The sequence below is a fragment of the Coffea arabica genome, chromosome 1c (genome assembly GCF_036785885.1).
Source record: "Coffea arabica cultivar ET-39 chromosome 1c, Coffea Arabica ET-39 HiFi, whole genome shotgun sequence".
Classification (NCBI taxonomy): Eukaryota; Viridiplantae; Streptophyta; class Magnoliopsida; order Gentianales; family Rubiaceae; genus Coffea; species Coffea arabica.
The window spans coordinates 990520-1113779 of NC_092310.1; the positions used below are offsets into that span (position 1 = coordinate 990520).

At 34.7% G+C, this 123260-nt stretch overlaps 13 protein-coding genes, 2 long non-coding RNA genes and 2 other non-coding genes across 41 annotated transcripts; 5 read left to right on the forward strand and 12 right to left on the reverse strand.

Annotated features, from left to right (window-relative positions):
• Nucleotides 1–1565: 1565 nt before the first annotated feature.
• On the reverse strand, nt 1566–8167 carry LOC113720773 (uncharacterized). 6 transcript variants are annotated; one of them, XR_011838984.1, is made up of 6 exons: nt 8097–8120; nt 7439–7474; nt 7324–7408; nt 5533–5779; nt 2705–2814; nt 1566–1747 (listed from the first exon to the last, which is right to left on the reverse strand). It is a non-coding gene; the product is annotated as an uncharacterized lncRNA (long non-coding RNA). The 6 variants fall into 6 exon arrangements; XR_011838957.1 differs by lacking the exon at nt 8097–8120 and adding an exon at nt 7904–8088; XR_011838958.1 differs by having other exon boundaries at nt 7324–7474; nt 8097–8167.
• Nucleotides 8168–18965: 10798 nt separating this feature from the next.
• LOC113720766 (butanoate--CoA ligase AAE1-like) lies at nt 18966–22703 on the forward strand. The gene is made up of 2 exons (XM_072074431.1): nt 18966–19340; nt 20946–22703. Exons 1-2 carry the CDS (start codon nt 19143–19145, stop codon nt 22410–22412), a joined length of 1665 nt encoding a protein of 554 aa, XP_071930532.1. The 5' UTR covers nt 18966–19142; the 3' UTR covers nt 22413–22703.
• A 410-nt stretch (nt 22704–23113) lies between these two features.
• On the reverse strand, nt 23114–33811 carry LOC113720782 (uncharacterized). 11 transcript variants are annotated; one of them, XR_011839042.1, is made up of 9 exons: nt 33644–33811; nt 32844–32927; nt 32623–32703; nt 31705–32475; nt 31331–31376; nt 27821–27987; nt 25744–26207; nt 23770–25619; nt 23114–23627 (listed from the first exon to the last, which is right to left on the reverse strand). It is a non-coding gene; the product is annotated as an uncharacterized lncRNA (long non-coding RNA). The 11 variants fall into 11 exon arrangements; XR_011839034.1 differs by having other exon boundaries at nt 32844–33008; XR_011839057.1 differs by lacking the exons at nt 32623–32703; nt 32844–32927 and having other exon boundaries at nt 25744–25863; nt 25949–26207; nt 33644–33810.
• A 4459-nt stretch (nt 33812–38270) lies between these two features.
• On the forward strand, nt 38271–42613 carry LOC113697805 (serine/arginine-rich SC35-like splicing factor SCL30A). Of its 2 annotated transcripts, none has more exons than XM_027217396.2 (7): nt 38271–38404; nt 38516–38549; nt 39562–39731; nt 39879–39956; nt 40796–40963; nt 41643–41792; nt 42118–42613. In XM_027217396.2, the coding sequence occupies exons 3-7, from the start codon at nt 39589–39591 to the stop codon at nt 42392–42394; spliced, it is 816 nt and encodes a 271-aa protein (XP_027073197.1). In that variant the 5' UTR covers nt 38271–38404; nt 38516–38549; nt 39562–39588; the 3' UTR covers nt 42395–42613. The 2 variants fall into 2 exon arrangements, with proteins under 2 accessions (XP_027073197.1, XP_027073203.1); XM_027217402.2 differs by having other exon boundaries at nt 38274–38404; nt 41646–41792.
• On the forward strand, nt 38749–38831 carry LOC113720788 (small nucleolar RNA Z102/R77). The gene has a single exon (XR_003455521.1). It is a non-coding gene; the product is annotated as a small nucleolar RNA Z102/R77 (small nucleolar RNA).
• On the forward strand, nt 38981–39058 carry LOC113720789 (small nucleolar RNA Z102/R77). Its single transcript, XR_003455522.1, has one exon. It is a non-coding gene; the product is annotated as a small nucleolar RNA Z102/R77 (small nucleolar RNA).
• Nucleotides 42614–47733: 5120 nt separating the features above from the next.
• On the forward strand, nt 47734–54721 carry LOC113720780 (glucan endo-1,3-beta-glucosidase 4). Of its 3 annotated transcripts, none has more exons than XM_027245450.2 (6): nt 47734–47854; nt 48200–48273; nt 50415–50543; nt 52198–53445; nt 54273–54300; nt 54446–54721. In XM_027245450.2, the coding sequence occupies exons 3-6, from the start codon at nt 50468–50470 to the stop codon at nt 54603–54605; spliced, it is 1512 nt and encodes a 503-aa protein (XP_027101251.2). In that variant the 5' UTR covers nt 47734–47854; nt 48200–48273; nt 50415–50467; the 3' UTR covers nt 54606–54721. The 3 variants fall into 3 exon arrangements, with proteins under 3 accessions (XP_027101251.2, XP_027101252.2, XP_027101250.2); XM_027245451.2 differs by having other exon boundaries at nt 50418–50543; XM_027245449.2 differs by lacking the exon at nt 47734–47854 and having other exon boundaries at nt 47881–48273; nt 50418–50543.
• Nucleotides 54722–55590: 869 nt separating this feature from the next.
• Nucleotides 55591–62674, reverse strand: LOC113720754 (uncharacterized). Of its 3 annotated transcripts, XM_027245420.2 has the most exons (14): nt 62165–62670; nt 61950–62047; nt 60966–61048; nt 60693–60819; nt 60106–60169; nt 59261–59358; nt 59082–59166; nt 58108–58231; nt 57445–57546; nt 57258–57322; nt 56404–56485; nt 56242–56321; nt 56034–56157; nt 55591–55929 (listed from the first exon to the last, which is right to left on the reverse strand). In XM_027245420.2, exons 1-13 carry the CDS (start codon nt 62410–62412, stop codon nt 56100–56102), a joined length of 1314 nt encoding a protein of 437 aa, XP_027101221.2. In that variant the 5' UTR covers nt 62413–62670; the 3' UTR covers nt 55591–55929; nt 56034–56099. The 3 variants fall into 3 exon arrangements, with proteins under 3 accessions (XP_027101221.2, XP_027101223.2, XP_071931036.1); XM_027245422.2 differs by lacking the exon at nt 55591–55929 and having other exon boundaries at nt 56111–56157; nt 56242–56333; nt 62165–62674; XM_072074935.1 differs by lacking the exons at nt 55591–55929; nt 56034–56157; nt 56242–56321; nt 56404–56485 and adding an exon at nt 56497–56829 and having other exon boundaries at nt 62165–62674.
• A 5721-nt stretch (nt 62675–68395) lies between these two features.
• Nucleotides 68396–72333, reverse strand: LOC113720785 (uncharacterized). Of its 5 annotated transcripts, none has more exons than XR_003455514.2 (5): nt 72181–72333; nt 71278–71478; nt 69742–71187; nt 69349–69589; nt 68396–68784 (listed from the first exon to the last, which is right to left on the reverse strand). XR_003455514.2 is itself a non-coding variant. In XM_027245456.2 (4 exons), exons 2-4 carry the CDS (start codon nt 71468–71470, stop codon nt 69504–69506), a joined length of 1725 nt encoding a protein of 574 aa, XP_027101257.2. In that variant the 5' UTR covers nt 71471–71478; nt 72181–72333; the 3' UTR covers nt 69262–69503. The 5 variants fall into 5 exon arrangements, 1 of the variants encoding a protein (XP_027101257.2); XR_003455516.2 differs by having other exon boundaries at nt 68396–68787; XR_003455515.2 differs by having other exon boundaries at nt 68396–68814.
• Nucleotides 72334–73769: 1436 nt separating this feature from the next.
• LOC113687983 (germin-like protein subfamily 1 member 14) lies at nt 73770–74864 on the reverse strand. The gene is made up of 2 exons (XM_072047709.1): nt 74707–74864; nt 73770–74571 (listed from the first exon to the last, which is right to left on the reverse strand). Exons 1-2 carry the CDS (start codon nt 74825–74827, stop codon nt 74000–74002), a joined length of 693 nt encoding a protein of 230 aa, XP_071903810.1. The 5' UTR covers nt 74828–74864; the 3' UTR covers nt 73770–73999.
• A 12818-nt stretch (nt 74865–87682) lies between these two features.
• LOC113688440 (germin-like protein subfamily 1 member 18) lies at nt 87683–88716 on the reverse strand. The gene is made up of 2 exons (XM_072047713.1): nt 88545–88716; nt 87683–88435 (listed from the first exon to the last, which is right to left on the reverse strand). Exons 1-2 carry the CDS (start codon nt 88669–88671, stop codon nt 87864–87866), a joined length of 699 nt encoding a protein of 232 aa, XP_071903814.1. The 5' UTR covers nt 88672–88716; the 3' UTR covers nt 87683–87863.
• Nucleotides 88717–92756: 4040 nt separating this feature from the next.
• Nucleotides 92757–93735, reverse strand: LOC113720759 (germin-like protein subfamily 1 member 14). The gene is made up of 2 exons (XM_072083292.1): nt 93615–93735; nt 92757–93504 (listed from the first exon to the last, which is right to left on the reverse strand). The coding sequence occupies exons 1-2, from the start codon at nt 93733–93735 to the stop codon at nt 92918–92920; spliced, it is 708 nt and encodes a 235-aa protein (XP_071939393.1). The 3' UTR covers nt 92757–92917.
• Nucleotides 93736–96664: 2929 nt separating this feature from the next.
• LOC113720769 (germin-like protein subfamily 1 member 14) lies at nt 96665–97674 on the reverse strand. The gene is made up of 2 exons (XM_027245435.2): nt 97535–97674; nt 96665–97399 (listed from the first exon to the last, which is right to left on the reverse strand). Exons 1-2 carry the CDS (start codon nt 97653–97655, stop codon nt 96834–96836), a joined length of 687 nt encoding a protein of 228 aa, XP_027101236.2. The 5' UTR covers nt 97656–97674; the 3' UTR covers nt 96665–96833.
• Nucleotides 97675–100732: 3058 nt separating this feature from the next.
• Nucleotides 100733–101851, reverse strand: LOC113720778 (germin-like protein subfamily 1 member 14). Its single transcript, XM_027245444.2, has 2 exons — nt 101678–101851; nt 100733–101577 (listed from the first exon to the last, which is right to left on the reverse strand). Exons 1-2 carry the CDS (start codon nt 101796–101798, stop codon nt 101009–101011), a joined length of 690 nt encoding a protein of 229 aa, XP_027101245.2. The 5' UTR covers nt 101799–101851; the 3' UTR covers nt 100733–101008.
• Nucleotides 101852–110764: 8913 nt separating this feature from the next.
• On the reverse strand, nt 110765–111791 carry LOC113720777 (germin-like protein subfamily 1 member 14). Its single transcript, XM_027245443.2, has 2 exons — nt 111645–111791; nt 110765–111504 (listed from the first exon to the last, which is right to left on the reverse strand). The coding sequence occupies exons 1-2, from the start codon at nt 111763–111765 to the stop codon at nt 110933–110935; spliced, it is 693 nt and encodes a 230-aa protein (XP_027101244.1). The 5' UTR covers nt 111766–111791; the 3' UTR covers nt 110765–110932.
• A 3148-nt stretch (nt 111792–114939) lies between these two features.
• On the reverse strand, nt 114940–116035 carry LOC113720756 (germin-like protein subfamily 1 member 14). Its single transcript, XM_027245424.2, has 2 exons — nt 115856–116035; nt 114940–115753 (listed from the first exon to the last, which is right to left on the reverse strand). The coding sequence occupies exons 1-2, from the start codon at nt 115974–115976 to the stop codon at nt 115185–115187; spliced, it is 690 nt and encodes a 229-aa protein (XP_027101225.1). The 5' UTR covers nt 115977–116035; the 3' UTR covers nt 114940–115184.
• Nucleotides 116036–120035: 4000 nt separating this feature from the next.
• LOC113720771 (germin-like protein subfamily 1 member 14) lies at nt 120036–121083 on the reverse strand. The gene is made up of 2 exons (XM_072083295.1): nt 120963–121083; nt 120036–120836 (listed from the first exon to the last, which is right to left on the reverse strand). The coding sequence occupies exons 1-2, from the start codon at nt 121081–121083 to the stop codon at nt 120250–120252; spliced, it is 708 nt and encodes a 235-aa protein (XP_071939396.1). The 3' UTR covers nt 120036–120249.
• Between the last annotated feature and the right edge of the window lie 2177 nt (nt 121084–123260).

Below are 123260 nucleotides of genomic sequence, written 5' to 3' on the forward strand. Positions count from 1 at the left end.
CGATTTCCCTCAGGTTTAAAAAATTACACTTACCTCCTTTAGTATAATAAAATACCTATAATGCCCTCTATTTGGTTGAAAATTTTAAATTTAAGGCGATAAATTTACAAAACTCAAAAAATTTTATTTTTCTGTCTCTTGTCTATTTTCACTCATATCTTTTTTAGTTAATATAACTTCTTTTTATTATCTTCAATTTTGTGGATATTAACAGAATGAGTAGATTATGTGTCAAATTAGAAGGAAATAAAGAGAGTCGTAGTGATAGAGAAATAAATAATGAAATTGATGATTGAAATAGAAAAAAGAACTAAAGATGTTGAATTGATCATATTTTGTTTATTGTTAAAATTTTTTTATAAAATGCCAATAATTACATAAGGATTTCTTTCATTTGATTAGAAATTTTTTATTATGATTTTATTGTGGAGGTGGAATTCATTTTCTAGATTTGAGATATTAATATTTTTAAGACCATAGAAGGGTTGTAATAGCAGTTCTAAGTGACATTAATTTGTATTGAAAAGGTATTTGAGCATTGATATTTAATTTTGGGATATGAAATTGGTTGTCAATGGGGTTTGTATGTGTGTGTGTGTTTTTTTAGGTAGTAAGTATTGATACTATACATGTAAATTGGGATCATTTGGACTGCTATTTAGTTTTAAAATTTATAGTTGCATGATTGCTAAAAATTAGGTTTATTGATTTGTGCAAAGTGTTGAAGAAAATAATTGAATATACTATATTTTTCTTAGTTTAAAGGGCAATTTAGGAATTTTGTGAGAAAATCTATATTGTTGGACCTATATTGTTACTAAAAAGTAAAAACAGGGGAGATATATGTAATTTTTAAAACCTAGAGGGAGCTCTCTATAATTTTTAAAAACCTTGGGGAGGTTTATGAAATTATCCCTTTTTTTTTTTTAAATGTCAAGAGTGTATAATATATTTGAAAGTTGATCAAAGTTTTTTGTAAGTTACAAAGATAATTGGGTCTGCCTGGGTTGGTTTTATCTGAATAATTATGTAAAAAAAAAAAAAACCTAACCCCACACGTTTTGATCCCAATCAAATTGATTGATTTATTTTGAGAAGATAAACTTGCAGCTTCTAAAACTCATTTGGAATATAAAACATACAACATGTGGGACCCGTAAAGATCAGCATAATCTTGCATTTACACATCGACCACTTCAGTCCGTTGCGGCGAGGACCAATTACTTATAATATTGCTGAAAAAAAATCGAAATAGTAGTGCTCTGACAAATCCAAAGAGTAGTACTTTATAGTTAAACTAGGAGGGGATCACCGCGCACTACGCGCGGTGTGAGTTTGCAAGGTTAGTGTATCCAGAACTGAGGTTGCAAGGTTAATATACCCAGAGCTCTCACTGGCTGCATTTTCCAATTAAAAATCATTTTTATATAATTTTCTGTATGTGGTTGATAATTGAAGCATTTTGTCGACATTTCAGTTGTGATTAATTTAGGTGTAAACCAAAATAGATAAGAGTTAAAAAATAATAATAATAATAAAGTTGAAGAGTATAATAACACATATAATTGAGGTAGGCTCTCCCAATGCACTATGCATGTCATTAATTGTGAAAAAGAAATAAGTCACAATTTAAGATACATTCATCGAAAAGTGCTCTCTTGCAGCTATATCTAGAGAAATGCCTCTAGTCTTTACTTGATCAGCGTCTCGAGCAGTCAGCCAATTCTGTTGGAACTATGCAATAGTGCTGAAAAATTAAAAAGAACTATCACAAAATTTGATATCTATACTATAGTAAGTGATTCTGGAAGTAAATAATGACTATTTGCTAAAGATAGTACAGAGAAGGGAAAGTATCCAGCATTCATGCCAAAACTTCATTAGCTTCCAAGTTTCCACCATCTAAACATCATTCAAATCCTATCAAAAAAGAATCATATTTGAATTTAACAACCACGACTAGAATGACAATCTAGTTAAACCACTGATAATGCGCCAGCAGTTTTTGCCATGCTTCGTTGCAAAATTTCAAGAAACTACTAAAGTACCAACCAAAAAAATAAAGCCATCAAGAGCACATTCCATACTCCTAAGTTGAGCTATCATTATATTTGAACAAGGACCTCTTGCCACTCAAACTTTTTCTCAAACATTAATCCTCGACGAATAAATAAAGAATCGAAAGCAAATAAACAGCATATCCATTTTGAGCAACCATCATATATTTGAATAATACGTCTTGCCAGCCAATTTTTCCTCAAAACATGAATGGTAGATAAATAAATAAAGAATAGAAAGGCAAAAAATAGCTTATACATTTTGGCCTATAAATCATGGAGATACCTATCATTCATGCCACCTTTTTACCAACACAACATGAATGAAAAATAGAACATCAAGCTAAACCAAAAGGAAAAGTGCAGAAAATTTCAAATAGTGGAAGCTAAAAGTTGAAAATACGTGCATATTATCATTTCATCATTCAAATCAGAGAAACAGAGAAACAGAGAAAGGTGAACTGCATGACAAAAATTCTTTCACTTTTATCTATTTAGCAAAAAATGTGAAACACAAAGAAAAGCGTGCTTTCACTGTGAATTTTGACAATATTATCTATCCCAGATGTAAATAGTCAAGTCCATAAATTGTTAATTAGGCATATAACAAAACAAACTGTTGATAATTTTTAATTCGAGCATGTTACCTCATGTAGTTCACTTTGAACCCATCTCGAGTAAAGTTCATTAATTTCAGTGCTTCTAGAAATTGCCATCACTAATTGTTTAAGCTTCATAGTCGTGTAGCTCAATCAAGCTACAAAAGAAGTAAACCAAACAAATTAGTCGAGTAAAAATAGGTTTAAATGAATGAAACAAATACTATTTCCTGTATGGATGCAGAAATATAAGAGATTTTGAACTACTAACTAAAAAGAAAAAAAGAGAACTATAACTGTGTAGCAATGCAATTCATTTCCTAGTCAGCGGTTCACAATTTAAAGCCATTCATAAACCTTTGGAGGGTGATTAGAGAGGGTGTGCTTTTGATCCAATCAGTCTAAACCAGTTCATTCTAATATTTCATCTACATCCGCGGTTGTACGTATTCCTTGTATTTTATGTGCTTGCAGGTCAATTTTGCTTCTTCCATTACTGGTAGATGCTCAAATCTCGTTAATAGCAGTGCCGGATATTATTGCTCAAGATTTACAAGGCTCTATCCTCACAATAGACCATCGAATGCAGTCCTTTGAAAGTAGCATAACTCCAGCGATGCCCATCCCTATTTCTCCAATAAATAAAGTTTACAAAAAATAAAAAGTAAAATGCTTCATTTATCTAATTCTTCAGAACCCAACCGACCAAAAAAGGAAGAAACCAAATGCAGATACCTAAAAAGGTCTCAGTTAATCCCTTGTCATGACTAAACAGCTATAAAACATGCAATTTAACATTACCAAAAGCCATCATTATGAACATGTTATCTTCCTATTGCCGCAAAGAGAAAAAAAATGAGGAGAAAGAATTTCTACCCAAATAACACTATGTGAGCAACGCGGTGTTTTTCTTTCATGTTTTTGGGTTGTGAAGTAGGAAAAAAGAAAGGCCCCGAATAGATTTTCCAAACTAACCAGTCTTTGTATACTTAAGTAAAAAAGTATTCACTATTTTTTATAAAAAGCAACCATCAAATATCATATTTACTTCTCTATTAAGACGTACAGGCTTGCAAGACCTCTCAAATACTTAAGATTAGTTAGATATTTCATTCTAACTTCATATAGTTTCTGCACTTGAGCATAAAATTTCTAAAAAATTTAAAGCACATTGACAAAAGTCCATTGATAGAGTGCAGTTTAGTCGGTCTTCTCATGTGCTTTTCCTATTTATTTGGACTAAATACTGCACTAATCGGTGGATTTTACTGAGATTTTGTGTTCTATGCGAATTACAGCATTTAGGGGCAAAAGGAGCTGGGAAATTAACTTTTGAAGCCTTCCTGTCAATTAGACGTGGGCACGCCTAAGTATGATGTCCAAAGCCGGATTTGCGGGATTGTTGGCCACGTGCAAACTTCCAAATATTTGGAGATTCCTTCGCGGGTGACAATTCTGGAACAATGCTGACTTAGCCAATTTGCACGTGAAGAGTCATTTGGCAACAAGACTTCAATTGGATTTCAATTGATTTGGTTCCTTCTTTGACTAAACGTGCTGACCCACAAAAGCAGGAAGACTACTGGGTCTCTTTTGGAGACAGCCGCACGAGGACTCTATAAATACAATCCCTTCGCTGGCTTCAGGGGAGCTCTCTCTCTCTCGGCAGAAACAAGTTTTAGTTTAGGCTTTTAGCATAGTTTTAGATTTTCTTTTCTTAGCTCTTTCGCATGGTTGTTCTCCATTAATGGAGGACTAACCTCTTAATTCTAGTCAAGGGGACAACTGAAGACTTGGTTCAACAATTACTGTGAGATCGAAATTATTTTAATCGCTTCCTCATTTATTGGTATTTATGTGTTTCCTGTTTTTAATTGTTTTAGTCCTTATGTATGATTGATTAGTGCGCAATAATTAATTATTCATATAGGCTATTTTGCTAAATGGAGGTAATTGAATCCGTAATTGTTCGTTATCTCTATCTTAGTGGCAACTGGCGTAATTGGATTTATGTCAGGGGAGCATACGATCTAACTTAAACAAACCCTCATAGCGTGTTTGTTAGTTAGGATTGGGCCTTTCTAATTATTAATGCAATCTAAAAATTAAATCCTACGGTCGTACCTAGGGTTGTTTTTGGGTTAGAGAAATAGTTAACGGTCGTACCTTAACTGTCGAGAAAGTAAGGAAAGGTTGGTTGTTTATCGCGTGCATGACAACTATAACTAACCTATTAATAAATGTGGAATTATCTGTGAATCAATGATCAGTGCCTGAACCATTTCTGAAGTGTAACCTTGGCTAGAGTTTCTCTTAATTATTTCTTTTAATCAATTATTTTCTACAGTTAATTTATTTAGTTAGCATTTAATCCAAGAACCCCCCATACTTTGGACTCTAGAAGAAACGAATTATCCCCAGTCCCTGTGGATTCGACCCTACTCACCGCTATATACAAAATCTGTATTTTTCTCGAGTAGGTATTTATTATTGTACAGGTTCGGCACCTGTCACCCATTTGGGTCACTATATAAATTGTGCCAAAGCATCAAGCAATTTCTCTAGCATGATGAAAATAGTATAAAGCAAAAGGAAAAAGCTAAAACTTTGTCACAAGTAAAACATCATATAATGAACGAGCTATAACTGCAAACCAAGGTAGCACACCTGAGAATTTCTGGCATAGCTCTCTAGAGATTTTTTCAAAGGTTAAAACAACCAATAAAAACATTAGAAATTGACATGATCCGAAGATTATTATACAAATGGAAAAAAAAGAATCAGTGATCAAATCTTTAATTAAATTAAGCAGTTATTATGATAATTTAAAGTAAGGCTCGGGTCTATTGGCAAAAGTCAGACAGAGATGAGAGTACCGCCATGGCTGCAGACCCAATTGCATTTCAAGGGGAGAATGAAAGCCAAATGCCATCAGGGTTGCCTCGCCAAGATATGGCAATCAATTTAAAACCTGAAATACATCTAAAGAAACCAAAATTATATCATTATAGCCCAATTGGAAATAAAATAAATTAGTCTATTTATAGCTTTCATTCGCTGTAATACTCCAGCCAGAAAGTTACACCATTTTCCAAAAAAATTACCATCCATCCCTGTAATAACCTAGCAAGAAACAAAAGGAAACACAAAGAAATAGTCAGATCAAAAGGAAAATTAAGACCAAATTGCTCATGAATAGACACATTTATGCAAAAAAAAAAAAAAATGAAAGGATAAACCAATATACACCATTCAAGAAATGTCAAACTGAGAAATTCTTGACAACATTAGTTCAGATTACAAAAAAACTTAAAATTTGAATGGCCCTGCAAATTGTCAAAATCTTAAAACAAAAAAGTGACTATTGAACTCCCTTTGCACCTCTAAATAAGTCTTTAGAATTACTGACATGAAATTGACTTTCTCAAATCTTAGTTATGTTTGTCCTATAGAACCCATCTAAACTTTGGAATTCTAGGTTAAAGAAATGCATCAGAGAATTATTACTGGCCATAAAAATATTAGTATTAACTGCTATACATTCATACTTATATGAAAATTAATCATGAAAAGTGTAAGAGAAAATGGTAGCATAGACATAAAATGATAGGAAATTTCACTGATGAAGAGCTATGCTTTACCTATCTTATTTTGGTTGCCTAGAGTTCAGAGGTTCAAGATCTTCCAAAAAATTCTGAGAAGACTATCTCAAATTGGTACTTTCCATTCATAAGGAAAACATTCACAGAGCAACAAGCTTTAAAAAAGTTATGGAAAAAATGATATTCTGTAAAATGAAAAGAAAAAAGAAAGCCATGACCTCTAGTGGTAATGTCTTTCACAACCCAATAAGTCTATGATTTGGTAAAACTCATTGAGTTCTTTGTATAATACAATAACACCAAAAATTTGAAGTGTTTTTTGCAACATGATCATAGTCTGTACAAAGAAAAAAGGGGAAAAAATCTCAAAGCTGTTTCAAAAATAAATACCGTACATATATGAGACAATTCAAAAGGTATCCACCATTCAAAAATAATGTATTAGCGGCATGCAAATAATGAAGGACCTAAGGCTAAAATTAAAGAACAACCCTATCCAATAGCGACGACCCTTCAATCCAAAAGCCGAAAAAAAGGAAAAATATAGCATTGTTAACTTGAAAATTTTACTATTCCATGAACTGGTTTTAGAATGATTGAATCTTGATTTGTTCACGCCTTTAATGTAGTGATGTATGTTAATAACATAACAAAAAGTACGGAAAAAAAGATAATTTAAGAAAATGGGATCTGAATGCAAACGAATCCTAACATCTTCCTGTTATTTCAGCTGCAAAAAATTAACTATACCTTTTCAACAAATGAAGAAACTAGAAAGACCAACAGATCATATCAAATTTTTTATTGGCTACAAAGATAGACACCATTTTAGGGACCAGTAAATCTACTATAATTTAGACTATTCGCAAAATGTTAACCCCATTAGACGATTAGAAGCCAATCTTAGCTTCTCAGAACCAAATCAATAGGAATTTTATTTAAAAAATTGGAATTTTTGTAAACTAAAATAAATAAATGATGTTCTCGTAAAAGAAAAGGAAAGGCAAGATCTGAAGAGATATTGAAAACAAGTATCTAAATTAGTTGGGCTCTATCATCACTTACAGTGCTATTGGCTGTTTGTCAAAGAAACCCCAAAAACTAAGAAGGCGCCAAATATTTTCTTGTTAAGGATTCAAATACCGAAAACCTGGAAAATTACAACCAAAACTTAATTTACCAAAATAAAAACATGAAATCTACAAACTTTTCCCACCTGCAATCACAAAAAAAAAAGGTAAAGTCAGATCAGATAAGTAAAAGGAGAAAACAACATGAACAGAAAATTTAATGAAAGAAAAATCTCAAAATGTTCAGATTCAATAGCTAAAAGGATTTCAGATTTGTCTCTATCACTTGCTTATCACATGCATAGATAGAAAAATGGTGAAAGGAAGAAGAGGTTTTTGACCAAAAAAAAATAATAAGAGAGAAGAAGAGGAGAGGAAGACGATCAAGCAGATGCAGAAACATCTGAAGGCCTTTTATCTTGCAATGTAAAAAAAAAATAAACAACATTAGTTTGCTCCAAAAGCTACAACTAAACTCCTCATCTCGCTCAAAAAAAGGGAAAAAAATTAAACGGCTAGATTATTTTTGGCAGAGGAAGAAAGAAGCTCGGAGCAAATTATTTTTTTCTTCTCACCAAGACAGATAGAAGATAAGAAGATGAAGATGATGTTGAAAAAAAAAGATGGAAGAATGAAGAGTGAGATGATGATCATGAAGAAGGAAAAGATCAGGGGCGTCTCGGTGATGCTGAAGAGTGAGGGACCATGGACTGAGAGGAAAGGAAAGGACGGTTCAGAATTCTGAAGCATGGAGTAGTCAATTCTTACCAAACCCACATGGGTTTCTTTAGGAAGCAAAGAAAGGAAAAAGAAAATAAAGGTGCGAAAGTGGGTTGAAGGAAAAGGACAATTACTATTATCTCTTTAGTGGGTTGCATGGAAGCAAATACAGTCGGTGGCTCACAAACGCAATTCACAGCCCAATTGCAAGCAGCAGGTCACGTGAACGGCGCATGGAGGACGACAACTTTTCAGCAAATCACCAATTGACATGTCAGCAAAAACACACACCTTCGGACAAGTTCCTAAGCACTTAGTCTACCTTAGGTTGATTAGGTTGATGAAAAGGACGGACCGTGTGTATTTGCCAAAAAAAAAATTGATAAAAAAAAAAGTTAAAAAAGGACGGACCGGTTAAAAGCAGAACTCCAAGCTAACAGAGCTGAGACTGGAAAAATGTGAAGCATTTATCAATTAGTATCATGGACAAAGAGAAACAAGTAACGAAATTTTTTTAAGAAAATCGCAATCCAAACGCAAGTAACGTTTTCTCTACTTCAAATATATGTGTTTTTGAGCTAATTTATAAATCATTTACACATTTTTTTATTTTTTTATTTTGACATCCAAATCGATGGTTTGACAACTAAAAAGATACAACATGTTAAAATTTAAATATAAAATTGTTTGTATTATTTTTAATTCACTGCAAAAGGTATTCTCATGGTTATGAATTATTGCAAGTTATTTTTAAGAGTAGTGTAAGTGATTCATAATTTTAAGTAATTTAACATTTTTTGTCCGAACAAATGACACAAAAATTATTAAAGAGTTTTTTTTTTATGTTGTTACCAACTCTTAGACTTTCATTAAAGAACTACATCAATCAATTTACAAAAGATAAGCAACAATTTTGGTGTGTTATGACAATTAAAAAATCGCAAGAAAGGACAAATTTGGAATGAAATTGTACTCTCTCTCTCTCTCTCTCTCTCTCTCTCTCTCAAAATGAGTTTTTTAATATTATATTTTGAAATGGATTTCAAATGTTACAAAACGCTTAAAACAAGAGAGCCAAATGAGATTTTTTAAAGTTTGAGGGCACGGAGTGAAATTGTCAGGTTTCTGAAATTATCCTTTTTAATTTGCTGATTGCCTGGTTATTGAGAAACTTTTTTTCTTTTTGGTAAGTATTGCGAAACTAGTTGGAATGTTAAAAAAGATTTCTACCTTCGTTCGGAACGATGTCGTCTGGGAATTTTTGTCTCAGTGGATCATTCCACAAGTTGTTGAATAGCCGTGGATTAACATTTCAATGAGCCCACAAGGGACCAATTCAGTGACTTCTAATAGTTCGAGGTATAATTATGCAATTTATTGTTGCTACTCAACTCTAAATTCGTATAACTCTTTTATTTTGTGAAACAAAAGGTCACATAGATATAGTGGGGGAAGGGGGATTTGGAACCCAATGCAACCACATTACTTGAAACCTGTAATAGACACACTGACCTATCTATCAAGAAGCTTTTGAGTGTTTGGAGCATTATAGCATCTATAATAGTTGATATGCGTTGCATCAGGTGCATATCTTCCGGTCTGTATTGCTTAGTGGTCCGCTTCAATTTAAGATGTCACTATGAAATTGCAGGGTTTGGGGTAGCTATGGTTAGCAATAGGTGCCGTTAGTCAGGGGCGGATTTAAGGTGGGGCAAGTGGTGGCTCCTTAAATTCTTATAATACCTGTAGAATTTTGATACAATTTCAAGCCCCAGAGGTTTTTTTTACGAAGGAAGTGAAAGAATTACGTGGTACTCGAAATTGGTTTACGAACTAATATTCTAAAAGGATATATAGACCATAAAGTTCCATTTGAAATAAACTAAAAAAAAGGTTTTTCATTTCAACTTGTTGATGAATATTTTTTTTTTACTTAAAAATTACAAAAACAATAGGTAAAAAATTTTAGTGTTACTTTTACCCCCATTGAAAATTTTTTCTGGCTCCGCCACCGCGGTTAGTGCGATTGTTTTACTTTTTTTTAATGATTTGATGTACATCCACACAACTTTGATGTATTTTAAAACATTTATTTTTTACTATGTTAAAAAGTATTGGTATTGTAAGTTGCATACACTTTTTGATCTTAGTTTTATTGTGCCCATATTATCTCTATCTTTCAATTAGAATTATTGCATTCTAATTGTAGTAGTAATTAAAAATATGAAACATTCAAAATAACTAAATCTCAATAATAATGGTAATTAAAATGAAAAGCTCCCTATTAAAACTATTTAGTGATCCTTACACTTCATCTCCAATCCTTATGTGTGTCAAAGTTTCTTAGCCAAAATAATATCTTATTGAAATAGTGTGACTGGTTGCATTAGCCACAATTTTAAGATTGTAAAAAATATTTGTATCAAAAAATAGATGCTCTTGGAGCAAAAGAGAGATATATAAGAAGCAAAGAGTCCATAATCATTTGGAGAATCTTGACATGAATATCAAAATACAGATGTATAATTATGGGCTTTTTATCGGTATGAAGAAATACTGAAAGAAAATAACAAATAAAAGAATCCAATTATTTCTATCAATTGAATGTCCATTGGCAATTAAATAGACAGTCTAAGATAATTAAGCAATATAAATCATTTACATTCTTTACTAACCTTAATAATACTTAGGAAAAAAATGTAAACAATCCAAATTCAATAATGCACCTCACATTATTCAATTCGAATTCACAAAAGAAAAAATTGAAAAGTTCAGTTAAAAATATAAAGTAGGATAATTAAATGTTCATATGAAGTTGGGCATAAGCACAGCTCATATATTTTATTCTTAAATAATTAATTCATTCTAATTGTACAATTGCATTTTGTTTGTCTTACCAGGGAAAAAATAACATTCAAAATGTTATGGCAAATAGCATTCAAAATGTTGATACAAATTTTTTCATTTTTTAAAGTTGTTGATTTCATTAGAAACTTAACTATGGGTTTTATTTTTAAGTGAAAAAAAGGCGCATCTAGATTGTGGCTAGTAAATGAACTTTCCAAGAGGTAAAAGAAGCGATGAGTTTGGTGAAAATAATTAGAATGACAAAACCTAACAAGCCAATTTATTTACTCTGACACACTTCTGGAAATTGATTTTACGGTTTTAGTCTTTACTTTGCTAATAATTATGAATTTTATTTACTGGGCTCACACTTGACATATATACATGCATTTCCTGTTTAACAACATCTTTTGTACAATATTAAAAAATATTATTATGATTTAATGGTATAAATAGTATGAGTACACATCATAACCATATTAAGAACTGTTTATCAAAATTGAATCCATAAATTACCAAAAAGCTCAAAATAAATTCAAAAATCAATGGATCAAAGAGTTCGTATTTAGATAGTCTTTGTAACAATAATTGATTAAAGAAATAGAAAATAGAAAATATTCTATTATCATGTAAACAATCAAATTTCACAAAAAAAAAAGTTTATATATAAGAGATGTTATATTTAGGTTAATATAATTACATGCAAAGTACGTGAACTATTACTAGCACAATAAAAAGTTATATAAATGTACATCAAATCATGAAATACATCAAAATTATTTAAGTGTACACTAAATCATTAAAAAGGTAAAACAACCGCACCTATTGCTAATTGTAGCTGCCCCATTCCCGAAATTGCTAACCTTATGGAATTGTGCATTTGTGACCAATTTTGGTTTCTCGGTGACCATTTACGCCAAATAGGTCTAATCTTGATATCTGAATTTCAGGTGCTTTTTCAAGTTTGAAAGTATCTTGGAAGCATCTCGGGTGCTAATATCTTGGAAACATTATAGGAGGTAGAGAAAGAAGTTAACTTCTAAATTAAAGAGTCGCACTACTATTTTAAAAGGGTTTGAATTCTTAACCTATTGTCAGAATTACATATTTGTTTATTGCTTTGTGGCCAAATCACCTAAGAGGATTTGGTTTGCACACGATTTTTTTCGATGGGCATTTATTGTTAAAACTATCAGTTAGTATTATGTAAGTGCAGTTGTTCCCGTGTAGGGAATAAAATCATACACAAAATACAATTACATCTCAGCTTTAGTATACAAATTTGTTGACCGTATAGTTTTGCGTAAAGGGAATGCTTCAGGCTTTATCATCCACTTCCTTCTACGTATCAATAAACAACGTAGCAGTTTTTAATGACAGAATGTCAATAGGTTTTGCACCCTAAACAAAAGCGTGTCAAGGTAGTGTAGGAAATACTCTAAGATGATCGTCCAAGTCAAATCACTTTATCTCCTCCTTCTTAGGTCTCAATTATTGTCACAACAAACCAAGCCGCCAACATAAATGCACTTAGTAACCAAGTTTAATCTAACTATTCGCGAGTTTTTTGGTCAAAATTTAAACTCGATTTCAAGCAGATCGAATAGTTTGAGAAGTTCAAACTCTATATGTGAGATTCAAAAGTTCGTTAAGAATAATCGAACTCAATACATGTTCAAGTATAACAATGCATCTTAACTTGTATTCTAATATTTACTATTTGCGCAAAGGGAATGTTTCAGGCTTTATCATCCACTTCCTTCTACATATCAAAAGACAACGTAATAGTTTTTCTGACAGTTTCACTCCCCTCCCCTGTGGTTTCTGAAATTCCACAAACCTCCCCTAAAACTAAATAGGGGATGCCAAAATAGACCCAATTTCAAAATACAAACAATAAAAAATTAGTAGCTGGAGAGAGAAACAAGTGTATTCCACAAATGCCCTCATTATCTTGGGTTAGAGAGCTAATGCAATGTGAAGAAAAATGAGGGAATTTAAGAAGAATGAAACTTGAGGGGGTGTAAGTGAGACCAATCAACAGAGAAACTTACAATGAGGAGTAGTGAACAAATGCAATGCAACGGCTCTTTCTGGCAGCCAGTTCTAACATCTACATGCAACGGCCAACTCCGAAGGCTATTTATCAGAGTAAAATGCAGCAGCCACAGATGCAACAAACAACAACAGACAAATGTTAATCTGTGAGATGCAACTAAAATGCTTGGTGTTGGATGCAACTGAAGTGTTGGGTGTTCCACAAATGTTAATCTGTGAGATGCAACTAAAATGCTTGGTGTTGGATGCAACTGAAGTGCTGGGTGTTCCATCTTGAATTGCAGCAGCAACAAACACACACGCAAATGGCCAGTTCAAGAATTCACCTCCATCATTTACAATTAGAAATAGATAATGTCGATGTAATCGCAAGGCAACCATTAAAATTTCTGAGAGTGAACGGAATCCACACAAGCTGTACTTTTGCTGCACAAATTGCAGATTCTTTGAATGGTATGAAGGTCCAGAAGAGGAAGAGGTGAGCAGCCAAAGAGAACGCAGACATTCATCAATGCAAAGGGAAGAACAAGTCCAGATTGGTAGAGTTGAAGAACAATACTCCATAGTGACAAAGCTAATGCTACTTAACCTTGTATTCTTAGCAATTTATATGTTTATTCAAATTGTGAAGTCAGTTTAATGAAATCAGTTTATTCAAATTGTCACTTTCAGTTTATTCATATGTGCATGCAAGACGTTGTCTATTATGATCTTACTAAGACAACACCATACAATCTGTGCATACAAAAATTGCAGAACCTGTAGAATCCCTGCATATTGCACTTTACTTCAAAGATACAAAATGTATGTCTTTAATGAATTTACACTACTGCTTGGAATTCAAATGTCAAGCAAAAGACCATGTATAGGTACTAAGTCCATAGATGGTATACAAAACCAAAAGTTGCACCAAGCATTTCAGCAAAGTTTCAGCAAAAGTAATAATGACAAAAGTATCTCCAATCGTAAACAGATTCAAAAGAACATCAGTATTCTCTTAGCAACAATATATGACAAGGGAGGCCTAACTATTTAAAACCTCAAGCTATATAGCTGCTGCTGAGATTGTGCGACTCATGATTAGCTGATGTATTGGTGCTCACTGAAGTTTGTAAGTGGGAATTTTTGGTAGAATTGGCGCCAGCAATTGGCATTAATGGCATTGGTTGTGAAGCTGCAAATGAAGTTCCCCTCCTGATGTTAGTTACAGCAGATGTTCCATCTTTCTTTGAGGGCCTTCCTCTCTGAAATGATGTAGGACAAGTGCATAGGGTGAGCAACTCAGAAATGAAAAAAAATGACCAAAAAGCAACTGGATGTACCTTTCTCTTAGCAGCATCCATAGTTGTCTGTACATCAGCTTGAATATTAGCTGCACCAGGTTCAGTTGATGGGCTTGGATTGCTGCTTTGACTGGAAATCACAACAGGCACACTACCCTCTATGTGATCCTGCATTAGGAAAATCTTCTCATAATATAGTTAACAGTTGTTAATTTGATAGTAAACAATTTCAGCACTCACTAAACATATAATGAAGTAACGTTTACCCAGAGAACAGCTCCTGACAAGCCTGTGTTTGCAATTCCCCTGCCAGGCCTTGCTCTTCTCTCAGGAATCTGTACATTAAGTTGTATGTCATGATCTTAAGTATGGTGAACAAAGTAACATGATCAATATTAGAAATCAGTTATGAACCTGCTGATTTGTTTGCGAGGTAGAGTTATTTCCTCTCACAGGTGCTCTTTGGCATGTTATCTTATTACGGCCAAATGCATTGCAGTTCTTACATCTCAGAGTAGTAGACCTCTTTGTCTGAGATGAAGCTGGTTCATCAGGTCCTCGCCTTCTATTCACTCTTGGTCTACCTGGAGCTCTCCTCAGGGGTGGTGGTAGGATAATTGCTGGAGTGACATCAGGTAATGGAGGCCATCGTTTCTCATGAGGAATTGGGTGAATTATGCCACTATATGCCTTAATCCACATTTCTGTTGAGAAGCAACCATCACAGTAAGCCTCTACTTTTTGTCTTCTATATATAATGCCTAGTGCAGCATGCTTGCAAGGTAGTCCTGACAGTTGAAAATCACCACAATCACACGTCTTTTGGGTCAAATTGACAATGTATTCTCTGTCCACATCACCAACTTCAAATATCTCCTCACTTGCCATTTGCAGTGAGCATCTCCTAGACAGTCCAACAATTTCCTTCAGCTTTTTAGTGATTTTTGGAGTGATGTTAGAGCTCCATGTGCAGGCCTTGTGATATCTTTTATGCAGCTTTTTCATGAGCTTTTTCCTTAAACCATCAGCAAGAGTCAGTATTGGTTTAGCTCTTAAATCTCCCACCCATGCATTGAAAGATTCAGTAAAATTGTTTGTGACATGGTCACACTTTATCTCAGTTGAGTATGCGTGCCTAGCCCAAGTTGCTGGTGGAATCTTTGATAAGTATCTCCATGCTTCTACATTCATGTCTTTAATGAAGGCCATTGCTTCATTGAAGCCTAACGCATCATAGCTCTTAGCAGCTTTCCAGAACAAACTGTTCAGTAATACTCCAGGAAATTGAAGCCTAAAGTTGCTGCAAATGTGTTTGCAACAATGCCTTCCAGTAGTTAATGGAATTTGCTCCTCATAAGCAAGATTCAATCCCTACAGCAATTGAGTTAAAACCATTCAAATAATAGGCATAGCTGGACATATAGAATGAGACATTTGCCATGATAGTAAAGTAAACAAGGTCTATACCTTTTGTCTATCACTCATGAATGTTAAAGGAACACTGTTATGAAATTGTCCAAAGAATTCCTGGAAAAAGTAGAAGAACCAGCTCCAGGTTTCTTTGTTTTCAGATTCAACCACAGCAAATGCAATAGGAAAAATTGAGTTATTTGCATCCAATGCCACAGCAGTAAGTAATACTCCACCAAAATTGCCTTTCAAATGACAACCATCAAAACCAATAAAAGGTCTACAACCAGTTAAGAAACCATCTTTCTGACCTTTGAAACTTATAAACAATCTCAAGAATCTTGGTTCGACAAGTAAATTGGGTCTGTCATAATGAACTTTGCATAAGCTACCAGGATTGCTCTGCCTTAGAAGAACAGCATATTTTGGTATCTTACTATATGAAGCTGCATGTGTACCCTCAATTTCTTCCCTGGCCTTTTCTCTTGCCCTGTATACTTGTTGTTTGCTAGGATGAACACCATATTTTAGCATCTCAGCTTCAATCCCCTTTCTGGAAATGTCTGGATGATCTCTCATCACAGCAACAAGTTTCTTTGTCATCCAATCAGAGGTGGCCTCTCGATTCTTGCTGTCCATCACACAAGTGTGTTCTGGTGTGTATGACTTTATCATATACGTCACTGAATCTGCTAAAGGTGAGGCATGAATTCTCCACTTGCATCCATCAACACCACACTTGGCTGTACATCTGCTTTTTTCATTCTTCAATCTTTGTAGGGGAAAACCTTTTTGGATCACAAAATCCTTTAATGCTGCTCTAAAAGCATCAACATTTGTGAAAAGCTGTCCCTTCTTAAACTCTATGTCTTCTTTTCGGTTGTAAGTCCACATCTTGCCTCTTAAGGCTTCTCTCATGGGATCTATTTCATGTTCAGATTCAGAATCAGGTACAATATCCTCATTTTCCTTGTCATCAAAGTCAGAAAAATCATCATCACTACTGTCACTTTGGGATACAGACCAATGCTCATCACCTAAATTATCCTCATTGTTACTGTCCCAACCTTGATTCCATGAGTCATCAGAAGTAGAATCACTAATGTACTCCTCAGTCTCACAATTTAATTCATGAACTTCGATATTCTTGCCTCTACTAGTTTTTTCAGTTCTTAAATTCTCATGCTCATTTACTACATTTCTGTTTAGGAAGCTGTCACTCTGTTCTGCAGGGATGATATCCATCTCCAACACTTGTATATTAATGACTACATGAGATTGATGCACCTTGAACATTTTAGCAACAGATTGGTCATCATTCACATCTAAGTACTCAGCTGTACCAGGTATTTCGCATCTCATGTGCACCAGTAGATTGACATTTCCAGACATTTCTTGCAATGGCTTCTCAGCAACATCATTTAGTAAGTCAGAATACATGTAACTCTTGGGATTTACCTTAGCCACTCTTACTTTTCTTCCCATACAATGGACCACAATATCATGAACATCAGTGTTAACCATCCTATAATAGACAATCATAGCCTACTGAAGTTATTGAAGTTACAGAAAATATTAGTTACAAAATTAACCATCTTGCAACATTGGTTGCTGAAGTTACAGAGAAAGCATAAGCTACTAAGGTTTGGCATCTAACTATATCAAACAATCCAAGTCAGACGAGAAATATAGAAGCAATCAAGCATCAACTGGTAGAGGCTTAGCAAACCAAGTCACGTGACAAACCAGAAAATCATAAGCAAACATGTATCAAGTTTATACGAACAACAACCAAATCAGAAGTAAGCTACCAAGGAATATTGAAACAGTCTCTGAAATCTTAAACGCTTACCTGGTAACGCAGTTGGTTTGCCAGAAAGAGACTCTTCTTCAGCAAATGTTAGAATCAACAAGTTTGTTTGCCAACCATCAACCTCAATTGCTATAACACAAACAATGGCGGGAACAGACCAAGTTTCTTGCTTCTATATGCACCGTGCCTTTCAAGCTGTTATGTCAATCAGATCAAGAGCATGGCGCCTAAGTTTGGCGCCATTTCACAACGGTCCCTTTTCTATTTTCGTTTTTAGGACTCTAATTTATGGTTAATTACATTAATTGTGTTTATAACTAACTTAACTAATAGCTTTCAGATAATCACAAAATATTAACAAAATTGTAAGGGTATTTAAGTCTTTTGGACACAAATGATGTAAGAAATGGGACCTCACCATCTGACAGGGGAGGTTTGTGGAATTTCAGAAACCACAGGGGAGGGGAGTGAAACTGTCAGAAACCTCAGGGGAGGTTTCTGAAATTATCCCTAGTTTTTAATGCCAGAATGTCAATAGGTTTTTCAGCCTGAACAAAATTGTGCCACGGTAGTGTAGGAAATACTAAAAGATGATCATCCTAGTCCAATCACTTTACAACCGCCAGACTTTGGGCTGGTAGCTACCCACCAGTCATTTAAGGTTTAGTAGGTGGTTTCTCAAAAAAAATCTAGATGGGTGCATAGGGTGCACTACGCATCCATCTATTTCGATAGTAGTTCAGTTTCCATCAGCCCTTCTAGATTCAGTTGGGTCTCTTTTTTAGATTAGGATAGTGTAGGATTGACGATTGATAAAAAAAAAAAGAAGAAGAAGTCCAATCACTTTATCTCTTCTTCCTTGGATCTAAATTATACTCACAACAAAACAAACCGGTAACATAAATGCACCTACATAACCAAGTTTAATCCAGCTATTCGCAAGTTTTTTGGTCAAAATTTAAACTCAAATCCATGAAGTTCGAATAGCTTGAGAAGTTAAAACTCTATATATGAGATTCACAAACTCATTAAGAATAATTGAAATAAATACATGTTCAAGGATAACAATTAATACATCTTAACTTTTATTCTAATATTTACTGTCATGTAAAACACCTATCTTATTTTTTTTATTTATAAGTGTATAAAGTATCACTTCATATTATTTAAATCCGATTGAACTCGATTTGTTAAAATTCAAGTCTCGAGTTCAAGTTTTAAAAGTTTGATTGACGAGTTCAAACTCAAACATTTTAAATTAACTCGAATCGAGTTTAACTAGTACACTGTTCAAACACGACTCTTCTGGTGATTTGGTCCTTGTCAGTGCACCATCACTATCGCTGCCTGTCCGCGGGAGCAAAATCGAAATGATTGATAGGCAGAGACCCGCACGCAATCTCACCAATACGCCAAAAACGCAGATAAAACAAGAAATGATTCATGTGATGTTAAATAAAAAGCAAATAAATCTGCTAACAAAGAATAGAGCTGAGTGAACAAAGGCCTCATTCGGTAAATTCACACCCCATGCAAGGAAGGGTCCGTTTATTTATAGCATACTTGAACGATCCTGTACAATCCATCGTCCAAGTTTCAACCGGAAACAACCTCTCTTATCTTCTTTCCTGTTGGTAGTAGAAGCGCTCTTTTGGATTTTCAGATAAAAGGATAGAATCATCAATGGAGGGTACTGTCAAATGCTCAGCAAATTATGTACCTCTGACGCCCATAAGTTTCTTGGAGCGTTCGGCAATTGTATACAGAGACAGAATTTCAGTAGTGTATGGCGATTTAAAGTTCACTTGGGCAGAAACTCGTGATAGATGCGCCAGGCTCGCTTCTGCTCTTCACTCCCTCGGAATCTCCCGTCATGATGCTGTAAGTTCCCATTTAATCCTTGGATTTTCTGGGCTTTCTTTGTTATTCACAATTTACCTGCATTTTCTTCTTGTCCAGTTCGTTTTGTTTTCTTTAATTGCTGTGCTTCAATTTGTTCTGCAATTAAAAGTCCTTCAATTTGTTCTGTTGTTCGTTAATTATCACGATTGAATCTTTTTTTATTGGGATTGTAATTTTCTTCCTTGATTTAGCATCTTTTATGCGTTAAATTTGTAATTTTTAATTTGCTGATTGCTTGGTTGTTGGGAACTAGTTGGAATGTTAAAAATGATTTCTGCCTTTGTTTGGAATGATATCTTCTGGGTATTTTTTGTCTCTATCAATCATTGCACGGGTTGTTGAACAGACATGCATTGACATCATTACTATAGATTGATTCCATTTCAATGAGCCCACAAGGGACCAACTGCCCCTTATATATATATTTTCGGTGGGTCATTTTCATGCCTCAATTCAGTGACTTTGTGGTAGTCGGAGGTTTAATTATGCAATTTATTGCTGTTACCCAACTCTAAATTCTTTCAACCTTTTTCTTTTTTATTTTGTTAAAAAAAAAAAAAAAGAAAGGTCGCATGGATATGGTGGGGGAAGGGGAATTTGGCACCTAATGGAACCAGATTACTTGAAACCTGTAAAAGACATGCTAACCTATCAAGAAGCTTTTGAGTGTCTGGAGCATTATAGTAAAGATATCACTATGAAATTGCTAACTTATGGAATTGTGCATTTGAGGGTCAATTTTGGTTTCTCAGCAGCCATTTACGACAGAGTTTGTGGAACACTACTTTCCTAGCAAGTACGCTACAAAAATGTTGACCTTTTGTATTTGAATAGGTCTAATCTTGATATCTGAATTTCAGGTGCTTTTTCAAGTTTGAATGTAGCTTCAAGCATCTCTGGTGCTAATATCTGTGTGCTTTAACCATTGGAATGTTTTGGCAAAGTTCTTTGAATCCTGCAGTCTAGCTATGTCTTGCTGTTCAGTTATGGTACAATGATGAGGTTCCTTTCTTGATAAGCATACCAGAAATTCCATCTGCTGGTTAATGATACTTCTGATAGAGGACTTGATGGGCTGGAAGTAATACTTCTGCTGGCTGAAAATATTTCTGCTGGTTTGTGATGAGGCTAAAAGTAAACGTTTTGATATAGAACATTGAGTGCCTAGAAGATCTTCTAAATCAAGTCTTGTCACATGCTTAAATTTGAAAGTAAGGTTGAGTTTCCTAAGATATAGGTACACTGAATTAGCTAGACCTGAGGGCTTGAGCTTTATGAAAAGTTTGAAACTTTGAATCCAACTTGTCCATGGCCTATTGAATGGACTCCTCCACATTTCTCCCTAAAATATTGTCAAGTTATATACAGAGCACACTAGAACTCGTCAAGTATAGCTGAAAACATGAACCACCTCAGAACCTTAAAACTTTTCTTTCCTTTCATAGATTTCCCTGTATTTCATGGATTACAAGTCAAACAGTTTGCGTGCATATGCAACAGAAGACTGTGTTCTCTTGTCTAAACCACCTGATGTGATGTGTCTCTTCTGATACCTTGTATTTAAGCTTTTGATTACATGTGTAGGTCGCTGTCCTGGCCCCAAATATTCCTGCAATCTACGAGCTGCACTTTGGAGTTCCAATGGCAGGAGCAGTTCTCTGTACTCTCAATATACGTCATGATTCAGCAATGGTGTCGACATTGCTAAAACACTCCGGTGCAAAAGTCATTTTTGTTGATTATCAGTTACTTCATACTGCAAAAGGGGCATTAGGAATTCTACTAAAGACAAGCAGCAAGACGCCTAAATTAGTTGTGATTCCCGACCAAGCTAGCTCATCTTCCAGGGTTAGTGACATGTATTTCAATAATGACAATTTAGAGTACGAATCTTTCTTGGCATCAGGAAGACCAGACTTTGAGGTTATAAGGCCACATGATGAGTGGGATCCTATTGCTTTGAATTACACTTCAGGTACAACATCAAGCCCCAAAGGTGTTGTCTACAGTCACAGAGGAGCCTACCTCAATTCTCTGGCTGCTGCTCTTTTAAACGAAATGCCATCCATGCCTGTTTATTTGTGGACTGTTCCGATGTTCCATTGCAATGGCTGGTGCCTTACTTGGGCCGTTGCAGCACAGGGTGGCACAAATATTTGTCTGAGAAATGTAACTGCAAAAGGGATTTTTGAGTGCATAGCTAAGCACCAAGTGAGCCACATGGGTGGTGCACCTACAGTATTAAATATGATAATTAATGCACCGTCTGTTGATCGGAGACTGCTTCCAGGAAAAGTGATAGCGATGACAGGCGCTGCCCCCCCTCCTCCTCATGTACTTTTTAAGATGGAGGAGCTGGGATTCAATGTTACTCATTCCTATGGCTTGACCGAAACATATGGTCCTGGAACAGTTTGCACTTGGAAACCTGAGTGGAATTCACTACCACCTCATGCACAAGCCAAGGTCAAGGCTCGTCAAGGGTTGCACCACCTTGGCATCGAAGAACTCGATATCAAAGATCCAGAAACAATGCAAAGCGTACCACCGGACACAAAAACAAGGGGTGAGGTGATGTTCAGAGGCAACACCGTCATGAATGGATACTTTAAGGATAGTAAAGCAACAGCTGATGCTTTTAAAGGTGGATGGTTTCGAAGTGGGGACGTGGGGGTGAGACACCCTGATGGATACATAGAATTAAAAGATCGATCCAAAGACATTATCATCTCAGGAGGGGAGAATATTAGCTCGATTGAGGTGGAATCAGTGATTTATAGCCATCCAGCAGTTCTGGAAGCTGCAGTTGTTGGAAGACCAGATGATTATTGGGGTGAAACACCTTGTGCATTTGTCAAATTGAAGGATGATTGTAATGCAAATGCAGATGAAATTATCAAGTATTGCCGTGATCATTTGCCACATTATATGGCTCCACGAACTGTTGTTTTTGGGGAATTGCCAAAAACTTCTACAGGAAAAATACAAAAATTTGTTCTCCGCCAGAAGGCCAAAGACATGGGAAGTCTTTCAAGGACCAGCAGATTATAGCATTTCCGTTGTCTGCAAACTAACAATGTAAACTTCCACCACCTGGTTCTGTTGTTAAGACTGTTGTCACATCACAATTGATCCCTCACCAAGAACTTGATCCTGTTGGCTTTTTGGAGTGAAGGTGGAATATTGAGGATTTGATCCGGTACAAGGAAGTGAAAGGCATTTAATATCTTCTTAATTTGTTCCAAGGCGAGATTATAATGAGTTAAATGTCAAGACTTGAGTTGTATTTGATCAACCATATAATGTGCTTTAGTTTAATATGAGATTAGCATTCCACTTCAATCAGAGGAGAAATTTACGACTGTATTAAGGCAAACTTGTCTAACATAGTTTTGATGCAAGCTTGGGACATATTAAAGGATTAAATTCGTCAATCAGTCTGAATGAACAAATCTTGTTTATTCTTTGACAACATCTACTACGAAGACTTCAACTGAAAAGTGTTAGTGTTAAAATGAAGTTGTCTCAGGTAATTTAAGATTGGAGACTTGCTGCAGCAGCTTTACCAATGATTTGCTAGTCAGTAAATCAAGAATCGAGGAGACAATGGTCCAATCACGTCTCAACGGACTTCAGCTTGTGTGAATTACAAATGACCTAAAACATATAGGAGATTCTTTCAGTTTTACAAGTAGTTATTGAACAAACGTGCAGCGCTCTTCACATTTTCCAGCTAGTTTAGTCGCATATCATGACACAGCAAACAAATATCTGTTTTCTAAATTGATTACCAGTTTTGACAGAAGTTCATAGATATGGGAACCGCTTAACTACAGAGATTGTTCAGCGCCTGGAACATATCATATATCCTAGTTGAACAACTCACAAGAAGAAGGATACAGTAATAACAAGTTTCATCTACTGAACAACAAAATGAGTCTAACAATTTCATCAGGTTGTGAGCTCTTTTAGCTTTTGATTTGGGTGGTTTATTTTTCACCAGCTGGGATGCTATTCCTCTGTTGATTGTTGCTCTCTTTTTCTGCTTGCAGTTCCATATTCTAGTATTGCATACGTTCAATGGTATGGTCAGATATGTACCACTTTGTTCTGTAGCTCAAGTTTTTGCCTCTCTATTTCATTCTGAGCCTCCCATTTCTCCAATTCTTTCTTACGCTCAATCAGCTTTTGTTTCCATGCCTCTAGCTGCATGCTCTGAAGATACCTTTTCAACTGATTGGCATGGTATCCAGCATCTTTCTATCTCTGATTCATGTGAAATGGAAGAAGTGAGGGAAAATCAATGCAGATATTGTCACTTGTGAAAAGAGTGAAAGCAAAAAACACTGCATCAAATCATTTAACAACTAAAGACATCATTCTCTGGATGTGAGGAATGAGTACGCACCTTCATTATGGAATCGATCCATCTCTTCCTTTCGAGTCATGAAATCGAATGACAGTATAATAGTTTCATTGTATTTACGCTCACAAACCCTGAGGGACCTGCTGTTATCTTGAATTTCCTTGGTAAGATTGTCAATAAGCCGTGAAGTTATTTGCTTCACTTCTGCTTTAATATCAGCAATAGTCTTCAAATCTGCCTTCTGTTGAAGATATGCTCCAATTAATTCTAATGAATGATAAGCATCAGCAGGGCAACCCATCCATACCACTTATCACCCACATTCATGGTTCAAAGTCTCAGCCGAGACTGAGATAATTCGGCCGAGTTGTCGCCGAAACGACCCCTCCTATATGATACCGAGAAGAGATGACTCTGAGATACTTGACTCGCCGAAAACTCGGTTGAGAAATCTCCGATACGAATAGTCTCGGCCGAATCGGCCCGAGTCAACTTGCAAATTTACATTTTACATATTTTCTTTTGCTAATTTTTTAATTATTTTTGTTTAGAATATTTTTGAATATTATTCACAATTTTTAGAATATTAAATACTTTAAAATTTGTGTCTCACCAAGACCGTGATCAATATGTCGAAACCGATGTGGAACGGTCCAGGCCGCGACCGCGACTTTGAATCATGCTTATCACCCGTTATATGCTTCATAGTAATCCCTCCTACCAAGATGCTCTGCTTCAAAACTCTCTTCAAAAGCCATTGCCTCAGACAATCCTGCCTAGTTCTTGTTGAACTCAAGTATTACATACCCTGATAATGTTGCACAGTTCCAGAATGGTTGCACAGTCATTGGATTAAACTATTTCATAGTCAGATCATTCCTAACCTCAGAGCCACAGCTTCCAACATCTTATCCATTTCTATTGTCAGCAGGAATATTTGCAACAATTCCCATCCAAAGATATGCAAATTCTGCATTTACACCTGTGCCTGCATGATGATCACCAGCCATCACCATTCCTAAGGATTTTTCCCCATCTTCAATTTTTCCTTTTTGTGAACTGTTTGAAACTCTACAGACACGCTGGTCAGACCGGACCGACTCTTTTCTGCTACTTGCCTCCTTGCTTGCTCGGAAGTTGGGAGTTGGAACGGAACATCATCTTCTTTTGGCTTTGTTTAACCAATTCATGATCTTTAATGAGGGCACTAATTTCATGGTCTTTTGGCTTTGCCAAACTGATTTTTGTGCATAAGTTTACGCAGGCAATGAAGGAGTAAGTGATACTTTTCTAACTCCGCCTGAACAAAGTCCATGCCAAGAAGCATTTCATTTCCAGTTTGAGTTGATTTATTCTGCAGGGGCTTTCAATTGAAAATGATAGAAATCTCGTAAAATGTGGTATCTGGTTTAGGTCAAGAGACACTGGAAATGAAAATGATGCTGCCTTTTATGTACTTCGATCTTATTCCTTGATCAATTTCAAGTTGGAGCAACTTCCAAGACTCCATGCAAAACACATAATATGGGGTGAAGTTGTGTATGCCAATCTGAGGTTGGTTCCCTAAACTTGGGAGTTGGGACCAAGAGCTACTTCTATCTCTTCACTTTGATTGGTTTTATTTTGGAAAACTATACCTGAAATCCAACTTCAAAAAATCCTGCAGCTGAGTTCAATCACAGATACTGCAACAATCTATTCCAATTCCTGATATATTGACTGATATACAATATATACTGACAGAAAGTAAGATCGAAACCATAAATCATGTTGAGCATCTTGCTCAGATCATTTTCCTTCTAAATCATGTCTCTCTTTTCATGAGGTAGTACCTGTTTGCATCTCAAGTTCCTGACCCAAACTAGCTGATCATCCCAGTTGTAAAGATGTACCTATTGAGAGATTTACAGAATTTACTAGAACAAACACTTGAATATATCCCAAAAAACGAGTATAGATAAATCAATGTTTGAAAAGAAAAAGATGCATGTACAGTTCAATCGATATACATAGCACCTGTATAATCTTAGCTTTGGAACCAGGAAAGGTGAATGTCAGGTTTGACATAATACATGAATTGCAAGATCCTTCACTAAGTAAACTTCTGATAGCTTCACTTTTGCCCGCATCAAACAGCTGTGAGGATCATGATATGAGGGTGGCATCTGTACCTCTTGAATTGTATCATGAAACCCTGGTCAGGTTCACAAAGAGACCTTACCCTATCAAAATGTTTTGAAGTACGAGAAAGTTGCACCAGTCACATGCCCATTGCAGTTGATATTACAAGGCAGGATCTGTGAGGTTCATTCTGAGTAGTCCCTCTTCATCTCCAAGATATATCTGCATTTCAATCAGATGCAGCTGCCCCTTTGAAGACCCAAAGTACAGAATCAACCTTTTTCACTTTCCCTAGGTATTGGAGTTGCCGGCATCATTTGAACGCGCTCTTTATCCAACGCAAGAAATGCCCCAACTTGCTAATCCAATGCACAGAATTATTAATACAGGCAGAAGCTTTCTTTGGCAAAATCAATGTATCAAAAGACATGTACAAATGTTTCTTTTTCCAATTTCTCTATGACTGGTTAGAAAAACTACTCATCGGATGACACATTACATAATGGTTTACAGCAACAGCTAAAATGTCATTCTCAAACAGAATATTCTGACATAACAACGTCTAGATTCTCAGGGTAAGAATTTAAAACCATAAAGGAGCTTCAAACAAAATGGAAAGAGTTAAAATACTTAGCTTGCTTCGGCAAAATAAGATTCACATGCTAAGTCACGTAGATTTAAAAACAGAAAAAAAAAAAAAGGAATTGGATTCTGATAAAGGTATAGCTGGCAACAACCCCGGAGATAGAAAATTCTATGGAGAGAGAAAGGAACAAGCTCAGAAAGAGAGAATTCTGATGTTAGCACGCATGTCAACTATCTGTCCTTTATTTCTGCAAGCGTGAAATATAAACTGATACTAACTGAATAGAAAATTCTATAGAGATTATAACCTCTTTGTTTCCAATTATATGATTGGACTTGATAGGTTCATTCAAGACAATAGATGGTGAGACAATGTTTAAAAAAATTTTGCAGAAATAACATTACATTGCCCAAGTGCATCCTATTGTGTGGTTATGTTTCTACATCTCTTCCATATTTCTGCATTTCTCTATGTTTTACCTTAATCTATTAAAAAGAAAAAAACAAAAAGAGTGAGAGCCTAGATAGCATTTCTCTATATGATAGCAACTCTACGGCTGAACTACCCTTGATCTTTGATTTGTTGCCTGAACTGTTACTGATGCATGACCTATTACCTAATCTATCCACTAACGCATGGTATCACCACTCTGTCAGTTTCTCATCCCATCTTCATTAGGCCCAAACAATAAAAAGGTTCATAATGAGAGAACACAATGGTTCAGTTGAAGAATAGCTTCTATGATCAGGAAACCAAAGAGAGCTGAAATTTGATTTGACATAACATGTTGAAAATTCACTAGCAGCTAACAAAAGCCCAAACTCAACCATAACCCCTGATGCCTTTTCTGATTTTCAAGCAAAAAACTCTAAAACAAATTAAAATACAATTTCAAGAGGCCAAATTCAGTATGCCAAATTTATAAACCTATTTTTCAATCAAGAAAACTATGGATGGCCACCAGCAATCAACATGTTCCTATAGGAGGGAAAAGACAGAGCAAGAACAGGAGAGGCAGAAGGCGGAAAGGAAGGTGGGCGAGGAAAGCATCAAAAGGAACAGACATCAGGCAATAAGAAAATGGAGTCCGGGATATGCCCTTGGTTTGGGCAGTATAAATAGAGATAACCCTAGTGGGGGAATCAAAATGTTAGTGCCCAATTTATGAATAAATCCCATAGATTGGGCCAATGAAAGCCTTAGATCTATTTCCAGAAGCCTTGCAAACACCATCAATCACTATCAGTCTATCACTCTTTTTGCCCATGCCTTAGTTCCAGACCCCCTGACAAGCAACTAGTATGCAAAAGAAACACAAAAAGAAATCAATAAATCAAGGACTCCATCAAAAGAAAACAAATATAATCGAGAGCACCAATAGAAAACCTCGGCCAAACTAGTCTGGTTTCTAGTCAATTTCTTTGCTGGCTTTCACCAAGTTTCATAGACTTATAGTCTTCTCTGAGTTTGCATTCGACCAGATCGAACAGCTGAAAATTCCTGGATGAACCAATTGAACCATTCAAAGGTTGAATATTTCCTAGGCAGATTTCCTGCAAAAAATACATAACTCAATTACCCAATTAAAAAATAAAATCCACCATTAAAGGAAAACCATGGTTGTAACATGCCAAATTTGTCTTCTTTTTCTGCTGCATTAGGGAAGCCAAAGAACAAGTTTTACTTTAAAAATATGTCTGGTGACCTTAAAATCTTATTGAGGTTCAATTACTTACTAAGGGATTATGATGACGAAGCAGGCTCTAAATATAAATTGTCATAATAAAAAATATAGACACTGAAAGAGAAAGAGAGACTGAGATATTGTCTATGCAGGTCTGTGGTAAATTTATAGCTCTGTCTTTTAGAAAAATGGAAGGCTTTAATGATCATAACAGCTGTAGCCAACTTCCTTTACCGGCATCATTTACAGAGTGGAGCAAATATACCGACAAAAACGGAATAGTTATCTGATTCCGCTCAATCAGGTGTTTGGTAACACATTTATTGTGTTACAAGAATACATCAACACTAGATTTCCAATTGTACTAAGAGAAGCTCAAGGTAAAAAGGCTGCAGCTCACAATGTATTTAACCTTTTAAACTCAGTAAACAACTTCAGTTAATTTGGTTACAGCTGGTGATACCATTCCATTCATATAAAATGCAAATTCCGTTAATCCGAAGAAGTTAATGAACAAATCTAACTGTGCTGTATTAAATTTATACGTTGTATTAACAAGTTTAGTGTTTCTGTGCATAAATTACCTGGTTACTTACTTAGAGATGTTACATTCACCATCATCAGCTCACTATGAATTTGAATTACGCAAGACCAGAGTTAATTTGAAAAGGTTGAAAGTATTCAAGAGACCAAAGTTAATTTTCCCAGGTAACACAGCAAGACCAGAATGCAAGTGATATGAAAAAAGTTGAAAAGGAAAAAATTTAAATTTAAAATTAGAAAAGCAAAAAGGAGCCAAAGTGGAGTATGGAGTATATCTTAGTATTGTCAACTGAACAGCAGCCCCAAGTTCAAAACAATTTAAGGGGCAATTTTGGCAAGTTTTGTGAAACGGTCAAATATATGCCCTCAGGTAACACAATCAAGACCAGATTCAGTCTCACAAAAGAATAATCAAAAGACGTCAAAAAGTTGAAAATATGAAGAAAAAGAAAAAGCAGCAAAAGGAAAAGATCTTAGAATTGTCAACTTAACAGCATCACCTACACAAGTACAAAATAGTTGAAGAGGCAATTTTGGCATGTTTTAGGAAACACTCAACAGTTGCTCACAAATAAGCCTACTGAATAGTGCTTCAGAGACAATTTCAAATATATGGCTTTATTGGGTAACTTTTAGATACTTCAAATGACAAATTACATTTCAAAGGATGAAAATGTACTTCTAAAGAAAGGTGGTTAGTCATCCGCATAGATCACCTCTTTGGAGACAACATTGGGAACATCTTATGTTTCACTTCTCATGGCTATATACTCTCATTCAGGAAAGAAAACAAGATTGACCAAGAAAGTGGCATGTCGAATTCTCTCCAGAGGTGGATTTGCATATTTACCTTATATATGAAGCTTCATATTAACATACGAATGATGTTGAAAACTCAAAATCAGTGAATAGTATGTTATGCTCTTTCTTGATAAATAGCTAGAAAAAAAAACTATTTTCCCGATCGTTTTGTCAAATAAAATCAAATTTCTCGGCACAAGGGGACATTGATTCCATATTTGGAAAAATATATGCATTAGGACCCTATCCCATGCTATGCTATCAATGTACCTATGCCTTTTACTTGTTTTCCCAATTTGCAGCTTTCAAGGTCAAAGACCTTTGACTTGTCCACAGTCATAATGCTCTGCTAGTCATAATGTGAAATATGCATATATACATCCAAATCAGGAGCTGCAGACTTAGGCTGAGAAATCTAGTAACAAGCATAAGCCACACAAGTTCACATTTGAGAAAACTTTAAAAGATTAAGCATATAAATCAATTCAGTATTCCTTATATCTTGTGATAAAATTTGAGGTCAATAGGTCAGGATCCAGTGCTACAAGAGTTCAATCAGAAAATAACAATCTCCTACCAAAGAGGAAACATTTTAATCTTTGATCTCTTGGTTTCTGATTCTAGAGAACCAATACGAAGTTGCAAAAAACAATTATAAACATGCGACTCAGATATAACAAGAAAACCAAAAGGCAGGGGAAAGTAGGAAGAATAGACTATAATCCTGCCACCAGAAGACGTGTTTCATCCAATTATGCATGTAAACTTACAAATAGTGAACCATATAACAGTAAATTACATCTTTAACCATGAAGCAAGCACATCAAAAGCACAATATGGCAGGTGAGAAAACTTTAACAGTATACAGTTCCACATTCTTTTCATTAGAAAGTAATAGGGCTTTTCACACAAATTCATGCAAAGTTATCACAAACCATAACACTATGTATAAGAAGTGCTTTTAATTAAGTTAATTCAGATTTTGTAAAGGAATTTAAAAACAATATATCTTGGAAGTAATTTCAACAACATGCTCTACTTCAAATTACGGTTTTAAAGTCGACAGAAGTAATGAAATTTCTTCAATGTAATGGGCAAAGAAATGAAACTTCTGTGTACATAAATTTCTCCAGAGTTAATTCAATGTGTTGAAATAGGTTTATTATCACGTGGCTTCTCAACCTAAATTAATGTTTTGGAGACCGAAAAGATGAATAATTGTAACTCCAATACCTAATTCTTCTTTCATAGTCCATATATTCATGCTACAAGCCAAACTGACTGTCATTCACTATAGCAGCCCAAAATGCACTTTCATTGCATATTTAGCTAAAGTCTTCTTAAAATAATAGCTATCAACCTTAAATGCATAAACGATGCCCCCACAACATCTTCTTCCCTTCGTAAATTAGAACAATTTGGTTAGACCCAATTCACCAGACAAAAGAATAACTTTTTCCTTCAAAAACTACTGTGGAATAATCCTCTTAAGTATTAAGCAACTCAGAACCTTATTCAAGGCTATGATTAACAGCTGTTAAGCCATAGAATTTCCGGGAATGAGGACATTCAAAAGATTTAGCAGCTTTATTTGAGTTTTCTTCACTTCTATTGGGCACATCGATTTCCAAATTGTCTGTCTTGTTGTCTCATTACAAATTCAGCTCCTTGAACATATCTTAAATAACAGTAGTAGTCACTTGGTGTTGTTTTAACTCACCATAATGAGTACCAAAACCCTCCAATAATGCAAGTCAGAATACATGGAAAGGCAAATGAATGAAGATGAAAGTGAATGTTAATGGCTTCATGAGAGAGTCTAATATTCAATGCAACATGGTAAAATCACAGGTTCCTTTGAAACTTACAGAGTAAAAATCAAGTTTTTCTTCTGATTTCTTCCACTTGAAGTCACTGAAAAAGAATTCCAATACCCAACAATTAGGACCTCTAAGCAAATAAATGGAGGCTAAAACTGGAAAATTTTTCAAAACTTTGCCATTACTTAAGTTTCAATGTACTCAATTTCCACAATTTCAGTTATGAAGGTTATTAGTTTTCCAATCTTGCAACAGCTTGTGAATTCCACTCTTTGAAGCAAATTTATAATCAGTTACTTGTTACTTAGCTGCTCTTATGTGGGTAAAAAAGTTGTTCCAAGAAGATTATACATAAAACGTATTCTTCCTCACTTTCAAATTATGACAAGAAAAGGAAAAATAGAGAATGCATATTCTCTTACCATTAACCAAACTTGATTTCTTTTATATCCTCACATCTCTTTGGGAAGTTGTACATGTTCCTTCTGACCCAACCTGAAATTTCAGGCTCAGTTCTCAAGTAAATCGTTAAAACACTAATTCATCATTTATGCATAAAAATCCAATGTCTCAGTAATTGTACACAAGATAATGCACTGACTAAGAAGTTCTTTTTCTGGACAGCACTGACTCATACCTTATAATCATTCATTACGTTAAAATGTAAATTGCAATAGCAGAGATTGAATAATAGTTAGAGCAAGTGAATCTTGTCTCTGTGTTATAATCTTAACGTGAAACCAGTACCCTCAGCTCCCACGCCCTCAACTGTATCAAAAAAACCTCCAAAACGTAAGCCATTACAGCCACAATTTTCCTCCATCTGCATAAGAAAAGCACATTAAAGGCCTGAGCAATACATCATATAGACCACACATGCAAATTTTCATGTATCTGCATAAGAAAGAAGACACCTTGTGGCAACAACACTGAAGGCAAAGCAGATAGTTCATCGGTCTCAGACTCTAAATTACAACATTGTAGAGAAGACACAGTAATTTTCTCCAATAGAAAAGTGGCAGACTTTTGTACAGAATTTCCCAGTGTTTTGGCTAGCCAATAGTGCAGCTCCACAATTTGACATGGAAGTGAAATACTTCAAGGTGAGAGCATGTCACAGCATACATGCTATGGCCCTAAGTCAAATAAGGTTCTTTGCTCTGTGGACTTGTAGACGCAACATCTTTCTATTCCTGCATAATATCACCATATTGATCAAAACTATTCTGCCTTTATGCAAAAATTGTTTCTTTATCACATACACAAAAATATGTGCCTGAGAAAGTGTGCATACGATAGACACCATGTTGTTAACTTTCCTATTACTCCAATACCCTTACCATGCATCCAGCCTTTTAAGTTAGCTTCCTCTGCAACTTTCGGCATGCTTTTGAAATAGTCACTCAACAAAAGCTGCTAAACTACGAATATGACCACCAAATTACAAACCCAAAAGAAAAGGACTATTCTGCTGAAGTGTGACAATATCTCTACACTGATTCAGGGCAATAATCCAATTCATCTTTTCATTCTTTTCCAACATGTATTTCGATTATACTACCTTTCTTCCTCCTAGCAATACGTTAGGGTTCGACTCCTCTGCTTGAAGCACCTCATTGCCAATTAACCCATCAGGATAATCATGCTGCCACCAGATTGATCAATTAACGATCGACAAAGAGTTACATACTACATGGCACCACCAGATTGATCAAAGATATTTTGCCTTCAGAAAAAGATCATTTCTTTATCACATACGAGTTAATATATACTTAAGAAAGTGGGCATTGTCAAAAAAGGCGCCTCATTAACTTTCCTATTACTTCAATACCCCTTAACATGCATCCATCTCTCCTTTTCATTTGGCTTCTTTTGCACTTTCAACATGTTATGGAAATGCCCAACCAAGAAAAGCCACCAAATTTGGAATTCGACCACCAAGCTAAAATCCCAAATGAGAAAAATTATTCTGCTTAAGTGTGGCAACATCTGTAAACTAATTAAAGGCAAAAATCAAATTCATCTTTTCATTCTTTCCCAGTAAGTATTTTCATCATCTTACCCTTCTTCCTCCCGGCTATACTCAGAAAAACGTACCAATAAAAAACGAAAACATTTCCCCTACTCAACATCATAGTTCATCTAAAAATTCATAAGCAGCAACCAATACTTTAAGATTATAATTTAATCACTCGACTAAATTACCAATTCAACAAGGCTTGATCATTACATAACTATCAACTTGCTAACCCAAGAACTAATGCGGACAGAAAAACATCATGTTTAACAAGATGTACGAAATGAGAATTGAACCCAAATAAACCCCAAAAAAAATAATAAAGAACAGGATATGAGAATTACAGAAACAACAGTAGTAGAGATTGTTGCAGAGAAACTAGCAACTCAAGTGCCTGGCTTTCATGTTCTGCATTAGGATGCAATTGAGGAATACAGAAAATTGAACGAGGGAAAAGAGCGAAAGAAAAGTTGTTAATGACTCGTCAACGGCCCCAAAAATTAACAAAGGAATTTAGTTGCCATCTATACCCTCAAACTAACACAAATTTCCAATTTTTACAGCATACCATATGCTATGAACTCTAGAAAATCTATTAACACAATATTTTGTTTGTTTGGATTGTAAATTATTTGAGATATTTTTACTGTATCACATTTTGTAATGTGATGTATGTGAGATAAAAAGGTAATTGAAAAGATAAAAAGCTGTATTGAAAATTATAATGGTAATATCAGTAAATATATTTGGGCAAATAATCTACTGTCCAAACAAACCTATTAATATTTGTTTTTCAACAAAAAAAGAGATAGTGTATTAGCGTGTAGTAGTAAAAGATTTTCAAAAGGGGAAAATTGTTCAAAACATCTTCATTTTGTTGAATAAATGTTTTCATCACGTATTTTTAAAATTTTAATTTTAATTCCTAATAAATTTAATTTGGTAAAATTTGGATCCAACTTAAATTTTTTATTACTTCTTAGTCTGAAATCACCACGTGACCCATATATAGTCATTTTATATATATATATATATATATATAAGTCAAATTTTACTTTTTTTGTTGTACAAAATGTATATAAATTTGGTCAGATTTCACTTTTTTAAAAGAAAAAATAAACATAATTCAGACCATATCTTACTTTTTTAAGGGTAAAAGCGAATATAGATTGGATCATTTATTTGATTACAAATAAGATCTAACCTTTTTTTTCCTCAAAAAATGACCGTATATAGGTCATGTGATGGATTCATAGTAAAAAGTGGTCGAAAACTTATGTTGAAACCTATTTCCCAACTTGATTTTGTGAAGAACATAAATTTATCAATTGAAAAATGAAAGACAAAAAAAATTATTTAGCGAAATATGAGGGACGTTTTAAATGATTTTCCTTTTCAAAATAGTAAAATTGATAAATTCCAAACATAAAATCACGTAGAGGTACCATCAAGTTGAGTTGAGTTTATGGTACGAGAGATAGATTGAGTAGTTCAAAGAAAGGGAATATAAGTAAGAGATTTCGGATTCGAATCTTTCCATTTATACTAATAAAAAATTTGAGTCGAATTTGAATAGTGCAGTATTTGAACTCTACTCGAATAAAAAGTACTTCAAATCAAGTTTTTAAAATTTACCTCAAGGCTCAAACTCAATCTTGGGCTTGTTTGGCACCATAGTTTTTTACCAAGTTTTTTAGTTACTAGTTTTTTAACAACTTTTGCTACAGGAGCCCTAAAAAACTTCTCAAAGTTTTTTATCTACACACTTAAAATATCCAAAACACAACAAAAAAAAATTCCCTTCTCCTTTTCTTTTTCTTCCTCCCTCACCACTACCTTCGCCACTGGCTCCGGTGCCGGTTTTCTTTTTTTTTCCTCTTTTTTTCCCTCTCCCCCTCTTCCTCCCTTGCCATCCTCCCCTATTGTCTTTTTTTTCTCTTTGCGTCTCCCCCATTTCCTTCCCCACCTCTCTGTGAAAAAAAAAGAAAGAAAAGAAAGATGGTGAGAAGTGGGAAGGAGAACAGGGAAGGCAGAGGGGGTGGCAGGGAGAGGGGAGTGGCGGCGCAGAGGGATAAGGCGTAAAGGAGGTGGCGGGGGGAGGGGGGAGAAGGGGAAAGGGAGGAGAGGGGTGGCGGGAGGTGGCATTGGTGGAGTTGCTGCTGGGGGTGGCGGAGGTAACGGGGAAGAAGAAGAAGAAAAGAAAAAGGAAAGAAAGAAAAAGAAAAAGAAAGAAAAAAAAGAAAAGGAAAAAAAAGTTTTTCACCTTACAAAAACTTCTACAAAATTTTTTCAAAAACTTCTACAATGTACTACAGTAAAGTTTTAGACAAACTCCCAAGTTCCAAACAGGCCCCTTATTTGGCCTTAATCAAATTCAAGTTCAAATTCAATCAAATCGACCTCAATCAAACTTACTGATATTTATTTTATATAACTTTAAACAAGAAATACAAAATGTTCATTTTTGGCTAATACATATAAGAATATAAAAAATATATATACACATTTAAAACTTGATTAAGTGCAATTAAACTGCACGACTCATCAAACTGTTCAGAGACACTTGAACTCGGTTAATGCAAAGTTTCAACTCAAAACTTTGACCAAGCAAAATAATAATAAATCATAATAATAATAATAATAACAATAATAATAATAATAATTTCACTTTTTAAAAAGAATAAATGAACATAGTTTAGGTCTAATCTTACTTTTGAAGCGTAGAAATGAATATAGATCGGATCATTTATTTGATTACAAATACGATATAACATTTTTCCCCTAAAAAATGACAATATATAGGTCATGTGATGGATTCACGGTAAAAAGTAGTTAAAAATATAAGTTGAGATAAAATTTTACTAACTTGATTTTGGTAAAACTTGGTTCCAACCTAAATTTTTGATCACTTCGGTAAAACTTGGTTCCAACTAGGCATGTCAATGGATCAGATCTTATCCAGACCCAATATATTTGAGTAGGATTTGGATTTAATTTCTCAAATTCATACCCTATCCAGACCCAAACCCCATGAGAGAGTCGTGGATCTGGGTAGGGTCTGATTTTCTAGAATTTATATCCAAATCCAGACCCATATCAGAGTTTATCCAGACCCATATATATAATTAAATAATATATATATTAGAAATTTATAAAATAATATAATATTTTATGGCTATTGGATCGAATACAGTAAGATATTATGGCATCAGAATCTACATTTAGTGTTGGTGATTGGTTGACTGATGAGACTCGTGCCAAATTGCTTCTAGATGTGATTGAAATATTAGGGACTACTGATGATTGGATTGAATAAATAAATAAAAAATGAGCGAGTGTTTATAAATCTTTTTATTCTAGTATTTATTTGCCATCGGTTCTTAATCAAATGATTGTTATCTCATTCACTATTATAGTGTTGGATTACGAGACATTTGCCAGCATTGAGATTTAAATAAGAAAAAGAGGTATAAAATTACAGTTTTTTAATAAGACTAAATATTTATATATGTTTTGGTTGTTTTCTTTTTTAAAAATTAATCCTAGTTGTCATTGTAATTGATACAAACTTTTTCAATAAAAGGAGAAAAGGTAAAGGCCAACAAATGAAATATTGATGTGAATGCAGTTGAATATTTAAAAATATATAGAAGTAGTCAATAATAATTCTTTTTTTGAATTCAAAATATTGCACTCAATTTGTTGAATGTTAATTTTATTATTTGAAAACAAAAATTGGATGGCATTTCTATTATTTATGAACTTTATATATTTTTAGTACATTTTTACTTAAGTATTTTCAGAAAATACCCATGGATGCACGACTTACTTTTTCAGACCCAAAAGGGTTTAGATCTGGGTCTGGGTCTAACTAAATTAAATAGATCTGGATTTGAATCAAAGGGATCAAACTCAGACCCTACCAATTGACATGCCCAGTTCCAACCTAAATTTTTGATCACTTTTTAGTCTAAAATCACCACGTAACCCATATGTAGTTATTCTATATGTGTGTGTGTGTATAAAGTCAAATTCCACTTTTTGTTGTACAAAATGAATATAAATTTAGTCAGATTTCACTTTTTAAAAAGAAAAAATGAACATAGTTCGGATTAAATCTTACTTTTTTAAAGGTAAAAACGAATATGGATCTGATCATTTATTTGATTACAAATAGGATCTAATCTTTTTCCTCTAAAAAATGACCATAAATAGGTCATGTGATGGATTCACGGTAAAAAGTATTTGAAAACATAAGTTGAGACCAAAATTTACTAACTTGATTTTGTGAAAAACGTAAATTTGTTAAAAAATAAAAGATAAAAAATTCATTTTATCGAAATATGAAGGACATTTTGAATAATTTTCCCTTTTAAACTAGTAAAATTGATAAATTCCAAGCATAAAATCAAGTAGAGTACCATCAAGTTGAGTTGAATTTATGGCGTGAGGGATATATTAGGTGGTCAAAGAAAAGCGAATATAAGTGAGAGATTTCGAATTCAAATCTTTCGACTTATACTAATAAAAAAAATTTTGAGTCGAATTTGAGTAGTGCACTACTTGAATTCTACTCGAATAAAAATATTTCGATTCAAGTTCCTAAAAATTGACCTTGAGGCTCTAGCTCAATCTTATTTGGCTTTGTTCGAATTCGAGTTCAAATTTAATCAAATCGTCCTCAATCAAACTTGTTGATATAAATTATTATTTTATATAACTTTAAACAAGAAATACAATGTTCAATTTTTGCTAATAAATATAAGAATAAAAAATATAAATGCATATTCAAAACTCGATTAAGTGCGATTAAGCTGCACGGCTCATCAAACCGTTCAGAGGCACTGGAACTCGATTAATGCAACTTTCAAGTCAAAACTTTGACCAAGCGGAATTGTGAGTAGTTAAAATAATAATAATAATTAATGGTAGCATAACTGCGCTTAACCCGTATAATTTCACAGGTGGCACATCCCCCCACTACTTATAAGCCGCGTGGTGGATAGTAGGGTTTCCAATTCCCAAAATCGAGACCCAAATAAATACACGTCGTTTTGCTCTAACCCTAACGCTTACTCCGCTTGTTCTTCGTCGCCGCCGAATCGGTATCTCTTCCTTCTTTTTCTGCCTTCTAGGGTTGATTTCTTCCCCCCTTATGTCCCTCAATTTGCCCCTTTTTTTACTGAATTTGCTTCGTTGTTTGTTGTTCTTTGTAGGTTCGGAAATTAACCACCGGCTGCTCCACCTTACGTATGTTGTATTCTCTTTTCTGATTCGGTTTTTCTTGTTGCATTATTGGGGGAAAAGATCATATTCTGTTGTTATTTTATGGTCTAAAGTTTGCTGTTTGTGTTTTTTCTTTTCTTTGAAAGGTTGATTTCAAAGTAAATTTTACTGTTCTTGGCGCGTTTTAATTACTTGGCTATTATTAATTAAGTGGGTTTGAAGAGAATGAGATGATGATGATTTTTCTAGTTATTTGATGGCCGATTTGATGGCGATTTATCTTGTATTAGCTCTAGCTGATCGTTCTCTGGCTGAAGCGGCTTTAAAATAGTGAACCTTGTTGCGTGATAATATAAATAAAAAGATTTCTTTTCTGTTCTGAAATTGTTTTGTCTTTTTTCCTCGAGTTTCGCAAATGCAGTTATTGGTTTGGAGGTGGATTTTTATTTAGAAGAGAATGAAATGATGACACTTTTATGTTTTGATGGCCAATGTGATGGCTTTGAACGTGTATTAGCTCTAGCTGATCATTCTCTTTATTGGTGACTTTTCAGCTAGTGTTGCCTCCCACAGCCCTATTTTTTATCTTAGTGTAACTTGCCATTTATGGGGTGTCTGTTTTGTATTTTCTTTAGTTTTTGGAAGATGATGGTAATCATTGAGTTGTCACAGTCTTCATATGGTAGGCAAAACTTAGGTGTGAAGTATAAGGATGAATATGGATTATGGTCATTTTAGTATGACAAATTGGTCTTCTGATTGCTTTGGCTATTGAAAGCCATAAAGTGAGCAAGGTATATTATCTTTTTATGTAGACCCAGTTTGCAATTTTGGGTTTTTGTGGGAGATGCATTTTATAACCATGTTAAAGTGACTAACATCTTCTTCTTGTTAATGTGAACTGAAAAGTTCACAATTTAGGTCGTCATTGCAATTTTTAGACACTGTTTACAATTTTAAATTTGTGCGCATGTAGTTTCTGTTGCATGCCTACATACAAATTGATATCTTCTTCCTGTATAATTGTGCTTTTCAGGTTTTGAAGCATTTCAGATTTTGAAGAATGAGGGGAAGGAGTTATAGTCCTTCACCACCAAGGGGTTATGGTAGAAGAGGAAGGAGCCCAAGCCCTAGGGGTCGGTATGGTGGTCGTGCCAGAGATGCTCCTACAAGTCTCTTAGTTCGCAACCTTCGTCATGATTGTAGGTAAGTTTTAATCAACAGTTATATCCTATACTTTTCCTCAACTTCTACAGAGTATATTTGTGCTAATATTTTACCTAAATTTACTTTTCTATCCATCTTCTTCCCTCCCATTTTTCTTTCTTATGTTTTTAAGTGTTTTGCTGGCAGGCCAGAAGACCTCAGGAGGCCATTTGGACAATTTGGGCCCGTTAAAGATATCTACTTGCCGAGGGATTATTACACTGGGTGAGCTTGTCTGGCTTTCTGAGGATGCTTTTATAAACCTTTGAAGCAACCCTTTATGGGTTACTATAAACCTTTTTTCTCCCCAAATGTAATTAACTGAACTCATTTTTTTTTTTTAGTTTTTTTCACCGGGTTTGTTTCTGATAGAGTATTGCTTTCCCTGGCCTGTTATTCTTTATTATCTCAATTGGGCTCTTCTATTAAACTTTTGGGATTTAGCAGTGAATTAAGAGTTTTGAAGACTTCAATCAAGTAGTAAGAGTTCTGTTGAGACATTCAAGTAGTAAGAGTTCTGTTGACACCAATCAAGTAGTAAGAGTTGAAGGTGATGTTAATGATAATGAAGATTGGAAGGATTTGACTTTGAATACAATGTGAAGATGTCAAGATTTCAAGTCTTGAAGATTTTCAAGTTCCCTTATAACTTACACTTGCAAGGTCAGCTGCCATGTGTTTGCTTATACGCTTATCATGGCCTTCCATGTTATTGGGATTAATTTAGTGACTGCTTTGAAAATGGCCATCTTGAAATTTTCTACTTAAGGTTTGATTCTTGAGTAGTTTGGTTGTAGTATAAAGCTCTCTCTGTATATGAACGTGTATTCTAAAATTCACCAACTTTGTTGAAATTAATCGTTGAATACTAAGTTAACCAAAAATTTCTGAAATTTTCTGCTGCATCCTGCCTTGCCAGGAATGAACTTAGCCTTTCAACAATTCCCATGCCTTTTTGAGTTGAAAACTGCTGCTAAATGGCTTGTATGATGCAAGCACTCCGGGCAGGCTTCTTTTTTGGTATGCATTATGTTTTCTGACTTTGTCTTCTCTTTCTGTTGAAGTGAACCGCGAGGCTTTGGCTTTGTCCAATATGTGGATCCTGCTGATGCTGGTGAAGCTAAATATCAGATGGATGGGCATGTGTTTCAAGGCAGGCAATTGACAGTTGTATTTGCTGAGGAGAACAGGAAAAAACCACTGGAAATGAGAGCCAGGGAGCGAGTGGGAAGGTAAGTTTGGATTATATACATGGATTTTTCTACTCTGATTTTTACCTTTTACCTGTTTTTATTAGAGCAATATATTTGAAGATAAATGCTTATTTGTTTTCTAGATGGAATGCAGTTTATACATGTAGCTGTCCTGATAAATAATTCTTTTAAACAAATACACATTTCATATGACTTGGCGAAAGCAACATTTTGTAGTTCCAACCCGACTTCACTTACAGTTTGACAGATAACTAGATAATCTTGATTTCTGCTTGTGCTTTTCCAGAAATCAGTCTGTTCTTTTGTGAATATGATAAGAAAATTTTTATTCATGGGTGGATGATTTCAGTTTAACAGCTTCCAAACGATACCTTAATTTTTGTTGTAGTTAGTAGTCTGTTTACTCATGTGGTTGTCCTTTCCTTATATGTCTATTTTGATCAATTATGGGCTGGTATTTACTCTTGGATAAGTGATTATGCTGCAGGGCTGAATAAGCATCTTTCTGTCAAGTTTGTCAAGTGTTTGTCTGTAACGTGTTATGACAAATCTTTTTTTTATTGGTCAAAGTTATTGATTAAATATTGGACTTCTGGAAGGCTTTTGGGATGTTGCTATATGTAGATTTGCAAGAGTAAGTTTGTGATTTAGCTGACATCTTAGAGAAGATTTATTTATTTCTAAATTGTGTATTCAGCAGGGGTCGTCACTATGATCGAAGGCGTTCTCCCGTGCGTTATTCACGTTCCCCTCAATATTCTCGATCCCCACCCTCTCGCTATGCAAGGTCTGGTTCTCGCAGTCGTGATTATTATTCACCTCCTCCGAAGAGAAGACAGTACTCAAGGTATAATTGTTCCTTGCTTTCATGCACATGCACGGGCACAATTGAAATGTTTAATAGTGTGAATGTCAATTTGTTAGATTTTTTTTTTTGATGCACCAGGATTGCTTGTCTTTTATGTAGCACCAGTTTGTTGGTGTTTAAATCAGGATAAGGGGGGATACTAGATCATTGACATTTTGATATCATGTTTCATGCCTTCTGGATCATTGAGCTTTCCTGTTTATACTTACTCTTTTGCACCCCTGCATCAACGAGTTTTCCTATTTGTTCTTACTCTTTTGCACTCCTTAAATTCTTGCCTTTTCCCCCAATATATAATTGACAGATCTATCTCACCCCAAGAGAGGAGATACAGTCGTGAGAGGTCATACTCCCGTTCTCCAGCAAGGGAACGTTCTCCTCCACCCTATGATGGCCCGAGGAGCCGCAGCAGGACCCCTGTCAGGGAGCTTTCTCCACCGTACAATGGGTCAAGGAGCCGCAGCAGAAGTCCAGTCAGGGGTCAAAGCCGGAGCAGGAGCCCGAGCCGTAGTAGAAGCAGGAGCGCTGATCCTGTGGATTACCGAAGGGACCTTGATAGGGATGGTTCTCCCTATCACTGATTCCGACAGGGTGCTGTTTTAATGTTAGTATCAGATCTGAGTTGCTTTAGCGTCTAACTGGATTTGAAGATGTGTGCTGATTTTTAAACGTATTTAGATACTTGTGGTTTTGCCTTTGGTATTCTCGGATTATGTATTCAAGTGAATTGAACGTTTAGGCATAATGGTCATCTTCCCTTCGCTCTTACCTAGTAAGAATGAGAGGCAAATTCGCTTGAATATTCTTGAACGTATTTAGATACTTGTGGTTTTGCCCTTGGTTTTCTTGGATTGTATATTGAAGTGAATTGAACGTTTAGGCATAATGGTCATCTTCCCCAGTCTTATCTGGTAAAAATGAGAGGTAAATTGAACAGGGGTGGTAACCCAGGTTTTTGGCCTTGGTGAAGGTTAATCAGCTAATGGATTCTTTGGCTTGGGGACTTGACATTTATGTAGTTTAGGAACTGAAATGTTGCTTCTCGTGATTGTCGAAAGCTCGTGCCAAGCTTTTTCCATGGCTTTAGATCCGTTGTTCATTTTGTGAACTTGTATTGATACCCAGGTCCAGATCCCTCCTGATTCTCTGCCAGTTCGTGTGAAGGCTTGTCAATTGAGAGGCATGGAATTTTAATCTGTTGCAGCTCTAAGAATTTCAAGTTTATGGTACAAAATTTGCTATCATATTTTATAAACCGGAGGGAATTAAGAAAGCGAAAACATACTGAGGTAAAAGGTACAGCGAGTATTCTTTTTCCGCCTTCTTGGCGCGGTCTTCTAGTTTCTTGGCTGTTGGATTGAACATCTTTTAGACGCATGTGGGGCTCAACCATGCGATTTTTCCCAACGGCTCTTTTAATTGTCATATTGCTGTCTAATCCATCAGTGCTGATTTAATTTTAATGCTCAACGATTTCTTTTTTTTTTTTACCAATTTATTACACCATTCCTATTTCCTGCATACTATCCCATTAAGAAATCATTGTTTGGAGCCTGTAAAGGGATATCTAGCATGCATGTATGAATTCCTCGGAGCAAAACTATAATCATAAGGAGTTGCCAAGAAATTTTCAGATTGGCCAGAGTTGGCAGCTCAACTAGCTGTTTCTGAAACATTTTAACTTTTTTCTCCCTTGAATGAATCAAAGGAATACACAGGAAATTTTTGGCATTTTGCTGTCGAATCACGTTGTCTAGTGGGCGGGCCAAGGGAGGTTGATGGGGGCATGAAGCCTTCCAAGAATTCAGCAACAAGCGTTGAGACAACTATCATGCCATTTGCTGTAGCACATGTGCAATTGCTACAACAAATAGCAGTATGACAAGAGCAACACTGCTCATCTTTCTTGCCTCCACTTTTATGTTAGGTCTATTTGACGTGCCTCTATTGGTTACTCGTTCAGACGTATTTTAGGTGTTAAATTTTTCGAAAGGCAAGTGCTCCGTTTGGATTAGCTGTTTTTGGGTTTGTTTTTCAAAAACACCACTGTAGCATTTTGAATCTGAAAAACAAGTCCGTTTGGATTAGTTATTTTTTTGGTTGTTTTTCAAAAACTCAATGAAAAACTTTTACTGTAGATTTTTTTGGATTATTTTTAGAGGTATTTTTGAAACATATTTTGAGTATTTTTAGAATATTATAATTTTTATATTTTTATATAAATATACATTTATGCATTTATAATACATTTATAGATATTTATAAATAAATATATTTATATATTCATATAAAAATATATAAATGTATTATATTATATATAATACATAATATATTTATATTTATAAATGTATAAGTGTATATTATTATAAATGTATAAATTAGAAATGAATATTATAAATATATTATAAATTATAAGTGTATATTATTATAAATGTATAAATTAGTATATTATAAATATATTATAAATTATAAGTGTATATTATAAATGTATAAATTAGTATATTATAAATATATATTAATATTATGTAGAAATGTATTTATATAATTAATATAAATGTATATATGTATTGATATTATGTATAAATGTAAAATTAATATTATGTATATTAATATAAATGTATAAATGTATTATATTATATATAATACATAATATAAATATATTTATAAATGTATAAGTGTATATTATTATAAATGTATAAATTATAAATGAATATTATAAATTATAAGTGTATATTATTATAAATGTATAAATTAGTATATTATAAATATATTATAAATTATAAGTGTATATTATAAATGTATAAATTAGTATATTATAAATATATATTAATATTATGTAGAAATGTATTTATATAATTAATATAAATGTATATATGTATTTTTTATTATGTATAAATGTAAAATTAATATTATGTATATTAATATAAATGTATAAATGTATTATATTATATATAATACATAATATAAATGTATATTTAAATGTATAAGTGTATATTATTAAAAATGTATAAATTATAAATGAATATTATATAAATGTATAAATTAATAAATTATAAATGAATATTATATAAATGTATAAATTAATAAATTATAAATATATATTAATATTATGTAGAAATGTATTAATATAATTAATATAAATATATACATGTATTAATATTATGTATAAATGTAAAATTAATATTATGTATATTAATATAAATATATAAATGTATTATATTATATATTATACATAATATAAATGTATATTAATATTAATATAAATATATAAATGTATTATATTATATATTATACATAATATAAATGTATATTATAAATATACATAAATATTTATATATTATGTATAAATGTATAATATATTATATATTATATTATATATAATTTATATAACATATAATATTTATGTAAATATATTATAAATATATAAAAATATATTATAAATAAAATAAAATATTTATAATATGTATGTATAAATATATAATATTAGAAATGTATAATATATATAATATACATTATTATTAATATAATTTATGTATAATATACATAATTGAAATATACATATTAATATATATTAGTATATATTATAAAACAAAATTGAATAAATATATTTATAAATTTATATATAAATAAATGTATTTATATAAATATATAATATTTATTTCAATTGATATATTATATATAATATTATACATAATTGAAATAAATATATTTATATTAATATAATATATATAATATACATAATTGAAATATACATATTAAAATACATAATTGAAATATACATATTAAAATATATTAAAATATAATTGAAATATACATATTAAAATACATAATTAAAATATACAAATTGAAATATACTTATTAAAATATACAAATTAAATATACATAATTGAAATATATTTGGAGTTGTTTTTGATATATTGTTTGGATATGGTGTTTTTGAAGTTGTTTTTGAAATACACATTACTGTATCAAAACATTATTTGGAATGTGAAAAACAGTTTTTCAAAAACAGGTGCAAAAACACTCCATCCAAACGCAGCCAAGATTAATTAGAAAAATATTTAAATATAAGAGAAGATAATAATTGTTAATACGTGTATATACATAATGGATTACACAAAATTAACGTGTGTTAACGGGTGCTTGCCTAATGGGCACTCGTTACAAAAACCCTTTATTTGGATAGCAAATTATCCCAAATAATATTTCGCTTGCATTATAAACAAAATTTTCAACCCGTCTTTTTTATATTATCAACTATCTTTTTATCTCACATACATTACATCACAAAAAATATTACAGTAATTATTCTAAATAATATTTCAAATAATACTCTATTCAAACAAACCAGTTACTAACTTTCTTTGTAATGTGCACACTCTATGACAGTTGACAAGAAAACCACACCTTTCTCAAGTAGACACAATCATGGACGACAATTCCTGTTTCAAGAATTTGGAAAGTCTTAAATGGTAGCTTTCATTAAACATTAAATGCTTCGAGAATTCAGAATGCAGGTTTCAGTAGCTTTCAATGACCATATTATATACACTACATGTTCCATATTGAATGCCACTGAAGCCAAATTTGGGAACTCTTGAAACGGAAACTGTTGGACTTTGATTGCACCTGCTTTCTCCAGAAGAATGTACTACACATTTTGTTATATTATCTAATGCTGTTTGGATCTGTTCAAAGGTTATTTGCTTGGTTTTACTACCTTTCTAAGGACCACAGTTAAATTCTCTAAGGCCTGCATTGTGGGAAGATGCAGGATTAAATAATTAAGCTCGAGACATAGGAACATGCATTGGATATCTACCATGGCCCAGACGTTGTTTCTTTTTCTTAATCTTAAACAACTATAGCCTAATTCTGAATTGATCTTATGTCCATCTATTAGCATTTGATTGAGGATGAAGAAGTGTAAGATTACCAAGCATGTTTCTTGGATTTTTTAAAAATTAAAAAAAAGGTTTCTTTTTGAAATTACGACAACCCCCTTGAACTATTTGAAAATTGAGTAATTTATGCTTGTGACAACTTCAATGGCAGGAAGCAGAGCAAAGGGATCTGGAACCGGATTAGGGGTAAATTATTCAGGCAGTGTATTGTGGTGGTCTCCTAATTTATTGTGATGGTACACGGCTGCCATCCAAATGGTAGAATTCCATAGGAACACGAAGCTTTTTTCTTTCGTCTATGGAACATAGTACACATAAATGGTAGTACAAAATTTTCTTAAAGTTTCGATGGATATTGGTTGTACACATATTTATTTGTCAATGTGTAGATGGAAAAATTTTAACTTTTTCCGTGAACTTAATTCTTATTTATTTATTTATCTCACATACATCATCAAATTCTTACTATACATTTTTTTATAAAAAATTTTAAAAAATAGTAATCCAAACTGAAAACACATTTTTCACAAAAACTGATACTTAAACTAGTATCCGTTACACATCTGTCATGCAAATTCAAACACTACTTCAACGTTTGTTTCAGTTTATCAAGAAAGAAGAAATTGAGTCATGATGATATAATTGCACCCAACATTTATAACCTGATAGAAGAAAAGATTGTAACAGCCCAGCTGGAATGTGAAAAGTTGCCATGAGACCTGTGACTCTTCAAGTCCCTTATTTTACTCCTCAATTAGAGAAAAAGCACAAATCTTTTTGGAGGGAAATCTTAAAAGACAAGGACCCCATATGCGGCCAACTCATCTACTACTAATAGTATGGGATGCCTCAAAAGAAAAATGAAAATCCATTACACCACCTGCTTTGCTGTACTGAACTAGACTAGACATATGGTGATAATCTCAATGCATCCAAGAAACCCAAAAAAAAAAAAGGACAAATAAAAGAAGAATCTTTTTACAATTTTGGTATTTTATTTTTTGATCCAAGCACATATCAAAAAGACGAAGCTAAATAACAAAAGACACTACTGTAGTGTAGTCAATGTCTGGAACTGAGAAGTCCGAGATTTATAGTAGAGCCTTTACTAGAAGCTCCCTGCCCCTTTCTTCCCAGGTCCTTTTAGCTTCTCGCTAACGTACTTAAGCTACATTTTCATATTTTAGTACTATACTTGTATTTATTTTAATATTATAGGTGTACGTGGGCTAAAATTGTACTAGAATTAGTATACTAATTTTGGTTGGTGGGGCCATGTTTTGAACAATAATAATTATGACATAAATTGAAGGTTTATTTGGGGAGTGTAGTAAATAGTTTCCAGTTTATGCAAGTTTGAACTCTGAAGTGGCTCTTGCGGTGCTCTCTAGGATTTTGTCTTTTGGTTCTGTTTTGTGGGTTGTCAGTTTTTTCTTTGAAAAGTTTGGTAGTGGTTTCACATTACGTTGTGACTTTCTATAGGGCTTTGCTGAGGTTTTCTTGATTCTTTGTGAAAGCAGATTTCTTGGGTGCTGCAATTAAGTTGAAGATAAAAGGTACTTTTTCATTTTCTGCCTCTATTCTCTAAAAATTGGTTCTTGATTTTCTGCTTCTGGGTTTTTGCTAAATATTGTGCTTTCAAGGGGTTTTTTGAGTGTGGGTTTTCTTAGTGGAGCTAAAATTGTAGTGGGTTCACTTTTTATTCTCTTCTGGGTTTCGTTTGTTGATTTTTAAATTCTTGGAACATAGTGTATGATAAAGCTAGTTTCTTTCGGCATTAGTGCTCTTCTGATTGTCTGAAACAAATTTTGTTTTTTAAAATCTAGTTGGTGCTCACAACTTTTGTTCTGGTTTTCTGTTCTCGCAAGGATGATGTTTTTGCTTGCTGAATCTTTGCATTTTTTTGGTGCTCCTTTATGTTCTGTTAATGGCTTATGTGGATTTGCTTTCTTATTGTTGCTAATGAAACTGATGGTGATTTTTATAAAGTTGCTAGCTTTTTCACTTTCTTACTTCTCTGTCTCTGTTGAACAATCTGTTCCAAACTTTCTTCAAGCTGTAAGGTATAGAGTGTTTTAAGACTCAAACAGCTATTTGCTGTTTCTACATTTTACTTGTTTGTCAATAGACACACGAGCTATTTCATTTGCTACTTTGTTTATTATGAGACTTGTTGAATCTTTTAAAAAATTTGGCCGTTACAGTACATTAGTTTCTTTCTTAATCAGTTTATCCGTTTTTCATGAACTTGTACTTCTACTACACGACATTCTGGTGTTCTTAGCATTATTACATTCTGGTTGCTTGTGTATGAAACATTTCTTTCTGCATTAAGTCTAAAAATTGATACTTTGTTTAAATGATATTACTCTTAAAAACTATGACATACTTTCTTTGCTTTTCAGTCATAAAAGTTGATTGTAATGCTCTTGTCTAATGGTGGGATTTTCACTTAAAAGAACTTTAGTGGTAGCAGTAAGACCAGCTCTCTAATAAGGGAACATCATCTTTTGCGACTGGAAAGCAGCATGTAATGGAAATTAATTTTGATGAAAATGAGAAGTACATGGATGAACTCTGATAAAGGTAAAGCAAGAAAGGATAATCTAAGAGATGATTATACAAATGAAACGGTACACATGGATTGTTGGAAAATAACAAAACAGTGGCAGTGGCAGTGGCAGTGGCAGAATTACCTTAGGGAAGACAATATCGCATAGATGGAGTTGTTCATTTTACACCAACAGGAGGTAGTAATCTTTTAAACATATTGCGGTAAAATGTGGCTTGACAGTGAACATAAACCTAGATGGAATAGCATGCAGAAGTACATTTGGTACTGATTTATGGTAACATGGGATAAAGGTTTTCTGGATTATGGAAATTTGACAGCATATTAAGTGCAATACTTTCCTTAATCTGCTTTTTAACTTTTCCTTGTGCGGTCTTCATCTTGCTGTCATATACTTGACTTGTTGTAGTATGTGTATGTCAAGTGGATATCTTGTATAGTTCTTTAAACATGTTAATGTTCACATGCACAACTCTTGTGGAAAAATAGATTTTTATTTTTTTCTGCTTCTAATATTTCTTTGACCATAAGTTATTCTTTGACCACAAACCTTTTAAAGTTGGTAGGCAACAGAGACACTGCTGTCCTCCTATCATTAGAAACCATCCAGTCTCAGACCATGTTATCATTCTAGCTTAAAACCATTCTGCTACCGGCTTTCATCCTGACATAGAGAACATTTTAGTGCTTCTTATACGGAAAAAGCAGCCACCAGATGTGGTTCAGCTATGTTGTATTATCTTCTGGTCGAATTTTTAATTAGAGGAGTTGTTTAATGTTAGTCTAGGTTTGCATAGTTTGGCCGTGTGCTCTGCATGGTGCATTGCTGCAGTTTCAATGATCATTCTAAGAATCATTAGAGTCAGCGACTATAGATGTACTACCTGCTTGATCTGTCTTTCTGAATTGCCGCTGTTTCTTTGAGATGAATTCCAGTTAGCCTGTCTATGAGAACTTAAACAGAATGAGCTTCTTTTGAACCTTGATCATCTTTCAAGGTTTGAGGCTACACTTACATGATACAAGGTCATTAGTTCTTCAGTTAATTGTCATGCTTTACCTATAACATAGATCCATGTAATAGACAATGTACCGTGTGTAACCACGATTTATCTGCATCTTTAGCAGTCTTGCTAAAAGAAAGAAGACAGATCTGCAGTGAGTCAAAATTGTACTTTATGGTGGACCCAAGGATGCTCAAACTGTGGCTTGGTATAATTATATTGTTCATCACCTGTCCCTCCATTGCAGCAGGTAATTTGATTCACTTGTACTTTTTGAGTTTTTCTTTTCTTCAAAAATGGATTTAGCTTCTTTATCTTGGCAAGTCATGTGTGCACCCTTTTTATATAAGACTGCATTTCTGAAAACTGTGGTGCCAAAAGGCCACTTGTGTCTTTAGCTTGCCTTTGCATCATCTTTTATTGTCCCTTTTTCTTTTGTCGGAGGTGTGATAATGGCTTTGTTATTGGACTACATATAACTGCATAGAGTAAATAAAACATGGTAAACATGGCAATCATGTTTTATGTTTCCCTTGTATGGAAAAAATGGACACTGTATTCAACTTATCATGTAAATGATGTAATAAATCAAACAAATTGTCAGTAAAGGTTTGTGAATTTTATCTACCTGATGCCTCTATATGTGTTTTTAATCAAATTGCACCTTCTATAATTTATGTTACTGCTATTAGTATGGCAGTCTTCTCAGTTGTGCAAGAGTTAATTTTTGGTTCTTATGGGTTTATTACTTACTAATTTTTTGTTCATCTTCCCATAATAATTTGTTAAGATGATAGAGGTTAATATATTTTGGCTGCATTTCTGTATGTCAAAATATTAGTCAAATGCGTCAAGAATTGGAGAATTGTTTTGTATTTGGTTTGAGATTCATGCGTATGTTGTTAATTTGGAAAACCTTAGTCCTTATTGACCAGTCACTGTATTTTCTTACAATTGCAGTTTTAAATCATCTTTAAATTTATTTTTAATTCTTTTGGATATATGCTTGAGGGAATGGAAAACCTGTCCTCTAAAATTCTTGAAAGAACCGTCAATCCAGTGCAACCCAAAGCAAATTTTCCAAACAGTTGCACTTGTCTGATACTGGAGGTATTTATAGGTAGTATGCCTTGTTACCTATTTTTGTAGATGAGGTTTTTAATTTAACACATTAAGTCTATAGTTGCTACCTAAAAAAGGCTTGCAATAATTCTCTTAATGGTCCAATATTTTGAGTTTGTTAGATCTGCAGATGACCATTAAGGTGATTTTATTGTTGCCAAACTGAGGATGTTGAAATGGATAAGATTATAAAGCTATGAATATAACTTGGATTTAAAACAAATGTTCAAATATATTTTGATTTATGAAGAAAACAAACCTGCGAGTGAGGATTCATATGGCCAATCTCATGTTCTGTTGGCTAGAAATTTGCGATGTTATCAGCCACTATTATATGCATTCCTGCAAGAGCATGAATTTCTGTTGATATATGACCAGAAGCTATAGAAGTTTCTCCATATTTATGCTCGGATTTTGTAAAATGGTGCCTTCTTATTGGCTAGCTGGTTAAATGGCATTTTATGTAGCCTCTTCTGAAACCTGCTTGGTCAGTGTTTATACGTTGTTTTTGTTCCTTATTAAGGATGCTAGAATTTTCAACTTATACTTCTCTTATCAAGAAAGTATCCAAATTTGCTTTGTTTTGACTAGTGCATTAACTTGGCTTTATGGCTGCCATATATACCGGAATACTTATTTAAGCTGTTGAGAATACAATGGATTGCAGTACTAACAGACACCTTGGCATCTGTTAGGGACAAAGATTTATTAGTCTAGCATTTAGTCCAAGACTTGTTATGCTTTCTTCTTACTGAACATTTATCAAACTCTTGAGCTTGTAGGAGCATTTGTTGGTTTTAACATTGGCACCGACCTTTCAAACCTACCATCAGCAACTAATGTGGTTGCCATCTTAAAAGCCCATCAAATAACTCATGTCCGCTTGTTTGATGCTGATGCTCACATGTTGACTGCTCTCGCGGATACTGGTATTGAGGTCATGGTTAGCGTCACAAACGAGGAGATTCTGGGGATTGGTCAATCTCCATCTGTGGCAGCAGCCTGGGTGAATAAGAATGTTGCTGCTTTCGTTCCCTCAACCAATATTACAGCTATTGCTGTGGGCAGTGAGGTTCTAACTACCATTCCTAATGCTGCCCGTATTTTAGTTCCTTCCATGAATTATCTTCAGAAAGCTTTGGTTGCTTCTAACTTAAATGATCAGATTAAAGTTTCAACCCCACAATCAATGGATGTAATCCCTAGGCCCTTTCCTCCATCAACTGCAGCATTCAATTCCACATGGAACTCCACAATTTTTCAGATGCTTCAGTTTTTGAAAAATACTAATTCCTATTACATGTTGAATGCCTATCCTTATTATGGATATGTTAATAGCAACGGCATCTTTCCAATTGATTATGCTCTTTTCCGACCACTTTCCTCAGTTAAAGAAATTGTTGATCCAAATACCCTTTTGCATTACGACAGCATGTTTGATGCTATGGTGGATGCTACCTATAACTCCATTGCAGCATTCAATATCTCAGGCATCCCAGTTGTTGTGACAGAAACTGGCTGGCCATGGCTTGGTGGTGCCAACGAACAAGATGCCACGGTAGGAAACGCTGAAACTTTTAATAATAACTTAATCCGGCGTGTATCAAATGATTCTGGTCCTCCTAGTCAGCCAGACATTCCCATAAACACTTACATCTATGAATTGTTCAATGAGGACAAAAGGCCAGGGCCTATTTCAGAGAGGAACTGGGGAATCTTTTTTCCCAATGGAAGCACGGTATATCCAATTAGTTTAAGTAGTTCAGTTAATGTCAGTACAAATTCTTCAGGTGTATTTTGCATAGCTAAACAAGATGCTGATTCCAAGAAGCTGCAAAATGGACTTAATTATGCTTGTGGACAAGGCCAGGCTAACTGCTCAGCCCTTCAGACAGGGCAGCCTTGTTATTTCCCTGATACTTTGCAAAGTCATGCTTCTTATGCCTATAATGATTATTATCAGAAAATGCACACCTTTGGTGGAACCTGTGACTTTGATGGTACAGCAACAACTACAAGTCAAGATCCAAGTAAGCTTCTCTATCCTTCTATCGCCATCATGCCTGAATAAGTCGTCTTTGCCTTGTCTACATCTCATGCATGCACTTATTCATTTACATGGATTTGTAGATGAAGGTAGTGTAGATGAAGGCAAATGTATCTTGTTTTCTGTTTCTTTAATTTATGTTTTGATTTTAAAAATAAGGAATTGGTGATACAACATACTTGGAGGAACTGCAAAAGTAGGTTGCACTGAATTTTGAAAATAGGACCTCTGCTTTGAGTTGGCTGTGAAACCTTTTCATTTGGAAGTCAAGAAGTTCTGTACTTGTTATTGCCTATTAAGGACTGACGTGTAAGACAATTTGGCTTTGATAATACGTTAGAGCATATTAGAGTAATAGGGAAAACGAGCACTATCTGTGGAGCAAATTTTGTAGTGAAATTTGGGGCATGTGAATTTGGTTTGTACTGAAATTTGGGGCATGTGAATTTGGTTTGTAGTGAAAATTGGGGCATTTGAATTTGGTTTGGACGGTAATCAGCAAATCATGATTCTGAAGCACTATTTCTGTGGTGAATATCAGTGTAGAGAATTGTTGTGTTGCCAAATATCACAATGGCAAAATGCAAATGTTACCCTCGGCATTTTGAATAAAGACGGTAGAAGTTGATTATCGTCCTCTTGCTGCCCCCTTCTTCCTCTCTCCTGTCATCTTCTTAGCAAATTTTGATTTCTTTTAAAGCATCTTTCCATCACATGAATAATTCCAAGGTTGTGCAAGTATTTTCGGGTAACCATTGGTTACTCTTTGCTACATGTCACTAACAAATATGCTGTTGTGTTCTTTGGCAGGCTATGGATCCTGTAAATTTACTGGAAGGTGAGAAACTATGAACAACTTCAACAGAGATAATTTTTATTTCTTTGATGTTAAAGGAAAAGACCGGGTAGAGTTCTTTGCTTTAATCCAACTCATGCTTCCAAACAATTATAGCTAACACTTTGTCATATTTATGTTGAAACAGTTCAAGTACAAGTGGTAGTGGCCTATTTCCGCCTCCGGCATTGGGACCTGTAGGTCCATCATCACAAGGCTCAAGCATTCGAGCGTTCAGTTTTGGCTTTCTGTTGGTTGTATTTTTGTCTGTGGTCATGGCTGATGTTAATATTTCCACGAGTTTGTAGCATCATCAAGCACAGAAATTGTACTTAGGTGACAATGCAAGGGAAAATTTATCAATTTTTGAGTGTGTAGATGATTGACATATTCTTTATTTTGCACCATCAAATTGTTTCTCCCATGTTAAGTGATTCAGTTATACTACAAACCAAGAGTGAAGGGTCTTGGATGGGTGGTCTTTGATGCCTCTGTCGTCGCTTGTCTGCTCGCACAGTGCAAGGTACAGTTTGACGTTATTAACATAACAAGCAAGCATGAGGATAAATTTGGAACCACAAATTTGTTATTACTGCAGAATCTGCTGTTCATGACATGAGACAGATGTTATGATTATGGGAAAAAACAAAAAAAAATTCCTTGTAGTATAACTATCTTACAAAAAAGTTCTTACGGTTTTAAATCCTACGTATCGGTATCTCACAATTTAAAGTATTGATGTGAACTGGGTGTGGTTCTTTTGAAAAATAGTTTTTTAAGGTAAAATTTAACTTAAATTACCTATTTTGCCTCTCATGTCTTAATAAAGCAACTATAATTCCTTTTCAATTTTGTTTCAAACTTGCAAAAATCGACGATTTTTGTTTATATTATTAGTGAATGAAACTAATAAATCAAAAACTGTTTGTTTCAAGCTATTTTTTGCTTGTATTTTTAGGGTATTTCTATCATTTTACTCAAAATCGTTTGTTTTAATGATTTATGTCAATGTTTCAAATTATTTCAAACCATGAGGCACCGACACGTATGATTTGAAACCACAAAAAATTTTTTTGTAAGATAGTTATACCATATGAAGCTTTTTTGTTTTTTACCCTGTGATTATTGATCAGGTAAACGGATAACTGCTTTTCTGCTCCTCTTGGAGATGATTTCACAAATGTGCAGAAACAAAATTAAAATGGATCTTACTTGTCCTCAAACAACAAAATAGGGGTCTCATTTGGGTAGAAATCGCAGCATACGCTTCAGGATTTAGGCACAACAAAAGGATTAGCTCCAATGCATCAAAACATGCATTGTGTGAAATGCTCGAAGATACATTTAACAATTTTCAACTTGAAGGCCTGATTTGAGTACATCAAAATGTTCCATATGCCATGTATTTCATGTATCTCCTACATTTTGCCCTTGATTCTCATTCTTCAAAATGTCATTTTGTCTTCCCTTTGTTGGGAAGAAACCATCGTCTAACAATTTACATTTTGATATGCAACAATACAAAAGAGATTATGCAGCTGAATTCCAAAACCTCATGAATCAACACATTGATATGGCGCTACATCTGAATTACGAGTCTTATTAACATGAGCTTGCTTCAGCTTGAAGAACCTGGATCACAATGAAAAAAAAAAAAGTCAACTAAATTGTCTGTAGAACTTAATGTGCTTGACTGCTTCTCAATGAGAATCCTAAAAGCTAAGATAGGAGATTACCTGTAATGTGAAGTTAGATATGAGCTACACAATTAAGCCATTGAATCACATTCCTAGATGAGAATGTCATACATATATTCCCAATCCAATCTCCTTAGGATCTGTTTCTATCATCCATGGTGCCCTGTTGAGGAGAAAATCTTTTTCTGTTCAAATGTGGCAATTAAAATTGAGGATAAAAAACAGTCGTTTCATGGCAGATGCTTACTTGTTCATTATAAAATTCAATGTTCCTTGTGAAGCCCGCTTGAGAAGAATTTCCCTAGCCTCAACAGCAATACCCTGAGGCTACACACCAGACTAAAATTTTATATGGTATAACTACATCTACTGTATTTTTGAATTTGAAAAGAATGATGTATACATGTACCTCTTCCGGAAACCAAACACCAGGTTGTGTGCTTCCTTCAAGAACTGCAAGAACAAATGCTGCTGTTGCATTTCCAACTGATCTGAAAGATGTCTCATTAAGTTAGATAACATCAAATGCATACTCCAGTCAAATGTCTAAAAGAAACTTCCTGTTTCAAGGTCAATTTTTAAAACTCATTAGAACACCTATTCAAGTGAATTCATTGGAATCTATTTGTCCAACTCAAGAAGGGCACAAAATGTACCGCAAAAATGGGAAAGAGACATTGAAGCAACAGATATACAACCTGAAGAAAACATTTAAAGGTTCATCCATGCACTTCATTATATTCCATAAGGTCAAAATACCCAACCCACAATGGTCCCGGAACGAATTCAGCATTTTCATAGGAAGCTTTCCTCGGACAACAAGCAATGCTTTGTGCTGAAAATAGATGTTTCTCATTCAAAGACTTAACATTATAACAGTTGTCATTAGCTTGATTTCATATTCTGTTTGTGCCTGCTAGATTGTCTTGAAATTTCTATTACACACCACAAGACCCGTGGTGGCCATTGTCCCTTATTGCCTCTGCTGTAACTCCAACAGAAGTGTGAATTCTAGCAAAAAAGCTTTAGAGCTAGATGTATCATGATATGTGGTGAACCATAACAAAGATACATAGTTCTTAGCATGTGTCATCTATACAAATATGAAATTCTCTTCCGTTTACAAAATTAAAGTCTAACATTCAGGTTTCATCGACTAAAGATGCATGCAGGTACTCTTCACTCAATTAAGCCAAAATTTCCTCTTATAGGGTGAGCGGGTTACCCAAATAAGCAGCATGAAAAGAGTGATGAAAAACTTACTTAGAAAGCTGTCTATGACTGAATATCGCTATTCTATTGTATCCATCAGAACCTTCCAGATCAACCTGTTAAAATTAGAATAATGACCACATAACATAAATGGATCAAGCAAAGAAGTTCTATGTACAAGTCTGTGTAACATATGGATTTCAGATTATTATAGGTAATCGGAAAAGATTTATATCACCCGCATTGAAACTCTCTCTCCAGCAAATTTATCTACTGCTCGTACTAGTGGTTCAAACGCTTGCACCAGTTGTTGAACTTTGCTTCTGTCTCTTAAAAATTCCTGCATATTTTGGCAGGATCATGCAAGGACAGTAGAAAGAGCTAAAGTTACTAGCATCATTGACTCATTATGTTCTTGGACAACAGAAGCTTGTCTAGCTTCATTGCTGCCTGCCATACGGTACAAACACCAGCGACATGCAGTGCATACTCATATTACCCTATCAATTTACTTCTCACTATTTCTATCCCTTTCACGTGAGGAAGACAAAAAATGGACCAGGGCATGCGGTAGTCTTTTCCAGTCAATCAGAAAAGTATGAATGAGCAAAGCACACTGATAAACTGAGTGTAATTATTTCAATTTGAGGAATTTTATGGTATAAATCAAATTGAATGGAAAAGACAATAGCTTGTGCCTAAGTTTACAAAACATTAAGCTGATAAATGATAAGAGAAGAGATGATGTTAAACAGGAGAAAGACCTACTCTGAAGCAATGAAGCAGTTAGCATACAAGCCCTCACTCTAAACTAAAAGCAATTGTCAACTGTACTTTGTGGCTAATTCTATGCAAAAGTTTAACTTTCTAATCAAGATGAATAAATTAATAAGTTGCATACAGCAGGTAGCAGATTTGTCATGGCTAACATTCCCCAGTTCCAGAAGAATGGTGCAGTTCCAAACCGAGCACTGACAGTTGGTACTCCAAGGATCTCATAAGCACTACGCACCTCTGGCAAATTTCTGAAGAATAAGAAAGCATAGAAGAAAATGAAAAATATAATCCAGTAGAACAACATCCAAAGAAGACGATTTTTTTCTATACTGTGTCAAGCAGCCCATGAGAATGCCTCTTCCACATTCGCAATCCAGAAGCCATCAACACCAAGTTAATATCATTTTTATTAAAGTTTTTTTCATAAAAATTACTTCAAAATTGGCCTAGCAAAATAGTTCAGTCAAATATGATCACAAGCACATGATGCAGGGGATGTCTTTGCAAATCACCGAAGTTACAGTCCCAAGAAGTTTCTTTCAAAGTAAAAACTACATTTCTGCCAAAAGTACTCATCAACACATGACAACATTTTCCAGAAATCAGGAACTATGTGTAGTAAGAAAGAGATCTGACAAACAAGCTGTTAGTCAAACTAATTTAGAAATTCTATTCCAATACAAGGAATGTTGGTTGCAATTTCAGATGCAAATTGTAAAGAAATTTGGACAAGTTATCTAAAAGTACACAGCTCTTCATGTAACGCAAGATCCAATTTGAAAAAAAAAAGATTCCAAAGAAGCTCTTAGAGGATGAGTTCTAGAATCTGCCACCAGGCTCGTCCTACTAACTATCTCTTCAACAGGGAGGAATAGCTAACACCCCTATGTTAAATGGACAGAGGATATAAATTGAAGCTATTATAAGTAGATCAAATGGTAGGCAATGTACATCCATCGAAGAACTTTCATATGTAGTAGTTACACAAGTTTTTAATAAACAAAAGACGAAGAACAACATTCAGTTGCAAGGTTACAAAAGTAGCTTACAGTCATTATGTTAAGTGTCAGTGAAGAAGTTCCTAAGTTAAGAACTTACAAAAGAAAAACATCCCTCTTCCCGATCCCCATTCCAAAGTCAATGTTGAGCATTCCACTGTAGGGCTTTAAGTTGATTTTTTTCCCTGAATGTATAATCAAATAATTTAGTCAAATGCACGGTAACATTTGATTAACCAAAGAAATAGGAGAAAGCCATAATGCACTTTAAACTCAGACCTTTGTTATATGCAACTACCTCTTCTCCAAGAAGTAAAAAGCTAGTAGACAATATTGTTGGGCCAGCACCACCAGAACCAGCTGTGTAGTAGTAAAATCTACAAAAAGTATGGTAATCTATATTTATTAGTTCTTTACAAAAGTTAATCTATATTTATTAGTTCTTTACAGTTGTGACAATCATAGGGTTATTAGTTGAACACATTAATAAAATAAGACTGATCAAATTCGAGCACATTGGAGGATAACTATTGAATCTGGATTTCTTACTTAATGCATGAATGATATGTAACTGGATCAGATTCGAGACCATTTTATACCATCAACTCTTGGCACTTGGAGCAGATGCAAGCTTACTTTAGGCTCAAATGTGGAATTAGAATAGAAAATCCATGCATTAGATGGTAAGGTAAGAGGCCTAAGGACACCATGAGATATCAGATATCACATGTTTGACAAAACTTTCAAATGGCAACATTTTCCAGGTTTAAAAACAGCTTAGAAACTCTAAGATCTAAAGTGAATAACAAATAGTAGAGACCAAAAATAAAAGTGGTAATCCATGATTAGAGCATACTTAGAAGCTGTTGAAGGATGAAACCAAAAAATAAATAAATAAATAAATAAATAAAGTTGCAAATGGCAGCATAGGAAAAAATGGGATTGTAAAAGATATACTGTGATGAAGAAAGTGGAATACTAGAAGAGGTTTAACTGTAAGAGAAGCACCTATTCGTTATATCTTAAGTTTTTGAAATTTAGATAAGCCTGTTTGAAATCACATCCTTCAGACCAAAGAAACACCAAAGAGACAACTTTGACATCTAACAAGGACACCAAATTACCTTAACCTCTCTGGTTTTACTTCGCTTTCACTTTTGGCCACACGAACAAGTTCTGCTGCCATAACTGCCCAGCGATGGTACAGAAAATCGAGTTTTAATATATAGAGAAACATTAACAGTCAAGACAAAATATGTTGCTTTTCTAGAATGATAATCAGGATTTGTTCGTTAAGAAAACATAAGGTTCTGCACGTTTAAAACATGTGGGAGTACAACTTTACAAGGAGGATCTATGACCTAAAATGAACAAACAGAAAGAGAAGTTTTTCCAAATATAGGGCTGGAAGCATGGAAGAATCAATGGCCATTTTGTAAGGAGTACTAAGATATACAACACAGCAAGTTATCCGTAAATAAGAGCACCTATTGGTGATCTCAGATTAGAAAAGTTTGAGTTTTGAAATGAAGAAATAGAGCTCCAGCTATCAAGAAATTTTCATATAGAAAACAAAGACATAAAGCATTGCTCATGTAGTGTCTGCTTAGCAAGATATTGCTTTCTGCAATCCAATTTCTGTTTTTGGCTCTCTCAGTATATGAAGCAGGCCTTAGAATTCATAGGAAGTTCAGAAGAAACTTAATAGCACCATTACTAACTCCTGGATAGATTCCACCAGTTGTTATGGCAGGAATGCCTGCAGTCACAGCTTCATCCATATAAGCTTTGGCACGGTATGCATAGCTTGTATCGTCACATACATCAATATATGCTGTCTGAGGATGAATAAACTAGTAAGCAGTGATTACATGCATTCATCAGAATAACTCAGCATTATCATATCTTTAGACTTGTGGGACCTAGAGTATTAGAAAAAACAGCATTCCAGAACTTATAAACATGTTGATTACCTTTCTCTCACCTTGGTCCGAATGGCAGCTTCCAGGACAGTGCACTTCTGAGCCTGTTGAAATGGCCCTGCGGTATGAAGAACAAGGTCCACATCTGATTTGTACCCAGTACAAGTCAGGATTAGTACACTGAATTGATATAGTTAGCAGCTCTCAAGAATATTATGCAGTTCCCTACATTGCACTTTCTGCTGTTGCTTTGTAATGATAAAGGATATAGAAAACTTCCATGGACTTGTTATACTGAAAACAAAGGGGAAGGTGAAAGAGAAATATCTTTATTAATTAGTGTTAGAAGGACATAGAGTTGCTTGTGTCTCCAAAATTGGCAGAAAATAAGTACCCATATTCAGGTTCATAATCAACATGAATTTTTTTTTCAAAATTGGCTATATTAACTAACACCACTTGCTCTCATACAAAGTACAAGTTGCATGATCTTGGCTTCGAATATGGGTACCTGGAAGCCAGCTGCAGTCATTAAAATCATTGTAAACACTATTAAATGATATGGATGTGATTCAACTCAGAGCTTTTGTATGAGAAAATTGATTAGTGAATCAGAAGCTAGTATATTTCATTCCTTCTGGCTCTCTTGGAATAAAGAGAAGCCTCTTGTGATAGTGGCTGACTGAGTACGTTTTAAGCACTGAATAAAACCCACAACTTCAAAAACTTGAGCTGCAGACTTCTTTAATCACATTAGCACAAAATTTTCAACGTATATACCAAAATTGGCCTACTAGTGAGAAGAAATTCCAAGAAAAACAGGAACCCGATATGCATCAACTCGGCAAAATAACACATGCCCAACAAGTTATAAGCAAATCCCAGTCAAATGCGCTGAAACAACAGGAACCAAATTTGTAAATGCTATTGCAGACAGACAATGAACTACTGTAACAATAAAAGAAAATACGCGTGAATATCCATCCCAAAAAGAAATCATCTTGCACAAATATAAGCAAATCAGAGAAAGGAGTCAAACAAAATACCAGCTAAAGCTGCTTCCAATGATTTAGAGTCATCAATATTGACTGCAGTGAATTCTGAGTCGTCTCCTAATTTATCCACCATGGCAGCACCTCTTTCCCTGTAATATTGCACGAAGTATCCAAGAACACATGATTTTGGAGTAGTGAAAGGGATATGCTCGAATTAAAAACAATGGATGAATACTTTCTGAGCAGTAGTTATTCAATGAGATTACCTATTTCGACCAGCAATGATTATCTGCAATTCAGGCGAGAGTTTAGAGAGAGCAATGGCGGTGGAGCCACCAACTCTTCCGGTGCCTCCCAATATCAAGACTCTGGAATTCTTCTTCTTCTTCTCAACCTTTTCCTCTGGAAGTTGAACTGTCGTACTACTGTTGCTGCTGCTGCTCTGCTGGGCAACTGCCATTGCTAAACAACCACCTCTGCTGTTGATGTTCAATTGCACGCAAAGGGCACTCATTTCTCTCTCACACAGTCACACACTGACACATACAGCACACACAGATGATGCAGTTTAGCTCCTTTCAGGAAAGCCTTTCCTTTCCTTTCTTGGAAGGTTTAAATGGAACTCTCCATCTTCTTCTATCCCCTGTTCTGGTTCTATCTGGTTTAACGTTGGTTATGACGTGGGACTACACTGGACTTAGAAATTGTGGACAATGGAGGTTCAATATTTGGGATCCGCCCCCTCTCCTCTTGATTTCTGTCATGTTTTGTCCAATTGGATATAATTCTTGCAACATCCATCCATCAAGTTTTGTTCAATTAATATATAATTCTTACAAAATTTTAGTATGACTCGTACAATCTTGGTGTCATTGTGAAATTTATCATTTGATAAACTATAAGTTAAAGTTCACGATTATACCATAATTGTATCAATTTGCTTCAAATATTGTAAAAATTATGTTAGAATTGGACAGAGCTCAATTGGAGAAACCTTGTTTGAAATTACTACCCCCTTCGTCCCACTTTCATAGTCATGTTTTCCTTTTTCGTCTGTTCCAAATTATAGTCCACTTTTCAATTGAAGAATGTAGTTGTTTTTCAATTTTTCTAAAATACCTTTATTCAATATAAGTTGTTATTACTATTAACTACCTTATTTAATATAGATTGTTAGTATTAAATATAACTTACCCCATTTAATGCATTTAGATTTTCCAAAAGCCAACTTTATTTAATGCAAGGGTATTTTAGAAAAATTGCAATCTAAATTTGTTTTTCTAACAAAATTAATTACTTCTTTCTGAAAACTGTGTGAAAAAAAAACTAGAACTATCAAAATGGGACAGAGGGAGTATCTTTTAATTGTTCTAAAATACCCTTATTCAATGTAGGTTGTTATTAGTATAAACTACCCTATTTAATGTAGATTGTTTCTTGACCATCAATTCAAGTTCCCATAAACCATCAATTCAAGCTTTGATAAATAATTAATATAAAGTTGTACTTTATTTAATGTAAGGATATTTTAGAAAAATAGTAACCTAAATTTATTTTTCCAATAAAGTTAACTACTTTTTTTTTTAAATTATGTAAAAAAAAAACTAGTACTATCAAAATGGGACAGAGGGAGTATTTAACTTATAGGCTTGTCTATTACAGTCTAGAGTTCTTGTCATAGAGTAAAGATTGGATTTTTTTTTTTAGGTCAAAAGCCATTTTTGTACGTATAAGTGAAGTGATAATTACAATAGTAATAATTACATAATGTGGCAACTGCTAATTCATTGCAAGTCAGGGAAGTGATGTTTATACCTAACATCATTAACCAGTAAATTGGAAAACTTTGCTAAACCATGAATACAAAAGGTGGCATCTCCACATAATAAAGATGAATGATTAACACAAAAATATTCTACTCAAAAGTTTGATATCATCTATTACTATATTTAGGTGGGAGAACGCATTGCATCCAAGATTAATTATGTCAATTGGCACCTTATAATCCGAATGAATTAGCATTAATATTGGATCTTGTGGCAGCATATGTGGTTGGGTTTTATGCAGTTTCCATGCAGTTGGGGTATCAATGGAATATATATATAGGACACAATTATGTTATATTGTTGCTTCAAATAGGAAGGTCGTGTGTTTTGCTCACCCAATATTATAAGAAATACAATACTCACATGGAACTCAACCAACAAAATCATACTAACCCCAAAGTCCCTTTAAATCAGGTAGAGTTTGAAATCCACTGATTTTCTTTATGCCCTAAAACTAAGCTAAAAGAACTTAAAACTTCTTTTTGAGCTCCACATCTTTGAGAATTCATCCCAAACAAAGCGAACCCGATACAAGGCCAGTAGCCTGATGTTAGCTTTGATGGCATAAGCTTTCTATGTTTGCTCAGATAGATATATATATATATATATATTATATTTATTTATATACACTGATAGTGTATATACTATCACGATTGGATGCATGATATATATATAAAATTTAAATTTCAAATTCAAATTTGAATTATGTATTATATATCCAATGGTGAAAGTGTATACACTATCAATATATAGAAGATTAATTATATATATATATATTCACTTATTTTAAAAGGATAAAAGTCGAACTAAAGATTTCAAGATCACCAAACTAACGTCCCTACTTACTAAACTAAATTCTTGATAATGATGTGCACTTGTTTCACAGGGTATAGAGTTGTTACTACACCCACTACACCCTGTACGTTTCCCACCAATGGTAACTAGGGATGGTACTTTCTGACACGACCTGAAAACACGACACGAATCTAACACGAAATTAACGGGTTTGGATTGAGGTTTCGTGGGTTTGGGTCAGAATCGGGTCAAACCCGATGAACTCGAAAAGAAAATGGATCGGATTCGGGTCAACCCGTGAGTGACCCGATAACCTGTTTATGAATTAAAAATAATTTAATAAACACAAAAATTATTTTATCTAAGGGAAAAGAGTCCCAATGGCCCTCCAACTCTTTACCAGGTAAAGTTTTAGCCCTCTAATAATTAACGGTAAAGTTTTGGCCCTCAACCTAATAAAATAGAATATTTGTGGCCCTTCTGTCAAATCTAGCAGTTAAATTTGATGGGAAGCATCATCTTGCGAGATGCACGGCCAAATATTAAGGGTATTATAGTCTTTAAGCAAAGAAAGGGTAAAAACACTTTCACCACTGATTTTCCCTCCAACAATTTCCACTCCTTTTGGTCCAAAACCCTAGTGTGAAAAAATCAAACTATTCGATCCGAATGCTACAGCGAAAGTGCTAATTGTTGTGCATCAACTGGAACCAGATGGTCACAATTCATTGCTTGCTCTTAGTCAATCTGAATATTTTGCAGTGCATGGGCATCTCAATGTCCATACGCCTTCACAGAATTCAAATTTCCCACCATCTGCATCTTGGGCTATTGGAGGTAAATACATAAAATGGAGTTCTGGTTCTCAAGGTTCTGCCAAAGTACTTGCGAAAGTGGCAGAGTATCTTGGTGTTGCAATAAATCTCAGACATCAGACATACATTTTTCCTTGTGTCTGGATCAACCAAAGGTACCTCTGCCTTCGTCAACCAAAGGTACCTCTGCCTTCGTTATTGGCAGGTCTTTAATGGTTGACAAAAAGAATTCCACCCAAGGGACCCGCCATCACATGGCAACCCAAGTCCTAGGCCTGCTGCCAATGATGACTATCAGACTCAATTGCTCTCCCACTCCACTCCTGCTGCCCGACGGAAGCTGATGCCGACGAAACAATCCCGAACCCTTTCAGGAGTGAAACATTAGTTGTTGCTGCTCCAATCTGAGCAGTTTTTTATAGTAATGCTGTTGCAGACATGGCAGGTTGTGGTGCAGGCGCATACTGCATACGTTCTTGCCCTGCTGTTCCAAAAATTGATGAATCATGATTTGCCAGCTGCCCCCCAATTTTCACCCCTTCTGCCACTTCAAGCCTCAAATTTATAATTCAGATCTGCAATCTTGATGGGTCAGCCAAAGCTCTCCCTTTCTAGATTTGCAGGTTCCCTTCTTTAGAGACTAAAATGCCCTTGATATTTAGTCGTGCATCTCACGAGATAATACTTTCCGTCAATTTTAACTGCTGGATTTGACAGAAGGGGCATGAATATGCTATTTTATTAGATCGAGGGCCAAAACTTTACCATTAATTGTTGGAGGGCTAAAACTTTACCTGGTAAAGAGTTGGAGGGCCATTGGAACTCTTTTCCCTTTATCTAACTAAACTAAGTTATTCTTTTTTTTCCAAAGACATTAATCACTTAATTCTAAATGAATTTATTTAACTTGTGTGAAGTTGAAATTATTATATTTAGACAAATAATGTATTATATTATTTTTTACTTTTATATTGTTTTAATTTATTTTAGGGCAAATTATTCAATTGGCCCTTTAACTCTTTGTCTAAGTAAAATTAAGCCCCTCATCTATTTTTTGCTGACTTTAAGCCCTCGAACTTGTAAAATGGGGAACCCGTGGCCCTTTCAGCCAGTTTCTCCGGTTTTGCAACCGGATGACCAATTCACACGAACGCAAGTGTGCTTCTTTCAAGGGTATTTTTGTCCTCACATTCTAAGCAAAAAGGGCGCACATAGTCCACCTTTCTATTTGATTTCCCTCACTCCCCTTACTCTTCCCTGCGCAACCCCCACGCAATCCCATGGCCGTCTCTGTCGCCACCGCAGTAGCCGCGGCCGCCGCGGCCTCCCAGAAGCTCTCTCTGCTTACAACCCCTCCTCATGACAAGCCCTTCTGCTCTTCCTTCTCAAAAACCCTCCTAAAACCCTGCCACCCCGTCACCACACCCGCAAAGTCCACTGGACCTGTGTCTCGGCCGCTTCCAAGAAGTCTTTCTTACCCTTGGAACATGATCCAGCGATCGCATCCCAGTGCAAGCCGGAGTTACAGAAGCACCTCCAGACCCCACTGTTCGAATTTGGGTCGAGTCCACAGGTGGATTCCGAGTCACAATCCATTTGTTTCCGGCAAATGGGTTCACTAGGCGAAACCCACTGCAACTCCAGGCCAGGCTGCGGCCACCTACTCACGGGCAACGAGTAATCCAAGTTGACAAAAGCCCGGTACGCCCGGCAACCCGCATCCCTCACCCGAATGGAATAAGAAGTCGCCGACCCGCCCGCCCTGAACGTGCAGCATATCTCCGAATTCTCACAAGCGCCGCCATCGCTGACACTCCTGGTCCCGTTGATAAACGTATGACAGAGACTGCTTGAGGTACAATTTAAAGGAGAGATCAACAGAGTCTGGGTACAATTGAGGTACAAGATGGTGTTGCTGTTGGTGATGTTGAAAGGCAAGGAAGGGGGAGGGTTGAATGGTGAGACGCTGGAGTTGAGGGGAAACGGAGGTGACCGGGTAGGTGTTGTTTAAGGTGTCGAATAAAAGTGAGCCGGCGCTGCAGCGGAGCTTGTAGAGTTGGTCGCCGCAGGTGGGCCTGATGCTTAGTGGGTAGGGAACCGGCGTGGCGCCGCAGTCCGGGCAACGCTGAGCGGAGAGTGTAGGCTTGGAGAATGTTACCAGAAGCAAGGTGCAGGTGGCCAGGAGGAGGAAGTGGTGGCGAGGGGCTGAAGAGATCGCCATTGAAAGAGAGGTATTGGTTGTGGATAAAGATGGGGTTGGATCCTTTTGTCTGATGTCTCATCTGAAGCCTAAGTCTTGCATCTTTGAGAATATTTATTTTTCTTTACCCAATTCAGTAGTTTTTGGGAAGTCCGTTTACGAGTCTAGGCGGGCATTTGGGGAAATTTTGGCCACTGTATTCCCCGTTGATTTCAAAGCCAGTGGAGGGAAGGTGGATTATGTGTGCCCTTTTTGCTTAGAATATGAGGACAAAAATGCCCTTGAAAGAACCACACTGGCATTCGTGTGAATTGGTTCTCCAGTTGCAAAACCGGAGAAACTGGCTGAAAGGGCCACGGGTTCCCCATTTTACAAGTTCGAGGGCTTAAAGTCAGCAAAAAATAGATGAGGGGCTTAATTTTACTTAGACAAAGAGTTAAAGGGTCAATTGGATAATTTGCCCTTTATTTTATATTTGATTTAAGATAAAACACTTTTACGGTGTTTTAATTTATTTTAAATTTGATTTGTGATTATTTATTTAAATTTTATTATTTGATTATGTAATTAGTCTTGTGTGAAATTAATTTTATTAAAAATTACAGCAGTAAATTAATAAATTAAAATTACTCGTCAATCCGAAATTTTCGAATTCGGGGTCAGATATCTTGACCCGTTTTGGGTTGACGGGTTAGATTCGAATCAACGAATTTTCTGATATACCCGGATCTCAACCCGACCCATCAACCCGATTTAGACCCGATTGCCATCCCTAATGGTAGCAAGGAGTGAACTTCACTTAAACGTCATTAAGATGCAGTTTCAGTTAATCAAATGCTGCAACTTGATGAGAATTGATCATTGCACTGACAAAACCTCGTTTATTATCATGCTATACCCAGAGAGTTGCTTAAACCCAAAAAAAAAAAAAAAACGTGGAGTATTGGGCCAAAAAAAAAAAAGAGAGCGAGAGAAACGAAATTTAAAATACACAATATTTCATGCAAGATCCTTCAGGCTTGCACTAGCTTTTCCATTCTATGGTGAGTTTGAACCCTGTGAAACAGCTCAAAGCACAACCTTTTGCCTGTATGTTTCAACATCCAAGTAAAATCTCATCCAATTCATGGTTTCGATCATCATTTTGCTTCCACTGTCTTGAAATTGACTAAACTTTGACTGTGTCCTAACACCGAATCAATACCACTGGCATTAGCTCCCTATCTAAGTAGCTGCATGTTTTGAATTCCCTGCTTCATGTCACAAAGACATTCCCTTAGCTGCAGCAGATGAAAGACTTCCGAAATAAACACGAACTGATCAAAATGCAACAAAGTATTCCATTTTTCTCAAAAGGGTGAAGACATCATTTGAAAAGTACGAGCGTAGAGCAAATAAGACAGAAATCCATAAGTAAAGATCTCATGGACTGTGCAGTCAACTACAAATCAGATTCAAAATGCAATACTGGACAATACAAATGTCCTCGAGCTAAATCCACATGAAGCAAAATGGTCTCATAGATTTACACTTGCAAAAATCCATCTATCTGGGGACCAGCAAACCAACTAACTTCATCTTGGTAAGACATACCATTTGCCAAGAATCATTGAACATAGTGAGAAACTTTACAGCTTGTAGCAAATTATAAATTTTTTTTTTGGCCAGATGCTCCACATCAATAAGCTAGTAAAAAATCAAAATCTGATAAAAAGAAACAGCAAAAATTCCAAACCGGCAACTGCTTCCAAGCATTCCTTTCAATTTCTTCGAATTAAAAAAAAAAAAGTTACAACAAAAACCATGAAATATACCTCTATCTCACATCTAGGATAAACTTGTTGGAGAAAAGAAGAAACGAACTTTTTCCTGTGTTGATTTTCCATCCAATGCTCCTGGTAAATCCCTTATCCGCATCTGTTCTACAGTTTCAACCGTCAGTATCACATGATGCTGATATTATTAGTCCTCACATATCAGACACAGACCACAAGTAGGCCTCCCTCTCTGTAGCTTGTTTCTCATTCATTCTCTTAAACATTTGCTTCTCAAAACCTAGTAGATGCACAAGATCAAACAGATAATTAGTAGCAACATTGATAACGTAAATGAGTTTGGACAAAAGCATATTCATGGGGCCAATGTGCGAAACAACAGAAACCACATTATCGGTTATATCACTCTATAAAAGGTGGAAGTAAACTTACCATTGCTGCGATCAACGCCATCCCAGTGTCTCCCTGGTTTAATACCATAACGGTTTGGCGCAGCATCTAATCCTCTTCTTAGCCAGCTGTGACTGGGGATTTCCTGAGGAATGATGAAGCCTGATTCTTTCATCTTCTCATCATCACCTAAATCTTCCATAACTGGCTCAAACTGCCTTTTCTTGACCAAGTGTGCCATAGGATCACCCCATCTGACTCTTTCCTTGAGCATTCTGTCAAGTTCAGGGTCATCTCTTCTTCTTGCAAAGGGTTTGTCTTTCTCGCTCTCTAATTCCTGCAGTCTTGCTTCAGCTTCTCGTTTCTGTGCCAATCCTTTACCCCATTCCAATTTGACTTCCTTGGGCTTCTCTTCCTTCTTTTGCGATTTTAAGAACTCATCTTTTGACATTCTCTTACCTGTTACTTTATCACGATAGACAGGCTCAGCACCTCGACCACTTATAGAAGGATCCATTTCTTTAAACCTCAACATATCCTCCTTCTTCTTCCTAGCGATTTCTTCTTTGAGGTCTTGCCCAGTAACTAGACCAGTTTTCACCTGCTGCTTTGAAGTTGGAGATTTCTCCTTCCTTTTCCTTGGAGGAGAAAGGTCTAAAGCGGAGGATGCTTGTGCAGCATCATTCTCATCCAAGTGCTGAGTGGCCCGTCGAGCAGAGAGATCACTTGATACAGATCTATCCTTCCTACCTTTCCTTGGGGGTGAAAGATCTGCCACTGGAGAGGTATGTAAATGATCTTGATGAAAGCGACGGGGAGGAGAGAGGTCAGAATCTGGATCTCCAGGGCTTGATGTTTCTTCCCTAGTCAATGGTGATGGAGACAGATGGCGTACCCTTTGCCGTCGTGGGGGTGAAAGATCCACAACTTCTCTTCGAGACTCTGAAGGTCCAAACCCAGATTTTGATGATGAAGTATCATATGAAGCCTTTCTCCTACGAGGAGGAGAAATATCCCTTTCATCCTTTTCTTTTAGGTAATGTTTCTGTCTTTGCCGAGGAGGTGAGAAATCTGCACCTGCTGCTCTTGATCTCCAATCAGGTTCTGGTGAAGGTGAATCATTTCGAGTTGTACGTGTCCGTTCTAGCAACGATTCAGCATCACCTGTGCCAGGAGGCCTTAGCATGGGTTCTGGAGAAGGTGTATCATTCCGAACTCTTCTTTTACGAGGTGGTGACAGATCAACATCTCGTCCGCTAGCTGACTTCAGATCATGTTCTGGAGATGGTGTGTCAGCCCTCCGCCTACGTGGTGGTGAGATATCCAAGACTTTGTCACCAAAGTTTGATGTTTTAGGAGCATCAGAGATTGAAACCCAACCACTTCCATCCTCAGATATGGAGCCAAAAGGACGTCTAGCTCTGAGTAGCTCCAATCTCTTCATTCGTTTGACTTCAATGTCCTCATCAACCACGGGCTTCTCTTCATCTGCACAGAACACCTTGCATTAATCACAACTTAAAAAATTGAAAAGTCTTAGAAGGTACACTGTCAAAGGGCAGAACTTTGCTAACTTACCGGCTGAATCATTCTCCTCTTCTTCTTCAATTCTCACTGGTTTTTGCCATACGGGATCTTCATCAACAACAACTACACCAGTATCAACCTGTTTAGCCTTCTTCTTCTTCTTCTTTTTCTTTTTGTCCTCTTCCTCATTCCCATCTTGATATCTTTTCAAATATTCCTTCAGCGACGAGGATGCACCAGCCATTTATTATCCTGCTTCAGAAGATTCAAAACAATAATTCATCAATCACCAATTAAAAACTAAATGTGCTAATTTCTTAATAAACTAGGTTCTCATCCATCGCCAGTTGTAACGTTGATTAGCTTTCATCCTACTGCCAAATGTAAAATCTCCAACCAATATCCCAGCTCCCAAGTGAAAGCACTACCATAAAACACTAAAAAAAAAATTACCAACGCAATCTACAAAATGCTCATTTTGGATTAAGACAAAGGTAAAATACTAAATTCTTTGCAACTAGAAGTAGACAAGGATTCAACTTTTACATCAAAGACCTAGTTTTCTTTCCTACCTCAAATTCACAATTGAAAACAACCCTACTGATCCATTGTATCATGGAGCTAAACCACATACAAAAGAAAGACAACATGCACTAAGCAATGTCATTTAATCAACCAAAATATGATAAAAGCATTTAAAACCATTAGCCCTAATCCACACCTGATTAGAACGAAACTCATAGATACGAGAACTTGCCTTGATTAAATTTCATCTCCCAACCCCTCTTCTTTCTCTCTTGTAAGGAAGAAACTAAATTAAAGTTCATCTCCCAACCCCTTTTCTTTCTCTCTTGTAAGGAAGAAACTAACGATTTCAGAAATTTACCCAAGATTTTATAAATTCCAGTACCAAATCACTTGGTTTTTTGAATTATAGGAGGGTTTAAAAAAAACCTGGAAGATACGGCAGTTGCGGCTGCGGCGACGGCGGCCGGACCGGCGAGTGCAGCTGGGAAAACCAAACTGTAGCAGAGATGTTTAGAAAATATTTTTCCCTCTTTGTTTTTTTTTTTTTTGGTGGATATATATCATATATTGGTTCCAAGCAAAAATAGTGGGCCCTCTGTTAAGACAATCGAGTTGATATTGGGCCGTTGATCCACGTCCGTATCAGATATTAATAATTCGGAATCCAACTGGTACTAAAAGGCCAGTCGGAAAAACAGATATTTTTAATGAACAATTGATAAAAAGTAATAAATGAAATATGGAAGTTATTAGTAATAGTTATGATTTCAAAAAAATATGAGTGTGGATTTTTCTTTTTCTTGGGTTTTTGATAAATATAAGAGTTGACAGTCATCTAATTTCTTTTTTAACACTCTACTGCTTTATCTGTAGAGAAATATTGGAAATACTAAAAGAGACTCATGCTTAGTATATTAGAAAGGGACTCATACTTAATATATTAGAAAGAGACTCATACTAATACTAAACAGTATTGCTTTGTTTTTTTTTTTTTTTAAATAATTGCCTAGAGAAGACTCATAATTTCCACAATAAAAAAAGACAAAAAAAGAAAAGAGGAGAGTCATAATTTCATGTCCTCTATTATTGTGGACGAGGGATGAACTTGTTTTGTATACTAGGATTCATATATTTCTAACTACCCTTTTTAATTAAAAAGCTATGCAAGTTTCCACTTCCGAAGTGGCAATACACATATATTGGAAGAAAGATATTTCAGTGAAGAAATTGAAATCCAACAACTGGCATGACAGTATCTGGAAAATAGCAAAATTTTGCAATGTGGTACTTTGGTGTGATGTTAACAACCTAACATCAAGATGTTGGATTTTGCAAAGCTATGGACACAATTAGAGAGGCCATTCGAGTTGAGTTAGAGTGGTGCACTACTCGAGTCTAGATTTCGGCTTGAGATAAAATAACTTGATTCGACCTCATCGATCTTTTAGAAGTTGAGTTCGAACTTAAACTCGACTTCAATTGTTCTTACTTGAATTCGAACTCGAGTTTGAATTTAATTAAATCTAATCGAATTAAATCAAACTCAATCGAGCCTATTCAAGTGTAATCGAGTTTAATTGAGCCTATTCAAGTCTAATCAAGTTCACACAATAAAATTAATATTTTACTTATAATTTTAAATAAAGGATATTATTGATATTTCATAATAATAAATATAAAAAACTAAAAATATATATATTATAAAAAACTCGTTAGGCTCGCCAAGCCTTTGAGTATAAAATATTAGAGCTCGAGTTCGACTCGTGAGCTCAAAAGAGTAGCTCGACCTCGGTCAAAACAAGCTCGAGTTGAGTTGTTGACTGGGTAGCTTGCGAGATTAAATCAATCTACTTGGTTCAGCATCACCCTTACACACAATTTACTAAATACTTATTACAGGATGCTGTGGGGAGTCGATATTTCTTGTATCTAAGAAGGAGGGGAACAAAAAAAAAATAAAAAAGGAAAAAGAGAAAAACGTGAATCATACATTGATGGACAAGTACCCAAAAAAAGAAAAGAAAAAGAAAAAGTAGTGATTCCATGAATTGCATTTTCCGGTAGCACATAATGTGCCAATGCATTGTTCATCTTAGAATTGAAGTAGTGGTACAAAAGGGTCCAAATGATGTTTGGTTTCAAGTACATTAGTAAGGAGATCAAGGTGTGAAGGACCCAATTTATTTATCCTTTAACATATTACTATCGCACCATGAATCTCCCATAATTTCAAGAATTACCCATATTATGGGTTGTAGTTGTTATCGCACCAAAATTGTGACTGAAGTTTTTTGATGGCGTCGTTTCCAACCTGGAATGCTTTGGTAAGAACATCAGGAGAAATTGGAGGATCTGATCCGACTACAGCATTAGCAATGGTGATGACTCCTGGATTCTGGCTGCCAAAACCAGCAAAAGCAACAGCGTCGGTCTTTCCTTGGTTGAATTGGAAATGAATGAGGCCTTGCGGGAACACAAACACGTCTCCTGGATTCAAAACCTTGGTGAAGAGCTTATTCTTCATGTTCATGCCCGGATTTGAAGTGACGAAGCCAACAAGAAGAGTGCCCTCCAAAACAAAGAGGACCTCGGTAGCACGAGGGTGGGTGTGGGGAGGGTTCAAACCATAAGGCGCAAAATCGAGGCGTGCTAAGGAAACACCTAAAGTGTTGAGTCCTGGAATTTGGTTCACATTTACTTGTGTTACATTAGACCCGAGTGGATTTGCTGTGCTTCCTGGCTTGTTAAGCCCAGGAAAGAAGAAATCTTTGGGTTTCACAAGCTTTGGATCCTTGCATATCTTTCCATTGACAAATACTGCATTAGCCAAGTTCAATGAAGTTAGTCTGCATGTGACAAAATTAACTAGTGCATTCATTTTAAGCACAACATGCAACAGTATAATACTATCAAAGAAAGTCACGATGAAAGTTTTGGAAATAACAGAGTTACCGGTGGCATTGGCATCAGGAACTGCCACACAAAAATCCTGCAATGGACTCGGATCAGATGCACAGACAATTGTGAAAACAAGTGTCAAGATGACTGCGGCTATATGGAAGCGAAAAGCCATGGTTATCAAAAAGGAATTATCCTACTATGATGAAACAATGTTTCTAATCAGATGGTGGAAGAATATGTGGGAAATATGCCTAATTTATAGCCATGTAAGGTTGAACTAGTCATTCTGTTTTCTTCTCTTGAAGGATAAAAAATGCTCCTTGAGTTCTTTGTAAATTATTTCTGCACAATTCAACTAATGAATGATTCTACAACAACTACTAGCGACTTCTCAATTATCTTTTCCTCATGCAAGTATGGAGAGACTCATTTGGCCATCAAGTTATTGTGAGGATCCAAACGCGAAATAAACAACTATTGAAATATTAAGTACACAACAATTTAATGAGGAACAAGTCACAAGCATGAAAGATAGACGATACACAATATTTAACGTGGTTCGACTCCACCATTGAGCTTACATCCACGGAGAGAAACATGTTCTTTATTATGAGAGGAAAACCCTATACAAGAATACAACTTGAATCCAAACCCAACCCTTGTATCATCTCTCATCTCCCAAGAACCCTCTCTCACATCCCATGCATAAGGCTACATGATGCCCCTTGTGTCTCATTGTGTTTCTCTTTGTGTGTTATGCCAACCCACCTATTTATAGATAATATTATTGCCAAAAAACCAAATAACAATTGGAAACCAATATTATTTTTTAAACCCATATAGAGTAGGAAATAACATCTAGCTAAATAAGGCTTTACTTGACTACTATTTCAAGTAACTAAAATCAATTAGGAAACTAGCTAATTCCACACAAAATAAGAATTCTACCTAAAAGAAATTAAGCCAATTTTCTAACAAATCTCCACATTGACAAAAATTTCTTTTAGCAACCATTTGCCTTCAACTACCAAATAATATGGTACCAAACTACACACCCGAATTAATACAGTCCTGACACCAAATTGATTCAATCGGCAAATGAACATGTGTAGTTATCCCGAATCCAACCCCCAGTTGACTCGTGAGAAGGTGCCTCAATTCACCATCTTCCTTTACAGGATTTCTTCTCACCACCACTTGCAATTTGGGATCCCCTTCTGTGAGCTCTAACCCTAACTATTGAGGCAATCAAGTGGTAAAGTCACCATACTTCTTTCCATCATCAAGATTGTCTTGCCATGTGTGGTTTTCAAAACTGCACCTAAAACGAAAAACTCGTATCTGTCAGAGTCTTCTGGAGCATGAAAATTATATTTTTTTTTGTTTTTTTGGGACACGTGCCACACCATCCAAAGAGTATAACTAAAATCTAAAATCCACCGAGATGAAGTATCAACCATTGGAGGTGTGAGAAAGTCTCCACCGATTCACGTCCAAAATCAAAATTGGACTTCACCTTTTCCTTGACTCTTGAATCATCTGCCTAGATTCACCGTCAAGTATTTTTGTGCTTTTAGACTTCCCATCCTTCACCATTAATGCATTTTGCCAAACCATTGAAACAAGGATACTACTCATTAAATTGTTTAATTGGTAATAGCCACCAACCCACTTAATCTCAATAGTTAACTAGGATCCAACTACGAGCCTTGAGTAGCCCAGTCTCGCAACCAAACTCTGATACCACTTGTTAGGATCCAAGTGCGGAATAAACAACTATTGAAATATCAAGTACACAACAATTTAATGAGGAACAAGCCACAAGCATGAAAGATAGACGACACACAATATTTAACGTGGTTCGGCTCCACCATTGAGCCTACATCCAGGGAGAGAAACCTGTTCTTTATTATGAGAGGAAAATCTTTTACAAGAATACAACTTGAATTCAAACCCAACCCTTGTATACCATCTCTCACACCCCATGTATAAGGCTACATGATGCCCCTTGTATCTCCTAGTGTTTCTCTTTGTGTGTTATGCCAACCCACCTATTTATAGATAACATTATTGCCAAAAAACTAAATAACAATTGGAAACCAATACTATTTCTTAAACTCATATAGAGTAGGAAATCGCATTTAGCTAAATAGAGTTTTACTTGACTACTACTTCAAGTAACTAAAATCAATTAGGAAACTAGTTACTTCCACACAAAATAAGAATTCTACCTAAAAGAAATTAAGCCAATTTCCTAATAGTTATATTATATCAAGGCCATAAGATCATGTGAGACCATCCAAGTTTACCATATGTTGGGTGACGCCAGGAGTTTTGGTGCAGCTTGAAGAGATGGTGCCATTTGATATTTCTTTCTTCCAATGCTATTTGATATTTTAACTCCTAACCTTAGTGCAATGATGCATTAGTTACAACTAATCCGTTTAAAATTCACAGACTCGATCTAGGTTTCAGAGAGTAGCAGGAAAAAGTCAAATATATGAGAATCATCTGGGGATGTTGTATAGGATCTAATTCCATCTCTTTGTTATACAGTGCATTTGGCTTAAAAAATTCAAGTTTGAACATTTTGGCAAAAACCATGATAGGTAGTCATTTGTGTATATTTTAACTAGCTGGACTACTTCCTGCTTCCATCCCCCAATACGAATAGTGCAGAAAGCTCATGAGGAATGGTTGGAATATGGTGAAGCTAATCTCACTGCTTTAAAGAGGAGTACAGAAGAAACAGGAGACCAGCCGCAACCCCCCCAGCAACAAGAACAAACAGCAGGCATTCTGAGATTAAGATTTGCTATCGAAAAGAGCAAAGACAGCCCCCAAATGGGGATTGGAGCAACTGTCTCTTTGGATAACCAACAACTGATGAGAGGATGGGCTCTACGGGAAAGATGTTCTGGCCATAAGCTAATTGATGAACTTACTGCAATTAAGCTACTGATTTGTAAAGCTGCTGTGCAGAGTTTGGAGCGGTTAGAAGTTTAGGTCCAGGATAAGCAGACACTCCATCTTATCCAGCAGCCAAAATCTTCGGATATGCGAGTGGTCACACTGCTGGAGGATATACATAACCTTAAGTACCTGTTTCGTATGTGTTCCTTTTGCCTAGTTAACAGGGATATTAACCATATTACTCATAGGATTAGCGCTCATGCGCTAGATTTTTTTGTTGACCAGGAATTCTGGATTCATCAGTGATAGTTAGCACTGACTGTGTAGTTCCCTCAAGTCTTTACTTAAAATTGTAAAGGTTTTGTTCATCTATAAAATCACTTATCGTTTCGAAAAAAAAAAAAAAGAAGACTACTTCCTGCTTCACGGTGATAATTGGTGATATTGACCTTTTCCTTTCCTGTTTCTTGCCTGCGTAGCGCATAGCACGTTTGTGGACTTTTTCTTTCTTTCTTTCTAGTTTTTAGGTTTTTCGAAATCAAACTAGGACTTGCATATATAGATTGGCAGTTATAACTTCTAAATCATATTGGAGTTGTTGAAATTTAAATTTTTTCTAGAAAGAGATTAGTTTAATTTTGCCATGTTTTATTTAAGCTATTTAATGTTGACGAAAATATGGACGTAATCCTTGATGAATTATCCTTTATTTTGCATGGAACCAATTTGAATTTACTAATTCATTTCAAAACCAAAATTTAACCAACGCAATGATGCATGGAGTGCATATTTACCCAATCAAAATTCATAGTAGTGTTTGATATATTTGTTTACATTATTGAATCAAATAATTAAAGTTAAAATTATAAGTTATCTTGCTAATTTGTTATGATTTATTCATCTTGAACAGGCATTGTTTTAAAAAACATTTCTTGTAAAAATGTGCTAAAGAATTTATTTTAATGACTATTAGAGAATTCTCATACGTATCAAATATCCATCATAATATTTTCTAAACTTAGTTAATTTACATGATTAGGTAAATAATTCAAATGAAGAGCCAAAAGTTGTTAGAAGAGAAATAAAAATAAGGGATAATTTCAGAAACCTCCCTTGAGGTTTCTAATAATTTCACTTAGCTCCCCCAAATTTTAGAAAATTACAAAAATCTCCCTCGGTTCAATAAAATGACTACAATACCCTCTACTTAATAGATAATTTACCACATATGTGGGATATAAAAACCAAGCCAAAAGTAAAAGAAAATATAAAAACCTGTAACAACTCGGCATCATCCTCAACCCTACTTTAATTAACAACAGTTTCTTTTCTCTTTCCCTCCCTTTTGTTTTATCTCTTATGATTCTCTCTTTCCTACCTATAACCCCACAGTCTCTTCTACCCATCAACTATACCACCATGCAAACCTATCCGAAGTGTTTATTTTTTGTCTATTTTTTTTGTGGTACTTAACTATCAGTCCCCTTGTTTATTTCTTTTCGTATATAATTTGCATATATTAAAGAATCAAAATTTCCAAAATTACAAATTGAGGGAGCAAATGAAAATTTCATGGTCAAATTAGATGGAAATGATGAAGATGGTTGTGATAGAGAGGAAAAAAAATGAAATTAATGGGCTATGGTTAGAAGAGAAAAAGGGATGACTCTAGGTTATGTTATTATATCTATTACATACTCGAATCTAATATCTTCATTTAGTTTCATTTTTGTTTGATTTACAAGTATTGGTGGTGGTTTGTCATAAAGATTCGTTTCTCTGTTCATAACGCCATTGGAATATGGGGTTGCTCTTGGCATAGACATCAATAATAGTTGGCCAAGTCTTCTGTTCAAGGCAGGTGATATGTGATAGGTGTTGGGTTCACAATTTGAGATGTGAGATTAGCCAATTGACAAAATATAGTGTTAATTTCGTGCGGGAAGCTTTTGAGGGCGTTTTAGTTGGTGGTGGTGGTTATGGTCTATTTGTAAAGTGATTCGGGTAGAGTTTGGAATTTTAATGATGCCAAAATTAATAGAATTTGGAGATTAAGTTGGAGTGCAATTTTGGTAAAATTGGGATTTTAGTGATACCAAAATTGATAGAATTTGGGAATTAAATTGGAGTTTGCTTGAACGGTTGATGAAGTTTTGGGTTTACAATTATCGTGGAAGCATAGCAAATTTGGATAAAAAGGTTTGTTACTTTTTTTTTTGGTTAAATTGATCAATAAACCTTTTTTTCACTTTCTTTTGACGTTATGATATTGCATAAGGGTATTTTAGGATGCTTAAGTATAATTCTAGCCTAATGGGTCTATAATGTTACTTAAATGGTAAATGCAAGGGAGGTCAGCGTAATTTTCTAAAATTGGAAGGAGCTGAGTGAAATTGTCAGAAACCTCCCAATTATCCCTAAAAATAAAAAGAACTTTATGTAATAGACTTGTTGAGAGAGATAAAAATTTTCAGGATTACTTAATCCTTTATTTATCATCTATGACACTTGTTTTTCAATTAGTTATGTCATTTGTTTGTTTGTAAATTGGCTATACCACATAGGAGAGAAAAGTCAGTGATTGCAAATATTGCTATCAGAGATATTTATACTTTACTGGCTCTTCTTCAATTTTATTTTGAGAAAAAATTTTAATTTTGCTCATTCAAGCTTAAAATGAATTACTAGAGCCATTTGAATCCACATAGGAGAAAAATAAATTTAACTAGTTTACAGCACCAAGAAACAAATTCTCATTTGCATGACCAATAAACAAACAGAGCTTAAAGGCAGTTCCATTGCACTGTTTACTGTTTAGGATGTTGGTCAAACATGAACAGTCTAAAGACTCTAAACAATCGTTACATTTGCAACTTTTTCAAATGACACAACAATTGTACAAGCTATTGAACCATGCAATACATATACAAATAGGATCCGTCTAAATTTAATCATGATTCAATTCGGGTTAAAGAAACTAAAGACAACTCGTCATCTTAAAGACATTTTTATGTTTGCCAAGGAAGATGGTACTTTTTAAGGATGGCAATGGGGCGGGTGGCCGCGGGGGACTAATGGGGCGGGGGCGGGGGTGGGGGTGGGGGAACAGTCCTCCGGCTTGCCACCCGCTTAAAAAAAAATAAATATATGTATATAAGTATATATTATTATTTAATTTAATTAGTTATAAATTTATGATAATGATACTATTAGTTATATGTCTTATATAATGTATATTCGTATATGTAATATAATTGATATTATCAATTATACTAATAGTTATATATATCAATTAATAAAAATTATTAATTAGTTATATTAAATTTACTAATACATTTATACTAAATCCCTAATTATACTTAATACAATAACATTTTTTTCTCAATAAAAAAAGCACAAGCACAATAATAAATTAGTGATTGTATTTGTACCAAAAGTGAAAACTTAACTACTTTAGTTATATTTATTTCATCATGTTGGATTATATTCAAATAACTTTAGTTAGATTGTTTTTATAAGTTTCAATAGTAAAATTACAATGAATAATAATTTGGTGATGTGTTGATATTTTAGTACTTGATTTTTGGTAAAATTTAACTATAATAAAATTATATAACAAATTTTTATTAGTTCCGCGGGGGCACCCATAGGGGAAGCGGGGTGGGGCGAGGGGAGCGGGCGGCGAGAGATGGGGGGAAGGGGGCAATTTGTAGGCAGCCGGGCCGGGGGTAGGGGAGAGGTCCCCGTCCCAACCTCACCCTGTTGCCATCCTTAGTATTTTGCTCTTGCAATGAACCAACAAAGACTTGGTAGGCATCTTTTAACACATCCAAGTTTGAGGCTATGTTTTCATATTCGGACTGGATATCGACTCGATCGAGTTCAGGGTCAAGGGTCGATGGGTTTAATCGGAGTTGAATCGGATGATGTCATAAATAAAAATTATTTAAAAATTAAAATATTGTATGTCAAATACCTAAGAGCGTGTTAATATTAATAAAGGTATATTCATATATATATATATATATGTATATATATTTGAAAATATATTTAATAAGAAAATACAAAAAAATAGAACAATTAAGTAGCAATTTATATTATTCAATGAACATTAATATGTTTAGAATTAAAATTATGGACTTGATTGAAAAATGACACCCAACTTTAGGACAACATTTATAAAGACGAAATATTTGAGGTATATTAATAATTTTAACAACCTAGGGGTCAAAACATAGTTTTGAAAATGCTTTGACCTTTTCAAAAAAAAAAAAAGGAAAGCTTTGACACAATTTGTTCTTCCGGTTTCTATCCATCCGGTATTTTAGGATAACTAGGACCGGACGCCTGGCCGGTTTCTGGTTTGACCGATCCAGTCCGAGTTTAAAAACATGAGCATAATTACGAGAAAATTCTTAAGCTCTTTCTGCCTCAAACAATTCACCTTCATGAAGGTTGTTAAGATCTTTCTGCCTTTGATGCTGGTTGGCTGCCATTCCCTTGGTCTTTTCAATACAAACTAGCATAGTTCCACAGCAGTAGTTGTATTTGTAGACTGAGCAGCAAGGTCGAGTACCTTCCACTGCTTTAGGATAGAGAAAAATAAATAAATAAAACAACGCCAAAAGTTTCTCTAGCTTATAATTCCTGTCACCTAAATGAACAAATGATCGAACAACAATGTCATGCAAATATCTGAAATTTCTTGTTGGCTTCATTAAATGCAAGATATGATAGGCTTTCATGGTGTTAACAATCTGACAAATAGATATTTTGGATTCTGCAAGGTTGTTTATGTATCAATATTGCGATTGCGATATATTTATTAAGCTTAGTTACTTTATATAATTAGAATAATAGTCCAAATGAAAGGGAAAAATGACACGTTGGGCCCCCAATGTTTGGAAATTGGACAGTTTCTGTTCCTCAAATTTCATCGTGAATACATTTAGCCCCTACAATATCAATTCGATTTATGACAGCAAATCAACCAATTTGTAGGGGTGGGCAAAATTAACCGTATTTATCATTTAATTTAAAAAATGATTTATACTAATTTAATTTTACATTTTACACATTCATTTAAGATTTAATAAATTTTTTTCTAAAAAAATGTTTTCCACCAAGAAACAAGCATGTAAAGAAAATATAAGATAAAGGAAAAAAATTAAAAGAATTCGAAATCAATAAAAATTTGAAATAAGCAGCACAATTTTTAATATATATGTTCCACATTAATTAAACTTTTTTCTATAAAATATAAGATCATGACCTCTACAAATGAATCTTGTAAATAAAGTATAGTCTCTCATATTTGTAATGCAATTTGTTCAATAAAATTACTTATTTAGTTCTTCTTATTTTATAGTGTGTGTATAAAAATAAAAATAAAATAAAAAATATATATATGCGGGGCGGATCGGGTACCCGCGGGTTTTTAATTATGTGACCCTAAACCGCGCCGCATCTTAGCGGGTACCCAACCCTCTTTTGACTCGACCCTATCTAGGGTACCCGCTAATATGCGGGGCGGGTAAGGGTCAAAGAATGGCTGACCCGCAAGGTGCGGGTCGGGTCAGCCAAATGGTGAATGGGGCGGGTACCCGACCCGCGCCCATCCCTACCAATTTGGATGGAAAATATTTTTACAAATAGCTCATTTAGTCCTTTCACTTTTTATGCAAAGTGGTTTTAGTCCATGATGTTTTAATCACATTTAGTCATTTTACTTTTTCTCTTACACAAAACATAGTTCTTATTTCACTTCCTTCCATCACGAATTACACCGGTATTAAAAGGGTGTGACCAAAAATTTCAATTGTCTCTTTAAGCAAAAAAAAAAATCTTTACTTTCTTCTCATATTTAAATTAAATTTATTAAGCAAGAAAATGTGGGATGGAAGAAGGGGAAATTTTAACTCAATACTTCTAATTCTTGAGGTTTTGATATTAACCACTAGACAATGCCTTCAGCAAACTTTCTTCTTATTTGTTTTTGTTTTCATTTTCATATAATTTCTTCCTTTTTTTATATTACTTTTTTCAACTATTTTCACCATTTTCCTTTTCATATAATTTATTCTTTTTCTTTAATCCCCTATCTCTTTTTTTTTTTCCATTTAATAATTTACATTTTTTTAAACACCAAAACTTCCTTAACCAGAAAACTTTTTGCACCATCAAATTAGGTGGCTTTAACGGGTATGACAAGAGATCCAACTATTCTTTCTTTTCTAAATGTCTTTAATTTTTTTCATTTCTTTTTACATAATTTCTTCCTTTTTTTTCTTTACTTTTTTCAACTTTTTTCACCATTTTCTTTTCGGTTTATCTTTCTTATAGGCCTTCAGAAAGGCAAAGTCTGTAACCTGTTAGAACGGCTTGGTTTGCTCATAAAGGTGGAATTCATGGTAAACCACGATGAGTCGATGAGATATATACATGAGTAGGATAGCAAACGAATGGGCGACTTCCAAGTGCTTGTATATTTTCACAAATATTAGGTAAATGCTACATCCCATGTAGGTAGTTCCAATTGTTGACATATTTTGTGTTGGAGTGAGTTGTTGAGATGCAATATTCATTTAAATCTTTTGTCTAGATCCATTTTACCTTATCGCATTGTAAGTTTATAACTAGGTATTGTATCGTTGAGCTAAAACATACAGAAAATATTTCACTATTTCTGTGCTCTTTACAATTTGTTCATAACTTGATGCATTGTCTTTGGGACATGAGACGGCTGTAAATAATTTTTTGGTACGTTTTAATGAAATCAAAAACAGTTTTATACATGATTATATTTAGCTATATATTTTGGGTGTTACATGAATTTCCAATTAGACCTCTTCTGAGGATGCAATTTGCATACACTGCATTTTAGACACGAACTCTGTAGAAAAGTTGACACGAATTTTGAAACGCTTTTCTCTTGTTTTTCGAAGGGGTAAGATTTTGCAACACTTCGAATATTTGTTACAAGCGCTTGAAAGGTTTCATTGAGCAATTAAAAAATTTAAAGTATGGTACAGAGAGTTCATCCAGTCCATGGAGATGCTATTAAACTTATTTATGTACATATGAATGAACTACGCAGTGGAAATTTAAATATACTTATCTCTAACCATTGTTGTCAAGTACAAGTTGATTTCTTCTTGTGTCTTTGACTTCTTCTTATCTATTCTAACAAAATAAAATATGTAGAAGAAGGAAAATTAGAAGGAGAATTTAGAGTAATGATCTTCTAACCTATACCTAATCCAAAAGTGTACAATTGATGGAATATCAAAGACCATTTATAAGTTAGGTTAGAGACCCTTACTAGCAAACACAAAAATCTCTAGGGTTTCCTTCCATCATGGAAATCCTGCAAAAATTCATAACTGAAAATAATTTTTTCTAACTAATTGATTGAATAAGATATCAATTAATAAAGATATCAATCAATAATTAACAAATAGGAGATATTAATTAATTATTGATAAAATATCAATCAATTAATGAGGATATCAATCACCAATCATTATCTAATGGGAGATAATTAGTGATAATTGGTTATATTGACCTTTTCCTTTCCTGTCTCTTGCCTCCGTAGCATAGCACGTTGTGGACTTTTTCTTTCTTTCTAGTTTTTAGGTTTTTCGAAATCATACTAGGACTTGCATGTATAGATTGGCAGTTATAACTTCTAAATCATATTGGAGTTGTTGAAATTTAAATTTTTTTAGAAAGAGATTAGTTTAATTTTGCCATGTATTATTTATGCTATTTAATGTTGATGAAAATACGGGCGTAACCCTTGATGAATTATCCTTTATTTTGCATGGAACCAATTTGAATGTACTAATTCAATTCAAAACCAAAATTTAACCAACGCAATGATGCAAGGAGTGCATATTTACCCAATCAAAATTCATAGTAGAGTTTGATATATTTGTTTACATCATTGAATCAAATAATTAAAGTTAAAATTATAAGTTATCTTGCTAATTTGTTATGATTTATTCATCTTGAATAGACGTTGTTTTAAAGAACATTTCTTGTAAAAATGTGCTAAAGAATTAATTAATGACTATTAGAGAATTCTCATACGTATCAAATATCCATCATAATATTTACTAAACTTAGTTAATTTACATAATTAGGTAAAAAATTCAAATGAAGAGCCAAAAGTTGTTAGAAGAGAAAGAAAAATAAAAATAACTTTATTTAATAGAATTGTTGAGAGAAAAAAAATTCCAAGATTACTTAATCCTTTATTTATCATCCATGACACTTGATTTTCAATTAGTTATGTCATTTGTTTGTTTGTAATTGGGTATGGCACATATAGAGAAAAGTCAGTGATTGAAAATATTGCTATTAGAGACTTATACACTCTCCTGACTCTTCTTCAATTTTATTTTGAGAAACAATTCTTATTTTGCTCATTCAAGCTTAAAATGAATTCCTAGAGACATTTGAATCCACATAGGAGGAAAACAAATTTAACTAGTTTACAGCACCAGGAAACAAATTCTCAGTTGCATGACCAATAAACAAACAGAGCTTAAACGCATTTCCATTGCACTGTTTATTGTTTAGGATGTTGGTCAAACATGAACAGTCTAAAGACTCTAAATAATCGTTACATTGCAACTTTTTCAAATGATACCATACATAATTGTACAAGCTATTGAACTATGCAATACATATACAAACAGGATCCTTCTACATTTAATCATGATTCAATTCGGGTTAAAGAAACTAAAGACAACTCGTCATCTTAAAGACATTTTTATGTTTGCCAAGGAAGATGGTACTTTTCTCTTGCAATGAAGCAGCAAAGACTTGGTAGGTATCTTTTAACACATCCAAGTTTGAGCCTATGTTTTCATACTCAGACCGGATATCGACTCGATCGAACTCGGAGTCACGGGTCAACGGGTTTAATCGGAGTTGAACCGGATGATGTCATATATAAAAATTATTTAAAAATTAAAATATTGTATGTAAAATACCTAAGAGCATGTTAATATTAATAAAGGTATGTTCATATATATGTGTATATATATATAGATATATATATTTGATGTTTAAAATATATTTTTAAAAAATACAAAAAACTAGAAGAATCAAGTAGCAATTTATAATATTCAATGAAAATTAATAAGTTTAGAATTAAAATTATGGACTTAATTGAAAAATGATACCAAACTTTGGGACAACATTTATAAAGTACGAAATATTTAAGGTATATTAATAATTTTAAATAACCTTGGGGTCAAAACATAATATTAAAAATGCTTTGACCTTTTCAAAAAAACAAGGAAAGCTTTGACACAATCCGGTTCTTCCGGTTTCTATCAATACGATTTTGTAGGATAATTCGGACCAGACATTTTGCCATTTCCTGATTTGACTGATTGGACCGGTCGATCCAGTCCGAGTTAAAAAACATGAGCATAATTACGAGAAAATTCTTAAGCTCTTTCTGCCTCAAACAATTCACCTTCGTGAAGGTTGTTAAGATCTTTCTGCCTTTGATGCTGGTTGGCTGCCATTCCCTTGGTCTTTTCAATACAAACTAGCATAGTTCCACAGCAGTAGTAGTATTTGTAGACTGAGGAGCAAGGTCGAGTACCTTCTACTGCTTTAGGATAGAGAAAAATAAATAAATAAAACAACGCCAAAAGTTTCTCTAGCTTATAATTCCTGTCACCTAAATGAACAAATGATCGAACAACAATGTCATGCAAATATCTGAAATTTCTTGTTGGCTTCATTATATGCAAGATATGATAGGCTTTCATGGTGTTAACAATCTGACAAATAGATATTTTGGATTCTGCAAGGTTTTTTTTTTTTTTTTTTTTTTTTGTGGTTGTTGTTTTGGGTATGAGATTTTGCTGCACTTTGAATACTGTTTACAAGTGCTCCAAAGGCTTCACACTGGACAATTAGAGTATGGGATGGAGAGTCATCCAGTCCTTGGAGATGCAGGATGCATGCATTGTTTTAATCTGGAAGAGTTCACTTTTCCTGTAATAAAATTCTAAAAGTAAAGAAAAAACAAATTTGCTTCATTTATTGATTGTATCTGAGAGTACAAAATTAGGAAAAAAAAAGTAGCGATTCCACAAATTACATTTTTCCTATACCAAGGAAAATGCCAGTGCATTATTGTTCACAGGGTTAGTGTACTAACAACGGGATCCAAATAATGTATGATATAAAGTAATTAAGGAGACCAAAGTGTAAATTAAAGACCCAATGATTTATGCACCCTGAAGCTCCTTTGGAGGGTATTACCCATATTATGGGTAGTAGTGGTTATCCCACCAAAATTGTGACTGAAGATATTTGATGACATTCTTGTCAACTTGGAATGCTTTGGTGAGAACATCAGGATAAATGGGAGGATTTGATCCAAAAACAGCATTAGCAATGGTGATGACTCCTGGATTCTGGCTGCTTAGAGCAGCAAAAGCAACAGCATTGGAATGTCCCTGGTTGAACTGAAAATGAATGAGGCCTTCAGGGAACACAAACACATCTCCTGGATTCAAAACCTTGGTGAAGAGCTTGTTCTTCATGTTCATGCCTGGATTCGAAGTAACGAAGCCAACAAGAAGAGTGCCTTCTAAAACAACGAGGATCTCGGCAGCACGAGGGTGAGTGTGGGGAGGGTTCAAACCGTAAGGTGCAAAGTCGAGGCGTGCTAAAGAAACACCGAAAGTGTTGAGTCCTGGAATCTGGTTGACATTTACTGCTGTTACATTCGATCCGAGTGGATTTGATGTGCTTCCTGGCTTGTTAAGCCCTTGAAAGAAGAAATCTTCGGGTTTCACAAGCTTTGGATCTTTGCATATCTTTCCATTCACGAATACTGCAGTAACAAAGATCAGCTTAGTTAGTTTGTCACACATTATTTTGTTATATTTCAAGTATAACATGCAACAGTCGAGAAATTTTCGAAAGCAATATATATAGTTTACCGCCGGCATTGGCATCAGGAACGGCCACACAAAAGTCCTGCAATTGACTTGGATCAGATGCATGGACACTTGTAAAAACAAGTGCCAAGATGGCTGCAGCTATATGGAAGCGAAAAGCCATGGTCATCAGAAAGTAAGTATGGAACTGTATGAGCTAATCAGAAAGATGGAAGCTTGTTTCTTCTCTGGTGGTGGAAGGATATGTGGGAAAGATGTCTATTTATAGATATTTTTGGTTGAACTGTTCAGTCTGTTTCATTGTCTTAAAGGATACAAAATGCTCCTTAAGGTCTTTGTAGACTTTTTCTGCACAATTCAACTCATGAATGATTCTACAACAACTACTTGCACAGTTATCTTTTCCTCGTGCAAGTACGGTCAGACTGATTTGGTCATTTATTATATCAAGTCCATAAGGTCATGTAAACAGAGGATCAGGTGGCTCTCCGGTTGATATTCAGTTCAATCCAATCGTTGTAATTCTTACAATTTCTAGCATAAATTCATACGATTTCGATTTAGTTGCAAATATATTGTAGGACAGATTAGACTTTATCTCCTGTGATTTAGTATTTTTGTACATAATACTCCTATAATTTCAAAAACTATACGTAACCCTACCATTATTTCGATTAAAGTATCAAAATGACGAAATGATCATTTGTAACGGAACCTATGAAATGTTGAAATTACTCTTATTTAAAAATTAAAATGACTGAAGTGACGAAAATATATGAACATAATATGCATGATACACTAATTTCGTATGGTTTAATGTTTTACCATATAACCCCCTTGTGGTTTAATGCTTTTCAAAATATACACAAAATTCCCCTATGGTTAATAAATAATTTTCAACTTAATATAGGGGTATTTTTGATATTTTAGGTGACTCTGTTATCAATTACAAATTTCGTCACTTTGACACTTTAATTCAAATCATGAGAGAGTTATGTATAGTTTTTGAAACCGTATGGGGGCTATGTATAAAAACACTAACTCACAGGGAAGTAAAGTGTAATTTGCCCTATATTGTATGATATGACAAAATTCACGTTTACATTAAAATTGCAATATTTACACCAAATATTGTATGATTTACATAACATACGGCATTGAACAAAATTTCAACCTGATCTGTAAAAATATTTCCATGTTTACCGTATTAACTATTGGCCACATAAAGTTATATTTCCTGATGCACGGACTTTTGGCGCAGACGCGGTAGAAGCGAGACTCTTTCTTGAAGAAATTGCCTTTGAAAATGATTTAATTACTTTGCTTAATTAATTCATTAGTCACAACTAATAAAATGATGCATTAGTCACAACTAATCCATTTAAAATTCACAGACTCTATCCAACATTACATAGTAGCAGATGGGATCGGCAAGAAAGAGTCAAATTTATGAAAATGATTTAATTACTTTGCTTAATTAATTCTTTCTCATTTGGCTTCAGAACTCGAATTTCCACCTTCTTTTGCAAAACCAACGATATGTAATTATCTGTGTGTATTATATTGACTAAATGGACTACATTCTGCTTCAAGGTAATTGCATGTAAATGGACCTTTTCATTTTATGTTTTCTTGCCTTATGTATCTTAGCACGTCGATACATTCAAATTTTGGACGTAACCAATTTTCAATGACTCATTCAAATTCAAAAGCAGACTTTAAACCTAAGCATGTATATTACCCAATCATATTTCACAGCAGTGATTTGATATTTTCCTTTACATCGTTAATTAAAGTTAGAATTATAAATTATCTTGCTCATTCATATGATTCATTCATCTTGAACAGACCTTGTCTTGAAAATTTGGGGAAATTTTCATGCAAAAACTGAGCTAAAGAATTATTTTTAATGGATATTCATTAACCAACCTTGTTTATGTATCAATATTGCGATTGCAATATTTATTAAGCTTAGTTACTTTATATAATTAGAATAATAGTCCAAATGAAAGGGAAAAATGATACTTTGGGTCCCCAATATTTGGAAATTGGACAATTTCTGTTCCTAAAAATTCATTGAGAATACATTTTGTCCCTATAATTCCAATCTGCAATCACTTTATTCTAGCAAATCAACCAATTTGGATGGAAAATTTTTTGACAAATAGCTCATTTAGTCCTTTCACTTTTTATGCAAAGTGTTTTAGTCCATGATGTTTTAATCCCATTTAGTCTTTTTACTTTTTCTCTCACCCAAAAAATAGTTCTTATTTCACTTCCTTCCATCACCAATTACACCGGTATTAAAAGGGTGTGACCAAAATTTTCAACTTTCTCTTTAAGAAAAAAAAATCTTTACTTTCTTCTCATTTTTAAATTTATTTTTTTAAGCAAGAAAATGTGGGATGGAAGAAGGGGGAATTTTAACTCAATACTTCTAATTCCTGAGTTTTTGATTTTAACCACTAGACAATGCCTTCGGCAAACTTCTTCTTATTTGTTTTTGTTTTCTTTTTCATATAATTTCTTCCTTTTCTTTTTTACTTTCTTCAACTATTTTCACTATTTTCCTTTTCATATAATTTATTCTTTTTCACTAATCCTCTATGCCTCTCTCTCTCTCTCTCTCCCCCCCATTTAATACATTTACTTTTTTTTTAAAACACCAAAACTTCCTTGACTAGAAAAATTTTTGCACCATCAAATTAGGCTGCTTTAATGGGCATGACAAGGGGTCCAACCATTCGTTCTTTGTTAAAATGTCTTTTTACATAAAATATAAAGAAAATGGACAAGTAGACAAAGGTAAAAGGGAGAAAAAGAAATAAAATAATAATTAATATAAAGGGGAACTTTTGTCCTAAAACATAAATTAGGGGAGCAAAGTGCCTATTTATTGAATAGAGGGGTAAAGCATAATTAAGGGTAAAGTTTAGGAGAGTTTAATGCTTTTAACCCTTCATTTTACCTTATCGTAAGCTTATAATAGGCTTGTATCGCGGAGCTAAATAATGTTTTGGTATGTATCAATGAAATCAAAAACAGTTTTATACACGATTATATTTGGCTATATATTTTTGTTGTTACATGAATTTCCAATTAGACCTCTTTTCAGTATGCATATACTGCATTTAGCTAGACACGAAGTCCCTGGAGAAGTTCACATCAATGTGGGATATGATACCTTTCCGTGGTGTTAACAACCTAACATATTTTGGATTCGGGATAATTTTAGATACCTCCCTCGATGTTTCTGATAATTACACTTAAATGCCCTCTAAAATTAAAAATTACACTCACCTCCCTTTGATGGACATATTTGATAAATATTGTAGCCTTTATCATTAAAAGGAAGTTAAAAAAATAGGAAAAGGTATTGACACATAAATTTTTGTCAACTTTAGCCTCTTTATATTTTGAACGAAACATTTACCATGTTGCTTATAAAAATTAATTAAAAAAGAGAAAAAAGATATAGAAAGCAGTAGGGATCCTCTCAATATAACAAAGAGTACATATACAATTCTGCACTTTTGACCGTTAAATGTAAGAAGAGCTGGATATGTTGCAATGGCTCTATCTTGGTAGCTCATAAGCTAGATAAAGTGTAAAAATGCATGCTATTTTCAACTCTTGACATTCTTCCTCTCTATGGCAGTTAAGGAATAATAAATCAATTTTGCTTCTCATGATAACATTTGAGAAATGACATAATCAATTTTTCTTTTGCAGATGCTTGTGCCAAGAAGCAAATAAAAAAAATACTGTTGTTGTAGGCAATTTTTTTCTCACATTTTTGCAATAATATCAGTCACAACATTTTGAGGGTAAGTTGGTCATTAGGAGGCTTTTGGTGCTGCCATGTTGTCAAATCCATCACAGAGGGGAGGTAAGTGTAATTTTGAATTTTAGAGGGTATTTAAGTGCAATTGTTAGAAACTTCAAGAGATGTATCTGAAATTATCCCTTAGGATTTAGCAACGCTTTTTCTTGTTCTTCAAAGGGGGCGAGATTTTGCAACACTTCGAGTACCTGTTACAAGCGCTCCAAAGGTTTTTCTACTGAACAATTAAAATTTAAAGTATGGTATAGAGAGTTCATCCAGTCCGTGGAGATGCATGATGCATTCTTTTAATCTAACAGAGTTCATCTTTCCTGTATCCAAATGTAAAAGAAAAAACAAATGTACTTCATATATTGATTATAACTTTAGGGTACAAAATTAAGAAAAAATGTAGTGACCATAAATTGCATTTGCCTGTACCACAAAAAATGCCAATTTATTACACTTCATCGAACTATTGTGCTAACAAAGGGGTCCAAATAATGTATGATTTAAGTAAGGAGATCGAAGTGTAAATGAAGGACCCAATTATTCATGCATCCTGAAGCTCCTGTGGAGAGTATTACCCATATTACGGGTAGTAGTGGTTATCCCACCAAAATTGTGACTGAAGATATTTGATGACATTCTTGTCAACCTGGAATGCTTTAGTGAGAACATCACGAGAAATGGGAGGCTTTGATCCAAAAACAGCATTAGCAATGGTGATGACTCCTGGATTCTGGCTGCTTAGAGCAGCAAAAGCAACAGCATTGGTCTGTCCTTGGTTGAACTGAAAATGAATGAGGCCTTCAGGGAACACAAACACATCTCCTGGATTCAAAACCTTGGTGAAGAGCTTATTCTTCATGTTCATGCCTGGATTCGAAGTAACGAAGCCAACAAGAAGAGTGCCCTCTAAAACAACAAGGATCTCGGTAGCACGAGGGTGAGTGTGGGGAGGGTTCAAACCATAAGGTGCAAAGTCGAGACGTGCTAAGGAAACACCTAAAGTGTTGAGTCCTGGAATCTGGTTCACATTAACTGCTGTTACATTGGACCCGAGTGGATTTGCTGTGCTTCCAGGCTTGTTAAGCCCTGGAAAGAAGAAATCTTCGGGTTTAACGAGCTTTGGATCCTTGCATATCTTTCCATTGACAAATACTGCATTAGCCAAGATCAAAAAAAGTTAGCATGCCTCGTATTAACTAGTACCTTAGCGAAGCATAACATTGTAATACTGTTAAATAAGACAGTCATGAGATTTTTCATGGTAATAGAGAGTTTACCTCCGGCATTGGCATCAGGAACTGCAACACAGAAATCCTGCAATGGACTTGGATCAGATGCATGGACAACTGCAAAAACAAGTGTCAAGATGGCTGCAGCTATATGGACGCGAACTGCCATGGTTATCAGATTAAGGAAGTATCTAACTATATGAGCTAATTAGAAGGATGGTAACTTGTTTCTTCGCTGGTGGTGGAAGGATATGTGGGAAAGATGCCTATTTATAGCCACTTTTGGTACGTTGAACTGGTCATTATATTTTCTCTTCTTGAAGATTAAAAAATGCCACATTGTCTATGTGTACTATTTTTGCACAATTCAACCGGCGAAAGAATCTGCAACCACTACTTTCGACTTCGTCATTTTCAGTAAGACTGATTAATAGCGTGTAAATGGACTTTTTCATTTCCTGTTTCTTGTCTGTGTACGTAACTTAGAAAGAGAATGGACTTTTTCTTTCTTTTTATGTTTTCAAAATCTACTCTGGACTTGCGTATATGCAGATTGGTAAGTTCTGACTTCTAATGACTGCTTTTAAAATCACCTTGGTTTATTATTGCCATATTTTATTTAAGCTATTAAATGTTGAAGAAAATAATGATGTAACGCTTGATTAGTTTACCAAATTTTGGATGAAACCAATTTTCATTTACTCATTCAATTTAATACCAGATTTTACACCCATCATTTTTGTATATTTACCCAATCAGATTTCATAAAGAATTAATTATGGATATTCGTCCACTAGACTTGTAGAGAATTATCATATGTAGCAATATATCAATTATAGTATTTACTAAACTAAGTACTTTATATGATAAAAAAATAGTTCAAATTGACACTTTTTGTCCCCAATATTATGGGGTTGGACAATTTCCGTTCATAAAGTTTCATTGAAAACACATTTAGTCCCTATGAGTTCAATTTACGACCAATTTGGATGGGCAATTTTTTTTTTCTTTTTTGCAAATTGCTCATTGAATCCTTTGACTTTTTACATAAAGTGTCTTTTGTCCTTGATCTTTAATTTTATCTCAAGTGGTATTGTTTTTTGTCTAACACTAAAAGTAGTTCTTATTTCCCTTCCTTCCACCACCCAGGGGCATTCAAAGGGTATGACCAAAATTTCGGATTTCTCTTCAAGAAAAAGTTCTTTACTTTCTTGGTAAAGGGGGGAGTGGGATTTAAACAGTGGGAAAGAAGAATGGGGGGGGGGGGGTTTGAACCTAGGATTAATTTCTAAAGTCTAAACCTTAATCAGTAGACTAAAATCTCCTCAACAAACTTTCTTTCTGTTTGTTTTGTTTTGTTTTTTATTTAATTTCTTCCTTTTCTTTTTTTGCTTTCTTCAACTATTTTCAACTATTTTCCTTTTTTATATATAATTTATTGTTTTCCTCTAATCCCTCATCTTTGTTCTTTCATTTAGTGCCTATACTTTTTTTTAAACACCAAAACTTGCTTAGTCAAAAAAAATTTTCCACCAGCAAATTAGGTAGCTTCAAAAGGCATGACAAAGGGTTTAAATATTCTTAAAAAGGAAAGAAAAAACGTCCTTGTGTTTTTTTAGAATTAATCTTTCCTACATAGTACATTGTTAGTGTATGAACTTTATTACACTAGTTAGTGTAGATGTATGCCAAACAATCTTTATTCAAATTTCAGATTCTTTCATTTGCGCACATGGCAGGTATCCAATATGCTCATGCAAAATATTGCTATACTAATAATGTAGAGAAGATTCATTACTATTTTTTAAAAATAATTTCTTCCTTTTCTTGTCTAGAAAAGAGGAGAAGCAACTCGAAAGAAAGATGCAGAGTAGACAAAGAAAGACAGGGAGCACAGGAAAGAGAGGGAAGCTGCAAGAGCTAGGGGTGTTCAAGAAAAGCTAAAAATGTCGGGTAATCCAGATACCCGAATTAGTCCAAATTGAAAAATAGGGTAACTTACTTGAAATTTTGAAAATGGTTAGATTATTCGAACCAAGTTGACATAAATATGTTAGAATATAATTTTTTTTTACTTTTAAAAACCACAATTATCCGAATCTTCGCGCATGTGTATGGTTGGTTAGGGTAACCAATACTCAAACCTCAATCTTTAACCATTTAGTCATTTACTTGTAAATTAAGTTAGGAGATCTATTACACATTTATATTTTCTTTTTGGATTAATCTAATCTACACTGACAGTGTATACACTACTAGCGTTGGATAAATGACAACTATGCAAAATTTGAATTTGAAATTCAACTTTTGCACATATATCATGAATCTAACGATTATAGTGTATACACCGTTAGTGTAGGAAAGATTTATTCTTTCTTTTTAACTTATCAATTAACTAGTTAATCTTAACTCTCTGTTATATCTCACTCCACTACTTTTGTTACATCTCACTCCACTACTTTTGTTACTTTTCCTCTATCCAAAATTTTTTGAGCTGTCATTTTTGGTTGTCGAGCAACCTATTATCGTTGAAAAATGGTTTGATAGTTTTAAGAAATGGAGGCAAGGACAAAAATGTTTAGAATATTCAGCATTTGAGTTATGTGATGTTTATTGATTATGTAACGTTTTAGTCATGTGTTTTGTTGGTGAGTTTATAGAGTTATGGACTGTAGGATCTTATTTAATTTGGATAAGTATTGTATTATTTTCTTAGTTAACTTAATTTTGTCTTTTCCATCTAAGTACAAGAGGGTTAGGTTACCCTCTATACCCAACATTTCATATATTTTGGATTTTGCAAGGCTTTTTGTTTCCTTTTTCCTTCAAAGGCGAGATTTTCCAGCACTTTTTTTTTTTATAAAGATTTTCCAGCACTTTGAATACTTATTACAAGAGCTCCAAAGGTTTTATATCGAACAATTAAAATTTAAAGAGTGGTACAGAGAGTTCATCCTTTTCTTGGAGATGCATGCACATTCCTTTAATCTAACAAAGTTCATCTTTCCTGTATCCAGGAGTAAAAGAAAAATAAATGTTCTTCACATATTGATTATAAATCTGGGTACAAAACATAGAGGAAAAACTGTAGTGACCATAAATTGAATTTTCCTATACCACGGAAAATGCCAATATATTATTCTTCATACAACGATTGTACTAACAAAGGGGTCCCAAATAATGTATAATTTAAAAATTAAGGAGATCAAAGTGTAAATTAAGGACCCAATTATTTATGCATCCTGAAGCTCCTTTAGAGGGTATTAGCTAGTAGTGGTTATCCCACCAAAATTGTGACTGAAGATATTTGATGACTTTCTTGTCAACCTGGAATGCTTTGGTGAGAACATCAGGAGAAATGGGAGGGTTTGATCCAAAAACAGCATTAGCAATGGTGATGACTCCTGGATTCTGGCTGCTTAGAGCAGCAAAAGCAACAGCATTGGTCTGTCCTTGGTTGAACTGAAAATGAATGAGGCCTTCAGGGAACACAAACACATCTCCTGGATTCAAAACCTTGGTGAAGAGCTTATTCTTCATGTTCATGCCTGGATTCGAAGTAACGAAGCCAACAAGAAGAGTTCCCTCTAAAACAACAAGGATCTCGGTAGCACGAGGGTGAGTGTGGGGAGGGTTCAAACCATAAGGTGCAAAGTCGAGGCGTGCTAAGGAAACACCTAAAGTGTTGAGTCCTGGAATCTGGTTCACATTAACTGCTGTTACATTGGACCCGAGTGGATTTGCTGTGCTTCCAGGCTTGTTAAGCCCTGGAAAGAAGAAATCTTCGGGTTTCACAAGCTTTGGATCCTTGCATATCTTTCCATTGACAAATACTGCATTAGCCAAGATAAAAAAAAAAAGTTAGTATGTCACACATTAACTGGTATATTAGTGTTTTTTCTTTTGATAAGTAATATAATGGCACCAATTAAGACAGTCATGAAAATTTTAAAAACAATATAGTTTACCGCCAGCATTGGTATCAGGAACTGCGACACAAAAATCCTGCAATGGACTTGGATCAGATGCATGGACAATTGTAAAAACAAGTGCCAAGATGGCTGCAGCTATGTGCAAGCGAAAAGCCATGCTTATCAGAGAGGAAGTATCAAACTATACGAGCTAGTTAGAAAGATGAAAAGTTGTTTCTTCTCAGATTGTGGATGAATATGTGGTAAAGATTCCTATTTATAGCTATCTTTGGTTGAACCAGTCATTATGTTTTCCTATCTCAACGATTAGAAAAATGCCACATTGTCTTCCTAATCTATTTTTGTACAACTCAACCAACGAATGATTCTGCAACAACTACCTGTGACTTCTCATTTTCTTTCCTCTTGCAAGTATAGAAAGACTGATTCGGTCATTTAGGACATTCCCACGAAGTGGTATACTGATACAAGGTGTTGACGGACCAAGTAACTGGTAAGACCTTTTCTTGAAGAGATGGCCTTTGATATTTCTTGCTTCCAGATGTTTACTTTCTTACCTCAGTAAAACGATGCATTAGTTGCAACTAATCAGTTTGAAATTCGCAGACTCAATCCAGCTTTACAAAGTAGCATCTGGGATTAGCACGAAAGAATCAAATATATGGAAATCGTCTGGGAGTAAAGGACCTAGTTACTTCACATAATTATACAAAGATGGCTTAGAACTTGAATTGCAAACTTCTTTGGCAAAACCTATGATATGTAATTATATGTGCATATTTTAGCTAGCTGGAATACCAAGCATTCATTTCCTATTTCCTGTCTGTGCAAATAATTCCTGCTAGCGGGTGATAAATATTCCAATCAATAGCACCTAAATATATAGACCCCTTTTCATTACCTGTTTCTTGTCTGTGTAACTCAGCGCATTTCTGGACTTTTTCTTTCCAAAATCATCTCAGAACTTGCCAAATTGCAGCTTGGAAGTTCAAAGTTAATTCTACCTTCTAAGTGACTGCTTAACCTTCTTAGTTTGATATTGCCGTGTTCTATTTAAGCTATTAAATATTGGAAAAGAAAGGAAGATGTAACCCTTGATTAATTATCCAAAATTTTGGATGAAACCAATTTCAATTCACTCAATTCAATTTAAAATCCAGATTTCAAACCCATTAATTACCCTATTAATTATTGGAGTAATTTATATTTTCATTTACATCAAAATGAGTGAATTATTTGAAGTTAAAATCAGGTTTATGGTTCGACAACTAGGTTTGATAACTGGGGAGCAGAAATGGTGTAAAAAGGGATGGGAGGGTTAAAAAGAATATTTGAAGCTAAAATCATAAATTATCCTGCTCATTTATATGATTTGTTCATCTTGAACAGACATTGTCTTGAATACTTAGGAAAATTTTCTTGTAAGACTAAAAGAACTAATTTTAAAGAATATTCATATTAAGCACACTTGTAGAGAATTATCATATGTATTAATCTATCGATTATAATATTTATTAAACTTAATTTATACGATCAGGAAAAATAGTTTGAAAGGGAAAATGATACTTTTCCTCTCCAATATTTAGTGCTTGGAAAAATTTCACCCACAAAGTTTCATTGCGAATACATTTAGTTCCTACAAATTTAATTTATAATCAATAGTACAAGTGAGAGCAAATCAACCAATTTGGGTGGAAAAAAAATTGACAAATAGCTCGTTTAGTCCCTCAACTCTTTTTTTTTTTTGTAAATTATCTTTTTTTCTTAATAAATAAAAAATGATATTTTATTTTATCCTGTTTAATGCTTCTATTTTTTTTCCAACCCCAGAAGTACTTTTTGATTTCACTTCCTTCAACCTTCAAATGCGACAATGTTGATGAGCATGACCAAAATTTCAACCTTTCTTTAAAAAAAGAAAAACTTCACTTTTCTTGTAGTTTTTTTATTTTCTTTTGTACATAAATTCTTTGTTTTCCTTTTTACTTTCTTTTGCTATTTTTGACACTTTCCTTTCTTCTTTTTGTCTGGTCCCTGATTTTTTTTTTCTATTTAGTCCTTTTATTTTTTCCCCTTAAATACCATTTGCCATAAAACTTTTTCCATCACCAGACTCGGTGGCTTAAAAGGGCATGACAAACTGTTCATATTCTTTTTCAAAAAAAGGAAATCTATAATTTTTTTATTTCTTTTTATGTTATTCCTTCATTTTCTTTTTTGCATTTTTAGTTTAAGAATCTTATTAAATTAGAACTATAGATGCGTGTTAAATAATATTTACTCAAATTTCAAAATTTTCATTTGCACATGTAGCATGCATTCCAATCCCACTCGTATTAAAAAAAAAACTACTACATTGAAAATCTAAACATTATTTCTTTTCTTTTTATATAATTTTTTTCCTTTTCTTTTTCAAAAGAGGAAGAAGAGGCAGCACGAGTGATAGATGCAGAGTAGATAAAGGAAGAGTCTGAATTATTGAAAAGGGAGAGAGAAGCTGCCAAGATTACTTTACAGATGGACATAGATGATTTTGTTCTCTCTCTAATTTGAGATTGAGCTTGAGGACAATCTAATGGCTACATCTTAGTTGTTAGGTGAATTTCCAATTATACTTCTTTTCAGTATATTGAATACATTTCAATGGTGTTAACAAACTCACATATTGATATTTTTGTTTTCGCAATGGTTTTTATTATTTATTATTTTTTTGGTGTGAGATTTTGCAGCGCTTTGAATTAAGGGTGCAAACGAATCGAATCGAGTCGAGTTTTGATCTAATCGAATCGAGTCTCAACTTAGTTTTATGAAATTTGAATTCGAGCTCGAGTTTGACGAGTTCAAAATGTAAAGTTCGAGTTCGAACTCGACTAAAATTCGAGTCAAGCTCAAACTTAAAAAAAAAAAATTATTTTATTTTAAAAAATGAATAAAATAATAATTTTTCAGAATAATATATATATATATATATATATATAATCTTGTTGGCTCGCGAGTTAACAAGTTGAATATCTTTAAGCTCGAGTTTGACTTGATCAGTTCAAGCTCGAGTCAAGCTCGGATTCGAGCTGCTCGCGAGCTGTTTGATTCATTTGCAGTCGTACTTCAAATACTTCTTACAAGTGCTCCAAAGGTTTTTCATTGCACAATGAAACTATGGTAAGAAGAATTCATCCAATCTGTGGAGATGCGTTCTTTTAATCAGACAAAATTCATCTTTCTAGAATCCAAAAATAAAAGAAGACAAATGTGGTTCATATATTGATTATATCACAGGGTACAAAAAAATTAAGAAAAGAGGTAGTGATTTATAAATTGCATTTTCCTGTAAGGTGGGAAATGCCAATGTATTAATCTATGTAGAACCGTTGTAGTAACAAAGGGGCCGAAATAATGCTGGATTTTGGAGTCATTCCATATGGAGATCAAAGTGGAAATGACCCAATTATTTATGCTTCAACAGATTACTGTTGCACCCCGAATCTCCTTTGGTTTCAAGAGTTACCCATACTACGGGTAGTTGTTATCCCACCAAAATTGGGACTGAAGTTTTTTGATGACATTGTTTCCAACCTGGAATGCTTTGGTAAGAACATCAGGAGAAATTGGAGGATCTGATCCGAATACAGCATTAGCAATGGTGATGACTCCTGGATTCTGGCTGCCTAAACCAGCAAAAGCAACAGCATTTGAATGTCCTTGGTTGAATTGGAAATGAATGAGGCCTTGGGGGAACACAAACACATCTCCTGGATTCAAAACCTTGGTGAAGAGCTTATTCTTCATGTTCATGCCCGGATTCGAAGTAACAAAACCAACAACTAGAGTACCCTCCAAAACAAAGAGGACCTCGGTAGCACGAGGGTGAATGTGGGGAGGGTTCAAACCATAAGGCGCAAAATCGATGCGTGCTAAGGAAACACCTAAAGTGTTGAGCCCTGGAATTTGGTTGACATTTACTGCTGTTACATTGGACCCGAGTGGATTTGCTGTGCTTCCAGGTTTGTTAAGCCCTGGAAAGAAGAAATCTTCGGGTTTCACAAGCTTTGGATCCTTGCATATCTTTCCATTGACAAATACTGCATTAGCCATGATTCAACTTAGTTAGTTTGTCAAACATAGTTAGAATTCAAGTATAATATACAAGAGTCAAGAAATTTTTGAAGTAATCTAGTTTACCTCCGGCATTGGCATCAGGAACTGCCACACAAAAATCCTGCAGTGGACTTGGATCAGATGCATGGACAACTGTAAAAACAAGTGCCAAGATGGCTGCAGCAATATGGATCCGAACTGCCATGGTTATCACAAAAGAGGTATCAAACTATGTGAACTAATTAGAAGGATGGTAACTTGTTTCTTCTCTGGTGGTGGAAGGACATGTGGGAAAGATGCCTATTTATAGCCACTTTTGGTACGTTGAACTGGTCATTATATTTTCTTATCTTAAAGATTAAAAAATGCCACATTGTCTATGTGTACTATTTTTGCACAATTCAACCGACGAAAGTTTCTGCAACCACTACTTTCGACTTTGTCATTTTCAGTAAGATAGCGTGTAAATGGACCTTTTCATTTCCTGTTTCTTGTCTGTGTACGTAACTTAGAAAGTGGATGGACTTTTTCTTTCTTTTTATGTTTTCAAAATCTACTCTAGACTTGCGTATATGCAGATCGGTAAGTTCTAACGTCTAGTGATTGCTTTTTAAATCACCTTGGTTTATTATTGCCATATTTTATTTAAGCTGTTAAATGTTGAAGAAAATATAGATGTAACCCTTGATTAGTTTTCCAAATTTTCGATTTTACAAATATAGATGAAACGGATTTTCATTTACTCATTCAATTCAATACCGGCCAACAGCCTCTTGGGGATAAAGGAATCAAACCTTGCCTCCCACCCGTCACTACCAGCCACTATATGTGGCTTTGTCCGACGGTGGTTCCCATGCTACAAACAAATTTATTTCAATTCAATACCAGATTTTACACCTGTGTTTGTAGCCACATTCTGTGGCTTCCTTCATGGTGGTTCTCGTGCGACAAAAAAAAAATTTCAATTCAATACCAGATTTTACACCATGCTCGTATATTTACCCAATCAAAGTTCATAGCAGTGTTTTGATATTTTCGTTTACTTCGTAGATTTGAATAGTTAAAGTTAAAATTAGAAACTATCTTAATCATTTGTATGATGTATTCCTTGAACAGACCTTGGCTTGAAAATTTGGGGAAAATTTCTTGTAAAAATTGAGATAATGAATTAAGTTTTTGATAGACTGCAATTTATCTATTTATTTTATTATTATTTTCCCTATTACCTGACTTGATGTGGATTAATTACTGGATTCTACTCATTTTTCTTAATTTACGTATATTTCAGGGAGTAAAACGAAAATATGATAACAGGTGCCAAATTGACAGGAAAAGAATTCCAGGAAAATTTGGGGAAATTTTTGTTATGACCCAATTCCAGAAATGAAGAAAAGAATTGAGGTGGGGGTTTAGGGAAGAGATTAAAGTCAGAAATTAGGGAGAATGAGAAAGGCTTATTGATTTCATCTTCCAGAATGAATCCGTAGTACACGGGAGAAGCTTATTTATCAAGCTTCTAGTCACTTCCTATAACAGAATAACTACTTGCTACTCTAGTCGGTTGAGCTGTAACTTCTCCAACTATCCTATGATATCAGAATATTGCCAAAACATAGCACTAATGGATTTATTATACAAGGCATAACATTGCCCCCCCTTAAGAATCCTATCCCCTACTCCCTAGGATTAAAATCTGGGAATTGTCCCTTGAGCACCGTCCAATCTTCCCATGTTGCTTCTGCAGGAGGCATGTTCACCCAATGCACCAGTACTTGAGTGATTGCAGAGTTTCCCCTCTTTATCATTCTTCTATCCAAGATGGCTTGAGGGGCCACCTTCACAGTGCCATCATCCATAACTTGAGGCAAACTACCACTCACGGATACACCCTTAGCAGTCCTTTTCAACATAGATACATGGAATACCGGATGAATGAGAGCATCTGCCGGTAACTCCAGTTTGTAAGCTGCCGGTCCAATCTTCTGTAAAATTTTAAAAGGCCTATAGTATTTGGATGAAAGCTTCAGATTTCTTCTAAGTGCTATAGAGCTTTGTCTATATGGTTGAAGCTACAAGTACACCTTATCTCCTACTTCAAAACTTCTCTCCACCCTATGCTTATCTGCATTCTGCTTCATCCTATTCTGAGCTACCTCCAGATTTTCCTTCAACAGTCTATCCCAATCTTGTCTTTCCTTCACCCAATTTGCAGCAATTGAGGGGTTTTCTGCAGATGGCAACAAGCTAATTTGAGGGGGAGGATAACCATAAAGAGCCATGAAAGGAGTCATCTGTAAAGCCGAGTGGTAATTGGTGTTATACCACCACTCAGCTGCAGTCAACCATTGTCTCCATTTGGTGGGCTGCTGGAAGGTCATGCACCTTAGATAGGTCTCTAAGCACCTATTCAATCTTTCTGTCTGTCCATCAGATTGTGGATGGTAAGCAGATGATAAGCATAACTCGGTACCCACTTTTGAGAATAAGTCCTGCCAAAAAGCACTGGTAAAAACCTTGTCTCTATCTGAGACTATGCTAAGAGGTAGGCCATGTAATCTGTAAACATGATCAAAGAAGAGCTGAGCTACATCTTGAGCTGTGTAATTGCTAGTAAGGGATATGAAATGTCCATATTTGGAGAATCTGTCAATGACCACCAGAATGGTGTCATGCCCATGGTTTAAAGTCACGGTCGCGGTCACGGGCACGGCCCGGAACGTTCCACATCGGTCTCGGCATATCAGTCGCGGTTTCGGTGAGACGCAAATTTTAAAGTATTTAATCTTCTAAAAATTGTTAATAATATAAAAAAGTAGGCTAAATAAAAATAATTAAAAAATAGCAAAAGAAATAGCCAAGTCAATCCGTCGCGGTGTGACTCGGCTGATTTCTCGTCTTGACTCGGGATAACTCGGTGTGACTCGGCCGAGTCAATCCGTCGCGGTGACGACTCGGCCGATTTCTCGGCGAGTCAAGTATTTCGGTATCGTTTCGTCACGGTATCGCATCGGTAGGGGCCGAGACGGTGACGACTCGGCCGAGTCGTCTCGGTCTCGGCCGAGACTTCGAACCATGGTCATGCCCCTTAGATTTGGGAAGTCCTTCTATAAAATCCAGGGAAATATGCTGCCACGCTTGTTCAGGTATTAGTAAGGGATGTAGTAGTCCCAGATATTTTCCTGACTCTGCTTTACTCCTTTTACAAGTATCACAGGCCTGCACCATTTGTTCCACATCTCTTTTCATTCCTGGCCAGTAAAAATACAGCTTCATTCTATGATAGGTGCCACTATTACCGGAATGACCACCAACTGGAGAATCATGCATGCATTCCATCAGCTTCCTCCTCAGATCAGTAGCATTCCCCACAAAAATTCTACCCTTGAACTTGATGATACCATGATCATAAGTATAATCTGTCGAAGAGACTCCATTAGTGGACAGATTTAGCAATAGTTCCTTAGCATTAGCATCTCCATTGTAGCTCTGAGTAACTTCCTGGAGCCATGCAGGCCTCACTACTGATATTGCATTCAATTCAATTTGCTCATTTTCACCCCTTCTTGACAAGGCATCAGCAACAATATTTTCCCTTCCCCTCCTGTACTGAATCTCATAATCCATTCCCATCAGTTTAGAGAGCCATTTTTGTTGTAAGGGAGTAGTGATTCTCTGGTCTAGCACATATTTGAGACTTTCATGGTCCGTCTTAATGATAAAATGTGCTCCCATCAAATAATGCCTCCATTTGGTCACTGCAACAATTAGGGACAGCAACTCCTTCTCATATATTCACATCCCAAGATTTTTATTTGCTAGTACCTGACTCATATATGCTATTGGTCTTCCTTGTTGCATCAACACAGCTCCTAGAGCTTTTTGGCTGGCATCAGTCTCTAGGATGAAAGGTTTAGTAAAATCCGGTAATGCTAATACAGGGGTAGAACTCATGGCACATTTCAACTGGCAGAAAGCATTCTTAGCTTCGGTACTCCACTCAAAGGAATCTTTCTTTAACAAATCAGTCAAAGGTTTAGCTATCAACCCATAGCCCTTAACAAACCTTCGATAATACCCGGTCAACCCAAGAAAACCCCTTAATGCTTTGACAGAATCAGGTCGTGGCCAGGATACCATGCTCTCTACCTTTGTAGGATCAGTTACTACTCCATCCTTGGTGACGATGTGTCCCAAGTACTCAACCTGTGGCTGACCAAAAGTGCATTTGGAGAGTTTGGCATAAAGTTTATGATATCTGAGAGTGTCCAGAACTTGTTTAAGGTGAATAAGATAGGTAGTCAAATCTGGGCTATATACTAAAATATCATCAAAGAAGACTAATACGAATTTTCTGAGGAAAGGGCTAAAAATTGAATTCATGAGTGCTTGAAAGGTTGTCGGGGCATTAGTAAGCCCAAATGGCATAACAAGGAATTCAAACAATCCAGTGTGAGTTCGAAAGGCTGTTTTGGGTATATCATGGGGATGCATTCTGATCTGGTGATAACTAGATCTGAGATCAATTTTGGAAAATACTTTGGAACCATGGAGCTCGTCCAAGAGATCATCAATGATAGGGATGGGAAATTTGTCCTTAATGGTGATTTCATTTAACTGTCTATAATCAATACAAAACCTCCAGGTTTCATCTTTTTTTTAACTAGCAAGACAGGTGAAGCGAAAGGGCTATGACTAAGCTGAATAATGCCATTAACTAGCATTTCCTGAACTTGTTTTTCAATTTCATTCTTATGAGTATGGGAATATCTATAAGGAATCAACTTGAAAGGTTTAGAATCTGGCTTAAGGGGTATCTTGTGATCTAATTGTCTAACAGGGGGTAAGGTGGAAGGTTCTCCAAACACATCAGTATAATCAGCCAAGAGTGCACTTATGGAGTCATCAGTGTGAGATGTTACCTCAGGAGTATCAACTGCTAGAACACAGGGCCTGCGGGAGAGTTTCTTTCTTCTTCCGTCTCAGAAACTTTTGGACAGTTTTTCCCTTCCTCAGTTTGATGTCTGTCTCTCTCAAATCTCCTTGTAGCTTCACTTCCTGCCCTCCTTGATTAAAGGAGAATTGTAGATGCTTGAAATCAAAAGTTACAGGACTGTGCTCTCTCATCCAATCGACCCCCAATACCATATCGTACGGCTCAATTGCAAGCACATATGCATCATGAGTGAATGTATGCCCTTGCATTTCCCAGGTCATCCGTGGAACCCAGCTATTACACTGTAGCACCTGCCCATTAGCCACCTTGACTGCGAACAGTTTCCTTGGTACTACTAATTGAGGATTTTCCTCGAACACTGAAGCTTTAACAAAAGTGTGAGAACTTCCTCCATCCAAAAATATTGAGAGCGGTTTCCCATTAAATTTCCCCTTCAGTTTGATAGTGCCCTGCAGCAGTTCACCAGTCATAGAGTGGATGGAAAATTCTACATCTTTATGACTACTGGCCCACTATATTCTATCACTTCCCCTTCGGTCAAGATTGATTCCTCCAATTTCCCTTTGTCTTCATCATCAACGAGTAACATGTGGATCCCCTTCCTACTACATACATGCCCGGGCCCATATCTATCCCCACATTTGAAGTACAAATTATTGGCCTTTCTGTACTGCAATTCTGATGGGGATATTTTCTGGAACATAGAGATCCCCCTCTTTTACTACTCTCGGCTCCTTCGAGAGCATGATTAACTCTAGGTGAAGGCAGAGCGAAGCTCTTGGGAGCCATCTTCTGTTTCTTGGTGAATAATTCAAAGGTCTTTTCCTGCATTCTCGCTGTCTCAAAGGCATCTAACAAAGTTCTTGTGCATTTTGACGGATATCTTGAGCTCTTCAGATAACCCACTCAAGAAGCAAGAGATAAAGAAAGGTTCTGTAAGTCCTGGGGTCTTGATCAAAACTCTAGCCTTGAGCTCTTCGAATTTCTCCTGATACGTTAAAATGGTGGAGGTTTGCTGCAATTTACTGAACTCTTCTACTGCATCATCTTGTCCCACTTCTCCAAATCTCTTTATGAGTGCTTCTTCAAACTCAGGCCAAGAAAGCTTACTTAGACCCATCTTGAACCCTTGAAACCATATATCTGCCTTATCCTCTAAATGCATTTCTATCACATCGAACCATTGTTCCTCTGCCACATGATATATATGAAAATATTTGATACATTTCCTCAGCCATTCTCGGGGATTTCCCCCTCTGAACAGAGGAAATTCCACCTTAGGAACAGGGGCGTGAAAATTCTTCCTTACTCCACGTTCTTGATGAGGCTCGTCCAACCAAATTACGTTCCGATTACCCGATCGATTTGGAGACTTCTCTGCGTTACTGCCGGGACCCAAAATTCCCTTATCTCCATTGATGGTTCGCATGAGATTGCCATATTGAGTAGACACAGTTGCTACTAGGGTCTTCAATTCTGCAGTGATAGTCTCCAGTCGTTCATCAGTCTGCTTCCTATTCAAAAGAGAATCTTCAATGAATTCCTGCAGTTTGTTCTCTTGACGTTTGATCTGTTCCTCCAGAGCTTTGAATCTTGTACCTTCGGCCATGATGGGCAATCAAAAGCTACTGAATCCGAGGATCAGTAGCTCTGATACCAAATGTTATGACCCGATTCCAGAAATGAAGAAAAGAATTGAGGTGGGGTTTAGGGAAGAGAGAAAAGTCAGAAATTAGGGAGCATGAGAAAGGCTTATTGATTTCATCTTCCAGAATGAATCCGTAATACATGGGAGAAGCTTATTTATCAAGCTTCTAGTCACTTCCTGTAACAGAATAACTACTTGCTACTCTAGTCGGTTGAGCTGTAACTTCTCCAACTATCCTATGATATGAGAATACCGCCAAAACATAGCACTAATGGATTTATTATACAAGGCATAACAATTTTCATGTAAAAATTGAGATAATGAATTAAGTTTTTATGAATATTCATTAACCAACGTTGTAGAGAATTAGCACATGTATCAATATATCAATTATAGTATTTATCAAACTTAGTTACTCATATATGATTAAAATAATAGTTCAAATGAAAAAAAAAATGACACTTCTTGTCCCCCAATGTTAACGAGTTGTAAAATTTCCATCCCTAGTGTTTCATTGAAAGCACATTTAGTCCCTATAATTTCAATTTGCTACCAATTTATTAGAGCAAATCAACCAATTTGGATGGGAAGTTTTTTGCAAATAACTCATTTAGTCCTTTTACATTTTATGTAAAGTATCTTTAGTCCATGGTCTTTTATTTTGTCTCACTTAGTCTTTTTACATTTTTTATAACACTAAACATAGTTCTTATTTCACTTCCACCACCCAGCAGCGTTAAAAAGTTTTGATCAGAATTTCAACTTTCTCCTCAACAAAAAATTCTTTAATTTTTTGGCAAAGGAAGGGTAAGATTTAAGAAACCGGGGGGGGGGGGAGATGTTTTGAACCTAGGGCTAATTAATACGGTTTAAATCTTAACACTACATTAAAGCCTCCTTGGCAAACTTTCTTCTCTTTTCTTTTGTTTTCTTTTGTTTTAATATTATTTTTATTTTTAGTTTTTACTTTGTTCAACTATTTTCCTTTCTTAACATAATTTCTTGTTTTGCTCTAGTCCCCATTCTTTTTTTTGCATTTAGCACTTTTACTATTTTTTTAAGCACCAAAACTTCCTTTGCAGAAAAACTTTTTTCACCTTCAAATTAGGTAGCTTTAAAAGCATGACAAAAGGTTCGACTATTCTTTAGAAAAAAAATCTTTTCTTTTTTGTCATTTCTTTTTAAATATTCTTTTTCCCTTTTTTTTAAAAACTATTTTCAACTATTTTTTGCTATTTTTTGAATTAATCTTTTTTGTATTGTTAGTGTAGCAATTTTATTACACTAGCTAGTGTAGATGTATGCCAAATAATCTTTATTCAAATTTCAAATTCTTTCATTTGCACATATGGCATGTGTTCCAGTTTGCTTGTGTAAAAAAATTGCTACACTAATAATATAGAAAAGATTAATTATTATTTCTCTATAATTTCTTCCTTTTCTCTTTTATAAAAGAGGAGGATGAAGAGTAACACGAATGAGAGACACATAGAAGATAAAGAAAGAGAGGGAGAGTGAGAAAGAGAGGGAAGCTGCCGAGACTAAATGTGTTCAAGAAAAGCTGAAAATGTGAGTAATTGAGATACCCCAAATTGGTCCAAATCAAAATATAGGGTAACTTACCTGAAATTTTGAAAATGGTTGTGTTATCCGAATATAGTTGACATAAATAGGTTGGAATATTGTTTTTAATTTTTTAAAAAAAATGGTCATTTGAACCTACCTATATATGTGTATATGATTGGTTAGGGTAAAAATTCAATCTCTAACTATTTAATCATTTACTTGCAAATTAAGTTAGGAGATCCATTGCACATTTATATTTTCTTTTTGACTTATGAATTAAACCAGTTAATCTTAACTCTCTGTTACATTTTTCAAATGTTACATTCATTGTCACTAATTCCATTCACTCCACTACTCTTGGTACTTTTCCTCTATTCAAAATTACTTTTCCTTGCTCATAATATCTATATCTGTTTATTTGCTCTACTTACTTTTTTTTTTATTGACCTATCCTGTTTGGTTGTGGAGCAACCTACTGTCGTTGAAAAATGGCTTGGTAGTTTTAAGAAATGGAGAAAAGGAAACAAAATGTTTAGAATATTCAGTATTTTAGTTATGTTATGTGCATAAATTATGTAATATTTTAATCATGTATTTTGTTGATGAGTTTCTAGAGTGGTCGACTGTAGGCTCTTGTTTAATTTGGACAAGTATTGTATTATTTTTTTAGACATTTCTATTTTTTCCATCTAATTATATGAGGGTTAGATTACCCTGTACACCCAACATTTTAGATGTTTTGGGCTTTGCAAACTTTTTTTTTTCTTTCCATTTTTTTTCAAAGGGTGAGATTTTGAAACACTTTGAACACTTGTTACAAGAGCTCCAAAGGTTTTATATTGAACAATTAAAATTTAAAGTATGGTAGAGAAAGTTCATCCAGTCCGTGGAGATGCATTCCTTTAGTCTAACAGGGTTCATCTTTCCTGTATGCAAGGGTAAAAGAAAAAACAAATGTTCTTCACAAATTGATTATAATTCAGGTACAAATATTAAGAAAAAAATTGCGAAACACGGAAAATGCAATGTATTATTGTTCATAGAATTAGTGCACTAACAAAGGTTCCAAAATAATGTATGATTTGGAGTAATTTAGTCAGGAGATCAATGTGTAAACTAGGGATCCAATTATTTATGCACCCTGAAGCTCCTTTGGAGGGTTTTACCCATATTATGGGTAGTAGTGGTTATCCCTCCAAAATTGTGACTGAAGATATTTGACGACATTCTTGTCAACCTGGAATGCTTTAGTGAGAACATCACGAGAAATGGGAGGCTTTGATCCGAAAACAGCATTAGCAATGGTGATGACTCCAGGATTCTGGCTGCTTAGACCAGCAAAAGCAACAGCATTGGAATGTCCCTTATTGAACTGAAAATGAATGAGGCCTTCAGGGAACACAAACACATCTCCTGGATTCAAAACCTTGGTGAAGAGCTTATTCTTCATGTTCATGCCTGGATTCGAAGTAACGAAACCCACAAGAAGAGTGCCCTCTAAAACTACGAGGATCTCGGTAGCACGGGGGTGAGTGTGGGGAGGGTTCAAACCATAAGGTGCAAAATCGATGCGTGCTAAGGAAACACCTAAAGTGTTGAGTCCTGGAATCTGGTTGACATTAACTGCTGTTACATTCGATCCGAGCGGATTTGATGTGCTTCCAGGCTCCTTAAGCCCTGGAAAGAAGAAATCTTTGGCTTCCACAAGCTTTGGATCCTTGCATATCTTTCCATTGACAAATACTGCATTAGCCAAGACAAAAAAAAAAAAAAAAAGTTAGTATGTCACACATTAACTGGAATATTAGTGTTTTTTTTTTTAAAAGTAATATAATGGCACCAATTAAGACAGTCATGAAAATTTTAAAAACAATATAGTTTACCGCCAGCATTGGCATCAGGAACTGCGACACAAAAATCCTGCAATGGACTTGGATCAGAAGCATGGACAATTGTAAAAACAAGTGCCAAGATGGCTGCAGCTATGTGGAAGCGAAAAGCCATGGTTATCAGAAAGGAAGTATCAAACTATATCAGCTAGTTCGAAAGATGAAAAGTTGTTTCTTCTCAGATTGTGGATGAATATGTGGTAAAGATTCCTATTTATAGCTATCTTTGGTTGAACCAGTCATTATGTTTTCATGTCTCAACGATTAGAAAAATGCCACTTTGTCTTCCTAATCTATTTTTGTACAAGTCAACCAACGAATGATTCAGCAACAACTACCTGCTACTTCACATTTTCTTTCCTCTTGCACGTACGGCAAGACTGATTTGGTCATTTAGGACATCAGGGTTCACGTAAATATTTCCTTGTTTACCCTATATGCTATACATTTCCCACAAAGTGGTACAGTGATACAAGGTGTTGACGGACCAAGTAACTGGTAAGACCTTTTCTTGAAGAGACGGCCTTTGATATTTCTTGCTTCCAGATGTTTACTTTCTGACCTCAGTAAAATGATGCATTAGTTGCAACTAATCAGTTTGAAATTCGCAGGCTCAATCCAACTTTACAAAGTAGCATCTGGGATTAGCGCAAAAGAATCAAATATATGGTAATCGTCTGGGAGTAGAGGACCTAATTACTTCAGATAATTATACAAAGATAACTCAGAACTTGAATTTCAAACTTCTTTGGCAAAACCTATGATATGTAATTATATTTGCATATTTTAGCTAGCTGGAATACCAAGCATTCATTTCCTGTTTCCTGTCTGTGCAAATAATTCCTGCTTGCGGGTGATAAATATTCCAATCAATAGCACCTAAACATATAGATCGACCTCTTTTCATTACCTGTTTCTTGTCCGTGTAACTCAGCGCATTTCTGGACTTTTTCTTTCCAAAATCATCTCAGAACTTGCCAAATTGCAGCTTGGAAGTTCAAAGTTAATTCTACCTTCTAAGTGACTGCTTAACCTTCTTAGTTTGATATTGCCGTGTTCTATTTAAGCTATTAAATATTGAAAAAGAAAGGAAGATGTAACCCTTGATTAATTATCCAAAATTTTGGATGAAACCAATTTCAATTCACTCAATTCAATTTAAAATCCAGATTTCAAACCCATTAATTACCCTATTAATTATTGGAGTAATTTATATTTTCATTTACATCAAAATGAGTGAATTATTTGAAGTTAAAATCAGGTTTATGGTTCGACGACTGGGTTTGATAACTGGAAGTAGAAATGGTGTAAAAAGGGATGGGAGGGTTAAAAAGAATATCTGAAGCTAAAATCATAAATTATCGTGCTCATTTATATGATTTGTTCATCTTGAACAGACATTGACTTGAATACTTAGGAAAATTTTCTTGTAAGACTAAAAGAACTAATTTTAAAGAATATTCATATTAAGCACACTTGTAGAGAATTATCATATGTATTAATCAATCAATTATAATATTTATTCAACTTAATTTATACGATCAGGAAAAATAGTTTGAAAGGGAAAATGATACTTTTCCTCTCCAATATTTAGTGGTTGGAAAAATTTCATCCACAAAGTTTCGTTGCGAATACATTTAGTTCCTACAAATTTAATTTATAGTCAATAGTACAAGTGACAGCAAATCAACCAATTTGGGTAGAAAAAAAATTGACAAATAGCTCGTTTAGTCCCTCAACTCTTTTTTTTCTGTAAATTATTTTTTTCTTAATAAATAAAAAATGATATTTTATTTTATCCTGTTTAATGCTTCTATTTTTTTTTCCAACCCCCAGAAGTACTTTTTTATTTCACTTCCTTCAACCTTCAAATGCGACAATGTTGGTGAATATGACCAAAATTTCAAACTTTCTTTAAAAAAAGAAAAACTTCACTTTTCTTGTTGTTTTTTTTAATTTTCTTTTGTACATAAATTCTTTGTTTTCCTTTTTACTTTCTTTTGCTATTTTTGACACTTTCCTTTCTCCTTTTTCTCTAGTCCCTGATTTTTTTTTCTATTTAGTCCTTTTATTTTTTCCCCTTAAATACCATTTGCCAGAAAACTTTTTCCATCACCAGACTCGGTGGCTTAAAAGGGCATGACAAACTGTTCATATTCTCTTTCAAAAAAAGGAAATCTATAATTTTTTTGATTTCTTTTTATGTTATTCCTTCATTTTCTTTTCTGCATTCTTAGTTTAAGAATCTTATTAAATTAGAACTATAGATGCGTGTTAAATAATATTTACTCAAATTTAAAAATTTTCATTTGCACATGTAGCATGCATTCCAATCCCACTCGTATTAAAAAAAAAAACTACTACACTGAAAATCTAAACATTAATTCTTTTCTTTTTATATAATTTTTTTCCTTTCTTTTTCAAAAGAGGAAGAAGAGGCAGCACGAGTGATAGATGCGGAGTAGATAGAGGAAGAGTCTGAATTATTGAAAAGGGAGAGAGAAGCTGCCAAGATTACTTTACAGATGATGGACATAGATGATTTTGTTCTCTCTCTAATTTGAGATTGAGCTTGAGGACAATCTAATGGCTACATCTTAGTTGTTAGGTGAATTTCCAATTATACTTCTTTTCAGTATATTGAATATATTTCAATGGTGTTAACAAACTCACATATTGATATTTTTGTTTGCGCAATGGTTTTTATTTTATTTATTATTTTTTTGGCGTGAGATTTTGCAGCGCTTTGAATTAAGGGTGCAAACGAATCGAATCGAGTCGAGGTTTGGTCTAATCGAATCGAGTCTCAACTTAGTTTTATGAAACTTGAATTCGAGCTCGAAGTTTGACGAGTTCAAAATGTAAAGTTCGAATTCGAACTCAACTAAAATTCGAGTCAAGCTCAAACTTAAAAAAAAAACATTATTTTATTTTAAAAAATGAATAAAATAATAATTTTTCAAAATAATATATATATATATATATATATATATATATATATATATTTATATAATCTAGTTAGCTCGCGAGTTAACGACTTGAATATCTTTGAGCACGAGTTTGACTTGATCAGTTCAAGCTCAGATTCGAGCTGCTCGCGAGCTGTTTGATTCATTTGCAGTTGAACTTCAAATACTTCTTACAAGTGCTCCAAAGATTTTTCATTGCACAATGAAACTATGGTAAGAAGAATTCATCCAATCTGTGGAGATACGTTCTTTTAATCAGACAAAATTCATCTTTCTAGAATCCAAAAATAAAAGAAGACAAATGTGGTTCATATATTGATTATATCACAGGGTACAAAAAAATTAAGAAAAGAGGTAGTGATTTATAAGTTGCATTTTCCTGTAAGGTGGGAAAATGCCAATGTATTAATCTATGTAGAACCATTGTAGTAACAAAGGGGCCGAAATAATGCTGGATTTTGGAGTAATTCCATATGGAGATCAAAGTGGAAATGACCCAATTATTTATGCTTCAACACATTACTGTTGCACCCCGAATCTCCTTTGGTTTCAAGAGTTACCCATACTACGGGTAGTTGTTATCCCACCAAAATTGGGACTGAAGTTTTTTGATGACATCGTTTCCAACCTGGAATGCTTTGGTAAGAACATCAGGAGAAATCGGAGGATCTGATCCGAATACAGCATTAGCAATGGTGATGACTCCTGGATTCTGGCTGCCTAAACCAGCAAAAGCAACAGCATTTGAATGTCCTTGGTTGAATTGGAAATGAATGAGGCCTTGGGGGAACACAAACACATCTCCTGGATTCAAAACCTTGGTGAAGAGCTTATTCTTCATGTTCATGCCCGGATTCGAAGTAACGAAACCAACAACTAGAGTACCCTCCAAAACAAAGAGGACCTCGGTAGCGCGAGGGTGAATGTGGGGAGGGTTCAAACCATAAGGCGCAAAATCGATGCGTGCTAAGGAAACACCTAAAGTGTTGAGCCCTGGAATTTGGTTGACATTTACCGCTGTTACATTGGACCCGAGTGGATTTGCTGTGCTTCCAGGTTTGTTAAGCCCTGGAAAGAAGAAATCTTCGGGTTTCACAAGCTTTGGATCCTTGCATATCTTTCCATTGACAAATACTGCATTAGCCAAGATTCGACTAAGTTAGTTTGTCAAACATAGTTAGGATTCAAGTATATAACATGCAAGAGTCAAGAAATTTTTGAAGTAATCTAGTTTACCTCCGGCATTGGCATCAGGAACTGCCACACAAAAATCCTGCAGTGGACTTGGATCGGATGCATGGACAACTGTAAAAACAAGTGCCAAGATGGCTGCAGCAATATGGATCCGAACTGCCATGGTTATCACAAAAGAGGTATCAAACTATGTGAACTAATTAGAAAGATGGTAACTTGTTTCTTCTCTGGTGGTGGAAGGACATGTGGGAAAGATGCCTATTTATAGCCACTTTTGGTACGTTGAACTGGTCATTACATTTTCTCATCTTAAAGATTAAAAAAGGCCGCATTGTCTATGTGTACTATTTTTGCACAATTCAACCGACGAAAGATTCTGCAACCACTGCTTTCGACTTTGTCATTTTCAGTAGGACTGATTAATAGCATGTAAATGGACCTTTTCATTTCCTGTTTCTTGTCTGTGTACGTAACTTAGAAGGTGGATGGACTTTTTCTTTCTTTTTATGTTTGCAAAATCTACTCTGGACTTGCGTATATGCAGATCGGTAAGTTCTAACGTCTAGTGATTGCTTTTTAAATCACCTTGGTTTATTATTTCCATATTTTATTTAAGCTGTTAAATGTTGAAGAAAATATAGATGTAACCCTTGATTAGTTTTCCAAATTTTGGATGAAACCAATTTTCGTTTAATCATTCAATTCAATACCGGCCAACAGCCACTTGGGGATAAAGGAATCAAACTTTGTCTCCCACCCGTCACTACCAGCCACTATATGTGGCTTCGTCCGACGGTGGTTCCCATGCTACAAACAAATTTATTTCAATTCAATACCAGATTTTACACCTGTGTTTGTAGCCACATTCTGTGGCTTCCTTCATGGTGGTTCTCGTGCGACAAAAAAAAAAAATTCAATTCAATACCAGATTTTACACCATGCTTGTTTATTTACCCAATCAAAGTTCATAGCAGTGTTTTGATATTTTCGTTTACTTCGTAGATTTGAATACTTAAAGTTAAAATTATAAACTATCTTAATCATTTGTATGATGTATTCCTTGAACAGACCTTGGCTTGAAAATTTGGGGAAATTTTCTTGTAAAAATTGAGATAATGAATTAAGTTTTTATGAATATTCATTAACCAACGTTGTAGAGAATTAGCACATGTATCAAAATATCAATTATAGTATTTATTAAACTTAGTTACTCATATATGATTAAAATGATAGTTCAAATGAAAAAAAAATGACACTTCTTGTCCCCCAATGTTAAGGAGTTGTAAAATTTCCGTCCCTAATGTTTCATTGAAAGCACATTTAGTCCCTATAATTTCAATATGCTACCAATTTATTAGAGCAAATCAACCAATTTGGATGGGAAGTTTTTTGCAAATAACTCATTTAGTCCTTTTACATTTTATGTAAAGTATCTTTAGTCCATGGTCTTTTATTTTGTCTCACTTAGTCTTTTTACATTTTTTCTAACACTAAACTTAGTTCTTATTTCACTTCCACCACCCAGCAGCGTTAAAAAGTCAGAATTTCAACTTTCTCCTCAACCAAAAATTCTTTAATTTTTTGGCAAAGGACGAGTAAGATTTAAGAAACGAGGGGGGGGGGGGGAAGATGTTTTGAACCTTGGGCTAATTAATACGGTTTAAATCTTAACACTACATTAAAGCCTCCTTGGCAAACTTTCTTCTCTTTTCTTTTGTTTTCTTTTTTCTATGTTATTTTTATTTTTAGTTTTTACTTTGTTCAACTATTTTCACTATTTTCCTTTCTTAACATAATTTCTTGTTTTGCTCTAGTCCCCATTCTTTTTTTTTTTTTTTTTCCATTTAGCACTTTTACTATTTTTTTAAGCACCAAAACTTCCTTTGCAGAAAAACTTTTTTCACCTTCAAATTAGGTAGCTTTAAAAGCATGACAAAAGGTTCGACTATTCTTTAGAAAAAAAAATCTTTTCTTTTTTGTCATTTCTTTTTAAATATTCCTTTTCCTTTTTTTAAGAAAACTATTTTCAACTATTTTTTGCTATTTTTGAATTAATCTTTTTTGTATTGTTAGTGTAGCAATTTTATTACACTAGCTAGTGTAGATGTATGCCAAATAATCTTTATTCAAATTTCAAATTCTTTCATTTGCACATATGGCATGTATTCCAGTTTGCTTGTGTAAAAAAATTGCTACACTAATAATATAGAAAAGATTAATTATTATTTTCTCTATAATTTCTTCCTTTTCTCTTTTATAAAAGAGGAGGAGGAAGAGTAACACGAATGAGAGACACATAGAAGATAAAGAAAGAGAGGGAGAGTGAGAAAGAGAGGGAAGCTGCCGAGACTAAATGTGTTCAAGAAAAGCTGAAAATGTGAGTAATTGAGATACCCCAAATTGGTCCAAATCAAAATATAGGGTAACTTACCTCAAATTTTGAAAATGGTTATGTTATCCGAATATACTTGACATAAATAGGTTGGAATATTGTTTTTTATTTTACAAAAACATGGGGGTGTTTGGAACCCAAGTTTTTGAGTAAGTTTGTTTGCTACTAGTTTTTATACAACTTTTGCTACAGGAACCCCAAAAAACTCAAAAAAACTCACGTTTGTTCCCTTGTTAGTCTTTTAGCAAAACGATGTCGTTTTGCCGCATCTTCTTTTGAAACCCCACGATTTGCCGAAAACACTGCTTGGACTGTTCCTCGTTTTTTCAACTCACAGAAGCGGTGCCCTGTACAGCAATTTACCCGGCTCACCTGCGCAATTTGGCCATTCGACATGGAGGTGATCGGAGCTTGGAGAAGCGGCGGGAAACAACTGCAGCTCTAACCTGCAGAGTAGAGGCGCTTGATTGGAAGTGAACGAAGGTTCGGCTTAGCTGATTCAGTCCCTCCGACAAACGGCTGTGCCAGTCCAAAAGCAAAAGACTGCCGTGCTTCCGTTTAGGAAAGTTCCCCTCAGCCAGTAGCATAGATTTGAGCCAGCCACGCTTCAATTTTTGGAACTGAAACCGCAGCAAGCCAGAAGCATTTTCTGGATTTTTTTTGTTGATTACTCGTATATGGCGTGCTGCGGTCTTGGATTCTTTAAGGTTTTGGTATTAAATAAGCCAAAATTTGGAGAAAGGCTGCTGAGTTAATTGCCCTCCCCTCCGTTGATTTGTTATACTTGGTGTCAATTTCGGACAGAGTTGAAAGCTCCGTGTTGATTAATTTGGGTAATGTGTTAATTAATTCTTTAACATTGGTCTGTTAGAATTAATTTGAGTAAAGTTTTTAAAAAATTTGTGCAGTAAATTTTTTTACAACTTCTACAGTGACCTACAGTAAAGTTTTAGACAAACTTCAAAAAAACTCAGGTTCCAAACGGTTATTTGAACCTACCTATATATGTGTATATGATTGGTTAGGGTAACCAGTACCCAAAATTCAATCTCTAACTATTTAGTCCTTTACTTGTAAATTAAGTTAGGAGATCCATTGCACATTTATATTTTCTTTTTGACTTATGAATTAAACCAGTTAATATTAACTCTCTGCTACATTTTGTCAAATGTTACATTCATTGTCACTAATTCCATTCACTCCACTACATTCATTGTACTTTTCCTTTATTCAAAATTACTTTTCCTTGCTCATAATATCAATATCTGTTTATTTGCTCTACTTACTTTTGTTTTTAAAAAGTTTTGACCTATCCTGTTTGGTTGTGGAGCAACCTACTGTCGTTGAAAAATGGCTTGGTAGTTTTAAGAAATGGAGAAAAGGAAACAAAATGTTTAGAATATTCAGTATTTTAGTTATGTAATGTGCATAAATTATGTAATATTTTAATCATGTATTTTGTTGATGAGTTTCTAGAGTGGTCGACTGTAGGCTCTTGTTTAATTTGGACAAGTATTGTGTTATTTTTTTAGATATTTCTATTTTTTCCATCTAATTATATGAGGGTTAGATTACCCTGTACACCCAACATTTTAGATGTTTTGGGCTTGGCAAACTTTTTTTTTTCCCATTTTTTCTTCAAAGGGTGAGATTTTGAAACACTTTGAGCACTTGCTACAAGAGCTCCAAGGGTTTTATATTGAACAATTAAAATTTAAAGTATTGGTAGAGAAAGTTCATCCAGTCCGTGGAGATTATAATGCATGATGCATTCCTTTAGTCTAACAGGGTTCATCTTCCTGTATGCAAGGGTAAAAGAAAAAACAAATGTTCTTCACAAATTGATTATAATTCAGGTACAAATATTAAGAAAAAAATTGCGAAACACGGAAAATGCAATGTATTATTGTTCATAGAATTAGTGCACTAACAAAGGTTCCAAAATAATGTATGATTTGGAGTAATTTAGTCAGGAGATCAATGTGTAAACTAGGGATCCAATTATTTATGCACCCTGAAGCTCCTTTGGAGGGTTTTACCCATATTATGGGTAGTAGTGGTTATCCCTCCAAAATTGTGACTGAAGATATTTGACGACATTCTTGTCAACCTGGAATGCTTTAGTGAGAACATCACGAGAAATGGGAGGCTTTGATCCGAAAACAGCATTAGCAATGGTGATGACTCCAGGATTCTGGCTGCTTAGACCAGCAAAAGCAACAGCATTGGAATGTCCCTTATTGAACTGAAAATGAATGAGGCCTTCAGGGAACAGAAACACATCTCCTGGATTCAAAACCTTGGTGAAGAGCTTATTCTTCATGTTCATGCCTGGATTCGAAGTAACGAAACCAACAAGAAGAGTGCCCTCTAAAACAACGAGGATCTCGGTAGCACGGGGGTGAGTGTGGGGAGGGTTCAAACCATAAGGTGCAAAATCGATGCGTGCTAAGGAAACACCTAAAGTGTTGAGTCCTGGAATCTGGTTGACATTAACTGTTGTTACATTCGATCCGAGCGGATTTGATGTGCTTCCAGGCTCGTTAAGCCCTGGAAAGAAGAAATCTTCAGCTTCCACAAGCTTTGGATCCTTGCATATCTTTCCATTCACAAATACTGCATTAGCCAAGATAAAAAAAAAAAAAAAAAGTTAGTATGTCACACATTAACTGGCATATTAGTGTTTTTTTTTGGATAAGTAATATAATGGTACCAATATAAGACAGTCATGAAAATTTTAAAAACAATATAGTTTACCGCCAGCATTGGCATCAGGAACTGCGACACAAAAATCTTGCAATGGACTTGGATCAGATGCATGGACAATTGTAAAAACAAGTGCCAAGATGGCTGCGGCTATGTGGAAGCGAAAAGCCATGGTTATCAGAAAGGAAGTATCAAACTATATCAGCTAGTTAGAGAGATGAAAAGTTGTTTCTTCTCAGATTGTGGGTGAATATGTGGTAAAGATTCCTATTTATAGCTATCTTTGGTTGAACCAGTCATTATGTTTTCTTATCTCAACGATTAGAAAAATGCCACATTGTCTTCCTAATCTATTTTTGCACAACTCAACCAACGAATGATTCTGCAACAACTACCTGTGACTTCTCATTTTCTTTCCTATTGCAAGTATAGAAAGACTGATTTGGTCATTTAGGACATTTCCCACAAAGTGGTACACTGATACAAGGTGTTGACGGACCAAGTAACTGGTAAGACCTTTTCTTGAAGAGATGGCCTTTGATATTTCCTGCTTCCAGATGTTTACTTTCTTACCTCAGTAAAATGATGCATTAATTGCAACTAATCAGTTTGAAATTTGCAGACTCAATCCAGCTTTACAAAGTAGCATCTGGGATTAGCATGAAAGAATCAAATATATGGAAATCGTCTGGGAGTAAAGGACCTAGTTACTTCACATAATTATACAAAGATGGCTTAGAACTTGAATTTCAAACTTCTTTGGCAAAACCTATGATATGTAATTATATGTGCATATTTTAGCAAGCTGGAATACCAAGCATTCATTTCCTGTTTCCTGTCTGTGCAAATAATTCCTGCTTGCAGGTGACCTCTTTTCATTACCTGTTTCTTGTCCGTGTAACTCAGCGCATTTCTGGACTTTTTCTTTCCAAAATCATCTCAGAACTTGCCAAATTGCAGCTTGGAAGTTCAAAGTTAATTCTACCTTCTAAGTGACTGCTTAACCTTCTTAGTTTGATATTGCCGTGTTCTATTTAAGCTATTAAATATTGAAAAAGAAAGGAAGATGTAACCCTTGATTAATTATCCAAAATTTTGGATGAAACCAATTTCAATTCACTCAATTCAATTGAAAATCCAGATTTCAAACCCATTAATTACCCTATTAATTATTGGAGTAATTTATATTTTCATTTACATCAAAATGAGTGAATTATTTGAAGTTAAAATCAGGTTTATGGTTCGACGACTGGGTTTGATAACTGGAAGTAGAAATGGTGTAAAAAGGGATGGGAGGGTTAAAAAGAATATCTGAAGCTAAAATCATAAATTATCGTGCTCATTTATATGATTTGTTCATCTTGAACAGACATTGACTTGAATACTTAGGAAAATTTTCTTGTAAGACTAAAAGAACTAATTTTAAAGAATATTCATATTAAGCACACTTGTAGAGAATTATCATATGTATTAATCAATCAATTATAATATTTATTCAACTTAATTTATACGATCAGGAAAAATAGTTTGAAAGGGAAAATGATACTTTTCCTCTCCAATATTTAGTGCTTGGAAAAATTTCACCCACAAAGTTTCATTGCGAATACATTTAGTTCCTACAAATTTAATTTATAATCAATAGTACAAGTGATAGCAAATCAACCAATTTGGGTGGAAAAAAAATTGACAAATAGCTCGTTTAGTCCCTCAACTCTTTTTTTTTTTTTGTAAATTATCTTTTTTTCTTAATAAATAAAAAATGATATTTTATTTTATCCTGTTTAATGCTTCTATTTTTTTTTCCAACCCCAGAAGTACTTTTTGATTTCACTTCCTTCAACCTTCAAATGCGACAATGTTGATGAGCATGACCAAAATTTCAACCTTTCTTTAAAAAAAGAAAAACTTCACTTTTCTTGTAGTTTTTTTATTTTCTTTTGTACATAAATTCTTTGTTTTCCTTTTTACTTTCTTTTGCTATTTTTGACACTTTCCTTTCTTCTTTTTGTCTGGTCCCTGATTTTTTTTTTCTATTTAGTCCTTTTATTTTTTCCCCTTAAATACCATTTGCCATAAAACTTTTTCCATCACCAGACTCGGTGGCTTAAAAGGGCATGACAAACTGTTCATATTCTTTTTCAAAAAAAGGAAATCTATAATTTTTTTATTTCTTTTTATGTTATTCCTTCATTTTCTTTTTTGCATTTTTAGTTTAAGAATCTTATTAAATTAGAACTATAGATGCGTGTTAAATAATATTTACTCAAATTTCAAAATTTTCATTTGCACATGTAGCATGCATTCCAATCCCACTCGTATTAAAAAAAAAACTACTACATTGAAAATCTA

What these genes read in the sequence shown, in the direction of transcription:
- LOC113720754 (XM_027245420.2), bottom strand. Translation starts at nt 62,412, where the DNA reads ATGAGTGCCCTTTGCGTGCAATTGAACATCAACAGCAGAGGTGGTTGT. An exon ending in CTATCCAGGAGTTAGTAATG is followed by an intron (nt 60,170 to 60,692) that starts GTGCTATTAAGT and finishes ATCGCTGGGCAG; the next exon opens with TTATGGCAGCAGAACTTGTT. An exon ending in GGTAGTTGCATATAACAAAG is followed by an intron (nt 59,167 to 59,260) that starts GTCTGAGTTTAA and finishes TTATACATTCAG; the next exon opens with GGAAAAAAATCAACTTAAAG.
- LOC113720769 (XM_027245435.2), bottom strand. Translation starts at nt 97,655, where the DNA reads ATGGCTTTTCGCTTGCACATAGCTGCAGCCATCTTGGCACTTGTTTTT. An exon ending in TCCTGATACCAATGCTGGCG is followed by an intron (nt 97,400 to 97,534) that starts GTAAACTATATT and finishes TGGCTAATGCAG; the next exon opens with TATTTGTCAATGGAAAGATA.
- LOC113720785 (XM_027245456.2), bottom strand. Translation starts at nt 71,470, where the DNA reads ATGGCTGGTGCATCCTCGTCGCTGAAGGAATATTTGAAAAGATATCAA. An exon ending in AGAGGAGAATGATTCAGCCG is followed by an intron (nt 71,188 to 71,277) that starts GTAAGTTAGCAA and finishes TGTTCTGTGCAG; the next exon opens with ATGAAGAGAAGCCCGTGGTT. An exon ending in TGGCGTTGATCGCAGCAATG is followed by an intron (nt 69,590 to 69,741) that starts GTAAGTTTACTT and finishes TGCATCTACTAG; the next exon opens with GTTTTGAGAAGCAAATGTTT.
- LOC113720756 (XM_027245424.2), bottom strand. Translation starts at nt 115,976, where the DNA reads ATGGCAGTTCGGATCCATATTGCTGCAGCCATCTTGGCACTTGTTTTT. An exon ending in TCCTGATGCCAATGCCGGAG is followed by an intron (nt 115,754 to 115,855) that starts GTAAACTAGATT and finishes TGGCTAATGCAG; the next exon opens with TATTTGTCAATGGAAAGATA.
- LOC113720766 (XM_072074431.1), top strand. Translation starts at nt 19,143, where the DNA reads ATGGAGGGTACTGTCAAATGCTCAGCAAATTATGTACCTCTGACGCCC. An exon ending in GAATCTCCCGTCATGATGCT is followed by an intron (nt 19,341 to 20,945) that starts GTAAGTTCCCAT and finishes TTACATGTGTAG; the next exon opens with GTCGCTGTCCTGGCCCCAAA.
- LOC113720778 (XM_027245444.2), bottom strand. Translation starts at nt 101,798, where the DNA reads ATGGCAGTTCGGATCCATATTGCTGCAGCCATCTTGGCACTTGTTTTT. An exon ending in TCCTGATGCCAATGCCGGAG is followed by an intron (nt 101,578 to 101,677) that starts GTAAACTAGATT and finishes TGGCTAATGCAG; the next exon opens with TATTTGTCAATGGAAAGATA.
- LOC113688440 (XM_072047713.1), bottom strand. Translation starts at nt 88,671, where the DNA reads ATGACCATGGCTTTTCGCTTCCATATAGCTGCAGCCATCTTGGCACTT. An exon ending in TCCTGATGCCAATGCCGGCG is followed by an intron (nt 88,436 to 88,544) that starts GTAAACTATATA and finishes TTGTTACTGCAG; the next exon opens with TATTCGTGAATGGAAAGATA.
- LOC113720780 (XM_027245450.2), top strand. Translation starts at nt 50,468, where the DNA reads ATGGTGGACCCAAGGATGCTCAAACTGTGGCTTGGTATAATTATATTG. An exon ending in CTGTCCCTCCATTGCAGCAG is followed by an intron (nt 50,544 to 52,197) that starts GTAATTTGATTC and finishes TTGAGCTTGTAG; the next exon opens with GAGCATTTGTTGGTTTTAAC. An exon ending in AACTACAAGTCAAGATCCAA is followed by an intron (nt 53,446 to 54,272) that starts GTAAGCTTCTCT and finishes GTTCTTTGGCAG; the next exon opens with GCTATGGATCCTGTAAATTT.
- LOC113720777 (XM_027245443.2), bottom strand. Translation starts at nt 111,765, where the DNA reads ATGGCTTTTCGCTTCCACATAGCTGCAGCCATCTTGGCACTTGTTTTT. An exon ending in TCCTGATGCCAATGCTGGCG is followed by an intron (nt 111,505 to 111,644) that starts GTAAACTATATT and finishes TGGCTAATGCAG; the next exon opens with TATTTGTCAATGGAAAGATA.
- LOC113697805 (XM_027217396.2), top strand. Translation starts at nt 39,589, where the DNA reads ATGAGGGGAAGGAGTTATAGTCCTTCACCACCAAGGGGTTATGGTAGA. An exon ending in AACCTTCGTCATGATTGTAG is followed by an intron (nt 39,732 to 39,878) that starts GTAAGTTTTAAT and finishes TTTTGCTGGCAG; the next exon opens with GCCAGAAGACCTCAGGAGGC. An exon ending in AAGAGAAGACAGTACTCAAG is followed by an intron (nt 41,793 to 42,117) that starts GTATAATTGTTC and finishes TATAATTGACAG; the next exon opens with ATCTATCTCACCCCAAGAGA.
- LOC113720759 (XM_072083292.1), bottom strand. Translation starts at nt 93,735, where the DNA reads ATGGCAGTTCGCGTCCATATAGCTGCAGCCATCTTGACACTTGTTTTT. An exon ending in TCCTGATGCCAATGCCGGAG is followed by an intron (nt 93,505 to 93,614) that starts GTAAACTCTCTA and finishes AACTTTTTTTGA; the next exon opens with TCTTGGCTAATGCAGTATTT.
- LOC113687983 (XM_072047709.1), bottom strand. Translation starts at nt 74,827, where the DNA reads ATGGCTTTTCGCTTCCATATAGCCGCAGTCATCTTGACACTTGTTTTC. An exon ending in TCCTGATGCCAATGCCACCG is followed by an intron (nt 74,572 to 74,706) that starts GTAACTCTGTTA and finishes TGGCTAATGCAG; the next exon opens with TATTTGTCAATGGAAAGATA.
- LOC113720771 (XM_072083295.1), bottom strand. Translation starts at nt 121,083, where the DNA reads ATGGCTTTTCGCTTCCACATAGCCGCAGCCATCTTGGCACTTGTTTTT. An exon ending in TCCTGATGCCAATGCTGGCG is followed by an intron (nt 120,837 to 120,962) that starts GTAAACTATATT and finishes TTTTTTTTTTTA; the next exon opens with TCTTGGCTAATGCAGTATTT.